This window comes from Hetaerina americana, unplaced genomic scaffold (assembly GCF_022747635.1).
Source record: "Hetaerina americana unplaced genomic scaffold, ioHetAmer1.1.p SCAF_3, whole genome shotgun sequence".
Classification (NCBI taxonomy): Eukaryota; Metazoa; Arthropoda; class Insecta; order Odonata; family Calopterygidae; genus Hetaerina; species Hetaerina americana.
The window spans coordinates 96565073-96709251 of NW_027286874.1; positions in this window are offsets into that span (position 1 = coordinate 96565073).

Sequence of the window (144179 nt, forward strand, 5' to 3'; positions counted from 1 at the left end):
CCCAAGGAACTCGGAGAGGGGGATCGAGAGTCATATTCTCATCCATCATAGGTCAACGGAGGAGGGCAAGTCGAGAGATATAGAAGAGGGTGTAAAAAGGGGGTTTGGCAATGGGGTGGGAGGGATGGAAAGAGGGCGGAGAGGAGGAGGCTGACGAAGGGGGTGGGTCGAAGTAGGGTTTTTGGGGAAACCCTCACGTGACCTCGCGTCTTTTACACCCTATTCCGCCCCCCCCCCCTAAGCCCCTCGGGTCTCCGCCACTCACTCCCCCTCCCCCGTCTTCCACCCGACATCTCCCCACCCCCTCTCCCCCAAACCGGAGGCAGATGCTGCTCCGGAGCGCCCTGGGGTGCCCCCTGCTCCCGGAATCTTCCCCTCCCACTTCCCGAGACCTCCTCACTCAGCACCTCCCCCCCCTTCGCCGAAAAAACAAACTCACACAAATAGTCTCCGTTTTCTCGAGACTCAATTCCAAAACGGTAGTTTTGTTTTCCGTCCCCATTATAACGCGTGCTGGAAGTCTCAGTCATACGGTGTCCTTCCCTCCTCCCATATTATAAATTTTTGGGAGATCCTCTTCCACCCTCCGCACGCTGCTTCCCTGTTTCTCTGTATCTTTTTCTCTCGTTCCCCAACCGGAATCTTGGCAAACTTCTGGCGCCCATAAGCTCCCTTTTCACGCTTCAAGCAAAAATAATTTTTCTGGAATTTACTGTTTCACTTCATGGTGATGGCTCATGTTTTATGGCAAACATAATGAAGTATGGTATTTTAAGGGCTATGAATAAGTGCTTTGTGCTTGTGTCTGTGTGGAACTGCTTCTTTGATCACAGATTGCCTAGCGAATGTTTCAATTGGAAACATTAGCTTCTTTCACTCCTCCTAGTCAAACATCCCATAAAAATGTCACCTCTCATTGATCTCCTTTTTATATTCAGTAGAGAAAATAATGAGAGCTTTTTTAAGATGACTCTAATGATGAAGAAAACTAAAAAACGAAATATCTGGTCGAAATATTAATCAAATAATAAAGTTTCGTTGATAATTAAATCATTATAATTTAATGGATACTTGTTCTACAAAGGCTATTCTTCTGAAGAAAGAAATATTACATGTTCCTTTCATAATTATCACTGAGCAATTGTTACATTGCTTCATTTTTACAAATATACTGAGTTTCATTGAAAAATTCACTTTTAAAAATACATCGTCGTGTAACGTCATACGATCGTTGACATTACATAAATGGACGTAGGCATGTTATAATTCTGCTATTACCTAATGACACATCATTGATGAGTTCGCTGGGAATGATTTCTGTTTTTATCACCTTAGGTCTCAAGATTAGAGACATCAAAATCAATTGGAGATTTTTCGGCAAAATAGCATTAGATTAATGTCTATATGGTGGGGTATTTTCTTGGCCCTTACGCCTTTAAGTGATCTTTTTGGACACTGCAGTTAATCTGTATTTATTAGGCAGTTTTATGTGCTGTTGGATTTGAAAGCGAGATGAAATATGAGGCATCATTATGGAAGAGTCTTTAAGTATAGGTTTACTCATGCCCGCAAGGATTCCATGAGTGTTTTTAGGCCCTCCGCCGTCCTTCTAGTGATTAATCGATAATTAATTGACCGCACAATCTTATTGATACCTTGCTATTTTTTCATCATTATGTTATGCTTTTTAACTCTATGTTCTTTTATCGCTTTAGGCTTTAATATATTGCTTTGGCTGCAATATTAACAACACTGAGTTCTATACCGACCCACAAAAATGCGGGTTATCAATGTACTTTTTAAAATAAATATTCTACTTTCGAGTGAGTAACATACGAGCAGTACCATATTTTGTAGAGTTTTTTCCTTTTTTTTATATTAATATTCCAACTTCTGTACTTTAATACTTTTATTTAAGCAAAATGGAGGTAAATGTTTTGATACAATAGGCAAAGGAAGACAATTTTGTGGCTTTAGATCAGACTTTAATGAAAATATCTTCCGAAATAGTAAAATTCTTATTCGTATTTATGTTTTTAAAGCACAAAAAAATAGCCACACTATTATTTCACTTGAAATACATAATGCCGATTCCTCACCGAAGCCAAAGTTTCAGAAAAGAGACCGCTGAATCTTGGCATATATATGCCACGATAATTGATAACATAGAGTGCTAAAACATATTACCTACGCTAAATCACTTGGCATAGATCCTAAAGATGTATACTTGTAAGCAGCTACCCTTAAAACCTAATATTTTAAATATAATGCATATGTGTATATTTATTGTATATGTGTGTATATAAAGTTACATATATTTATATATTTACAAATATTACATATAAACATATTCACACACCATATATATATATACATTTTTATATATATACATATATATACATAATTATATATATATATATACACATACATATATATACGAGGGTCATCCGGAAAGTAGTACCCGTTCGTGCCGCATGAAGTGCTGACGACGCGAGTAGCCGCTGGACGAGGTCAGATAGCTTCAGTGGCTTGTCTGCCTTCTCTGAGCCAAGTTGCGTGACGCTAGCATTGCCTGTGTTGTTTCTGTGATTGTTTACAATGTTTAAAAAAATTGAGAACGCCGCCAGTTGTGAAGTGAGGGCAGTGATTAAATTCCTCAATGCAAGAAACGTTCGCCCATGTGATATTCATCGCCAATTAAAGGAGGTGTATGGAGACAATGTAATGGACGAGTCGTCTGTTCGGCGGTGGTGTCGCAACTTCAACATGGGGAGGGGGAACACACACGACGATGAGCGTTCGGGGAGACCGTCTGTCATAACAGACCAACTGGTGAGCTCAGTTGACGAATTCGTGAGGAACGATCGGCGCGTCACAATTGATGACATCTGTGAGCATTTTCCCAATGTTTCTCGAACAATTGTTCATGAAATTGTTAAACACCATCTGCATTATGCAAAAATTTGTGCAAGATGGGTCCCTCGCGTATCTCAATGAGCTGGCGGCGAAGGACTATGCAGCAGGAATACAGAAACTTGTCACACGTTATGACAAATGCCTTAATTTGCTTGGAGATTATGTTGAGAAGTAGTTTAAAGTATCCTCTTTCAAATAAAATTTTTTATGTTTGTTAATATTTACTTTTGTGTCTATATTTCACGTACGGGTACTACTTTCAGGATGACCCTCGTATGTATATATATATATATATACACACATATATACATATATACATATATATATATAAATATAATGTATAACACTTAGCACCAGTGGACACAGAAACACACAAAAAAGAGACTCACTATTTTTCGAATTTTCGGTGGTCGTGACCACCTTTATCAAGGAAGAGAGGGACAGTACTCATCTGTCCCTCTCTTCCTTGGACCCTCTGCTCAGCAGTCCAACGCTCTACCCCCTGGACTATCACGACCCACATATATATATATATATATATATATATATATATATATATATATATATATATATATATATATGATTTCGTCGAAGTAACATGGAAGTGTTGAATAACAAACTTGGACAGCAACAAGCAATATAAGAACTCATAAAATGATCAATCACTCGTTATTTTTTATTTAATCGACGGAATTCAGCTCCGTCTTCATCGGAAGAAATAGAAGTACTGAAGTAATCATTACTTCTACTTCTTCCGATGAAGACGGAGCTGAATATAATCGAAATGATCAAGAAATAACGTGTGAGTGATCTTTTTGTGTCCTTATATAGTTTGTTGCCGTCCAAGTTATATATATATATATATATATATATATATATATATATATATATATATATATATATATATATATATATATATGATAAATTGAATTGGTATGTATTCGTCATTATGCCTACGACATTGTTTCGTAACTAATTTATAAATTCTTTAGCCAGCGAACTTTTTCGGAATGGTCATGCATAAATTCCTGCTGAATTCTTTAATTTGACTTTATTCGTGCTGCTATTGTAATGTTTTATAAACAGGGAAGGTGATCTTATTTAGGCGCTTGTTCACAATTCCCCCCCTCACTGCTCGCCCATCTGCTCCCAGACCTCCCGCCAAGCACTTTCAGCCCGCTGTGTCGGCCTACGTTACCACTTGGGAGCGGTATAGAGGGAGAGAGGGAAGTGGGAGAAGGGATTAGGGCAAAGGGGTCATTTGGCGGTTCCTTTCCTCGCTTCACTCGTCCTGTTACGTGTAAAACCATTCCACCTGCTTCTATTCTACGTTTATGGAACAGCACCCCAAAATTCAGCAACTCTTCAATGAACGGTAAAATGGTTTAAATCGTAACATTTTTACATTATTTCAAGAAGTTTAGCAAAGTGTAATAAAATAAATCTTCACTCAGAATTTTATTTTTGCTTCTAATCTACGTCCATGGATTACCTTACAAGCTGCAGCATGCTCGTAGGGCGGAGGATGCCAGGGCACCAGCCATACAACTACAAATATTAGGTCATGCATGTATTTCATTAAATATTGGGTCATATTGGAGCACTAAGTCTGCATGAGGCGTTATTCTTCCTCAAAGTACGGAACCTACTAACATTGAATTTCTTGTTATTGACTTTGAAATTTTTTTGAATGGAGATCCCTCATCATGCTTCCTTCTAACCCAAATATTTATCCATTCTTGAGTATGTGTGTGTGTATATATATATATATATATATACTATATACATATGTATGCATATATATATGTATTCTATATATACTATAAATAGAATAAATATTATTATTTGAATTTAATATAAATACATGGAAGAAAACTAAATATCGGAACTTGAACTATCGATAACCGTGAAAGTCTGATGCCGGTAAAAAGTTATCTTTTGTATGTTTAGAAGGCTCGCCAAAACTATTCTAATTCAAGATTTTACCAAGCAATCAGTCTGTCTATAACACTTAAGTTCAACGACGACAATATTCTTCGTTTCAAAATAATTATTCTGTTAAGATGATAGGTATATTTTCTGCGTTATAGTATGCTGTGTCGTTATGGCTAATTATTTGCTTTTTATTATCGATCCGTCAAAGCTACAGAAAGTCATTGACAATATACTTACGTCATACTTACGACCTCCGTCATCCTTTGTCACTCCCATGCACTGAAATTTTTGACCTGAGCTTAAAAAATTGGCATTCATCAGCCATCGGATTCCCACGCTTTCTCTCAATGGGTGACATCCCCTCCAACCCTCGACTACATGTTCTCCTCCTATCACCTCCTGACCCTCTCCCAACCCACAAAAGACTTCCCGTTCTCTCCTTTCACATCCAAATTCCCACTTCTTCTCTTTCCCGATGGCTTCGAGGCAATTTTTACTAACCTCTTCATCAACGTCTAAACTTGCAAATCGCTCCACGCTTCAGTTCCTTCCATTTTTTCCCTCATTCCCGTTGACCTTTTTTTTCGCAAATACGTATATATTTTCCCCTGGCATCAAGATCGGCGGCAATAAGGAGACGTGCGGAAGGGAGGCAGAATAATGAGAGAAGTTATGTTTAATTCTCCACACAAGGCGGTCTGGATCGATTTCTGGGAAATAAGAAAATGTTTTAGGCAGCAATGAGTGCGACGAAATTCACGACGGTTTTTCTTACACCCAATCCTTTTTCTTCTAGATTTACTTGGTCATTTTGTTCCGCTTGACAGACTTTTGTATCACAAATTGAAGGGTTTTTAAATGACCTTCCATTATGTCCTATGAATTTCCGATGCCGGGGTAAAAACTTTATATTCCATCAATAAACCGCAGCGTGTTGCTCCTCAGCCAAAGTTTCTCCATGAAATATCAATAGGGGCGGGGCTACGTGAGGGTAAGGGATTGGAAAGAGGAATGAGTTGGATTAGGGATGGGAAAAACTTGAAATCATTTCCTGAAGGTACAAGAAAAAAATGAAAAGTTAATAATTCTTAAACACAGGGGTCACTAAGCGACTACTGTGCGCGGTGTTAATACGAACGGTAGGAAGACTTTTTCTTCACTCATCCGGTTGGTCAAAAGAGTTGGATATGCTGTTCCAAGAATACGGCAATTGAGGCAGAGAGGGGGGATTTTGCATGGGCCGTTGACTGTACCGGGCCAGGAAAGGAAGAGGATATGGGGGGGGGTTCGGGAGGGTCTAGTGAGACATACATGGATGCCGAGGAAATATAACGATGCCTGGAAGGGAAAAGGGAGGCGGCTGGGGGTGCGATATCAAAGGAGAAAAGGCGTGGACAAGGTGGAAGACTGAGATGGGGGAGGATGGATGAGGGGAATAGAAATTTGGGATGGCACACTGGTGGACTTGAGCCCTGGTAAGGGTTGTCGGGATAATTCAAGCCGCAAATTCTTGGAATCCACTCTGAAACTCTGCTCCCCGCTTTCCTACTACATGTTCCCTCCTTGTCCATCCTGGATAAAAGTACATTTATTCGAATCCCATGTTACCGCTTCTACCATCTCCGTACGTGCATATGAATATATCCGTATACGTGGGTTGAGCATTGCGCATATGCTAATGCGTTCCTCATTTTCTGCATGAGGTACTTATTACGCCGTTGATGTTGGCTATCAAACGTCACCCTCACCATGATAAAAGGAGTGTAGGGTGAAAAATAACCCTAAGGGTGGGATGAGATGTCAATAAATTCGATGCGAGTTACTGTAAGATGTTGAGATAATAGTAGGATGGCATAAAAGTGCTTGAGGTCAATAGCGGAATAAAAACTTAAGGGTGTTTGTAACGGCTGGCTTTTAAAAGAAGATTCACAACCTGTGAAATTAATATTCGGCTTGGGGGAAATATAGATAAATTTAAATTTAGATAAGTATTACATTTCCTCTCCCCACAAGACTTGAAGCCGTCAGTCGCGTTTTACGAGTATTTAATTCCTTCGTGTTGTTTTTCAGGCATTAACGTTTATAATTGGTCAATAATGGAAAGCGGTTTGCTTTATGTGGGAGACTGTTGAGGCCATATTACGTTTCAGGAGTTATTTCTAATGTGCTCCTTGTAATGACGTTAATGTGCTTGGTTATAATGAGTTATAATTTTAAATTAAGTGTCGTATGTCATGTACATAAATTATATAACATATATATCTCAATATCTGTTGTAGTGGGGACAACCAGATTTCAGTGAACACATTAAGAAAAAAGTCTGGAGCATGGTCTTTTATTCCTATCGAAAAAAATCCCTCCAATGCCGATAATAAATCGTCATTGTCCTTGGTTATCATTTCAATATTAATTATAATCCTGGAAATTATTAATTGAATAAAATTATGTGGCGTTAAGCGAAACTAATGCTTTTCTATCCATCATTGTCAGTAATTAAGTCTTAAGTAAGTTGCTGGCAAGTGGTTATGTTTATGCTAAACTGCATGCCAATGCATCATCTTCACTTTTATTTATACCAATAAAAGCGTTTATTTCTTAAAAATACCATTTATTGGCAAACCAAGTAATTAACAAGATTGGAATTTTATCCAGAATTTAATGCGAAATATGTGATATGAGGAGGTAAACGATATCTGTCGCAAAAGGAGGAAATTTGTGGGAATTAAGTTATGAAAAGAAATAGAATCGATTACTTTAGTGGTGCATCTATATGTTGAAATGTGGTATAATTTACTGAATGGTCAACATATGTTTTGGGGAATATTATGGCTGAATTTTATAAAATCCATCACACACAGAATGCTAATCTCTAATATCAGAATTCTATGAAATTTTATCCTCAGTAGCTGTCTGCCGCTAATAACGACAATAGAGAATAACAGAAAGACACAAAAGCAAATTATTATAAAAAATAGGGTTAATATGAATAATATATTTTTAAAATCTTAATGCTTCAATTTTATCGGATTCATGATGATCCTAAATGGCTTAATTGACTGTATTGTTCGGACGCTGAATAAGGGGAATCCATTGTTTAACTGGGGGAATCCATCCCTAATACATTCAAATAGCATAACAACACTCATGGGTTTTCACAAGCGAGGTGGATTTATATAATGGCAACTTACGTACCATTTTTGCCAATAATATAAACGGGATATTAGTCGCATTGTGGTCTGGAAAGTATTCTATAGGATATGCTTTAGGGAGCGACTCAGGTTTATTTATTTAATGAGTCTAACTTTTTAATTACCGATCAGATGTTAGATTGAGGGGAAATTTTTCAGCATTTTTTTGCTCAGCAATTTTTGCTCAAATGAAAAATTTTAACTCTCCTGAGTAAGTACGTCATTTTTATTTTCTGACACGTACACGTGAGCGTATTTTTCGGCTATGACTTAAAAAATTGGATTCTTTTGAATTGATCTTAAAAACATCATTGTCCGACTATTGTGAATTACTACTGTTAACTCTGCTGTAATTAGTTGAAATAATTGTCTAATGGGGAGAATGGTAACTTACTGAATAGGAGACAACTACTGACCAGGTCTTAGTTTACAAATATTGAGCTTAGACACTCACAGTGTCACCCAAGCTTTGTGGTTTTTGGATCGAGACTTTCAATTGGATTGGAATAATTTAAATTTATTAATTAATATTCTGAATGCAGAGTATCTAAACATATTCAGAATGCATTCGACAAATATTGCGACTATTTTAGTGATTATTAACAGTTCAATATGCTGGAAATACGAGTATATCACAGCAGAGCCAATTTTAACAAAGTTTGGCAGCTTGCCAGTCTGTTTATTGGTGTGAATTTTGTTAGTCAATTTTGTGATAAATATCAATTTAATGAATATTGGAAGTTTTTCTTTTTTCTTCACTTTACGATATTTAATATGGCTTGTATATTGCTGTTTTAGCATATTTTGCTGTCTGCGTGGAAGATTTATAGTTACTAATGATATTGAATGTATTGTGAAAGAAAACTAGAACAAAGTGAAATTTCGTGATAAATGAAATACTAATTTCAATAATAACTTTTTGAGACTCCACTAGTAGTTGGTGTTTATGCCCTTTATCACTCATCGCACTTTAAAATGCACTCACTTATTATTAGCCTTCAACTATGGAAAGTACAATTTTACTCAAAGTGAGTCGTGTTTCATTTTCCGATGCGGTCGAGACGTGAGGTCATAATTGCTATACTCTATTAGAGAGGATCCAAGAGCTCTAATTCATCAGATGATTAATTTAATTGGTGTGCAAATAACATGCAAATGTATTCAAAACTTGGCCTTGAATTTCCTTAAGTATAGGACGTATCTTATGATTAAAGATCAGAAGTTATCCTCCAGATTTATTAATCACAAGGGCAGAAAATATCTCAATTTATTTGCTATTATGTCATTACGGACTGCTATTACCCTGATAGATAGGAATTAAAGGTTTCTCGAACATAAGAGCTGCATGCGGCTATTCCTGAGGATTCACGCTAAGAAAGCACATCTTTAATTGCACTCGTACGTCAGGTAGCTTAATTGTTCCCCTGCACACTCTTTCATTAGTCTAGATGATACACATACGCGCCCCTTTTAGGTAAATGATAATGACTAGTTCTCATCATGTAGCTACCCGTTTCTCGAATATCCGTGCGAACTCAGCTTTCTGATCAAAAGCCATACCTATAATCAGTAGATGTCCGTGAGGAAAGCAGGCGTAACATCTTAGCCAATTACATAAACGGGTAATTAGTCTTATTGTAATCGGGAGAGTATTCTTCAGGTATGTTCTGGATTGTAACCCACGCATATTTACCTAAGTGCAGTCATACCTAACCGAATGCCATGGACCTTGGGAATGCGTGAATAAATAAAAATAATAAAATGCTATACTGTGCAATTTACATAATCGTTTGGTGTTTGACGCATTGACACGAATAATGTATGTATGTATAATTTTTGACACTCAACAGTCTCACCTCTCAAAGGCTGAGAATTAATTTCGCAATTGAGTTTGCAATCAGGTTTCTTTTCTGTAAATTTTCAAAAGAACTGCATATAGACGGTGTGCTTACCTAAGGAAAATCAAGGGAATAAATGATAGAAAAATGGTATAAAACTAAAAAGAAAAAGTTAAAATGAGTATAATAATTGCTATGATGTTCTTCTGGATAGGATAGATGACGTGGCTCTTTTACAATCCACTTAAACCAAAATGGTGCTTTTATAGCGTATACGAATCTAGTTTGGTGCTACGAGGGAAGCACTTCCCACTAATCAACTGCCTAAAACTCTACCCTTCCTAAGGTAGACCTTTCTCTGACCGCAATGCCGTACATGAATACAGCTGTCTTCCGCCTCCCCCAGCATCTAAAACTTCCCCCTCTTTGATTATATTAATTGGAATCTTTAATTTAGAATCAAAGGAATTATCTAAAAAATACCCCAGTTGAAGATTTTGATTCTATAGCCGATGATAAAACGTATCTTCAGCGATAGATTGTCACAGATTTAAGTTTGTGAGCATATGGGTTCGGTTGCTGGAACATTTTTAAGATATGAGGGACTAAGATTTCCTTAAAGGCTTTTTTGGAGCAAAAAAATTAGGGAGACTAAAGAGAAAACGGAATATTTATAGAAGGGAAAAGGTCAGGAAGATATGAAATTTAACTTATGGGGATAACACTGCGTGTTGACCTTGGTTAAGGTGAGCCAACGTCCTCTACTTTTAATCATTGGGCACGGATTCATTTCCTGCTGCGTTTTGATTCACTTAGCGTTAGGGTACTTAGGATTATTTTATTTTATTCCTTATTTACATATTCACTATAAATGCCAAGTTGATTATGCTTATTTTAATAGTTTGTATATTATCAATATCAAATGAAAAGCATAATACAATAACTTGATTAGGAAGTACTAGAAAAGGAGAAGTTGTTTTACTATAGTTTTAGCCGGCCTATAGATATAGTATGGGCTACTCCAAATATATTTTCATGTGCTGCGCTCTCCTATCCTGTCAATATAATGAAAAAATATCTCCATTACGTTTTACCTACGAGATTCTGAGAGATTTTTCATAAAAATAATTTCAATAAAAGTTTTGCTAGACCAGTGGAACATAGACGAAGTAAGCATGCTGTATAGCACGGTTTCCGTTCTTGGACTCTTGTCAAGACTTTTAATATTTGATAAGGGACAAATATGATTGAACATAGGGTAACTCTGCGCATACTGTGAAATTAAATTTTATGGTACATACCGGATATGCTCAACTGATCACTCTTTAATGTATGATTGCTCGAGTGAGTAATAAAACACGAAATCTTCCGACGATAAAGTTTCCATCCGGCACCTGGGGCACATTTACGTTTTTTATGCCACGGACAGGGCCTATATTTTTATGATGCGAGGTTCTTTGAACATGAAATCTTCTCCATATTTTGTTTAACAAGTGTGTGGCAGCTCCAAGTTAAATTTTCTCTTCCCATATTATTTTATGACTCAATGGCCAGAAATATGCCTTCGTTTCCAAATTTAAATGTTTTATTATTGCTAGTTCCGATGTATTATATCATATTTAATATGATGCAAATCAAATTAAAGCTATGGTAAGTCAAAAAAATATTTCATATGCTGAAAATAATTAGCGAAAACCTACTAGTGTGGAGTGTGATTCTTGGCATTGTGAAACAGTTCTACCACATCACACCAGCTGGAGTAATGTACATTTAAAAACTTATTAGAAGACTTTAATTTCTTTGAGTTAATTTTATTGGAATTATAAGTGGAAATCCACCATAATAATCTTTTTATAGTTTCCTAGATTTAGGTTGGTATAGATATTTTAGGATGAAATCACAAGTTAGATGAAGTTTTTTTCCATTTACAGCTGCTCTGCGAGGGTTTAACTACGAGGTCGAGTTAGTTGCTTCAGACAGACACCTGAGAACAAATATATAAGTATATCATTACTTAACGGTTTTGTAAAACTTTTAGATAGGAGCTACCACTCTATTTGTTCAAAGCTGATACTTTAAATGCTACAAATAATGGATATTTGTGTGAGGATAGAACGATATTTTACTAAGTTGAAAACTCATATAGCTTAGTAGCAGAGGGAAATTAAATGTACGCGTGAAATACAGAAAATGAGCCTTCAAATCTTTCAACTTCAACCAGATTTCCGTCCACATTTATTTATAACGAAGTCTACAATCTTTACGATAGTATTTTGTCCACTAGCCTGCATGCTATACGTTTTTTATTAAATGATACCACGCATTGCTGTATCAAATAACAAAATTTTAATGTATATAATTGAATCATCAAAACTATCGTCATATCAGGCCCAAAAATATATCGTCAGGCGCTATACTTATATTGCTTCAAACTTAGCTAAAAGATACGATCTATTTTTTTTAATGCTGAGGTGACACTCTCCTAGAATTTGTGCATATTTATAGGTAGTGAGTCAAATACATTTTTATTAAACTTAATTTTTGCACCCCTGTGTCTAAAATGCAGGAATTTCACAGTGCACAAGCCATTTGCCTTGACCAGGATTCGAACCCTGAACTCTCCATTTCTGTTGGCAAGATGTCAATTTACATAAAGAGACTGAAGCCTAAGTGATCAAGGCACCAGACCGGACATAAAGCTATTTCGGTTTGAATTTCGGTCTAGATTAACAATTATTACACTTCAACATTCCTGCATTTCGGTGGACAATCGCGGACGACTCCATAAATAAGACTTTTTCAGCTCTTTGAAATTATCCACTTGTCGTTTTAAATCATTTAAATGACCTTGAGTGGCAAAGTTTACCATGTGCATTCAACACAAGAATATATGAAGTATTTAGTTATACACAATATGTTGAGTAGCAATAAATATAAATGTATTCCTTATGCCAGGATAGCACTTTGAATGATTCTTATCCATCCAAGGAGCGCATGAAACTTAAATTTTACTAGTAATTCAAGATAAAAAAAATTGTTTTGCTTGTTGTGTGCTGCAGAAAATCTAAATGAGATAAGACAAGATTCCTCTGGACTAATACTGATTTTTATGACACTGAAATTAGTCTTATGAAATTAGAACGACTACTGCTCCGAAAACTATATGATATTAATATGAAGTGAACGACCCGTTGTTGAAGTGAAAAGTAAATAACTACACATCATGGTGCAGATTCATTAATGCGTCTCAAAATACTATCTTTCCGTTCAACCTTGGCAATTTTCCGATGCAAACGTGAAGAAATAACGAAATGCAAGATTCACGTATCCCAGATAAGTGCACGACCCCCTTACGTAAGTGCGGCAATGACATATCTCGGTACTTCTCGGTAAAGCGGAAACGGAAAATGGATATCTGATCTGGTAATAGTCCAATGATGCATACGGTCTCCACATTAGCACTCCTTCTCACGCTATGCCCTCAACAATGCAATGAGGATTATATATGACTTAAACACTAGTTTTTCTTAACTCACGGCGAAGGATGGCGACGCAATAGAAAACTTTTTTAACTCAGTCCCTCCGTGGACATAAAGGCAGGTTTCAAGGATTCTCCCACTCCGCGACCATTTCTTTCTCTCCTCCTACAGTATCACCCCCTCCTCCCCCCCGCCAACTCCCCACACGGTCCCCACACCCGTCCCCTCTCCGTCTTCTCCCTCCATCCAGGCTCACCTCTCTTTTCTGCCCTCACTCAAATTCGTCTCTGTCGGATGTCCCTATCTCTCTAAGCCCCCTCTCCCCTTCCCCCAACACACCCCTCAACCTCTCCCTTTCTCTTCTCCCTCGTCCCGGTGCTCATACGCAGGGGCCCTCCGAGCATTTTTTCTCCTCACTGTCCCTCTATTTCCCTCTCTCCATCCCTTCTCCTCGTTGCTATCTCTTCATTCCGTTCACCCTATCCCAAAACCGCCTCCCTCTCCACTTCTCCCCCCACACACGAACCCTCCAACCCCGTCCCACCTTCCCGACCACCCTCTCGCCCGCCTTCCACTCTCTCTCTCTCTTCCCCTCCTCCGCCCCTGGGATTCCCTTCAGCTGCCACGTACCAAGCAGTGACGAGACCAAAAATACTCCATCTTCCTCTCTCTCCCACCCTCTCCGCCTTCCACCGAGCCGCCCGGCGAGCCACCCCTTCCGACCGGAGCCCTAGAGCAACCTATGAAATTGTTTGGCGATGTGATGCGAGAGAAAATAAATGAGACGCGGGCACACACGAGTCCACGGGGAGGAAGACGTGGAGTTTGAGAAGAGGGAGAGAGGGGGGGGAGATGGGTGTTTGTTGCGTGGTGTGTGGTGGGTCCTGCATGAGGGGGAGGAGAGAATGGGAGGTCCGCGCGTAAGGGGAATCACGGAGCTTTTCGCATACTTAGAATCCTCCGCGTGCGTCGTGGGAGATTGAGAGTGGTGTTAATTGTTTGAGGAGAAGTGGGAGGGCGGTCCAGGAGTGGAGTTGGAAGGGTTGAGGGTCCGTCAGTGCGGAGAGGGGACCTACTCTCTCTCTCTCTCCTACTCGGGGATTTACTGCGGAATTATGTATCGTACCCGCGCAATCGCTCAACGTGCGCCTGCGGAGGGAGGGTGAAAGGCCCTGCCGAAACTATTTTGGACGAGTTATGACGAGCTTAAATCCTTGTCTCGCGCCGACCTCTTGCCGCACTCAGGAGGGCTTGGACATTTTTGCGCCTTGTTTTGGAAGTCGTCGGGTTTGTCCCGCATGAAAACTTTCAAAAGGTGGAGAAAAATCGCTGATATTTCAATATTATTTCGTCGCAATGGTCAGCGGTTGCGCATCCTAAGAATTTTACATTGTACCAAGAGATTCTCCTTTTAATCCGGATGACAGAGAAATAATAATTTGTATCGTTTTTACGGAGTCGTTCTTCCCGGCATATTAAATTACTTGAGGCTGACACAGTGTAGTTTTCCCTGAACGAAGTACTTTCAGTTTCAGTTAGAATAAGTGTACTTTTGCCTTGCTTTATTCAATAATAGTGATCATTCCTGTAATCATTCATTAAATAATGGCGGGGTAATTCACTGATTTAGGATTAATATTCTAATCAAAAATGAACGATATGAGTTGCGTTTTTATATTAGACTTGAATTGATAGCAAACACACAAATTAATTGATGGCAGTAATTTATTTTCCGATTAAATATTCCTTCTTATTTTTCTTTATGATGGCCACATGTGAGGCCAGGTGATGTGACCAGGTGAGGTGAGGTGATAGAAACTGGTGTTGCTTGAAAATATGTTTTTAATTTAATTATTTAGTTCACATTTTCCAAAGAAAAACATCGTTAAATAAAAATCAATTTTTCCTGTTGACCTGCGTTTCACACAGAGCACTTTGCGTAAATATTAGTGTGAATATTTTAATGAAGAGCACCATGGACGTCCTAATTTTACATATTCAATGTGAATGAAGCAGCTAGTTACCATAACATCAAAATAGTACGCAGGTATATGTAAATGTTTGAACACTCCATTAGTGAGAAAATATTTCCCATAAAATTTCAACTGAGTTATCATCCACCTACATTTTCTATTGTGTATTTCGAATGTTCTGAGTTAAAAAATTATTTAGCTCTGACAGAAATTGCCCATGAATTGTTCATATTAAAGAAACATATATATATATATATATATATATATATATATATATATATATATATTTATTTATGTAACAAAGTTTGAGTTTCTAGTGACATATCAGTTGATCCTTAGATTTTAGCGCAAGGATGAGGTTTTTTCAAACATGGGCTCATTTAGAAGAATAGAGCATACATTTCAAATGTTATAGAGTGGTTATGTTTCGAAAAATGAATAATTACCTTTGGACATTATCATTCTCACGATTTTGTTCACATATGGTCCGCATGGAATCCCATCCAAGAAAGCATGCGAACATTATGGGGACGTCGACTCATTAGGTAACTTTTCCTCTCCAACTCTTTCCCGTCGCCCTCACCCTCCGAACTCATGCCAACATGCATACCAAAACCATCTTACTCCTCGCGAGGCGACAACCCTCCTCTCTCCTCCCCACCACCCCGACAAGAGTGCAAGCCCCACCCCCAACCCACTAACTTCACTCGGAGCTACCCCCGTCCTCCTTCCGCTATCCCCCCCGGCGCTCCGAAGCCACGACTCGGGAAGACTGTGACAAATGGCGCCGGGTGTCGAAGATTGACCCGAGATGGCTCCGGTGACCCCAGCAGAAGGGGTCACGCGATGGGAGGTGACGTGGCGACGGGGACAGCCCACTGCCGCCCCTCATACCCGTCCCACCCCTCGTCCCCTCTGCCAACCCCTCCTCCACACCCTCCTCCCCCCAGCACGCACCACCCGCTCCGTGGTGTTGTCCCTCACGAGCGATGCAGCAGTGCACACCCCAAGACGGTGCGTCCCTGCCGCTGTGTCCTCGGCTCCTTCCCCGCCTCCTCACCCGCACCGCACACGCTCTCTGCGATTCATCTCGATTGCGACCGGATGGACTCGTAACCTCAGGCGATCCGCGCGGCCCCGCGACGAAACGGCGGACGTAAAGTTGATGAGCACACGCTTTGAAGATTTTGATTTTTTTCCTCGTGATTGTGAAAATAAAGAGCAAATATGAAAGGATGGGAGGAAATGTCTTCTGACTACGTCAACCAAGGAGGAATGGGTTCTGTGAGAAGTTTTCATGATTCATCATGAGTAATGACGGATGAAGCCGCTTTTCCAAGTATTTCCCCGGACGGAATAATAGCTTTTGCAAAAATGACTTTCTCAACAGATTCCAGGACTGAAAACAATGCGACGTCTGCATTATTTTCAACTTGATTTGCAGAAGCCTCACCTTGTCCTTGTCTCTCTGCATCAAATTTAAGTATCATTTGAAGGTATAGTTTGATGCCTTAATGACTTTTACGAAAACTGAAAGCTTGTTTGCAGTTTTCGCACATGCATACATTCCTAATATTGCCCAAGTAGTACAAATTATTAATGAACGTACTAATTAGGCATGAGTGAGGAGGTCTGCATGTGAGAACAATGCCTACTGTTTCGGGAAATCAAGTATTAGAGAAATTTACCAATTATGCGAATTGACATTCTTCACTATCTTCCATCCACATTTGTGAATTTATATTTGCTATATTTCATAGCTGACGTTTGAACTCAATAATTTCGGCCTATTAAAGCCATTATTAATTTTATACCATCTATTGCAATGCAAAACTTTCAAATAAACTTTTCATTTGAATGTTTTCTACTTCTTATAAAATTGTGAGAATATAATAAAATATTTATTAAAATATGAAAGGAACCAATTCATAATAATTTCACTTTTTCAAAGTAATTTGTGCCATCACAAAAGAGTTCCAATGAAATAACATCCGTGAATGAAAAAATGTTTTAGAGTAATTTTGTTAAGTTGGCAAAATACTTCATATTTAGAATAAGAAATGAAAATGTGTGTATCCGCTTATTTGAGGTGAAGTAGATAAAGCTATCTACAAATACATGCAGTAAACACATTTCGTTACGAAACAAATGAATTAGATACCATGAAACTTATGTTCGCGCAGAAACCAAAGGTTATTAACACTGCCTCCTCAGCACCGTTCAAATGGCCGTCGTATTTTTCATCCCAGAGAATTCAAGCTTTGAATTTTTTTCAGAGGAAAACAAATCACCTGTCCCTCCGAAAACATTCCGGGTTAATAAAACTTTCAGTGTACTCCCTCTCTCTCTCTTTCCCTTATTCCCTTTTCTCTTTGAGTACTATTTTGATTAAATAATGAATTAGCCGCTCCGTAAAAAAAGGAAAGAGTTTGGCATGAAAAAAAACTAAACACAACTCACGAATATATTTCCAACATGGAATATGGCGTGGGTGTACGCTTGGAATGATAAATGAGGCCAACATGAGCGGAAGGCCGCTTCCTCTTAATGCGTACGCACCTACACGTACCTATGCCCTCTCATTCGTGCACCCATTTATTTGGGCGATTTAATCCGTCCGCAATCACTGCGTAAATACTTAAGCGAAGAAATCAATTGAAAATATGTTGATTCACATTAATTCAAATTAGCATAACCACCTACAATCAACTTTCTATAATGAATCCCAATGCTTATAATTCAGCCATGTTAGAATTAAAAAAAAATTATTCAAGATGATAACCATGAATTAAAGCAGAAACATTTGATTTTTTTATGAAATACTTTGATTAACTGAGGAATTTCCCAACCCAAAAACTGCTATGCCTTATCAGCTTGAAGTAAGACGTATAAAGAAAGAAAGATATTAATAATATTTTTGTCAAGTACTTGTACAAAAAGTATGACTTAATGAAGACAAAAGTTCGTTTCTACCTTTTCATGTTGATATAGTCACTATTTACTCCACTGATACTACGTTTTGTTACAAAAATATATACCTCATGTATTTATTAATCGTTTACATTATTTATTTTGTGGATTATTAGGCCATTGCAGACTTCCATTGCTACTAACTTCATGCTAATTTGATTTCACCTCATACCTCTCTTCTTCCACATCCACCCATATTTGATCTTCACCATTCTACTCTACTATTTTTATCTCGATGTTTACTGTTTACTCTATTAAGATCTTTAAAAGTTCATTCTCTTGGTCTTATAATGTGCAAAATCCATTTAATTCCACTTATGAATTCCGAATTATTGTTTAGAGTTCGAAAGCGATTTTTCTTCGCCTGAATGAACCATTTGGATGCATAAACCAGACCCCGAGATTCACCAAGAAGGTTTGTGATACTATGTTAGGTCATTATGTTCTAATAATCAGCTGATGTTATTTCCGGGTTTGTTATAGGAAGCACTCACAAAAAGAAGAATCAGACAACATAAGCGTTTTGACTAAAATGTTTTGTCATGAATGCATTATTCAGATTTTACTTTTTATTATTACCAACTTAAAATTGTCATGAAAAAAGTGGATAAGATAAGATCGCACATAGAACTCATTTGAACCTCTTTTGATGGAAGTAATTGATGCCAATACATCCCGTTATTATTCTTTGACAAAGCAGTGTGGAGTTTTAACAGATCTCGAAGCCTCGGAAATACTCTCTTACTCATGGTATTTCACTGCAGTCTTTATTCGGTTTGCTTCCTTCTTTAATAGAGACGTTCATTCAACTTACAAAAAATAGTATTACTTAACTGTTTACCATAACACCTTTGAACAACTTCTTTAAGCTTAATGAGTAATATCTCAATGGTTTCCACATAATTTCTAAGTACTTTTAGTATGACTTCGGCGAATTGTCATGCCTTAATAATTCAATGTCATCCCTTCTACTAGCATAAATAAACATTATTATTCTACTGAAAAACCTTAGTCCAAAGAGTAGATATGTATAAATCTATGTGCAGTGAAACTACCAAACGTTTAATATATGTACTTTAAGATATATAGAATTCACTCGGTGAAAAATAAAAATAAATCTCAAATTGTTCACCTAATACTTATTAGTTGTAACTGTGGAACAGTAACGGTGGGAGGTGAAGGACAGTTACTTCGTATAACTACAACCGCGGGCCGAGTATGGCACGTGGTTTACTCCCCCTTTACCGTCCATTCCCCTCCCTCCCCCGCCCCTCGTTGTCCGTCATATCTCCCTCCCTCCCATGTCCCCAGCCCAGCTTCCCACCCCCCGCCTCTCCTTCTTTGGCCCTCCTCCTCCCAACGTGACGGCAGGAGATTGATGCGGGGGCGGGGCCCGATGGGTAGGGATTTCGGGACTCGCCATCCCGAGGCAGGGAGCTGTTAATGAGGATTTGATTGCGCAAAGGCGAAGGGCTTTCCTGGTCACTCGGGACGCCGTGTGCCAAAAACTGTGGGTGGTTGCTCTCTTTCTCTCTCTCTCGCTCTATGTCTCCCCGACTGCCTTTTTATGTGTAAAAACTCGGGTTTCTTCCTTCCGAGTGTTAGGGGGTTAGTATTAGGCGGGTGTCGGCTGGCGTTTTAGGACTACGGATTCCGGATGAGGGAGATGGGGTGAGACCGGAGTTAAGAGAGGGAGAGAAGGCGAGAGAGGTGGGCATATTCGATGTGAGGTATACTTTTCGCCGTCATCCACTAATTACGGCAATGCCGATTATTTTAAAAGCATTAGAGAACGATTTATCATGTTGAAGATGACATGAGGTAGTTTGCTTCTAAGAGTAAAACCTGCTTTCCATGTTATCGAGAGAAGGCATCAAAGCGAGGCTTTCTCGGAGCAGTTGGTGTAAAAGCAAAATGGGAACTTTATTACTTGTACTGAGAGTAACAAAATTTTCTTAATTGAAAATTTGAAAGTGCACGAAAGCTTTATTGTGCTAACTGAGCAATGACTTTCCCTTTGGTACAGCGGCCGAAGGATAATGACAACTATTTCTTACCTTTGATTCGATAAATAATCTTTAATTTTACTTGAATAGAATGGGTTTCGTTCAGCAAACTTTAATGGACTGGTTTAAAATTGGAATTTTACTTGGTATTTCCCATATTTTTATTTTTGAATGAGATATCAAACTAAATGACTTTTTATCTGTGGCAGTTACAGATTGGATCTGTCAAAAAAGGCGTTTCTCCATCTTGTTTTCTTGTACATAATGTTGGAATACTCTTTAGCACGTTTGGCCTCAAGCCATGGTCGAGATATTAATTTGTGTGCTTTAAATATGTAACTTTAAAATGCAAATTTTAATTCTATCAATTTATTTCACCATGATTAATGAAATATTACGCGAAACTTTGTTGAGGACAATAAAAACTCAAGAAAAGTTAATTATCATGTATACATTTCAGCGTGCTCGTTATGATACGGTAACTAAAATATATGTTATAATAAACATTTACTGCAAAATGTGAAAGCTATAACTACGTTAGTTAATAGTGATCAGGAGATTTTATTCCAATCCAGCGTAAAATATATTATCATTCAGTGTTAGTTTATCTAAAACATTTTAAGTAAATACACATTAAATTCATTCCGCGTGGGATTCTACCCAATTTGAAATCCTCTTGGCATAATTTGTATATTATTTATTTATTAAATATTACATTTCCTTAATTGTTCCTAGAGAAGTAGTGCACTTAATTTTAGATATTACTTTACCTATATACGTGTATCTTGGGAATTTTTAAAATTTTTAAGTTCACGTTGCAAACCTTAAAGGTAGGAATCTTTTGGTAGGAAGTAGATCCATAGTAAAGAGCAATGGTAAAGACTTTCATGACTCACTAGTTTAATTTAAAACCTCATCGAAAATAGTTTTTGTTATACTGAACATTGTTTTAAATCAGAGTACATGTATCTTATAATTTCACGAGGGAATTATATGTAGATTTGTGAAACGTCTTGAGTTTTATACAAGGGAGGCCTTAGATATCGGTTGCCGCCCTGACTTCTACGAGTTCGTTCGAGTGGGAACGAAGGCAGCTGCCTCTTTGCCTCCATTTTCTCCACTTTTTTCTCGTCTTTTATTTTTTCCGGTTCGCATGGATGTCCTCGATCGGGATTGGCTCCCCCACATTGTGGTTTCCAGACGACGCTCTGGTGTACCGCAGGACTCGATCGTCCGAGGCCTTCCGGTTTTAAGGGAGTCATGCGATTCTGCAATTTGCGGTTGAGCATTGCTTCCGACCGGCACCGCGCGTTGCCTGCGCGCGCAGCTGTTCCCATTGGGTCCGCTTCAATTCCGCCGTTCCTTTATCCAGCCGCCTATTTAGCTCACAAGCCGCAAACGCCCCTCTCCCCCATTTGGCCCCCTGGCCATCTCCCCGCCCTCCTCCCACCCCCTCTCCACTTTGAGCTCCAGTTCTCATTTATTTTTTTTCTACTGAAGTCGCAGTGGGAATCGCGGTCTTCCCACAGCGCGAAACACGCCTTTGCATTGAATTCCACCGTCGAGGGTTGGCGAAAAGGCTAGCTTGGTTCTCTGCAGTTCCGCGTTTCAGATTTGAGGCCGCAATGTTCTAAGAATATCTTGTAGGGTCGACAATAATTGCCCTTTTGGGAGCGTGTTGCCTCTGGAATCGGAATGCAATTCAAATTGCCACGGCTTTCGAGGCGGCCCTGTTCGCATGACGTTTTTATGTTCCGAAAATCCTTTTAACAACTGTACTTCCTTTTATATTGTGTATCCCTACGTACAACTTAATGTAAAACTGATAATGGCAGTAGTTAGAAACGATGGAATAACTAATTCTTGCTGCATTGAATTTCGATGTGATTACATTTGTATAGTTTTAGTTTATAGCTTTAGGTTCCGCAAAACCTATGATTGTTTTACTATCTAACTTGAGTACATTATTCTGGATACAGAATAACATCAGTGCTACAAGAGGGATATGACTATTTTGTCTTTGAGTGACCCAGGAACACTTTATCATTCTAGATAATGCTGATAATATTACTTACCTACTTTATATTTACTGCTTTTAATTTAGTTAATCATACACAATTATTCCACCATACATATTCAAATATTTCTTATTCAAATAAAAAAAGTTGGACTGCCAGTTACAATGCACCAATTTCAGAGTGTAAGAAACATTCGTCTTGACACGGACCCGTATCAAGACGAATGGTTTTTACACTCTGAAATTGTTGCATTGTAATGCATATTAGCGGATGTCTCCGTCAAAAGTTACTGCTGTGGAATCTCCCGCAGCTTCTTGGAATTTGCCTTTAGAGTTCAATGCAATATTGTGTCAAAAAAGAGATTACTTTGTATAAGATATCGAAATTACAACGGATCGTGATTCATTTACTTGATTAGAAGTATGAAGTAATGATTTTAAGATTAGTCTATGAAAATTAATTTCTCTCCGCGGGGCACCCTTTTCCTGAAGTAAATTCGATTGACTGGAAACTCCATTAAAATTATTCGCCGTAAAATACTGAGTATGATAATCTGAGAAAACATTAGTGTCATTTTCCGTCTTCCAATAGAAGGAGCGACGAAAATCTGGGGTATTTTTGAAACGATGAAAAAATACCACACTATGGTATTATGCCACACTATATACACACTTGGTGCATTTTTACATCGTTTTAAAGGTAAAAATAGGAAAAAAATTGTCACAATATTTAGGCATTTAACATGGTTAATTCATAGGCGGCAGCGGAACCGAGCGGCAATATTATCGACGGCCTCAATAGATAGCAAAATTGGAAAATTTAACATCAGTAAAAACCTCAAGTTCCAAGGACCGCAGATGCAAAAATCGTCTCCAGAAGGCTGAACAAGTCACATCCATTTATAGCGTCGTTTCCTAATATTCCTATAAATGATCACATACACTCATCTATGCAAAGCAGAGGTATTTGATTGCAAGCTCATTGCTGTGCTGCTTTCCCTTCTTCGCATGCTAATGACAACGTGGATCAATCACGCGAGCGAAAGAAAGAGAGACGTCGAGAAAGAAAGGGAGTGAGAGAGGGAGGGGGGTAGCAGAGGAAGAGAAAAAAAAGACACGAAGAGAATGGCCGGTCACTCGAAGTGAGTGCGTCCTCGCCCAGGGGGAGTGGGGGTCGGGCGGGAGTTTCCTACGCCCCGCTCCATTCAATCTCGCCTTTATTCGCCTCGGAGAGTGGAACCCAAGACGCGGGAGAGGGCGAGCGACGCGGCGTGGGCGAGCACGATTTTTGTCGTGCTCCATTCATTTCTCGAGAGAGAGAGGAGGTTTGCTGCAGCCCCGTGCGTGGGATGCACACAGGTAACCCCCCGCTCTCTATCTCCTTCGCACGGCCCCTCGCGATGCGTGCGCCCCCCCCCCTCCCCTCACCTTACCGTCCCCCTTACCCAGCCACTCCACGCGTCCGCCCGCGAGAGGGCCCCGCTTGCGTAGGTGCCAACAAAGGGCAGTCCTTCGACGCGGGTGGCAAGTGCCTGTGCCCCGCGCGGGGAGGGGCCCTCGACCCACCTGAGGAACGCGGACCGCCGCTGAGGCGTGGGCGATCGTCCACGCCCAGCGTATGAACACGTCTCTTTTGTGAATGAAATCGGAGACAGTGTTGACTTTTAAAACGAGCTGGGGTGCAGTTGTTAGTGTCCCCTCCCCCATCTCGCTCCGTCTTCCCGTGGACGCCGCGGAGAATCGAGTTTCCTGCTTGTGATTTTTTCACCTTTTACTCTCCTCGCCGGACTCATTCTCGTGGCTCATGGCGTATCCGAAGTAAATGCGGAGCCACCCACGGCCATGTGCACTCACGTGAGCCAATGAGAAAAATCTGCAAAATTCATGTTGCGCCACCAATGTGAGGTTTTATTTGCACGTATTCGACTGCTAGCCACTTCATGTGAGCTAAGGTTTCCACTCAGGAAACATCTCAGTATTGTAATCATTTACTCATTAGCACTCGACTAAATTAGTCTAACAGGAGTTTTACTGGTAAATTATCAGCGGAGAAGGCGTTAATAGTTGTTTCAGTAATGCAAGGTTGACTGGAGATTGCATTGGAATTTTCAGGAAACATGCTTTATTACTCCAGTGACAACAGTAAAATTATTTATTCAAATCAATCCATATAATTTTCATATCATTGGACAGTGACAATATGATATGCAACAATATTATTATTGTTGCGTAAGATATAATGCATCAAAAATACTAGCATAATCAATGCTCCATGGTGTAATTATTAATAATGATAGATAATCTTTGCCCGGAGTCGGATATCTGTCTTAATAAATAAATTATGGTAGAATATTTTATGTGATTTATACACCAGTTAGTTAAACAATTTTTCAACTTCAGGTAATTTTTATGCCATTAATACTACTCACGAATATAATTTGGTTCAGTTAAATTTCCTTGCATCTTTATAGTACGTCAGAACCCGGCGTTGAACAAATAAATCTAAATATATAAGGCTCCCGTTGGCTGACACAGGTATTATTTAACATTGGCCTGTGAAACTACTATCTTCCATCCATCTTCTCCGTTGAGTGAAAGAAATGTGTATCTATTTTTTCTTAAAATATAGCCTATTACACATTATTTGGAGATAAAGTATGTTATACTCCAGTTATTTTTGAAGAAATGTCTTTATATGTGATTAAAATTGAAGAAACTAAAAATGTATCCATATGAGAAAAAGTAATCAAATTTATTGTATACTTTATCGTTTTTGTGGAAATATTTTTCAAAACGAAAAAGCGTTTTCCGTCTTCGTCCGGTTCCTTTTGAAAAATAAAAATGTTCTAATTTGATCACCACAAAGTATATTTGATTTTCCTCTAGCCTGCCTATATCGTATGTTCTTACACAACACCAGTTCTTCCGATTCATTTCCGAGCAAACTGAAAGTTCATCATTATTAAATAGAACAAGACATTATTAAATTTACAAAAATTTTAAAGTCCTACCATATTGGTGCAAATTTTGATTTTCTATTGCTTCATTTGTATTACTTTGGTAGTCCTCCGTTTTAAAGAAGGTTTTTTAACAGAGGGTACACTCCTACACTCTTAGCTTCGCCCAACAGGATAAAACCTGCCCCCCCCCCCCCCATACTACAATAAACTGCTCTTCAACTCCGCAAATATTCTACCTCCCTTCATTCCACACGAAGTCCCTATCCATTTCCTACACCCACCTTGCTTGCCTAACATTCTCCCCTCTATTCGCATTCAGCATTCCATCGCCATTCTAAGTACTCTACAATCAACATTTCTGCCTCTTTGGACACTCTCCCCTCCAAATCAAAGTTTTATCGGTTCTTTTCTCAACCTTCTTCCTTAACATCCCTACCATCAATTCACTTTTTTTGATAGCATCTTTGACTAACGTAATTCTTCTACGAATATCATACTTAAACTGTTCCACTTGCTCTACTTCTTCCCTCCTAATTTATCGATTAACTTAGCCTCCCCCTTTATCGAATCCTCATAACCATTGGAACTCTTTCATGATGTGTAGGAAAGAAAACTCTGGTGTTTGCTTAAAAACTAGGTATACCCATGCTATTATTTTATAGTGCTCTTAAAAGTTAGTGTAATGCCTATGCTGATTGTCTAAACATAAATTGTTCATCTAAAAACTAAAATGATTTTATGAATTTCTCATTGGCTTATTTTCCTATCTCCACTACCTTTGAACGTTCTTGTAGGATATCATCACCTTCAGTAACTTAAACACTTTAATTTATCTTCGAAGTTTCTTGGATCAAGATGATTACAGTAGCAAGAACATAAAGAGAGTTGCTCTAGGCAAGGATGCCTTCACAAGAAGGAGAAAATTGATGGCTGGGGCGTTAAGTAGGGAAAGACGGAGGCAGCAGTGTCTGTAAGAGAAAGGAACGTATGAGTATAATCAGGGTGTATTTGTTTGCCTCGTAGATTTCAAGGAGGCATCTGATAGAGTAATTTGGGTAGAATTAATGAATGTATCACAGAAAATCAGAGAAGATTGAGAGCATAGGCGAATTATCCGTAACCTGCGCTTGGGTCCAACTACTCAAGTGCGAGTGGCAGATGGAGAATTTAGATACGCAGTGCTAGGAAGGTGAGTAAGACAGATATCCATTTTCACCCGTGATTTTCAACTTAGAAGCAAAACAAATGTTGATAAATTCCATCAATTCCTCCCATGCCATTTTTACTATGCATACGGATCCCTTTCTTACTCAAAGTTGAATTTCATCTATATATTCACACATTATTATTTGATTTTTTACTCCCTTGATACCCTTTGTATCTCTAAATCAATTATATCCAATGCTAGCCCCATGAACGTCGTATTCTGTTGCCATGAATTGAGTAGTTTCAGGCGTCATGTGGTGAAATTCGAACATAATAAAGAAAATATAGTAACAATTTTGCACTAGATAAATGTAAAATCACGACCCGTTTTCGATGTATTAACTCATATTCACCTAAAGATGATGCAATACATCGAAAACGGGCCGTACTTTTAAACTAATATAGTGGAAAAGTTTTGCTATCTTTTCTTTATTCTGTTTCCATGCCTGAACTTGCTGGCCTTTACCTGGATCTTTACCATATACACCCTCTATGTTTTATATCGAAATCTCTCGAATCCTGGATCATATAATAAATAATAAATTCTTGCAGTGTTTGATAGTGTGCACGTATTTTCTCTTTGACCTTGCTGCTAGAATTTTCTGCACAGCAAATCTTTTTCACCTTGGATTTCTTAACTCTATATCCTGGAAATGCATCCTCCACTACGCTTCTTTCGTCCTACTTGTTTACCACCTCAATTAATTATTTATTTATGTTTTACAACACATAAACACTTTAAAATTCAAACCAAGAAACATTATTATGAGACACATTTCTTTGTTAACATCCTTGTAGAAAGGGTCAATCTAGGGTCAATAAAGGGTCAAGCTTCAGACAAAGAACACCAAAACTAAAATTGTTTAAGGTAAATATCCATTAATTAATCCGATAATTACCTTAATTTTACTTTCAGTCTTTATTTGTGGTGTTGAAAATTACCGAGATAACATTACCATAATTTAACCTTACATATCAATGATATATATTACTGGACTATTGAGTTGGTACCAATATGCATAGTATCTAGTTTTACCTCTTAGAAATTAGCCCACAATAGCTAAATATACACATTGTGGGTTTTTCTATGTCTTTGATAAAAGTTAAGGTAGTTTTCCAAAAAATACTAGTTTGTAAATCCTTAAAAATCCGCATTGACTACGCCCTCGGCATATGAAGTTGTCCTCACCCATATTCAGGAATAAGAGGGTTGTGTCTATGAAGTAATTTAGTCATGAGATTAAACACCATTAAAAAATTCCTCACAATGGAGATGTACATCGGTTTTAAAATCCACAGTTTTAAAGGCTACAAAATGCGTGAAACATTATGATACTTACTAAAGTGTAGTTCAATGTGATTCTTTCAACGTTAATCCATAACTAACTTCCAATACTTAACGGTGTTGTGTGTTTATACAAATATATTTTTTCATTTATTATTTTTATCACCAAGCCTTTTCCGATTTTATTTTTTCAATTACGGCTAATGGCGTTTCATTCACCCTTAAGATCCTTTTTCTCAGCGCGCTTGGTGAACAAAGACTTCCTTAATGTCTTTCTAATTGAAGCGTTTTCGTTAATGCCCTGGCAGTCTGAAAGAAACTCTTTCATAAAAAACAAATTCAGAAAGCTTGCATTTGCAAAGCGTCATTAAAATTGAGGTTAAAGTTTTCCAAGTTAGTCATGAGCAAAATAATGGAAGACAAAAATATTATTCACGTATGCACACTTTCACGGTTCTTCTAAGACCTAAAAACTACTTTTGCAGCAAATATAATCATAATATTAATGCTGAAAATTGCCTACAAAAATTGGTCACATGAAATGATCTAAGTACTAAACTTTATGAGTTTATTATAATACCGCAATTTTAGGCAACTTACAAGATAGGACTTTTATAGAGAGATTGTTTCCACATTCAACGGAATAATTTAGTATTTGAAAAAAAAAACACGGAAGAAAATGAGAATATTTTTTTTAGTTCACTCATCATAAAAAAACGGGAAAACAAAATAATTACTATCATTAGGATCTTAAAATTCGTCCCGTGGAAGCAAATATTAGATACATCGTTTCCTAAATCACCTAAGAATTGATTAAGTATTAATGAGCTTCAGAAATTGTGCGCAAACTTCATTTTTAATCTGGTAGTACATCAAAGGTAATTAAAAGAATGAGTTGCTCTCATTGATTTGACTGGTACTTCCCTTGTCGTTCTTTCAATGCACAATCTCCTCCTGCTTGGAATGCTCCGAGTCCATCAGCGACCGAAATATAGTTTGTCAATGATTCGTGTGCCTCTCATCCCTTATCGGCAGCGTCATGCATTTCTCATTTCGTTCGAACAATTATCGGGTGACATGTTTTTATGTCAGCCGCAAGGCAACGCCCTCTCAGGTGGAGATAAGAGTCGCGTGACTATTACTATTCGACAAGGCTCATCAATTATGCTGCCGAATCAGGCTGCCTCATCATGATACGAATATAAAATAAAAATTTTATTTGCACATACAGAATTAAAATTCTTCGATTTGTATTTATATGAGGCAATAAATTTTCACATTAATTTGAAGGCTTCTCACGGCATGGATGGATTTACTAACAATTTTTATTCATTGCCAACTGATGAATACCTTGGACCTTGGATAATCGGTCTCATAATGAAAAATCACATTAGACCTAAAAAATAATGCGCAAGCAGGCATAAAATCATTACTAGAGCAGTTATCTAAGTATGTACTTGTCATGGAATATTAATATTTAGCAATACATATCCAATCTTAGTTCCTAAGTGATATAGAATTATAGAAATGTTATAGCATTTAGAAATATAGAAATGTTATAGAATTCCTTATTTTAAAATGAAAAATATTTTTACTGGCTTTACTACTGAACTGACGTAAATAGATGTTCATTCTTGTAAATTAGCATTTTATAGATATTTTGAAGATTATAATTGGGGACATTTTGAATGATTCCGTTTGATTTCTACAAATAATTAAAATTTATCATGATTGTTACAAAAAAAGTTCAATTAGTTTTATGGGGGTATGCTATTTATTTGTAGACTGGAGTCAAGCCAACTTCATCAATATGAAAACTGAATAAATCTATACACGGTATTCAAATCGAAGGTTGGTTTGAAAATAAGGATTCGTTGATGTTAGGATATGAATTAGTTAAGTGTAACATGCATAAGAAGCATCGTGAAGTATTGGCGCCAAGGACACACACAAAACGTGATAATCAAGTTTTAGCTCTCACCGTTCCCGTCAACGTTTACTTTCATTAACTGAGTGGGTAGTTTTAAACATGTTTGAAGACACTCTGATTTTATTCATCCACTGAATTTGTTATCTCACCAATAAACTACCGAATGGCTTGACGTCATTCAATTTCAGTTTTGTTAATTCACTATTATTTGGTTCCATTTTAGAAACCCAATAAAATTATATAGTTTGCCTTAATATATTTCCATTGATTCTTCGACTGATATTTCAATTTTACCAATCTCTTTTAAATAGCCTAATTATAATGTACCAATGGTCGCATTACATTTTAAATGTGCGTCTTGTATTTTACAAATAGCAGCGGATAAATTGGATTGAAACTAATATTGTAAGAATGATTGAGGCTCTTTGCCACCTGGACTATTTCACTGAGAACGTGTTTCAAAGAACAAAAATATCCGACTCTTTTACTATGTTGTTAAGTGTGGCAAGTATAATCAATCTCAGGTTACGCAAAATAGAGAATACGTGACACTCCATCAGCCTATTCTTTTCTGTTCTTCAGAAATGTTACCCTGAGATATTTAGTACCAATTGTTTATTATTATCTTTATTTCAATTTCGTTAAAATTGAGCAAATGGCCCGGTGACAATGGTCCAGTGATGCACCCGTATCCTAAGTTTTTTCTTTTACGTACCTGATTAAAAGGGGCGCAATTGTCTAGAGGGCAGAGCACTTGGCCACTACGGAGGGCACGAGTTTGATTCTGGTTTACGCCTTTGGTTAATTTCAGCATCAACCAGACCGTTATATTGTTTGGATTCCAGATCTTCCTGAGAGGCCACTGGCGGTGAAGGGAAAGGAGCGAAACGTAACATCCTTATGTGTGAAATTCACACGTCGTAGGACTTAGCATTAAATGAGGTCTACCTTCACCAACCACCTCATTCACACTAACCTCTGGGTTAATAGTAATGCGAGTGTGATAAAACACTAATAAGCAAATATGACGAAAAAGACAAGATGAAGGAGGCAATGATCTAGTAGTATGTGCTGACTAAAATATTTACCGTTGTTCGATTCCTTAATCCTTAAACTTTCATAGTTGCCTTCCATTTTGCCGTATACAATAGAATTTACATATACCCTTTTGAATTTCCCTCCTCGTGAATTTTTGCCGTAATAAAGTCATTGGATGAATCCCTAACGCTGATTACTTTGTAAACTGATGCATATTAACCGGTATAGTATGGAAAGAAAGTAAAACCCAAAGCCGTACACTTAAGTTTGCTTGGGTTTTACTTTCTTTCCATGCACTCGGCCGTAGTACGTTCTTTATCTATTTACCGGTATAGTATGTTTGAACTTTTTATCCTAAAAGCAGTGTTGTTCCCTCCTCTACGATCTACAGTTTGAAAAGAACTTGGTTGTTGCATTTAATTTTTCTTTCTTATTTCTCAGTACAATTTCGGTTCTCATTTTATTTTATCTTTGTAATCTATTTTGGAATTAGTGCCTTCGAAATTGCACGTTCGAATGGCGAAAATGCAAAAGAGATATATTAACTCCGATAAACTTGCCTGGTGAGAATTCTACCACAGCAAATTTCCCAAGTGCGAACGCAAGTTAATTATACGGAGACCTGAGTAGAGAGGAATAATTTTAAACAGCGCCAAAACATCACATTTCCTTACGGTTTATACAAAGTGTTCGAAGGCCGGCGAGAATAGTAAAAGCCTATAATCGGAATCCACGTCAGATATGAAATTGCGCTTTTGTTATACATCGTGACATTGCGCACTTAAAACTACATCGTAATTTCCTGCAAAAGGTATTTCATGTATTTTAATTTTATGGCAACAAATCAATGATCAAACTTTCTAAATGATTTTAATAATGAATAAAGCGGAATACACATATGATTTGTTGTTTATTCTTATTGGAGGCAACAAACATTAAGTTAAAGGTTTTGGTTAATTCAAAGAATAAATTCATATAAAACTGCCCAAGCATCTCAAAAACGCCTGTCATTTGTAGACAGTACTGAAAGATACCTATGCACACATTGCACAACTTCCTTGACCCCGAATCTCCGAACCAATATTTCATGCCCTGTTCTTATTTAAGTTTTCAATAATTTTTTCAAATTTATAGTTAAATCAAAAATCAAAGGAGTTTTTTTTATGCCGAGCCTATGAAATATGTCCACAGTGCCGTTTCTTGATATCAGTTCCGGGGCACTGGAGTATATGATCAATTATACATTCTAAAATCCACAATAGCACCTTTTGCATATAAATTACGATTTTATGGATTCTTAATACTATTTTATTCAAATATTCATAATTAATTATGAATTTTCATTTAAGCTTTTTGATAATATTTTTTTTTAACTGCGTTATATTAAGCTCGGAAGATCATGAGGAGGAATATTTCACCCTCACTTTTCCAGGATTATGATACATGTGGAAGATATTGAGTTTATTCGGTAAAGAATACCTCATTTAGTGACCAAAATCAACTAAAATTTCTCCGATCCTTATTAAAATATTTTATTTAACTTAAATCTCAGATATATTAAGGAAAATGTTAGCACAAACTGAAACTACATTCGGTCGAGTTAAACAAAAATTAAACTTATATCTGATCATTGGAGGAAAACTTGCTAACATAAGGACAGCTACTATAGTATCTAAGCAAAATATAATTAAAAAACGCAATATTTAATAATTTTATATAATTTAGATGGAGATGAAACACATTTAATGGAAACATCAGTCACTCTCACTGAATGTAGAGTTGTAACTTGCCCATTTATAAATTTCTTTTCTAAATCATGAAAACCAAGCTTCAAGTATTTAAAAAAATACGGATACATTGATGCACTGGAAAATTGTGACTAATATTAGATTTTTTAACTATGTAAACATGAATCAGGGACTTTGAATTTTAAAAGCTAAATTAAACGCTTCATTAGCCAGTTGTTACAACCTTTTCTGATCTCTGTAATTGGGAAACGTTTGTGAATCCTTTACGCAGAGTTTAACATCTATAATCTTAACTCATGTATCCTTTCTCCAACATTATCTCATGCATATGCTACCAACACAAACTTCACCTCCTGGATCATCAGAACTCCAAAAAAAATTATCTTATATTCTTCCTGCTCACCGTTCAATATGAAAGTACCATTCATAATCTTTAGAAATCCAAAGAATGACAAGGGTACCCGATATTTTATTAAATCCAGCTGCCAAAGCTGCCACGCTTCGGCCATCAATCACGCGGACAGATCCCAGCGCACACGGGATCCGCTAGAGGGGGAGGGTCCCCCCGAAGAACTTAAGTCCGACGCTATTCCGTTCGCGATCGCTTCTCTTTACCGCGTTCGTCTGAAATGTCACCGGCGCGTGAAACGGGAATAAGGAGACCCGGAATGCGGCAGATGAGATCCAGAGGGAGAGGAGAGGGACGCATGCTAAAGACGAGAGAGAGAGAGAGAAGGAGGGAGAGGGAGTTACGGAGGGAGCGAGGGGGTGAAGGGCAGACGAGTGAGACGTGTTTTGGACAGAGAGGTGGTTGACGGAGCCGGTGGGGAGGCGCGGCAGGTAAGAGTAGGTGACGCTCCGAGGATGTTGTGGAGGAGGGGAGACGGAGGTAAAGGTAAGGTTGACCCTTTGGGATCTTTGGGGAGGAGGGAGAACGAGGGAATGGAAACGGAGGTTTGGCGCGGACGGTGACGAGGGGTCGGCGGGAGGGTGGGGAGAGGTTGCGGAGGCTCTCCGAGAGAGAGGAAATGAACGGAGGTAGGCAGAGGTCCGGACGTTTGACTGATTGGTGCTCTGGGTGCATGTTCTGTTCCCCTCCACCGAGTCTCCATTGTGGATGTCTGCGTGCGTGTCCTGGTGCGTCCGTCTGCATCGGAACGCCCGTGCGTGAGTGTGTGGGAACACTCTCCGCCGCAAGCAAACTCTCCAACCCACCACCTTTTGGAAGGAGGCGTAGCTAAAGGAGTTTGAGAGAGAGGGGCAAGGAGGAAGGCGACGGAAAGAAGGGGTGTGCGAAGATGTTTGGGGTGCTGGGTGGTGGGAGGAGAGTGTTGGTCGCCAAGGAGCCCCGTCGAGGATATGGAATAGAGGGAAGGGAGCCTCCTCCCACTGTGGGTGAAGATGGCTTGTTGGGGGGAGGGAGAGGGGTCGAGATAGTGAGAGGAGGGAATCCCTGGGAGAGGGTGGAAGCGGCAGCAGCGGGAGAGAGAGAGATAGGTGGAAAAGAAGCCCGCCTGACGAACGAACAAAGACATCAAAATGATGGATTCCCTTCATCTGAGTCCACGACGGGATCCAGTAATATTTCACGGAGAGGTTGGGAGTGATGGGTGAGAGGGAACGAGAGAGGTGATTGTGGCGCGTTGGTGCGTTGGGCGGTGCGGGTGGGTTGTGTTTGTGGGGGCGAGGTGGGAGGAAGGTGGTGGCTGGGGAAAGGAGGGTGGTGTTTGTGGGCTAGGGTGTGTCCCTGTGTGCATGGGTGTCTGCGCCCGTAGGCACTGGCAGTGTTCCTCCTTTGATTTGACCCCCACCTCATTTTCCCTCCCTCATTTTTGTTTGGTGCGGTGGGGACCCATTCTTCTCTCCACCTTTAACGAAGATTAGGACGAAGTATGAACCGGGGACGGATGGCACAAAAAATAATATGTGCAAGATTTTTTTCTCTTGAAATGGAAAAAGGGTATCGTGCAGGTATTCTTTTTGTCGAACCATTGGACATTTTAGGAGTTGGGCATTGTCTGGGGGGTCGTGTGTACATATGACCTGTCTCTATATTATGTGTGATGGCATTCTGAGGGAAAATGCGATTTTCCCTGACGCGCTCCTTACGGCTGTTTGTTTTGCATTGAGATTAATGAGCGGGCATATTTTACCGTAAAAATTCCGATATGAAATATACTGACTGTTCTCGAATTTAAAATGGAAATGAGGAAACCTGAGATATTATCTGTCAAATAAATATAGGAAAGATAAATTTTCGAGGTGAAAGTGTGCGGTGTTTAGAGCATTACTCATGAATCCCCATGTGCAAGTTTTACAAAAATATAGCCATGATTCATTGTAGTAATTATGGTGGTAAAATATCATCTCTTACTTGGATAGTTATTTTTATTTTCAAAATTTATAACACATTGCGTATTAAGTTTGCATACACTACGCTCTTTTGGTTTGGATTGTTGTGCTGGAAAACACAATGCTAATATTGATTTATGATGCATTTATTTTTCGTGATTTTTTTAAATGATGTCTTTCGACAAAGGCTAACTTAACGCGAAATGATTAGTTAATCGTAAACACGTCTTCGGTAAATAATAATGCATTCATCGATGGCAAACGTTGGATTACCTTGAGTATTTTTATCTTACATGTAGATCCTAAATTAAAAAAATATATCTCTCAATAGAAAAAACTAATACCTATATGCTTTTTGGACTTTAATATTTCCTTATTTTACAGTATATTAATATTTTGGCAAGGCTGGAGGACGTTTCATTCGTCGTTGGGGCGATTTTTACTGCTATTAATGGAAAACCCTGCACAAACTGCGTCCATTCAACTTGTTTAGTTTCAGATGTTTCTGTCATTGTTGAATTCTACAGATCAGCAGTTAAAAGTATTTTTGATAGCACAATTAATATTATGTTTTGATGAATCGAATATTTGTTTACCACTGATCTGGTTTTAATGTCGTTAGGCATATGATCAACAATAACTTAATCACTTTATTTTTCTACGGAGTTCTATGGAAACAATATTAGATTAATCAAATGTAAGTGACATGTAAGACTGTTTCATCCAGCTATTCCGAGAGAACAGTCTAATGTGTCACTTCCCTTACATCATAATGGAATTTCACAAAGTATTTGCCTCTACTATACCTCACTCAGAGTTAGATGACATTTTTTAGAACATTTTAGAAATTATTTGTCACCTAATTAAAGTTTAATGCTTGATTCTTGCAATGCCTTGCCTTTAGTTCATATCATAGCTCTTGCCTCAAGGAAATATGTGGTTGGTTAAATATTAAAAATATAATAAAGCCTTATATTTCAAAGAGTATATTTTAATCGTAAATATTCCATTATATCATAAAAAGAGGTATTTTAGTATAAGGAATCGTAAGGATGGCTTAAGCCCATTGGTTAATTGTGGATTTACTTAAGTGAATATGATTACTTACTGCACTCATACAGACACTCAAACCTCTGGTAAATTATAAAAGAATATTTAAATGCTGCAATAAAATATTTTATTCCTATGGATTTTATCATTGAAGATAATCTTTGAAACTGTGCAAATTTCACTTGGCATCATTTACAACGATGAACTACATTACTTATTAGCACGAAGAAATGCTTGATTAGCATATTTCCAAAACGGTCGACGGGCGTACAGTTATTATAGCTCCGGAGAATCGTATTATGAAGATGTGCCCAATTACATTCTCACCTGCTCTAGTCATTTTGTCTAACACACTCTGCCTTCGACGCTTGAATCCCTCCGCCGCCATTTCCCGTCGTTCCCTCCTTCGCTGCCCCCCCATCCATCGCGTTCCCGCCTCCTTCTTGCAGGTGTCACTTTTCTGGGAGTCCAATCAGGAGACATCAGCATTAATCAACCTGTCCCTCGGCGACGACAAATGAAGCGTTCTTACCGTCTTGCATCAATCCCCTCTCCTTTCTTGCCCCTCCCCGTACGCACAAGACGGGGCCACGTCCTGCCCTAACTCGTGCACCAACCAGCCTTTCATTCCGCAATCAGTCTCTCGCCGAACCATTTGCTCCCTCTCCGATGTTTTCCGGGCCAACTTGGAAAACCTTCCTCTCCCCCAACGACCAGCCCTGCCAGGAACACAGCCGCGGCATTAGATCAAGAGGTACTTCTGCTTTCTCAATCGGCGTAATGAGGTGATAAGATGGCTATACTAAGCTCAGCAACTTAAGTTAATCACTTAAACGAGGATGGTGCATGATATTTTTTAAATTAACAAGAAGTCTACGAAAATATCTTAGCCAGTATTTCGGAGGACCTCATCATCAAAATTAATTTCGTTTTCTTCTTCTTGAACAATCTGAAGAGACGAAAATGGATTTTTGAAACGTTGTGGAAGTAAAGCACTAACAACGTAGCACTAAAACAGGTTATACCACGGTCTGTGAGTGACCTTTCTACACATATGCGTAGCACTTATGTGCGACCGTTTGCTATCTGGTAACAGTCGCGTATTTGGTACGAAATAAAAATCAATAGATGCGTCGGTATCATTATATTTTTGAGAAATCTTACAAACAAGAAAAGTAAGAGAATAAAATTACAAAGATCTCATTTCAATATTATTTTCAGTCACCTGCATACCCATGAAAAATAAAATTAAAAATACTTGAAAATTAAAATTTCATGCATAACAATAAACTATTTAGCATATTTTTGTAACATCTCATTCAATGGTACCGGAAAATTATTTCTTGCGAAATATAGAAAATGGCTACAAACAACTTTACAAATCTTTCATTTCTTCGCATTTTTCAGAATACCACCCAAGAAACCATGAAACGAAATTTATTGGGTAGGGCTTCTATAGACTTCAAATTATAGTACTAAAGTGAAGACGAAATTAATCATGTCGAAATTATTCTCTCTTAAGAAGAGAAAACGTCCCCTTTGAAACGTGTTATGATGAGATTTTAGTACAAATGAGACACATTCTCAAGAGCATTGTATTATGAGTTTTGGACTTTGATCTTATAGCAGAGTACATATAGGTGTTCATATTGTTTTGAAACATAATGTGTTTAAATTTTTTAATGTTAGAGGAGATAAATTTGTCATTTGTTTTAATAATACATATCATGTAATTTGTCAGTATTCTAAACTACGTAGGTAAGGGATTGTTTCGCCAGAACTATTAATAATGGTTTATTTGACTCATTATTATTTGTTCAGTCAATGCTGGAGCCTTCGAAAGACCTTCTCGACTACAATCCCTGACCTTAAAACCGACCCTTGACTCTTCTTTTCCCTCACGTTCCTCAGTCCGTCCTCCTTATGGCGGCAATTCCATCCTCTTGTCAAGGAGGCTCACGCAAGGCGGGGAGAAAGAGGAAACAAGCCAGCGAGGAAGTCTCGGTTTCAGGGAGCGGGGACGAGTGCGTGGGGGAGCGGGCGAGCGAGCGGTGGGCTTGGCGAGTGAGGGCCATCCCCAGCCCCGCCAAGAGGGAAAGAGACAATCATTTCCTCCTCCTCCGACTGGGTGTCTTCGCCCACCCGCGCCCTCCGCCTCATCATCCTGCCTCCCCGACTTCGGTGCCCTCGAGAAATAGCACCTCGGTCCCACTTCTCTCCCGGTTGTTCCCACGCGGGAGGGGAGCAGCAGTCGGCAATCCCGCGCCTTTCTCGCAGGGGAGGAAACGGGGCGGGTGATTGGGAGGACAATTCGAGACACTTCCGAGTCGGGGAATGGGGTAGAGAAAATGAGTATCACCCCCGAACTCTCCTCTTCCGCCCCGCGCAGGTGCACTCCCAACCTCCCTAATATCCCTCCCTCCATTCCTCAGCACGAGGCGCACCTCTAGCCATCCCCCTCCAACCGAGAGAGCCGGCGGAGGAGCACACGCGGGTGACTTAATGCCTCCTCCTTCCGCTCGGCCCGTTCCTCTTCCTCCAGCACCGACACTCCTCTCCCCCCGCCCTCGTCCCACACTCCATTCTACTCTTTTTGAGGTGGCAAGCCTCTCCGCACGGCGGCGGCGCGAGGGAGGCTCGCCGGGCTGGAGGGTGGTCTCCCGGCGTCTCCCCTCCCTAATGATGATTGTCTCCGTCACGTAAACTGAATTGACTTCTCTTTCTCTCCTCCTCTCCGAGGGAAGTGCTTCTTCTGCCCCACAACCCGCGGGGGGTCCGGGAGTACCCACAGTCGGAGGTGGGGTTTTACTGGGAGGCTACTCCGAGAGGGAGAGGAAGGGGTGAAGGATGGAGCGGGAGGTGATCAAACCGACAGCAAAACACCCGTTTCCACGCGGGAATAAATTTCAAGGAAAACGCAATTGATTGATAATCTCGGGTACCTCCCCACTCTCCCCTCCCTTCCCTTCTCCCTTTTCTTCCACCTCTCTCCTCCCACCCATATCGCCTCGATCCCTCCTCGGGGAAACAACGGCCCCTTGATGGAGATATGAGCAGATTGATGGCACTCCTCTCGAGCCCGGCATCAAAGAAGAGGTTTTGTTTCTCCTCAGTCGTCGAAACTCATCTCACGATACTCCTTAAAGATAATGAGTTTCCATGTCAATAGGACAAAGACATCGAAAGAGTTTGTTTGCATGGCGGGAGGTTATTATAAGGGTCCAGCTCGAGCCGTAGCCTGATTTTTGGCATGAAAGAACCTTTGTTAGGCTTTGAAGCATTTTGCCGGGACGTTAAAGACTTAATTCACATCGCCCGTCATTCATTTCCTACATTTTCGCGTGAACACATTTTCTTTGATATGATAAGTTGTGAGAGAGATTTTATCTTTCAATTCGTTATTCAGACACTATTTAAATCTAATTGTAATTTAGTTTACGGATTTTGTCTCGTTACATTGATAACACCCATGCATACCCTTTGGCATAGCTTACGCTTTTGCCATTGCTAAGTAAATATGCACTCATTAGTGCGAATAAAATAGGTAAATACTATGTTATTCATAACGAGTATTATACATCTGCTTCTAATGAAAGAAATATTTTTAAGCTAAATATACACCTAAGGTAATTCCAACTTACTAACACATTCATTACTGTTAATCACACATAAAATATTTTGATGAGATTTAAGCATTGAGTTTTGTTAAACTATTTATCATAAAACTGCGCTTTTAATACGACAACCTGAACAAATAGAGTAATTACCATGGAATTCACATGAGAATTTTTGGAATGACTTCACAATGACGTAAGTTTTTGTGGGTATACTCCTCTCTCGGCAGATTTTAGTGATCTCTACGCTCGGCAGTATTAAATATTATCGAAAAAATCACTTTTAGTGTATTACATTCAGGATCACACGGAGGAAATATTCAGAATTTCCTCTTTCGGATGAGATCGTGTAACTGTCTCAAAAAAATTATGAAATGTATTGGTTATGAACGCCTAGAAACCGGATTACTCACGTGGTAGCCGTAAAATAGCCTAGAATGACGTTTTACACCTCAAGCTCAATAGACACTGAAATATTGGTTGATGATGGTCCGTCGCAAACCACTATGACCTGAAGGCCCGAAGTACAGGCCAATACTGTATATGCATGAATATTTTTTACAACCCGTAACTTTGCGATAGAAAGTATTTAAAAGGCTAACTATTTTCAGTAATTCCAAGTTTCATCCGCACCGCTATTTCTCTGTTTAATATGATTTATTCTGGCCTAAATCCGGCTGAAATATTTAAGGTGAAAATGTTTACAGTTAAAATAAGCGATAGATATTTAGGTGTGATAAGGTAAGATCGTTACATAATAACATAAACAGAGAAAACACTACTAATTTTCCACTAGAAAAACAGGTGGAAAATTCCAAGTTTTGTTCTCTGTTTCTGTTATTATAATGAGAAAAAATAAACAGTTGATAAATTTATGATACACATTTATCAGAATGTTTCCTAATAAAAATTGAAAAATGCCATAGAATAACTGAGAATAAGGTTTAATATGGCATTTGTACTTTGCTTAACTGTATTTTTTCATAAACCACTGCACCACAATTAGTTTAATCGCATACTAATAAGTTATTTTTCGATAGATTTAAGAGATAAACGTACCAAACAAAAGTAAAATGGGGAAACACTTTTAATTATTTGATGAAATTGGTAGTACGAGTTTAACTGACCCCCTTTCTTTTTTTTTGGTGAGTTATTACTACTGAAACTAGGTTAATCGACAACTTGAGGAAGAGAGGATTTTGCGCTGTGGCTTGTACTTTTTTCATTAGATATATGCTTTCGTGCACAAGATAAAATCTCTGAAAATTTAAGAATTTGGTCCTAAGATGAACTCTTTTAGAAATTATTTATGTATATATATATATACACGAGGGTCATCCGGAAAGTAGTACCCGTTCGTGCCGCATGAAGTGCTGACGACGCGAGTAGCCGCTGGACGAGGTCAGATAGCTTCAGTGGCTTGTCTGCCTTCTCTGAGCCAAGTTGCGTGACGCTAGCATTGCCTGTGTTGTTTCTGTGATTGTTTACAATGTTTAAAAAAATTGAGAACGCCGCCAGTTGTGAAGTGAGGGCAGTGATTAAATTCCTCAATGCAAGAAACGTTCGCCCATGTGATATTCATCGCCAATTAAAGGAGGTGTATGGAGACAATGTAATGGACGAGTCGTCTGTTCGGCGGTGGTGTCGCAACTTCAACATGGGGAGGGGGAACACACACGACGATGAGCGTTCGGAGAGACCGTCTGTCATTACAGACCAACTGGTGAGCTCAGTTGACGAATTCGTGAGGAACGATCGGCGCGTCACAATTGATGACATCTGTGAGCATTTTCCCAATGTTTCTCGAACAATTGTTCATGAAATTGTTAAACACCATCTGCATTATGCAAAAATTTGTGCAAGATGGGTCCCTCGCGTATCTCAATGAGCTGGCGGCGAAGGACTATGCAGCAGGAATACAGAAACTTGTCACACGTTATGACAAATGCCTTAATTTGCTTGGAGATTATGTTGAGAAGTAGTTTAAAGTATCCTCTTTCAAATAAAATTTTTTATGTTTGTTAATATTTACTTTTGTGTCTTTATTTCACGAACGGGTACTACTTTCCGGATGACCCTCGTATATATTTAGCCAGATTTTGATCAATAGATACAATATTAATGAAATTAAAAATCAATATTAGATGTCATAAAATTAGGGTCAGCACTTTTCTTACGGCGTCTTTTAACTTACAGGTTCGTCCGGAAAATAAGTGTACTGACTCCTGGGCTGGGCGCGCCGCTCCAGGCGCGCCCAGCACCGCTCTGACGGGCTGCGATTGGAGGGGGGTATGTTGGCAAGCGACGCTGAAAAAGGCAGTCGGCTGTGAGCTGTGGTGTAGTGAGGAGCTCTGCTAACGCGAACCTCCACGCTCGACCCACGTCACGGAACGCGATGCCGAAGTTTTTGGAGCAGCGTTATTCCATCAAATTTGCGGTAAAGCTTTGGAAATCGTCTACCGAAACTGTCGTTATGATTAACCAGGCTTACGGGGAGTCAGCCATGTCCAGAAACATGATCTTTCGGTGGCACAAGATGTTCGTGGAGGGCAGAGAAGAGGTCGACGACGAGTCTTCGAGAGGTTCCCGATGATGCCTTCGCGGGAGCGTTCCAGGAATGGGAACGCCGCTGGAACAAGTGTATCGATTCACAAGGGTCCTATTTGAGGAATATTAGCTTAAGATATGTAAAAGTGTAATTAATTTTTTTTCCAGAGCTCAGTACACTTATTTTCCGGACGAAGCCTGTATATGTTCTTGCCCACTCCTGTCCACTTATTTTCTGCTCACAATTTAGAATATAACGTGAAAAGTAAATTTTGCATGCAAAGAAGAGTATCAAACAATTTCAAAACTGCTTCTACGAATATTTTAGCTGATAAAATTGCTAAATTTTCGTAACGAGCCAATTGTAGGTTTAAATAAATTAAAACATCACACATATCGTGTACCTTACTCCTTAATCATGCTTAACGAGCTCATTATTCTTACACATTAATTTATAAATTACATATTCAACCAAATAATGAAAGCATTTTGATAGCTTAGTTTCATTAAAATAAAAATATAATAATTTTTTATGCATTCACATAGAAGCAAATATTTTGGTACCACCTACCTCGTGTCATACTACTAAAATATATAATTTTGACGATAATATGCAACAAAAATATCTCAAAATTATTTAATACCCGCGTAAAAATTTATTTGAAACATATAACTTTTGAGGCAGTTGTTTTATCCACTAAGACTTCAGATGTTAGGATGAATCTGAAAAAATTTAAGAGATAAGAGATTATAGTATGATAAGAGAGAGGCAAATGAAAAATCTCTTTCATAAGAGATTTCTCATTTGTCTTAAATTTTTAGAAACACATAAGCTTCATGTTAAAATATTGTTAGAAAATCAACATTATTTTATAAATGAGGATTAGGAGTATTTTTGATAGTGCTTCAAATGATCACTATGAGTAATGATTGTCAAAGTATCGTGCTTGGGCGTCGACAGTCGGTGCATTGTTAGCAAGTCAATGGATCGTTCACACTGCTGAATAAATAGAGGAAAAAACGAGGAACTCAATGCTTTTTGCCCTTTAATGAATTTGGGATATATATTAAATAAATGCAATGTTAAGTAGAAAACTTTACTGTTAGCTTGCTTCTTTTCAATGTAAAAGGAACTGTTTGTGTAAAACCCAAACATACCATTTCCTTGGGATGCTATTCATTTTTTAAAAACGCAAAGAAGCAAAAATATATGAGTTAAATGCTTTACTGGAAAAATTAATTGGAATGAAAGAGCCTAAGCAGTTAAATTTAATTGACAACAATTATTTATTAACCTATGTCTATTTATGTATAAAATCGTCGTCATTTCTTTTAAAATCCTTAGCGTAAGTGCTAAAATACTTGTTAGAATAGGTTTCTTATAAAATTCCGACCTATTGGATTGATGAATTTGTCAAAGAAAGACAAAAGAACGTAACATATTTCATTCAATCGTAATAACGTTGAAAATGTCTGCAAAGAAATACAAATGTGTCGAAGAGGGTATCTTTCATTTGCCTTTGAGCATATTAACTACCCGCTGACGTCACGAAAGCAGATACCCGAATTGTGCGAGGCTTGCCGGAAGAGTAAAATTGAATTCTTAACGAACCGATTTCTGCTGCGTTATAAACACTGTTTAAAATTTTTGAAGTTGAAATAATGAAATACAATAATGATTGAAAATATTGCGTAGCTGTTCAGATTCAGTGATGAAAATTGAAACAATTATAATTAATCTTCACCGTGTGGAATTTAGGTTATTACTCCTAGGGAAAAGAAAGTAAAGGAAGATCCCAAGATTAGCTATGCAAAACTATACCTTATATGAAATATTTCCATCAATTGTTACTTTTTAGCTAAGAAAAGGGCAGATGAAATAAATTTCCAAAAGTTACATGTTCAATGACATGTATTGAAACTTAATATTTACAAACTGTACTGCTTTGACTAAATAAAAACAAGCTTATCTCCTACACTTATTCATTTCTCATTTTGAATTCGGTGTAAACACGGTTTGTTGTTTATTATTTTCAATGTAAGGAAAATTTCCCATTTTGCAATAAAAATTTATCTTTTACAGAAAGCCATATTGTTTTACAAATATCATGAGAGCTTATGACGTTGGTGAGGACAATTAAACTAACTTGCTTTGATTAAGAGGTTCTATTATAGATATAGTATGAGTGCACACTTTTTCAGTATAATCAGAATCGAGTTTAAGAAGTCATATTTTTTCGGAATTGAAAGACAGCGAACTTCCCTCTTTCCTATAATATTTGACCTCATCACCAGATGTTCAACCTTAAGGTTTTAAATGATGCCACGAGAACATGCATGAGTAAGTAACAATTAATATTGAGAAATTATGATAATGCGATAATGCGGAAAAATTGGGTAATGTCTCGCGAGCGAAGTGCGCATTATAATAAACGATATGAATTTACATAGCACTGAAAATTTAAAAATTGAGTTAAAATTTCCAGCCAAAGGTAACTTAACTACTTTATTTGCGTAGGAAAAATTCTTGGTTGTCTCATGGAAGAGTTCGGCTTTATGCATAGGTAAATGATAACAATGGAATGAGAACCTAGAGGCTCAGGCCCGTTACAAGGATCGCCCATCTGAGGTTGCATTCTCACTCTTTTGCCGTGATTACGCCTACTGACTACTTTGTACCGAAAGTGGAAAAAAGCTCCCTTCGCTTTCCAAGACTTTCTTTGTTTGAGCTGCCAAAACGAAGGGAGCTCTGCGCCGACCTTTGTTACCATTGTTTTCCTCAGGTAGACTCCCTCGAAAAAGAGAGCCTTACGATTCTCGTACAGAAATCCTTCCTTCGTTCTCACATGTGGCATAGTAGAGGCTCACTTCTTAAGAACGACTCTCGGTACGGGTGTCAAGACTAATTACCCAAGACACCGTATTACCCAAATGGAGGAGGTATACTGAATAGTTTAAAGTTTTGTACCCATGACTCGTTCAGAGAACGGTGGAAAAATAATAATTAGGAGTAAAATACTTACAAGTATATGTTAGAACAATTAGTAGTAGTTTTTAAGACGCTAATACCCTACCACAGAAAGCGTACTACGTATTGGTCATGTTGATTTGTTTATCTGTCACAAAGATATCAGTCACGGATTAAAACACTAAAGAATTAATAATTATTTCCTTCATCCATACTCTTTATTGCAGTGACTGGCGAAGTAATGTGTGAGTAAATAAATCTGAAGGTCCTGTTTTACCTGGATTTTTATTTTTCCTGGTGCGATTACGAAAAAATAATGCAAATTATTTGTTCATTTATTAAGCATTGGATCAAATTATTCTTTACTTGAGCAAATATGAATAATATCTACGTAAATATTAGGTGTATTCCAAATATCGTTTGTATCACAAAATAATATCAGGATGAAGAAAAGGTTTTACTGCTTTAATTTGAGTATAATCTAGTGTTTGGTGTCTTTGCCAATGAAAGTAGATTGTGCACCCACTGTTTTAGAATAAACACGCGGTTTATCATGGAATTTAGGTTTTAAAGAATGAAAAAGAAAATGAATCTCATCTGCTATTATGGATGATGATTGGTGTGATAGGAAAGCTTATCGTTCGAATTATATTATACCACATTGCAATTCAACACACATCACAAAAGTGATCAAAACAGAAATTTTAATGGATAAATAACGGCTGTACCTAGAGCTAAACTCCAGAGTATATGAAATGTATATATTCAGAATAGAACCAGGTGCCTGCTCAGTACTAAAGATATTTTTCTATAGCTCTGGTATACATGAAATAACATTACATGGTTTTAGCTTGGTGGATTATAGTTTGGTGTAAGCTCACAGGTATTAACCAATTACGGAATGGTAAGTAGTTATCATTTGGTGTTAATTAGACCGAGATAATTACAAGAAAATAGTCTTTATAACACATCATTTTTTTTCTTTTTTAGCAAAAAATTGAGATTAAACTATCTTCACTCTGTGGTGAAGTCTTACGGCTGGTAAAAATTTTTTTCAGTTTCTAAGTGAAAAGTAAGCCTCGAAGTCTCAGTTTACATATGAGCAAACACCGAAAAGTCATTAATGGTGGGTTTTGAACGCTATTAAACGGAAGATAGATATTATATTTAGCCATGGAAGATTTTAATAATCATTCAACTTGTCATAAATGGTCCAAATTGTCGCCTAAATTCCTTAACATTCTTATTTTAGCATGAACAAATGAATAATACAGTATAGGTGAGGGTAGCAGAGGAATAATCTAGCTGGGTAGTGATTGGGATATGAATGAAACAGCTTGCCCGTTACCGGTGATAATTTTCGCCATGCATGTTTAGTAAATGGTTAAAGTTATATGCGGGAGGCCTATGAAATCGGTTTACGAAACCATTTAGAGCTTGTAAATGATCAAGCAGTAGTAAGCAGAGACAGTAGTAGAGAGTTAGAGATTACAGTTATTTTGAGTGCTTAACAGGAAAAATGTGAGAGATATATCATGCGAGATTTGGATTAACCACGTTAAAACAAAAGCAATGATATTCTCAAGACGTAGGAAAGGGAAGCTAAGCATGGAAGTAGAAGGAAGTAAAATAAAATATTGGATAAGTTGGCTGATATTTTAGACATAATAAGAATAATAATGTTTTTGTGTTGATAAAAGATACATTTGAAAAGGAGAAGGGATTTGACAGCAAATACATTGAGCAAAGATGTTAATAGAAGATTAATGAAGACTTAAGATAGGGTAAAGTGCCTTATTGATGTGAGACTTGATCTTTGAGTCAGGATGATGACTGTAAGTTAGAGGCTTTGAGATGGGGGTGTGGCAGAGAATGGAGGAAAAAAATGTAGGAAAGAGCGGCAAACAAACATTGTTTATCTTTCTCTCTAACTAGACAGGTTTTTAAATAGACGGCGAGTAGAGTAACTCAATAAGTATATTTTAAAAAATACGGAGAAAATAAATTTAGCAAACTTTAAAAAGTAATGGGTTTTTTAAGGCATTGATAGAAAGAATCATATCTCGATAATCGCGGAAAAGGAAAGACTAGGTGTTCTAGTCAGTATGAATGCAAGCATAAATTATGAATTAATAAAGAAAGAATTAATGCAGTGTAATAAAAGAGAAAATAGGTACAAGACATAGAAGTAAATTGTTTGGTATTGTCAAAATGTTTCTACATAATGGTGGTATACTTGTGTGAAAAGTATTCAAATGGTTGAATCACTTTGACAGTCTAAGTCATAATTATTATGTGTATAACTAATTTAGAGAATATATATTACCCAGCAAATTTCAAGAGTTGAAAATAGGAGATTAGGAGACAGAGAACACTTCGAATTGTTATAGTTTTCCAACAGGAATGAAATCTGTTACTTTATGAAAATGATTTTTATTCATGCAGCCGCCATGCATTTAGGAGAGAATATTACAGGCTTGACGCATTCATTTCTGTTTCCTCCGCTATCATTAATGAATATTATCTATACTGGCAATACCTTGACGCAGTGAGACTTACTGCAGTTTCCAGATGAACCCATGCAATACAGAACAATGTGATGCAGTTTTTAAGCAATAAGTGTTTATGAATTCATATAACTAATTTCCGATTTGAAAAGATATTTTATGAAATACACAATGGATGTTTGAAATAAAATGTTGGTTTATGGATAAATGTAGTGGATTTACTTTATTATTCACAAAAATTATTGTTGCAAAATAAATTTAACTTGGGTCTAAATTTTACCTGAGATACTGTAAATACAGACCACATTATGAAATATCCATATTACTTTTCTGTTTCTGGGCAATTTTGTGGGAATGGAACTCTAAATCATATTATTTCCAGAAGATTGCATTCTTAGATTTTCAAATGAAATTATTAAGGAATAAGAAAGACTTTTTCCAAGAGCTGTATTTATTTTCTAACGATATTTTCTTTTGGGTGAGCTCTTTGCCACAGAGACAAATATTGCCACAGTATTTCACTGGCATATTTTCTATGAATAGAGAAAAAGTAGCTATATTATTTTGATGATTAACTCAAAGTTAAGCGCTAAATAGATAAAAAATATTAGTATTCTGGAAATTTACAATTACTTATATTTTCGCCAATCCGCAACTATATGATATTCTACTTATTGTGTTTTGCTATTCGAACTTGGGCCAAGCAAAGAAACATTTTAAGTTTTTCGACGAAGGTTGTCATATGTACTCTTCCACGGCACAGTTTATTTTTCAGTGAATTAGCATGAGTTATGTCCCGTTCTCCTTTCATGTTCATGTACTTGACGAATTTCTGGCCCGTAACCTGTTCCGTAATTCTCATCCCTCTCCCTATTCCGTCATCCTCATTCCGAACATGTCCAGCTGATTTTTATATTACATCAGTGACAAAATCATAAACTCATAAAAAATGAACAGTTTATTTCTTTATGCATCTGTCTTAATTTGATAGAATTGTATTTATTCCGTTCATTTATTTAGTAATTATATTGTAAAACTATCGTAGACAGTGGTTATTTATGAGATATGCCACTTGCCAGAATACTGACAATGATTAGGGTAATCAACAGCTGGAGATAATGTATCTAATGTTTTTAATAGTGGATATACATTCTCTTGAACGAATTTCCGCTTATCTCCATATTAGCGTTTCATTGTTAAATCTAAAACATAATATAATGCATTCTACTACTCTCTTTATCCAATGTGAAAAAGGATGAACTATCATGTGTTTGCATTTTTGCATTTTAGACATGAAAATACAGGAATAAGAAATGGAGGAATGATTTAAAAAAACATTGATTTTCGTAAATATAAGATTTTAGATATTAATAGGATTTCAGGAAGATTGACATATACCATTTAAGAAATAGAACACTAAATTTTAAAGTGCAAATATTATTATTATATCGAAATGTAACTGCCGAAGGTCCATTATGTAAATTCTTCATGCAATGAAATATATTTTTGGACAAAATGATTTGAATTTAGATATTTAAAAAAAATCCCAGATGTGAGCAAAAATAATCATTAATAATGTATCCTAAATAATAGATTTATCACGGCATATATCACTGTAAAGTTATATTCATTAACTTTACCGTTTAATATTTCACGTCAATACCTTGCATATACAATGAAAATACCACTGAAGCATTAGGATATTTACTGATATTTGGTATTCTTGTAACTTACACCTGGATAATATTTTGTACTCCAGTATTTTTTATCATCCTTGATTTTGGCAATGCTAAACAGTAAAGCAATATCAGCTCTTTTCCAAGAAGTTAGTCCACCATTTCTTAGCATAAAATAACTCAACTAAAATTGAAAAACATAAAATATTTTATTGATTTGATCTTGGCTCATCCAAAAATAAAGGTTTTGGCAGGCAACTTAGTACTTCAGTTTAATAATTAACAGCTGTTATCCCCAAATAAACGAAGAGAACATTTTTAATCCGATTTTAGATTTTGCTGGCTGCTGTAGTTGGATCTTGAATTCAAGCATATATATATTTGATTCTGTGCCATGGTCATTATTTCTAGCTAAGTAGACAGAGTTCAAGAATAAGTGAAATGCATTTTTTGAAACTGTATCTTCCCGTTTAATCAATAAGTTAGAAATGAGGATAGAGAATCTAAATGAAGTTTCTGTTGTAAGAAAAATTGGAATCTCTGTAATATGTTATTTCACATTAAAGGTTATAAAAGGTTCAATGGGAGTGATTTAAGTCCATTGGAATTTTTAGGATATCTAGTTAATTATATTATCTTTTTCTTCAAGTTTAAAAAAATCCCATTAGTCTTAAAACTAAAATAAATATTTCGTATTTTTGATTTCTTATTATATTTATCGGATTAATTTTATAATTTTGAATTTTAAATATAATTACATTTAAATTCATTCCGTAAATACCATTGGAAACGAATGTGCTAAAAAATAAATTTCCTCCTATTCAAGCAATATGAATTTTAACCTCATTTAATTGGAATTTTCAAATATTTTTGTCGCCAAATAAATGAAAATTTGTTGCGGTCCTTCCATTGTGTTCATATCGTTTTGCGTTTAGGTCGTAAAGCTGGCTAAATATTTCCGAATATTGTGTTGCTAATTATCACACGGAAGAGATTTTAAGCAAAATAATTCATGGCAAAACGTATGAAATGAGGATCTGGCTGAAATGAGGATGAAAACTAGATTTTACCTCCAGGAATTTCCCAGCTCAACATCATTGTTTCGTCGTCTATTGATTCTCTATATTTCCAAGGGAATTGGCGCTAGTGCCACCTCTCGGCTCTCGTCCGCACTACATACGTCCGTCTTCCCTCCTCGATCATCAGTCACCTTGACGTCCCGTGGCGTAGTCCCCGCCCACTTCCCAAGCCCATCCTCCTCCCGCTCGGCTAGCGGCAGAGGGAAAGGAGAGAGGAAGACATTCCCTGCGCAAGAACGAACGCTCCCATGGTTATTCGCCCAAGGTATTTGCAGGATTGCCTCACGTACCTTTTTCACCAACCAAGCGCGTATTTTTCTCCTTATCCATTTCTGTGTGATTCCAAGCCTCCATCAAGAATGAATTAAGACAGGTTTCGTATGAGAGTACTTCCTCGAGAGCCAAACCAAGAAACACGATTCAGAGGGCAAAAGTCTAGGCGTGGAAAATGCTTGAAAATTCTGTAGATCACATATGTTTGTTCCCAAATATTCCGAAATTGCAATCTGATTAGGAGAGTGAAATTCCAGCCACGATAATACCGGAACAGGTTATATTTGTGAGGGTCCAGTAATCTCAGGGGTCCAGGATTCCAACCAAACTCATAAGATTCAAGTGAAGCTTGATTTTTTCATCTTTGTGATTGTATCCCGTGTATTTAGGATAATAAAAGAGTATTGTATGCGACAGGCGAAAAGCACTTTCGACTGACCTTACTGAATGAGGTTTTTTTGATCCCTTAAGGAATGCCTTTGTTTGAAAATTCGCCACTTGAACTGATGAATGTTTAACCAAATCTACAGGAATAACTCTATTCGTAAGAAATACATGCCCGTACTTTTAAGGAAATAAGCAGACTCTTCTGAGGGAGATTCAGCAATAACTTAGCATTCATGTAGGCTGAAGGGAAACAGTTCAGAAAAACGACGAAAAATCATCTACCAAATACCTTTCTAAACAAACGTTTTTCGTAAAATGTGTATTTTTGAAAAAAAATAAGGTGGAACGTTCGTGACTCCTTAGAGTCATCTTAGTGTCAATTTTGGAAAATGATTTGAGTTTGGGGTTATTGCCCCTTTGGAGGGGGTCAAAAAATGGAAAATTCCTTGCAGCAAAATTTTTTTACTGATTGAAAAACACTTTTACAAAGGATTGAAACTGATTGAAAAACACTTTTTTTACCTGATGATGACGCTGAGCGTCGAAACCTAGGTCGTGAATTAATATTTTATGTGGAAAAACCAAGTGTTTCTTCTGCAACACTTTTACAAATTTAATCAAGCCTATTTAAAACACCTTTGTCTTATACTTTTTGCCATTTGAGCAAATTTCTCAATTTCCATATCCCTATGAAACCCCAGAACATTGACCATTGCGGTTATATTTAACTTTCATTGATTTGAATTTCTTCTAAGCATATCTTTCTGTTTTAAATGACAATATTAAATGTTTTATAGTTCTCAAATATAATTAAGAAGTAGCAATCGATCATGTTTTTTCACGTCAATATTTCATTTCAGTTATTTCAGTAAAAGGAGAGAAAGAATGTCTAGGTTATGTTTTGTTTAATTGTGATCGAATGTTAGTGAAAAACGGCACACAATATTTTCCACGGCACGTTTAATTCAGTGGTACACCAAGCAATAAATGTTAACCAATGTGCAAGTTTAAAATTGCAGTGAATCCTTGATAAGGATCTTGAATCACTAATACTCGTGAGCATAAAATTAAAATATAAAATAAAAAAAATAATTAATTTATTGGGAGAATACATATAATTTCTTGTTTAATCGATTAAGTAATCTATTAATTATTTAACATGAAAATAATGACTATACACTACTAGGAATATTTAATTAAGAAAGATTTTTCCAGATGTAAAGAGAAATTTAACACTCCTTAATTTTTCAAGAAACTATGATTTCAAAAACTTAAACCAACCTAACTTTAAGAATTTAATATTTTTATGCTTTAGTATTTGAATAACTCAATCACAGAAATGCCTTTTATTGACATCGGCTTGATTGAATGTATTTGTGATACCTAGCACTACTGAAGAATTAATGGAATTTAACGCTTGAAATATATAAGATATTTCATGGATACATATATATTATTATAGTTGGACACTTGGCTATTTAATTCAATTATAGACCATTAGGACTAGTTTTATGTGGAAATATCGCAATTATATATGTCAAGGATCATTATTCTAGCTATTGTTTTAACCAAATTAATATCATGCTTCGTATTATTGGATGAAAAGCAAATTAGAATGAATCGGATGTTTTGTCAACTGTTACTGGCAAAAATGAGAAAAAAATGGGTAAATATGGATTGAAAATATTTCAAAACATTGCAAAAACATTTTGAATGGTGATAATTAGATATAGTTTTCTGTTTGTTCAATTTTATTTCCACATAAATGTGACCTATTCATAGGTCAAAATAAATATTACTTGCTCTATATTTTAAATAGTCTATAAACACAAAAATAATACTTCTTGCTCCATTTTACTACTTTAATATAAATAAACTCAGGTAAATGTTTTATTGTCTAAAATTCAAGTGATGATGTCGCATAATTAAACTAAAAAACTGATAAATTGTTTTTGCATTAAATGATTTTCCAGAAGAAGATGGGCTCCTTATTCCTTTGATGGTTACTAAAGTCATGGTATGTCTAGATTGCATTGTGACAAAACATTTTCCCTAGATATAACAAAAATGAATGCATTTGTTCATTTTACGACACATTAAAATAAGTTTTAACATCCTGTAGAAGCCAAAGTTTGTATTTAATGTACATCAGGTATGAATTTATAAATTCAAGTATCCCTTCATATAATACTCCCTTCGGCTCCGCACACCTTCCTCCCACCCAACCAACCCCTTTACTCCTTGCTCATGTTCTCTTCAAAATGGATGGAATATTCTTCCACGGAGGGGTCTGAGGTTACTAGCTTCATGTAACTCTGTAGATGATCGGGAAACGATTTTAGGTGTTTTAGTAGATACGAGTCTCTTTGAACACACACACCTCCTCCCCGAAAAACCCCTTCACTGTTATCTGCCCAAACGAGACCTCAAAAGAAACCTGAAAAGAAACTATCCTCCCTAATCCGAGTGCATGAATTTCCCATGTCATACACCATTGAAAAATGGGAGGTCTCATATACTAAACAAATTATTTTTTATACTGTGGCATAGTGAGAATTAATACTTCGGATGGATAAAAATATAAAAGGTCTGGAAAATATAATTTTCTCAAAATAAGTTCCATCATTGTTTAAATATATTCATTATAATATAAAAAATTGTTCCTTAAGTTTTACAAAAATTGGTTCTATGCACTATATTTCGTCCTTCTTGGTTGAAACAGTCACCGAGGTGTATCGATAATCTATTATAGGCGTAACTACAACCATATTTTTTGATAGAAAAACCTTAAATGTATAAGCCCACGGTTTTGAAAATGATATTGTTGGAAAAAAATATTGGCTGTTAATAAAACCTTATTTTTATCAATGTGCTCACCAGGCGTAGCTTTACAAAATAACCTATTTACTTACGCATAAATGCCATTTAGAAATCCAAATTTTAAGTTCTTTCGAGTTAAAGAATGAACCTTTAAATTCCAATGAGCATGTAATTCGTGGAAGTTAAACTTATTCTTAGTGCAAGCGTTTAACGTATGGGCGTTTAGCATTTTTGAAGACGGTAGTTTGTCCTGGCTACCGTTTTGAGAAACATATACTCGGCTTCTTCGTAGGTAGCCAACTAGAAACATTTTAGAGCGAAATATAATGCATGCAGTCTAAAAAGGAATCCTGAAAAATAATATATTTTTCACTTTAGTGTGTAAATCTTACGAGGGCTTACCGCCAGGACATTCCGCTTTCTTCCACCATGCTAATCGTTCAAGGGAAATCGGAATTCATTTTAAAAAGACCACGTAAACATAAACTTTGTCCTTCCTCTTCGCCATTTTTCGGAGTTCGCATTAGGAACGCGTTCAATCCACGCACACATAAACAGACCAACACACCCACACACATGCACGCAAGGAGGAAACCGGGAATTTGAGGATATATCACCCCGAAGCAAGCGAGATTTATCTGAGGCGCCTCCCACCCTTTCATTTTCTCACAGCCTCCCCCCATTCAACATCCTCCGCTCCCACCTCCAACCCACCGCCCCCCATTCCGCCATCACTCGCAATCTACCCCCTTTTCACCCCTCCCCCTGTGCCGCTTAGGAAACCCCCCAACTCCTCCAAACCTCCACAATCATCCCCCTCTCGGCCTCCGTTTTATTTCATTTTTTTCGTCTTCCAGTCACCCCCCCCCCCAACACCCACGGCCCGCCCCGAAACTCCCTCTCTCTCGTTCACCCAAACTCATTTCTCTCCATCGCCCGGCGTCTCATCCTCCCCGTCTCGCCCCCCCCCCGCGCCTTCTCCCCCTCCCCCCCGCACCTCCTCCACGAAAAACCCCCTTCACTGTCACCCTCGGCCGAGAGTGGAAAAAAGTGGGCAACTTCCATTTCTGAAAAGTATTTCTCTCCTCTTCTCCCTCCTCCCACCTCATCCTATGCTCCCCTTTCCTCCTCGTCCCCCCTGGACCGTCATATCCCCATCCAACTCCCGATCTCATCTCTCCCGACCATGGAACCCCATCCTCCCTGCCTCGTTGGGGCGAGAGGAACGAAAGGGGATGGTGAAGGAGTTTTGGGTGCGGAGGGTTTTGGGTGGGGGTGATGGGGGCCTGAGGACTCGCTCCCCTTCGCGGGCACGGGGGTGCAGCGGGAGGTGGGGAGGAACAGGGCGGACGCGTAAAGATGACGACGGAGTGGAGAGGGAGGAGTGCGCATAGGTTTTTCGTCGCCGAAGTAGGAAGGACCGGAAGGGAAGGATGGTTGAGGATGGGAAACCGTGCTTCGGAAGTGGTGCAGGGAGAAGAGGTAGGGGACGCCGTCGCCGATATGCTCTCGGTCCGACGAGGAGGCGAACCCGACCTCACCCCCAGCCCTCCTCTCTTTCTCGCCTCCACCCCCTCCCTCCTCCTAAACTCATCCACCCTCTCTCTCTCCGGACGCGGTCCCTCCATCTTGCACTTGAGTGATGGACAGGGCATCCTCTGCACTTACGACTCCACTTTGTCCACCGGAGTCGCCGTGTCGACGTGCCAGAAACCCTTACGAGGGTGAGGATGGTCCAGGAATACTGCGGGGCAGTGCGGGGGCGTAAGTGCATGGACAGATTAGGCGGAGAAGAACGCGTGCTGATGGAAAGGGTTTTTTGGAAGATTCGTAAGATATTTCCTGAGGTATCCCACGGACGTGAGAGTAAAAACCAAATGAAATTCAACAAGAGAATTATTGAATGGAGATGTGGAACGTACGAGTTTACTTGTTCATCTTTAACAAATGGACTATAAAAAAGAGATACAAAATTAAAGATTTAATTGGGAACAAACGCATGGACATGAATAGAGAAGAATCAGATAGAGGTACATAGGATTGACGTGAGAAATTCCTTGCATGAACTGAACCGAATTTGAAATCAATGAATACCAATTCTTCTCATACAACACCTCTCTGACATATATTTATATGGGTAGTACGTATTTTAAATCAGAAAGGTCTTAAAAATCCAAAACGATTGGCTCTGGACAATAATCATAATGCTTCGTAACTCTGTCCGATTAAATTGTCATTTATAAAGCTTAAATCATTGATTTATTTATTCAGCCTTAGTTCGAAAACAGCACTTTTTCGCCTTTTCACTTTTTGGCCAAAAAAAGCCCTAGGTGGAGAAAAACCCACCCAGGCGGGAATCGAACCCGCGACCCTTGGGTTGGCAGACAATGACGGTAATCCGCCGCCACCGGGGCCGGAATTTGAATCGAAATACATTCTTAAGAGAACAAAATGCAATGGAGCATAATTTTCCGGAGTAATTTCTGAACTAAATTGTAGTCTCAGACTCGCATTCGTGGACGTAAAGTTGAAGGGGTCTGGAAGGACTTTGCTGTGATCTTGTATTTTGCCATAAAATATTTTGAAATTAGATTTATTCTCGTGCCGTAATGGAACAGCTTCAAGAAAAAATGCCAGTAATGACACAATTATATGCATACGAGCAGGAATCTACGTAAAAAGTATGCAATCAGGAAGAAAGAAAAGACTTGGATAAATAAATGTGATACACACGCGAAGGGTAAGGTTTAATAATTTTGGTCACGTAGAAAATTGGCGATATTACCATTATTCCTCACTCTTATATCGTTGGCGCCAGTGCGGGCATGCTCAAATTATATTCTAGGAAAGCATTAGAGAAAATTTCTTGAAAATTTCCGAGAAAAATGGTTTTTGTGTACTTCATGATCTATTAAATCTTTTCATTCAATGGTTTGCTACTTTGTTTTATTACATTCATTTTTTATTTCCGTGAATACAATTCCCTGGATTTTATTTTTTGGCATACACTATTAAGAAACAATTAAAACGTTTCTGACGAAATTTTGCTTCTGTGCCAATTATTTCTACCTACTAAATGGAATATTATTTGGGCTAATTATTATCTATTATAATTATATAAATTCTCTTGTTTTTGAAGATAAGTCAGATGGCTAGTTTCAGACGCCCTCCTAGGGGTAAGCGTAGTTTATTAATGAAAATTCAAGTTATTATTATAACCCAAACACTTATGAGTGAACTGAAATTTAAATAAAAAATAGATTGATTATTGCAAATTTACAAATTTCTGCTTAAACAGATCTTTTTAAGTGTCAAAATGATGTTTTTCTTCTATTTTCACACTTTTTTTGCGTTTTCATTTCAATGAATAGAGTACTTTCAAAATTTAATTAATGGAATGAAATATGCTCAAGTAGTATTGATTGTTGAGTATATATTAGAATAAATAGGTTAATGAACTAAACTAGAGATTTTAGGAAATAATTGTAAAAATTCTATCAAAGGATAGAATAGAAGGAACAAACTAATATTTCGTGGTACTCACGACCTTTTTCTCAAATCTCTTGGTATGTTGTGTTACATCGCTTTAACGTTATCTTACCTTAATGTTTTATCTAAAGTTATCCAAAAAAATGCTCGCTTAACACTGAATAATATATCGGCCTATTTAAAGAGTAAATTCGTGTATGTTTTTATACTAATATATATTTTTAACAATTTTAAATAACACTGCAATTGTTTCTGATACATTACGTCTTCGTAATCCATATAGCAATTTAAAGCAATTGATAAGGTTAAATACTCAATTCACTAAAACTATAAACTCAAAACTTCAACATAAATAACTAAAGTGGTAAATTTTCCAAGTGGTAATGAATCCTAGGAGTAGTACCTTCTCTACTCTTCTATGAATTACGCATTCCTTTAAATGCACGGCAGTATTTGTTTAAAGCTATAGGGCTCAGCTATAGGAGCAAGTAATAGTGGTGAAGTTCGTCAATTAAAATCCTTTTGTCTAATACAAAGAAAAAAAGGGTAAACGAGACTTGGAAAATGCTGGAAGTGTGATTGATGGTGGGTGGAATATTGATTAGGCTATATAAGTACTTTTGAATAATAGAGGTTTAGTTATTCATTCCGATTGAAGAAATTATTGAACTAATTACAGAATGTATGCATATGGTCATTATAGTATGAATATATACATATATATATATATATATATATATATATATATATATATATATATATATATATTACTAAAGAGAAAATTATGTGATTTCAAAGTATAGGAAGGCTCAGTTTAGCATTGAACTAAGTACACATAAATTTGAATTGCTTGGAAAATTCGTATTGCTTGTAAGAACATAGGTGTAGTAGCAAAATATCAGTCAATTAAGGATACTATGGAAATAAGCATGCATTTTAATTGAGAGTTGATGAGATATTTTCATGGAAAATAATTGACTAAAAGATTTCTAAAGACATCTGGAGATAAGGTATGCATGGCTTGGAATCTATTCGTAGAGGTGAGAATTTTAGCGTATTTCGGAGGATCATCAAATGACTGGTTACGTATACTTGATTTTCAATTTTTTTGAAGCGTTATGTTGGTACTTATGTTTCTCAGATTTCCCGAAAAGTTCGGCCATTTTGAATGCTCAGTGGATTGTTGACAGCTGTTTCGCTTCAACGTGTTCTGGCTTGTCTTCGATTTTTGCCTGTTCCAAAAATGGATCAAAGAATCTGTATCAAATTTTGTGTAAAAAACGAAATTAAGTGCGCGAACACACTCCAAATGTTGACTGTGGCATATGGAGAAGCTACCTTGGACCAAATAAACGTTTGTCGATGGTATAAAATGTTCTTAAAGGGTCGAGAAGATGTGAACGACGAAGAGCGTGGAGGACGCCCGAGCACGTCAACAATAGACGAAAACATTGATGAAGTGAAGAGAAAAGTATTAACCAATCGTCACGTCGCCGTTAGAGAAGCTGCTGAGGACCTAAACATATCAATTGGCTCGTGCTATACAATTTTTACTAATGATTTGGGTCCGACACGGGTCGCCGCGAAATTCGTGCCAAAATTGCTCAATTTCGACCAAAAATAGCAACGCATTAACATTGCTAATGAGGTGCTGGATTCCATCCGCGACGACCCAAATTTCCTCCAGAGGGTCATAACTGGTGACTTATCATAGGCTCATGGTTATGACGTGGAAACTAAAGCACAATCATTCCAATGGAAGCTGCAGTACGAGCCAAGACCGAAAAGAGCGCACCAAGTTCGGTCGAATGTGAAAGTGTTGCTTTCAGTTTTCTTCCATTGCAGGGGCGTGGTGAATCATGAGTTCTTGCCACAGGGTAGAACGATAAATAAGGAATATTACCTGCAAGTTTTGCGCAATTTGCGTGAAGCAATCCGCCACAAATGCCCGAGTTTGTGGAAGAACGAAAATTGGCTTTTGCACCATGACAACGCCCCTGCTCACACATCGTTAATTGTGCGAGAATTTTTGGCCAAAAACAACACACTAATTATGACCGAATGATCTTCGTCATACTTTAAATTAGCTATTTAATTTTTTTTGATCTGGTAGATTTATGATTCCTGATTTGGTACACGATATTTTATATTCGTATAATTTGATATAAAGGGTGAGATTAATTTATCGAGCCAAGATTGATGGTTGGCTCAAACATATATTTGGTATTTCTTCTCTAACCTTAAAATAAATTTAAGGAAACAAGTAACAACGCGTATATTGCAGAAAGTATTTCATTTTTCTTCTAGGCCTCTTTTTCTAACCCGCTCATATTCAGAAACTGCAAAGGCTATTTTAATGTTTGGGTTATAAATCCTTGATACCTGATGAATACTGATATGAATTATTCTCTAGGTCAGGTTATCCAGTCACAACATAACATCCAAACTAATATATTCTTATTTCTCATGAAATTTCAACAACTTTTCCTTGAATAATAATTTAAAATTTCGTAAACTTCAATCTTCTTTGAGATGGCCACTAATTCACCAAAAACTTACCGCTCTTGTGTTTCGTCTTTTCATGAGCTAGACAAGATTCTGATGACCGACTTCAGTCACTTATATTCATATCTTCATTTATATATCCTTTCTCTTTATTATTAACCTCATATTTATTTTCCATCAATGTTTTTGCTATATGGTAACGCCCCAATTACGCATGCCTAATTAGCCTAGTATTCATACCCGTCCCCGTGAGTCTCTTAATGTCCAATATTCCTCCATATACCAAATTTATTCTTCGCTCTTCATCAAAACCTTGAAAGACTTTGTAATAAGTTACTCAGTCAATCCATTTTATTATATTAATCGTTATCATAGCTCTACATTTCTATCTTTTTTACTCGTAATCTCGTTGTTCGTGATATTATTTAGTTTTCCTAACAGTTGGGCAGCCTATTTCTCGCTTAGGTTTACCTAAATTGTAGAGAAAAATGGGGAAGGGAGAAGTGTCAGGGATAAAGTATCGGTGCGGAGAAGTAAGTAGAGAGAGGGAAAGAAGCGAGCTGCTTGAGGATGGAGACGGAAGGGGTTCAACAAACGAGATTGGAAAACAGGAGGGACGGGAACGAAGAGAGGGTCCTCTGGGTGCAGGAGTGGCACGGAGTTTTTCTTTCGGTGGCTGGGAATGCAGGAGCGGCAGAAAGGGTAGTCCTCCTCCCTAAGATTGGAAATGGATATCCCGTGGAACGAGGATTCGATCCAATCGGAGCCAAGCACCTTGGGTGAGGAAACAAGGCAAATTTACGGTGCGTCTTAACGGTTTGAGCGGTGAAAGAGGGAAATCACGAGTCTGCTCCTTTAATAATGCCCACTTCATCCGAGAGTGCGATCTGCGTATGATTAGGTAATGGCTTAGGAGGGATTATGTCGTCGGGTAAGCGATTGCTGGAGGTCATGAGATAAGGGTGGTTTATTGATGCAGTGGCGTGGCTCATATGGTCGCTTGACTGATTGAAGCATGAGCGGAGTTTGTTTTAAACGAATGCTTTAGAAGTACGGAGGGAGATGAGTGAAGGGATGAGTCAAAGACGAATGGTTGTGAATCAAGAGGTAATGAAGACAGTTGGAGAAAACAGAGGGGTAAGACTTTTCCTATTATGCCGACACGATTCTCTCCCAATCTACTGAAAAAATGAACATCCCAAAGCATCAAATATCTCACCAAATAGGCAGTTGAAGTGAACCTGTCTGGCAAACGATGGGGTAATAAAAACAATACGTACATATATACGAGTATATTGTACATTACAATCAGGAAACTATGGGCTTTAATGATCGGTTTTTTATCACCTAAAGTATCAATCTGCGGATTTTTTAATCGGGCATTTACGGCGGAATTTTCTTAAAAGATACTCTTGTACAAATATCAAAGGAACTCCATACTATCTTGATCAAAAATTTCCCGGAATTTATTCAGAAAATTAAAAATACAAGTTTATTCATCTAAATCTATATTGTCCCCTTCAAAGTAATCCCCATCGACTGCAACACACTTATGCCAGCGCTTGATCCAATCCTCGAAACATTTTTTATATTCGGTTTTCGGTATGTCCATCAGTGCTTCCTGCGATTTTTCCATTACTTCCTCTCGGCTGCTAAAACGCGTTCCCCGTAATGGTTTTTTAACTCGATTGAACAGAGAGAAGTCACAGGGAGCCAAATCAGGTGAATTCGGTGGCTGTTGGATGGTATTTGTTGCATTTTTCGTCAAAAAATTACGAATAATGATAGCACTGTGCGACGGTGCGTTATCATGGTGCAAAATCCACGAGTTTTCTGCCCACATTTCTGGTCTCTTTCGGCGAATTGCTTCACGCAAACGTCTCATAACGCCCAAATAATACTCTTTGCTTACAGTCTGGCCTTTGGCAAAAATTCATGATGCACTACACCGTTGTAATCCATGAAAACCGTCAGCATTGCCTTCTTTTTTGACTGAAAACGACGTGGTTTTTTTGGTCTCGGCTCATTTGGTGAACGCCATTCACTTGCCTGATGTCTGGATTGCGTGTCGTAATCATAAACCCACGTCTCGTCTCCAGTAATGATCCTTTTGATGAATGTGGGATCGGATTCAGCCTCGCAAATCATGTCTTTTGCGACGTCAACACGGTCTCTTTTTTGCATGAAATTGAGGTCTTTTGGCACCAACTTTGCTGCTACACGACGGAAACCCAAATCATTAACCACAATGTCTTGGGCGGATCCATAGGCAATGTTCAAGTCCTCCGCTATTTCTCTGATGGTTAATTTGCGGTTATTGACCAACATTTCTTTTACTTTATCAATTTTTTCACCGACTTTCGATGTCGATGGTCTGCCACTGCGTTCATCATCTTCGATTGACTCACGACCACTTCTGAACCGCTCGTGCCACTGGTAAACGACCGTTTTTTTTAGAGAATCGTTGCCGAAACACTTTTCCAACATTTCCAACGTCCGTGCGCCACTAAATCCGTTTTTTACGCAAAATTTAATACAAGTTCGTTGTTGCAAATTTAAATCCATTTCTGAAATTGTAAAAATCGCCAACACACACAGAGATAGATGTACTCTTGGCTACGTAACTTTTGCAAATGTCAAGTTATGACACTAAGATTTAAAGGGAATATCAACAACAGATGTACCAATTTAACAAAAAAAACAGAACTCAAATCGGAACGATGGGAGCGCCACACGGTGGTTATTCCGGGAACTTTTTGATCAAGGTAGTATATCTCAGCAAAAATATTATTACTATTGTAGACAACCGTTAGGATAATTTAATATGTTCAAACATCGTGTTTATATTTTAGGTATTGCTTACTTATATTCTCTCCAAAATTAAGAGTATTGGACAAAATGAAAAATCTTCAGTATTCTTCATGAAAAAAGGATTAAAAATAAGTTTGCTTTTGATATTCGATTCAAAAGAATGAAAAGTCATTAGCATTGAAAATTAAAATGGGAAAACTGAAAATACTTTTCAAAGAAAAAAATGAAATTCTTTTTGAGAACGCAGATTGAAACAAATTCAATTCAGACCAGTAATAATTAGACGGCGGTGACACTATATTTTTTACATTACGTGATATGATATATATATTATTTTAATGTACTTTATAACTTGGTACTTGCTTCTGGGAAAACCAAGAACCTTAACGAATAACTTAAGGGTTTATGTATTTACATCTCTTCCCCAAGGTAAATTTTGGATAATCGCAACGGTAAACAGGAAATAACTCGAAAGAAAAAGTGTTCGCAAGTGCCAGACCGTGAAGTGCCTGGGAAAGAGCGAAGTCGTCATAGATAAATAGGGGGAAGAGAGTGGGTGGGTTCGAATAGGGAGCGGTGGGGTGCAGGAGTGGAGAAGAGGAGTAAATTGAGGGGGCTTGAAGAAGCGGTCGTTGAAGGGGAGAAGGAGCGTTGGGGAGGAGGTGAGGGGACGGGGCATAAGAGCGAGCGAGGCAAGATTGATTGCAATGTTTACTCTTGCTACCGGGAAGAAACTAGAAGTCTCCCCACCCACGCCAGTTGAGCCCCTTTTCTCATCTTTCCCTCTACTCTCTTTCCCTCGATCTTCTACCCAGAGTTCTTGCCGGAAACACCTCTCCTACTATGTTGCCATCTACTTCGTTTCTCAAAGTGAAGTGAGACATGAGCCGGAATGAAGTCGACTTGCTTTGGATGAATAGAACGGTACTCTGAGAAAAGCAAAGATATAAGTAATGCCAATTATGAAAGGTTATTACAAGTTCTATCCTGAACATCTAGAAATTAAATTTTGATCGCACATCCTACATCATGGTCTTCACGGTACAGTTAGTTTTGACTGAAGATTCATAAATAAGTTAGAATGTAGGCATAAACATTGCGGCATTCTTAGAAACCATTATATATTCTGTTTTGCAATCGATGAGTTATAAGTGGTATGACCAAAAAAAAAACACTATATAAATTGAATAACGCGGAAATATTGTCATATGATGCTGGTTAAACGTAGTCTAATCTACAATATAATTCTTAACTATTCCATTATAACTTCATGTGTATTGCATGCTATTAAAGAATGTGCAGTGAAGCCCTCTCATTCTAATGGGAACATAAATATAAAGAGATACCCAGAAATTTTCTATCTGTACATTGCATTTTTTAGAGACAAGTGACCCCTCTTATTCTTTTATATATTCTATGCTAAGTTAACAAGCGAATAAAAGATGAAATACATGAGTAATTGTTGCCCGCTGTTTTCCTTCCAAACCTCTAAACTACAATGGAGATTTTGTGGATTTTCTACGATCAATAGCAGATAAAAATATCGTTATCCATCTAGAAACGATTACAGCGTACACATTCCGAGAGGCCGATAAATTATTATGATGAAATAATGGGTAAAAATATTGATAACATTATAAAAATATCGACATATCTCCTATAATAATGGCATTTATCTGAAATAAATGATAACTTTAACGCAATGATCTTTGTTGCTGATAAATTTGGATAGGCAACAATTTCTCAATCGTGACACAACCGATCTAATTAATGATTAAGCTTTGCGGAAAGCCTTGAGTATAACTAAATAATATCACTTCCACTTTCTTCTCCTAAAAGTATGTTCCTAGGTAATACATTTTATTATTGATAAACTATGGAATATGAGGCCAGTTTGAGGTGAAGTAGTTTTGTGTACAATTTTACTGATACGTTCTGCGCTATTATTTCATAAATAATTGTGAGATTTTGCAAATACATATCTATTCTTTTATTCTTAAGATTTTCTATGATATTGCCGGTTATGGATCCTTATGTAGCCGTGAACGCATAAGTGTATCCATTAATATCTTAGTCACGTCAAAAATTAGCATTTAGAATTATTTCTAAATAATAAATAGTTAAAAGAATCATTTCTCATAAATTAATTTCAGTCTCGTTTAAACCATACGTTTGAGATATATTTTCTATAGCATAATTTACATTTTTAGAGGTTTTATGAAGTTTTTTCAAGTTTATCTTAAATTACAATCGTAGGATAAGTCCAGTTCATTCTTAAGCGTTACACTTGAGTCCGCATGACCCTGAGATATGGTATTAAAGGCATTTATTCGCCTAAAGAAGATTTCGTCTGATTTTAATTTCCCAATTTTTGATAGAGGATATATAAATTCCAGTATGTACTTAAAATATTGTCGACCAACTACAAATTTAGACTGTTCATGGCCTTCATAGAAAATGGATTGTAATAAATCGGTGAAAAGGCTGTTTTGGTCATTCAGTGGCTAAAATTCATCTAACATCTAGTATCAGTCCGTGTGGCCACCCCATGGCAACCTTTTTATTTTACATCTAATCAATGCAAATTATCATCAGTAATCAATTATTAACCAAGCCCATATACGAGTAACTTATTAATTCGACATAAATGGTAAAATTGGAGAAATCTGATAATACATATCCAATAGTAAAGTATATTTATTATTAATAAACATTGTTTTAGGTGTAAATACAAGGCAGTAACAGAAAATTAACGGGATTGGTCTTTGAAACTCGTCTAAGCAGTCCTGCCTTCGTTTATGTGTTTTTAAATTTTCTCTTTCTCATGTCATTGAAATGAAATCATGTATCAACAAAAATAAGCATGAGTCATTTGCGGATGTTAGGGATGTAAATGCATTATTTTTTCAAATGGCATTGCCTGATTCGTAATACAAAGTCATCTTGTTTCCCCCTTACGATTCTTTACATGACAACATAATATTTTCCCCTGGATATGCGTGGGCAGAATGCACCCTACGAGAGTACGAAGGGGGCGTGCGAAGAACGGACAGGCGTGGAGGCCTTAGACCAATGCAAATAAAAAGAAAACGTCCCGTCTCCCACCCTTTACACCTCACCCACCACCCTATCCTCCACCCACCGCTATCTTCACCCCTTCAACCCCTCGCCTTCTGCTCCCAGCTGCCCGCCCCCGCCCACCCTCGGGGCCCTCCACACTCGATCCCACCCGCCCTCCCGGGCTGAGGCGGACAATGCACGGGGCAAACGCGCATCACATATTCATAGAGCACGGAAGGGGGCCTCGTAATGTGCGTGCGTGAGCGTGTATCGTGATGAACTTCCAACCCCCTTCAGCGCCGCGCATGTGGAGTAGTAAAGCCTTTCCTGCCGACCGCCCGTCCCACTTTACCCCCTCACGCCCACTCGGCCGCCGGGGGTATCTTCCGCCCATCCCCTCCCAGTTGCTCTCACGCGCCTAAGAACCCGAAGAGGCTCCACCGTGATCCTTTCCCCTTTCATGCTCTTTTGTGCCCATAGCATCACATTCCAAAAATGGCCCAACCAGATTTTTCCTCACTCGATACAGAAAAATTTATATTTTCTTTGTGAAAAGTGATCCCTCCCCATGAAACGTTTCAGTGAAACCATTTTTAATTTTTTTAAGGATGAACATAAAGTAAGCGTTGGAATGAAGTCAACTACAGAGAATTTTTCGGAAATATCATTTCGTGAGATGGCCGTTGGATGATTCAATGTGAAGAAGCTTTTAGGCTTAAAGTGACATGATATATCGTTACTGATAGAATAATGATTGGATGAGTACCAATCTCTACCTAATTTTCGTGAATGATCCTCAGGGTATACTAAATTTGCTTATTAAAATATACGTTTCCTTGAGAGGCAATAGGATCTGCTTATTTATACGTCTAATGGGATCATTACAGTTTCCGAAAAATAAAATCGGAGTTTTGGAACGAATTAGGCAAAGAGTTAAAGAGACTACGGAATCGAGGAGTCGGTTGCTCTATTGATTTAACGCCGGTTTTCAAAGGCCCTCGCCCAACTCGATCGCAAAGGAAGGGAACAATTTTCCCGGTTGGTCTCTTTCATAGAAACGACTTTTTTGAAGAAATAAAAATAAAGCGTAATGATTCATGCAAACATATATGAATTGGTTATCAGAATAACTTATTAATTTTGACATTATCAATTTTGCTTCAAATTTTCAATATAACTTCTTTATGAAAGTCACCTCCTGGTGTCTTTGATTTTGATACCAAATTGTTTTCTTCCTGTGCTACGCGTGAACATTTTTTTATTAAACCCATTCCAAACTTTTGATTGTTGGACAAGTCTTAGAAATTGAAGACATTTTGGAGGTAAATAATGTTTAATAAGTATTTTTCCTCTAAAATTTTACAAACATTACAAATGAAACCAAGAATCCAATACTTAGTCGCCGGTATTTTTTATAGTTTAGATTATTTGCGCTTTTAAATTAACTTGAAGCATACATACCAAAAAATGATATGAAGAATTAAAACCCATGAATTTAAGAAAAAGTTTTCATCTTTTACCGTGAAAAGAATGAAAAATTAATGACACGTCGGCATAAGATTTCATAAAATTATTTTTATCTTTAAATAAGTTTTGAATTAATTAACGATAAACTCTCTTCAATTATTTCTTTCAAGAAATGGAAAAAAGTTAAATTGAACTTGAGTAGGAGTGTTTCCCTTTCATTTTCCTTTATTGAAATATTGACATCTAATTTATGTATAATTATTTATGCATGAAGTTTGCTTATCTGTATCATTTTGTGGGTCACATGGTTTTCAGAAAATGGTGACGTCGAAGACGACCATCGGATTCACCACAGCGGAATGACTTTCTTGATAAATTAATAGCGTACAAGCTAGCCCTAATAGGTACGAAGTGATAAACGGTGGGCTCTCAGATTTGTTGGCCACATTTTAGTAATGGCTCTTGACTCCTAACATTTAACTGATCTTCGTACCTTCGTTTGAGTGTGAACTTTGCCTGGTAAGGAGTGCACGGCTTAGGGAACCCATCAGGGCTCATGTGTGGTGTAATTTACATTCTAGAAACATAAATAAGTATTTATAGGCATTTTATCGGTAAGTTTTATATTCCTTCAGTCACACTATCCCAGTTTTAGGATCAAGTAATGATTGCAGCACCGCTCACAAATGAACTACGTACTATTTTGGCCACAAATATTATTCTCGGATATAAAACGCTAAGTATTTGTAGACATTTTACTTTTTTTGGTCATATAATGATAGAGGAAGCTAGTTTTAGATATAATTTCAGATTCTTTTCGCATATACGCACGTACACGAGTAAGACTAAATTAGCAGCTTCTATGTATTGTTTTCATGGTATTATTATTGTATATTAGTCTTCTCAAAATGTGATGTCATTAAATACTACTTTGAAAAAATAATTTTATGTTATTATTCAAGTTAATTTTTTGTGTAAGTCATGGGATTTCGTTCAAATTTTATATGTAACTTTCATGTTATGACGCAAAAGATAAGACGAATCGCCTTATTATTTGGGGAGGTTATTTGTTAATTACGTATGTTGACTTGATTATCAACGACATTGTAAAACCCCTTCTCAGTTTTTATTCAGCGTCATATTAATGCCATATTTAGCACATGCATGTGATTCATCAGACTGGCCAGTTGCCTTGAACATACGGCCACCCTATCAAAGCTTGTTCACCTGTCATTTCCTCCTTATTTTCCATCAATCCTAATTTTTGTGATAGTTTAATTTCCCCGTCTTAATTTTGATCTCATCACTTGTAACACTTTTCTAAGTACATGGCCTCTCCTCATTTTGGGGTTTTGGTGAGAAAACTCCTTTTTCGTACTTTCTAAGTATATTAATCGCTATTTAATGTATAAAAATTGAGTTAACCTAGTGCAGTAAGGAAAACTCACTATTCTCCTTGGAAACATAGAGCATCGTTTACATCATTGGTATATGTATCTTATATCCAAAAGGGCATTCATTTTTCGTAAGGTGGGAAAAGTGACACCAACTCAGAGTCTAGATACTATCGGTCACCGATTAATAATTGATTTTTTTTTACTGCTTATATTGATATCTGTGAAATTACGTCATTAACGTTTTCTAAAATAGTTTTTCGGCCCTTCAGAATGAGATAAATATAAAATGCAAACCTGGGATCCAGCATAGAAATAAGGATTCTCCTAAGATGTGATGTAGTTTATCTCGGACCTTTCCAGGCATCATTTATAAAGATTCACTCAGGTTCCAAACTGATTGCACCACCAAATTTGTGTGCATCCAAAAAATATTTTATATGAACTCTCATCTCATAAATTAAATCGTCATATGTGTACAGTTTAATCTACGTATATGCGTATACCTGATATAATTTTAACCTTGTTTTTATTCTTGAACCTTTATCATAAACCCCAAATTAATAATTATGACGAATATGGTGGGAAACCGATTGACTTGAGCAAATCTATGAATTATTCCAGAGTTAATGAAGTATTTTAAATTAAGGCGTTGAAAGAAAAGGCCAACCTACGTTGGAATAAATAAAACTAAGGGAATAAATATTTAAAAGCTTATTTTTTATTCCTATCTTCGCATATATATCATTGAATATCATCATTTAAGAGTTCAAAAAAATATTAGACAAAAATATTTTTATGCAGTCCTCATTAGGGATCTTGATCAACCTTCGCAATATTTGTTGTTGGCATCTAATTAAATGAAATTGGGGACGAAACATGAAATCGAAATATTATTAATTCAATTCTGGAATATTTTCGGTGGTTCAGGATTTTTTATCTGAGAAAAATCTTTTGAAAAATAAATAATAATTTGAAGTTTTTAATAGCTTCTAGTTTAGAACTCATCCCCTTAAAAAGACGTTTTCATTTTTATTTTACATTAATAATACCAACTCGTCCCAATGCAAATTGGGTGTATAATAATGGGAGTGACGTTGTTATTTAATCATTTATTCTACATTGTATTTTCCCGTCCGATGTATGCGTGGAAATTATATGAAAAAGGATAGTTGAAATAAAATGATAAATCAGAGTCAATTTACTCTCAATTTTAGAATAAGGCTAATAGCTGCCATCATCAAACAAAATCTAGTTCTCCAAAGAGGGCGACTATTGTAATGGGTATGCGATTAAGAACTAAAGAAACAAGTAAATAAAAGACTATTCATAGAGGAAGGCTGACGAGGAACCATCTCTCTGTGTAGAAATTATGAAGACAAGTTCACAAAGATAATTTTGTTATTGCGTCCGTCTTTTTCAATGGAAACACGCTTTATCCTTTTCCTTATTGGTTAAACGCGACTCAATGGTCATAAGTAATGGTTAATACATGGCGAGTGTTAATTTTAAAACATTATGAACCGGTTTCCACTTTTTGTTGCACAAACGGTTATATTCTCATTTCTTATTAAAATACCTCAAATTTTCATTGAAAAATATAGGAATATACAATTTCTAACTCTTCAAATTATATGAAAATATCATAAAATAATAATAAAAAAGGTAATTAAGGAAAGAAAGTGGAAAAAGATAATTAGTGTGGCAAAAGAATTATTTAGGTTGATTTAAAAAAGAGTGCATATTTTCAAAATTATTTAATTTTTAAAGGAAGGAGGAGATAAAATAATAAAGGAAATAAATAACTGTGGTGATGGTCTATATTTAGGATGAATACTAAATTTTGGAGTCAATGTTTAAGAATTGATACGGACAAGGGGGCTAAAGTGAGTATTATATACCAAAAATAAAGAAAGAATATGATCTAAGCGAATAAAGGTTTTTTAAAACAGTGAGAAATTAAAAAAAACGAAATGCGATTAAAACTCCAAATTTGCAGGAGGCCTTGAGAGAATACGAACTGAGTGAACAGTTAATGTATTACATAACTGAATTATGAACTAGGTAGGAGATTCATAGGATTAAATGGAACCAACACTAACTGGTTTGATAGCAGGCCTTTTAGGAAACGGTTTTATGGAAGAGAGGCTATGCACAGCAAAAATAAATTTAATTATATTTAATTAGATAAATCAAAAAATGGTGACTTCGTGAGGGTATAAGGTGAGTTACTTGAATATATTTATCCATTTTTATATCTTCTCAGGATGTTTGTAAAAGGCAATAGAATACATGTACGAATTAAAATATATATGCATATCGGAAGACGGGCAGTAATGTGGGTGAAGGAATAGAAACGCTAGTTCAAGTAAGTCATAGGAAATAGTGGTTGAAGAGATTCTCAAGACTAAGGATAGATATGTTCCATCTCAAAGTAAGAGTTTGAAGAATTTGACTTAGACAGAAAGTTGGTAGCTATGTTAAATGGAGAATTACTCAGTAGCATAAAATTCAGGCTTTGTTCAAATGTGCTACCCCCGAGAATGAAAAGTATGCAAGGTGGCCATTGTAGGATTTCATTCCCTCAAGAGGAAACATTTTATCTTAATTGGAGTCACTAATATGCAAATACACCATGTATTTTAAAATTGCATAATTCATCAAAATTGAGCGTTCGTAAATCTAGCAAATTAATAACAGAGCCACAGCTTGTGGAGCAAAATATTTCAATCGATGAATAAACCATTGTTTGTTTTTTGATATTTTAAATTTAGATTTTATGTATTTAATGCGGAGGTGTAAAAATATTTTGAGAAATTATAATTTTGTTTGATAGAAATCTCACAGGATATTTTAACCTTCTGCATATATGTTCCAGAAAAGAAGTATTACTAAACACTGCGATTTGTTGTTGAATTTCAGTCTCAGTAAAAACCTCATGAACAACTTATAATTAATCACTTCATATTTGCATGCAAATATTCAGCCTATGTTCAACTGTGATACGCCCAGCGAATAAATCAAGATCAAAGACCTATACATTCCATGCATAGCAAACGTCAGCAAACGTGGCTCGAGAAGACTGACGCAATATATTTCTCAGGTCCGCTTGTCGAGAACATTACCACTTACTCTTATGTACCTATATTCAGACATGGTACATTAATTTCAAAATAAAGTTAAGGTAGACTCGTTAGAATATTCTGTTAGCGAGTTATCTCATCTTCAAGGACGGTCGCATAGTGGGAAACTGTATGGCGTACCAGCGCATGATAAATAGGAAGAGACCCCAAGCACTGTTTCCTTACTTGCACTAGGCACTTCCTTTGAGGTATCTGAAAAGTTTTTACACCATTCACTATTTCCGGAATGTTTCGTACGCACAGCTGTACGGGGAGGAATTTTATTACTGTCGAAGTGTCGCGAATTCAGAGTTTTGTAAATTCATATAACGAGTTGCTATTCAACCAAATCTAGAAAATATTTTTCCGTGGAAGCTATTCCCACCCACCATTCGTGAGTGGTAAGTCTCGGGCTCGTGAAACTCGAGTAGCCTTCAAGAAAATTACATGAATGTATCAGATTTCTTTCCATAATTAATCCGACCTCCTCATATAGAAATTGAATAACCTTTTAACCAAGCTTCTCGTTCATTGCGTACAAATCATATATATTGCCCTCTAATGAAGCACTCACACAGACCTGATATATAATTTTGCGATACTAATGAATTGAAAAACCAGAATAAATTCATTTGAAATATTTCTCAAACAAGTAGAAATTGAAAATATGCCGGCATTTCTTAATTGTGTCATCAAGGGTAATTATGGACCCCATAGTGACAATTATGGGTATCATAAAGGCTCGTTTATTGCTCGAGAGCAGCAGTCTGGCCACCAGTTTCACTGTCTGTTTATCGTCTGTAATTATCCACTGTTCGCTGGCGTTAAAGGGTCCTCCTCTACGTGCGTCCCGACTACGCCTCCCAGCATAGTAGCGAATGAAGCCTACGAACGATAATACTTGGCGCCGAGCTTCCGACTGGACAGGCCCTCCCATTTTGGTTGGAGAGTGCCATTTCATTATTTTTGACGGAGCGTCCGCATGCATCGGCGTGCTCTCGGCGTTCGCCGGCCCACCTCTCACGTCCGCCCCAGGGTGGAGCGCGTGCCGGGCATACGTGCGCCTCGGGAGCCGCCACGAACCACTCTGACTCACCTCCAAGATTAACATCTCATCGTGTCCGTCGTGCACCGGCCGAAGCAGTCGAACCGCGCCTCTCCGGGCGAGCGGACTTCTCTTGAGCGCCTGCCACACCCACTCGGCTCCCTCCCTCGCTCACGCTGCCCTTCCCACACCCCCTCCCTTGCTGTTATCCATCCCCCACCCAGGGTGACTTCATTTCTCCCACATGCCGCCATGACTTGATGACTGATGCCCTAGGGACGCACGACCCCACCCGGGACCGGCTTCTTGAAGTAAATGTTCTAATGTTATAAATCCTAAAAAACAGTGTTAATTATATTATTCTATAGAATCCAATTAATGTGAAAATAAGGTTTCACGGGAGACGGAGGTGGTTAATTTTCGTTCGAAGTTTGAAAGAGGAGACTCGGAAAGGTGTCTACCAGTCTCCCTGACTTGAGCCTTTTAAATGGTAAGTTTTATTAATTGCCTACGATACTTTTTAAATATTTCGTTGTATTTCCAGCGGTGGATGACTTAAGCGATTTTTCCACCATTAAATCTCCTTTCAGTTTTAATTCCGTTAAAATAGGAATTTAGTGAGCAAGTCTTAAACGGGATCTTATCAGACTAACACATCATATAAGAGATAGGGAAATTAAAATAATGAAATACGTGTATGAAAAGGGTAGAAGGGAAATTCCTTTGACATTGCCATTAGGTTTGACCTTGCTTTGAATCCCTATTTAAGAATCAATGATTTTGTTTTCAATTAAAACGTTTTATGCAATTATATTACAATATTTGCAATAACGGAAATTTTTCTCATTTACCGCGGGGGTGTAGAAATTGGTAGGAAAAAGTTTATTTTTAGGCACTGATAAAATTATAATCTTTGATAAGATTATAGTATTCTTTCAATTGAAATTTACGCATCTAAATGATGGAAATACATATTTATATGAGCTCATCAATCTATCTATTTTTACGTACATTTTATACGAAAATCGAATAGACATTAGAATAAAGTTCATTCGTAGGGTTTTGTATCGCCATTATATATCGCCAAACAAATGCAAATAAAAACACTGATTTAAACTAACACTTAAACTTACTTCAGCCACACAAATAAGCTGAGAAATTTTTTAAGCTAAAATAATAGGGGTAATAATCCAACAATCGTATTTAGCTAATTTCAAGTAATATGATTTTTTAAAGAGATATATGTATCATCAGATTGTTGGCCAATATTCATTCATTGCTCAGTTTCTAACCTTAAGTATAGTATCGATTTGAGGGATAAGCCCATTCTTTTAATATAATATTTGACATTGCTTTCATCTGTCAGTTGAGCTAAAAAACTTCACCAACAAAGAATCCTATTCTTTGTTTTATTCTTGGCAAACAATAGGTTTTAAACTTGGCAATAAGATAATTGAGACATTCCAGTTCGTCTGCTGTTGGGTTCTTCTCAATTACCATTTTCAGACCTCTTTTTTTTAACGTTTCCGGATTTCCTGAATGAAATTTTTACCGCATATTAACGCATGTGTTTAACATTAACCGTATGTTCTGACGCAATGTGTTCCCCGCCTTACTTCCAATATTAGGCACTTAACTGCTCAATAAAGAGTGTTCATATAACTTATGTTTCTATAGTTATTTACGTTAATTTTTATAAGGTCATGGTATTTTGTTCACTGAATGTGTGATGGGTATGGTATGAGCTTAATTGATTTCACATGTAACGCGTCAAAGGCAGCCGTCACATTTTGAAATGAAATCTGAATATTTTCCGTTCACCTATGAAAACAATGGATGAAAAACGCTGAAAAAAGTGAATATGCTGAATTAAAATTTTACTTTCACTGAACAAATATTTTTAGTCAAATAAAATTTAACTTTAAAATTGTGTAATGACGAATTTTTGGAAAACAAGCAATTCCCTCCAAATTCCTGCGGCATCAGGTACACTGAAATGGAAACTATTTCCGTGCTTCCCTTACTAACGACCTCTCCTTGGCAAAACATACACAAGAAATATGTGGAAAACTGACAAAAATTAGAATTTAATAGAAGAATATTTGGGAAAGGAGATGAAAAATTTATTGTACAATGGTATTTTTCCCTATTTAGGCCTCATTTAAAGTATGCTGCGCATACATGCTTGTATACCTGTGCATACACACACATCTTGTTCCTCGATTCCTGCAATAGACCAGGTATTAATATTAGACATTAATTACCCCCCCTTCAGTTCATTTCGTTCCCCCTCCTCTCTCACTACCTTCCTTGTCAATCGCATACTTCCAAACTTTTCCTTCCCAACTCTTCTCTCCTAAGCGTTTCCCCGACATCCACTTCCATCCAGCGTCCTCGTCCCCCTATCCTCTCCGTTGGAAACCTTCTCAGTTTCTTCTTTCGGCAGAGGAAGGTGGTCTTGCCACCGAAATTAACGAAAACAAAATATGTGGGTGTCCTATTTATGCATTTTTCTATATTTTTGTTGGCTAACGTCATCTCACTTCTGCCTTTGAAAATTGCCAACACTTATTCATTCACATTGAAATAGATATAAGGAAAATACATATGAACACATAAAAAAGACGAAAACAGGAATGGTAGGACTGGAAGATCAAATGCGTAAAATAATTTATTAAACCGGGAGTTGAACCGCGGATTTGTCACTTATGGCCTGGCTAACGCTGTTAATCGCTTTAGTCATCAAGGTAAAGTAAATTACACTGAAATCTCCAGTGCTCGTCTTTTCTTTGAGTTTCTATCTCTTTCCCTGAAAACAGTTTCCATGTGATTGCAATTATATACGAGTATATATATATATACATATATATATACTATATATATATATATATATGTATATATATATATATATATATATATATATATATATATATATATATATATATATATATATATATATATATATTTAGCTGTGATCAATTCGCACAGGTTCCCGGGAGCGGATGCGCACTGTGGATGACCACAATTTAGTTGTTGTGAAGTGTAGAGTCCGTTTCAAAAAGATGAGGCAGGGGCGGTGGTTTGGAAAATGGAATGTAGAAGCATTAAATGGATTGACGAGGAAGGAGTATCCCGTGATCACTGAAGAAGAATCTTAGAAGTAGATTCGAGGCTTTTGAAATGTGGGTGTAGTGAAGGATGGAGAAGGTAATATGAGCCGAAGGTAAAACAAATGAGGAAGTACTAGATATGGTGGGCGAGGAGAGGGGTTTGTTGGGAGAAGTCCTAAAAATGCAGAAAAAATTAATGAAGTGCATATTGGTCGGCAGTGGGATGTTAAAGGCTGTCATAGAGGGGAGAAGGTTAGGCTAACGAGGAAAGGGCAGGAACAGGAATGGGATGTTGGACGGGATGAAGGGAGGAAGGCCGTACTCAGAAATGAAGAGGGACTTGAAATAGAGTAGGTTGCTGGATTGTGCTTTGTTGGGAGTCAAATAATATTTATTTGGTAGTTATGTCCACCCAAAACCAACCTTAACCGGTAGATTACTTAAAACAATATGCCTAAATTGCCTTATTTCTATTTCCATGTAAATGAATTTATGTTCGCCAATTGGCGGGTTTTCATGTTGAAATGTTAATACCAAACAGATTCTTATTGCTTAAATAGGACTAGTCTATTTATAGCATTGTTTTGTGTTCTTTGTAATTCCTTCTAGCATCACTAAAGTATATACTTACCTGGCGAATGATCATGACAGATTATGCCATTATCCACAATGGTCATCAATCCTGAAATACGTTTGACGTGTCAGAACACACGTTTCCTATTCGTACTACCTTGAGTGGTATTCTTTGCATTTAATCATAGGATCAAGCAGGGGCCATAAAATATTACAAAATTTAAGTGCAATTTTGGAAAATCAGGAATATGAAAAATCATTTCTAAAAATTTCGCATAAAATATGCAAACGTATATAATTTATTTATTTGATTTGAGGATATTTCGGGAACATTTTTATGCCTTCTTTAACACTAACTATCCTTTACCTTAAAAACTTTAACTTTAAACTATCCTTTCTTCCTCCAGGGTATGCAGCTCATCAACCCTCCTTGGAAGAATTTTTACTATGTTTCTTAGTCCAAAATTCCGCCTTCAAATATCCTTAAATTGCTCCTGTTATCTCATAGCAATAGCATATCATATAGCAATCTCTATCCTGATGTTTAACTTGGGCTGGGTAATAGTTTGGAGATTGGGAGTAACCTCTTTCTTATCAGTGTTGCTTACATTTCTTTTTGTCCAATATCAATGAGTAGAATGAATGAGTAGAGCAAAGAATTTTTCAGCGGCAGAATTGATTAAAACGTAATCCTATAACGTCATGGTGGAAGGACTTGTGAGCTCTGATAACCTCTAGAGCTGTGCTGGGGTAGCAATATTTGAAGCTCCTGGTGGGGTCACCCATGCCAGATAAGTCGATGGTTAGAAGCCAGACGGAAGGTAGTCAGCCATACAAATTTGGAAATGAGTCCTGGAAATGACGGAACCCGTGGGGACAATTAGACGGGTGCTGTGTCATGTGGCGGGAGAATCAAGGCTCCCACGATGGTCGTCACACGAAATCCTTGCATTATCAGAGAAAAATACCAAGAATAGGTCCCGAAAATTATAAATAGGGACTCGGATGCTAGAATAATGTTTAGAATAAGGATATCATGGTTTATAAATTGGGAAATAGAGAAAACAGGTATTTTAGGGCTCTACAAGGTGATATGAAGCAAGGATTGGTGTGATAATTATTGTGTAATGTACAATTTGTTTTTCCTCTAAAAAATACAAAGATCTTTGGGAGATAGCGATAAAAGTTAATTCAACAAAGACATTTGCCCATAAACTTCATTGTAAAATCACTTAGAACTCCTTCCTTTGATAACTCTAGAAATTCATACTGTCAGAAGGGAGTGAAAGCACTGTCTCGTAAATCAAGGGAAATCTTCTGTCTAGACGACTGATTTTTACTTTGTGAAATTTCTGTATTTCTACACTCATCAGCGGATGACTCTGTAGAAGTAATTTTCAATGAGTTGCATCATTTATCAATAGATAACTGCGTGTGATAACGTTAAGCGTAACGTTATCATACGCAGTTATCTATTGATATGATATGAATGAAATGTAATATGCACACATCCTTGCTAACGGGAAAATATAATCCTGATTATTGCACTGCAATCATCAGCATTTGTTGAAAACAATTGGGATAATTGGGGCACGCACCTACACTTTCTTCCCTGTAAGGGAACATTTGGTTCTAATTTTATCGAAAATGCCCCAAAACAAAAGTGAAACGGCCACCGGAGTGCTTTTACGTGAAACATGATGTATTCAAATTACTTAAAATTGCTAAAATATCATTTTTCTGCACATATTTTAGTGAAAATTATTTCCAAATTGCTAACCTCCTGAGTATATCTCCAAAAAATGTAGACAGTTCTATTTTGAAACGTAATTTGACGATGAATTTTAAGATTCAACGTTAATGTTAATGTAATATTAATGTCATTACTGTCAAGAAATTCCGCGGGAATTAATAAAAAATGAAATATTTTTGGCACTAATATAATAATAGAGGTTGAATATTTGGGTTGTATGATTATATACTTTTTCCCTTGTAAATATTCATTTTAACTTTTAATTTATGACCTGAAATATGTGAAGAGTTTTTGGCTGTTTCAGGAACATTTTAGGTCGTTTATGCAACTGATGTTAAACCTCAAATGAAATATTTTAGTCGTTTATATTTACATCTATGCATTTAATACGCGTACTTTAAAATATACTTAAATAAGGCATAATAAAATAACGCAAATCTTTGTCGAAGACAGTAAAATCTGCTTAATTACTTTAAACTATTAGAATGACCTCACATTTAACAAAATAGTCGGATATTTTGGCGTGGAAAAGCCTGAAAAATAAGTCTGGGACTGACATAATGCAAATACCCTTCTTGGAGCGCATTCATAAGTGAAAAGTTAGCAACCGCAGCGGGGGCGCGACTCAAGCAGCCCTTCCTTTACACTTATCTCCTCTTCGGGTCGATTATTTTCGGACGCTCTTGAGGAAAAAGCTCACCACCCTCCTTCATCCTTTTCCTCTCTTTCCTCCGCGACAAATGTGTTGTAACATACCTCGTCTAAGAGAAAAGAGATAGGTGGGCAGGCAACCTCTTTTCCACCTCCATCCATCCCTTCTTCTCTCTCCTTCCGACTCGACCTCTCTCCCTCTCTCTTCATCCGTTCCTTCCAAGGGAGGGAGCGTAGCCTGAGATATTAATAAAGTGAGGAAGAAGCGCCGGGTGTCGGCGGATGCAGGAGACGGCAAGGTGAGGCGCGAGGGGAGTAGGGCTCCGAGGGAAGGGGTTGAGAGAGGATTAAATGGAAGGGGTCGGGAGAGTGGGCGGGTGGTTTGGGGTTCCGGCGTTGTTGAGCGGCGGACTGGAAGGGACGAGGTGTGCTGGAAGGTAAGGAGATTGGGGGGTTTTCTAATGGAGGGGGAGGGGTGGAATCAGGGGTTCGAGGAGATGGGAGGCAGTGCCGGAAAAAGCAAAAGGGAATATAACTAAGAGGACGAAAGAGAGGAGGAGAGTAGAAGAGGAGGAGAAGGAGAATGGATTGATGGCCCTGAGGCAGGTAGTTGGCAAGGGAGCAAAGAGGAGGAAATAACGAGCGGAAATAAATCCACCCGTGACCCACTGCAAAACTAATGCTTTCGGGTGATGGTGCTTTTCGGAGCGGGAGAGAGTCTTGTGGGGGGAATAGGGGGGGGGAGCACACGCAGTCCAAGTGGAGGATTGGTGTGTGAAGGAGGGAAGGGGGGTGGATTTGAGTTTCCGTGGGGGCGCGCCGGGAGAAGAGATCGGGGAGTTGGGATGAGCTGCTTCGCCGTCCCGCCTCTTCCCCCATCTCAATCCCGTACCCACCCTCCTCCCCGCCATCGCCCCTATCGCGCCCTCCCACAGGCCTCCGCGCGCTGCACGCTGCTTGCCACTGAATTCCCCGTCGTGTCCAAAGTGGAAGAGGAGCTGTAAACATCTCGCCCAAAAAGTGGAATAAAGAAGGACGTCGTGGCAGAAGACGGAGAGCGCGCATTTTTGATAGCGCCGGAGGAGAGACGGAGGAGGGGGTGTAGACGGGAGTGGGAGAGGTTAAAAAAAATAAGGACGAAATACGACTAATAGGAGAAAATATCCGTGGAAATGAATATCCTTGGGATTAGGTGGTGCCTTGATGAATCGTCGGGTCGTATTAACTGTTGAATATGCTTTCATTAATATTCTCGCTTTGCTTGAAAGTGAAATTGGAGGATTAGGGATTGTTTTTGTTCATAATTCTCAAAATTCATTACGTGTTGTTCTCAAGTTGAGAAAAGAGGGGAGGTTTTCGTCATAAAATATTTTCAGAGTATATCCTGAGATTCAATTTGCTTTAGACCCACCGGTTGGAACAGTAAGGGAACAAAGTGCATATATTTACGAAAGGAGAGCATTAGAAACTATTGTCATCCTATAATCGCTTCTGGGAACAGATCTTGAGATATTTTAAATTGTATGAATAAAATAAAAAGAAAAGGTCATATGCCTTCATAGGTGAAATAAAACGTTCTACATGTAGATCAATTATATTTTGACGCATACTAATGACATTAAAATTGGTATATAATTTATTATGACAGGTTGAAATCAATCATAGGCAGTATTATTCTAATATAATATTATATCCTCTAGTAATGCAAATGACGCGTTACTCAAAGATTCTAGGTCAAGAGCAGGAGAATAGCAGAATGGCGTAGCGTTAGAAAAAATAAAATATAATATGTTGAAACTAACTACTATGTTTTAAATAAGACAATTTTTAGTTACAAGGTTTGGCATCGATATTGCCCAAAATTACCATTGATATTTTTTATCATATTGCTTACTTTCAAAGGTGATCCGATATGGTTACCTGCGTATCATACTGTTCCCTCCATCGGATTGGCTAAGGTCTCTCACGAAGTAGGCTAGTAAAAATCTGTGTTGCAAGCACGGTTTTCACATCCTCTACATTGTTTACCACCTTTACTTCCATCTGAGAAGAAGAATCCTGCCACTCCATTTTCCTACCTGGGTGTCCTTGAGCGTGCAGCACTCACCTTTGCGGAGCGTGAAAATTTCCTTTTAACCCTTTACGCAGGCTTTACAATTCTTTCGCACCTTACTCTCACTTTTACCCCCTTGCTTTGAATACCATGCACACTTTTGTTTACCCTTTTCTTGCTTTGATATCCACTCTTCAAACTTTACCTTCGCTCCAACAAACAAACTTCAAGGTCTCTCACCTTTGTAAGCAACTGAAAGATCTGGTGTGGCCGCAATGATTTGTACCACCTGTTTCACTTTCCGGCCCTACCTTGGGAGGGAAATATAACACCCCTTCAGACAGTTCGATCGCCCCTTTTAAAACGTCCGCGGAAGAGAGTGAAAAGGTGTTTCTCCACTGAACCTTTCGGACGCTTAGGAGGAATTTCAATGGCTCTCTACCTTAAGAACTTTGACATATATTAGCAGTGCTAAACGCATCCATCTTCAAACTGCGATAGGGACAGCCAAATTTATAATGTCTCTCTTTTGAAAATCTTTAGAGATGATTGAAATAATTATTATTTGGATCAATTAACGCGAGTTATACAAGTCGAGTCACTAGGCAAGCGGACATTTTTCAGAACCCAGGTGGTAAATCGTAAGAATATGGATTAGCGATATACAAATAGAATGCGTCATCTTTTTGTGGAGAGTCACATGCTATTCCTTTCCCCTTTGAAAACTCGCCTTCACTTCCCGTTTCGAGAGCGGCATTCCTTTCTGGTCAGATAGCATGAATTACGAACGTGATTTACGACGCAAGGCTCTCCGGTCTGGCCGAGTCCGGGGGTCGAGTGGTGAAGGGAACGGATTCTGCAGCGATGCGTTGCCCTCCCAGCCACCACCCACAGGGACCCCCACACACACTCCCTTCTCCCGCTTTCCACTTTAGGACCCATTCCCCCTCTCCGTCGACACATGGGAGCGTGGGTGGAGGAGCAGAAACAAGAGGAGGGCAACCCAGTTCCTCAAAACACCCCTGCATCGTGGATAAGAGCGCATGCAATTCCGGCTCGACGGAGTCGACGTCCCCGAGTCTTTTGTGCAAACAAGGACTTGAGGCGTCGAAAGGGACGAGGCGGCTGGGTGGGGTTGATGCGAGGGATGGGGAGAGAGGGAGGGGGGTGAGAGAGGGTGCGTGCAGGCATGGGATGGTTCGGGCGGGTCAGTTTTATGATCGCGCGTAAGAATGGGGTCAGTTTATGGTGGGCTGGGGTGCATCACCCTGGGAGGAGGGTTTGGCCTTTCCGTCCTCGCTCCCTGGCAGAGTTTCAATAGCATGCGAAACTGTGCGTCCGTTGGCATGCATACGCAAGGCGGGGACGACGACGTGGGTGCTTACGCGCAATTTCTCTCCTGAATGCACGCGGCGGTTTACCAGCAGAGGCATTTGAGTTCCCAGGCCTTGCAACCGCGCGAAAGGTCGTTCGCTGTCCGCGGTCAAGTTCAACTTTCAAGTTCTTCTTCCTTATTTTTCTGTCGAATCGTGCAGACAGTTTAAACAGGGCATTTTAGTCCACCATAAGAGAAATATGGAGGAAACGGCCATGCGTACATTCTCTGTAGAGAGCGAAATCATAACAGAAAGTGCACATGAAGTATTTTAACTAGTATTTTTAAAGCCTCTACATGAGCAACACTACTGAAACTTTATCAAGTTTTGTAGCTCTTTTAGAGCTAGATAATAATTTCAAAGAAAGACACAGCGAAACATATTCAAAACTTAAACACAAAAATTAAAAAACACAATAAAATCAATATATTCTCCACCATACCCCTGTCTGGAAAGAATACTCATACTTGCTATAATCCCAAAAGAACTAGCAGAGGAAGTGGAATCTTGCCTACACAATACATATATTCTCTAAGACCTTAATCGAAGGATTAATAATTGAAGACTGGGAGATGGCTCTAAGCACCCCAACCTCGGATGGTGGTCAGCTCAAGAATAGGGGCAATTAAAGGACAATATCTATAATGCCTCTATGCTGCAAAACCTCAGAGCATTTATTAGCGGTTTTTGTGGCGACGTTGACGTGACGACCTTCCTTGACATTGGGGACATACTTAATGAAACCCGCCAACGCGGATTAAAAAAGATTAGATCATGCGGAAAAAAGTTGGGCAAATGTTTTTACGATATTCTAAACCTTAGGGGGAAGACATTCACAAGGGGATGTGATATACTATATATAGACTTTGAAAAATCCTTCCACAACTAAACTTGGAGCACGACTCACCCATCGGTAAAATAATAAAATACGTTACAAATAAGAAGGTAAATAACCGGAATAAAAATGCGTATCGCATTGAATACGAAAGGTTGCAACGATAGTGCGAGTTTGGGAGAGATAATTTTAACATGCCGCTGGGCAGTGTTATAGGCCTCCCAATGCTTCCTAATATATGTCTGCAATACAATTTTCCGGGTAAATACATATTTAAATTATGATTTCTGCGAATAGCGTCGAACCCTATACAGAGACAAATTCATCAATCAATCACTGACCCTTCTCCCGCGAATCAGACAATATTTTAGATTCGTGCAAGGAATGGGGCTTTTAATTAAATGTACAAATATCACATTTTGATAAAAATGGGACTTTCTTTAGTAATCAAAATGGAAATCGAAATTTAATATTCGGAGTAAGTAAAGTACTTTACGTTTACCTCATGAAAATCTTATCATGCATGTGAGAAATATTCCTGAAGTCGTCTTAAAGAAACTTGAATAACTTGACAGAGTTGTAGAGAACTATGATGAGGATTAAGGGAGAGGTTTTACTTTGCACTGGTAATGCTGCATTTGGAAGACGTGGAAACTATTAGGAACCAATCTGAGAAGAAACTGTTTAAGGAGATATAAAAAGGTATAATAATGGGCCGCCAGGTTTGTGAGAAAATATTAAGATAAGAAAGCGGCAGAAATACTATTAACGGGAGGATTAGGATGGGAGTCAGTTCAAGGACAAAAGGAGAAGGGAGACCTTAATAGAAAGGTACACAACACTCGATTAAACTCACGGCACGAAAGTAATTATTAATGCCTCCCATTATATCAGCAAATTAGACCATTTGATCAATAAGATATAAACTATGTCACCATTAGATACAGGGAATCTTTTTTTTCGAACGATTCGTGATGACAGTAAAAATAATGTTAAGCAACAAAAATTTACGACCGAGTGACCTAACTGTGAACCAGTAGCCTCAAAAACTTATCCATTTACTTTCTGAAGACTACTAACCTAACACACCCTATCATACGTCTCCTAGGCCATTTGCAGGGCATGGTGTAGATGTGCAATACGCAAGTAGCTACCGAAAAGCACAGCATAAAAAAGAGAGGTTTTAGAAAATAGCTTTTGGAGAAAATATGGAATTGACTGTCAATGTGGCCAATTAGGGATCGAGAACAGCCAACGTTGAAAACAATCTAAGCCGTTTCTTTCAAAGCACAAAATTGGAAGAATAGGTATGGGGTCAATGAGACCGCCTGAATTCCGTAATATTGGGCTCTGGGGCTTTTAAATGTAGCATTAGAATAACACATATTTTTTTTAAAACTCAGGACCAGTTGTAATGGAACACATTATATACTGACTTAAATGCAGTGGCTAATCACAAATCTTTAAGACATCAATAAATATTTTAGCCGTATATTCTCCACCATACTGGGAACTCTATTTAATTTCGGAGGGAATTCACACTCAATGAGAGTTAAATAGCACTACTAGATGCCACTTAATTTGCTTGAGCCGCAATTTTTCCATAGGGAAAGCTTTAGGAGAGGTGTTGGAAGATACTTGTTTAAATAAGGGTACGAGAAGCTTTCTTAAACATTTGATAGGGAAGAATATCAAAGTTGCCTCGAAAGAAAACATCTCAAAGATTATCCCTGAAGTTTGTTTATTGCTTTCCACCACCACCCCAGCATTATATATCGTAAGTACTCAAAAAGCATGCCAAAAATTGGGAAAGATCTTTTCATAGTGAAATAAAAATGGATGAATGTAATATGATTCAGCCGGTGCAATACCCTGAAAGTAGAAGGTAAATGTTGGAGTTACGATTGTAATTAAATGTTTTAGCTACAAATGTTCAATTATATGTTATGAAAATAATGTATTCACATTATTTATAACTGTGTATTCCATGATCCAAGTTCCCATTGGGTAGTAGTAGTAGTATTTAGGGGAGGCGAACGACAGCTGAGGTCATTTGCGCCATAGGGGATGGATAGGAAAGGATGAAGGGTGGAGAGAAATCCGGCGTCGGCATTAGCCTACTCTTTACGAAAGGCGCCAAGGGGTCCGCTGCGTAACGTCCCATCCGACGGACGGTGTACTCACCCAAAGTGCCCTCCACAAAGTACCTCAAATAGGGATCGAGATACCTCTGAAAAATATTCAACACCACCAGGATTTGAAAACGGGCCCTCTGGCTGGGAAGCCAGTACGATATCCACCGCAAAATCTAGATCCCCCTCCCATTGGGCAAATGTATTTAACCCCATGGAAGCTTCATTCAATCATGTTAACTTGTACGTCAAAAATGATAAAATACTTTAAATGGAAGATAATTTTAAGACTGACTTAGGGCAATAAATATTGATGGCATCATTTAATACTAATAAGCTTATTTAACCGTTTGCTTAACCTCTACTTTTCATGAAAACGAGCATTTAGACGTTTCAATTTATCAAATTAATACTTAATTCTCAACAGAATACACATCGCGAAGAAAACTAAAATTTTATTCTCATATCTAAGGGTGATACTGATTTCAAAACACCATGCTGCTTTTATCACAAATGGAAATGTATTTCCCAAAACACACCTTCAAAGACTCATCAGAAGGTCTCACGGTGTTATAAAATCACACCTTATGCTTCTCTCTTTGAGTTAGGGCGGGGAAATGAACTCGAGCTGGTGAATGGCGTTTTCAGAGCAGTGTACAGTAACTATGTGTATGTCTAACTAACATTTAATGTATGGTACGAGATGTGTTCAAAAGTAACGGGAATTTTGTAATTTCGCAAAGTGCGCGATATCGTTCAAAGTCAATTCTTCCCATTAGGTCAACCGGTTAATAAAGGTACTACTTACAAATTCAGCGCCGTTTGAGTGATGCCATATAATAAAACGCACGTATTTATGGCAAAACAATTCATGGTTTTCGTACCACCATGATAATGCACCTGCTCACACCGTCCACTGCTTTTTGTGAGTTATTGGCCAAAAAGAGAACTGTAATGACGTCCCGATATCCATATTGGCCAAACATGATCCCGTGTGACTTTTTCCTGTTCCCAAAAATGAAGAGAACCTTAAGGAACCGCATAAACAAGATTGCAAATATAAATGATATTAAAAACGTCTCGCTGAGAGAGCTATCAGCCATACCAAAAATCGATTACCGAGTTCCAGAAGTGTTCCGAGGATCGGAAAAAGCGCTGGCATAAGTGAATAAAATCTAATGGAGACTACTTCGAAGGGGATGACATTGATTTGACGAATAAATAAAATTCTTTCCAAATAATCCAAATTTACATTATTTATTGAACGCAACTCCCATGCGTGATTATGCTCCTGAAATATATACAGCAAAGTCAAAGAGCAAAAGCAGCATTTGTAATTTGTTGCTTCGGACATTTGTCATATGATAAGATCTTTCATTTCCACTTCTTTTTATACTACTTGCTGAAAAATCTCGTATAAATTCAATGCCTCTAATACATTCCTTTCAATGCCTTTAGATGTGATGTCGTTGAAGGTATATTATTATGCAATATTAATAACTAATTTAACGCAGATTAATAGTCTTCAATTTTATACACACGCACAGAGGGAAAGAAACTGCCTCCCCCTGATGCGTGAATATCACAAACGATTTGACCTAGTATTGAGTGACCTTTGCCATTATCTATGAAATCGATCTTCCAATTGACCACTGTTTTTGGCTTTCATAAATATACTTGCGTGCCGTGAGAATGTGCGTGAAATCGTTTCGATACCAAACGAATTTAAATATCGCGGCTTGGCATTGTTGAAAGGGTTTTGCATAGACCTGACCCTGGATCAGAACCTAAGACTAAGGTCAAGCAGCCGATCGCTCTAACCTCTGAGATACCACGCCCATTGAAAAATGAATAAGGTGAGTAGTTCTTAGTATAGATAATGCTGATCGGTGTTGTAATTTAAAAATATTTTAAATGGTATACACTTTCCATTTTTTTTTTAATTTTCCAAATATTTATATCTCCACTGCATTGTGCCACGTATGTATTCAAGTTAAAATAAAATTGAACATTCTCTATTTAGGGCACACAAAACTTACGTGGTCGTATTTAGGCATGAATTAAATTAATTTCCGACGACCGCACGATGCGCGGAACGCCATACCTCCTTCGTCTTACTCATTGACGCGGAAGAAAACGCACAGAGCCTCACATCGACGTTGACTAAACGATTCGATTGCAAGTTGAGCGCTTACCAAACGATTCAACGCGTGACCTTTCGCCGCTCTGGTGGTAAAATGTTGGGGGCAGCAGAAGGATCCAGAGGGGGCTCGGGATCCGGATCTCGCCCAAGAATCTTAAACTCACACACACATACACGTTCATGTGTACGTACGTGCGAATTGAACCGAGGGCCAGGCGGGACTCGATGGAATGGCACGCCGCGGAGACCTTCGCCGTGCGATCGATGTTTTATTATCAGTTCAGCCTCGCACCAACCCTCACTTGTCCGACGTAACCCAGATTCCGTGCGTGCTTTGAGTGGGAATCGCAGAGAGGGTGAGGAGGGAATTCACACTCCCCCCCCTTCGCTTCCCTTGGCCGTCACCCGCAAGGTACCTCCATCCCGAAGCCCATCCAACTCTTCTGGAGGTGGCGCCCCCTTCTCCTTTTGCCCAATTCACATCCCCTCATGCTCGCCTCCTGTGTCGCGCGCTCGTGACGCAAGCGGGAATTGGCAACGGTCAACTTCCCTCAAATGGTGGCACGCAAGCACACAAACAAGCCCAAACGCCCGCCTCCCCCTCCTTCTCGCCTTAAGGGTTGACAAGAAAGGAGTGACCAGCCACCAGAATGACCTCACAACACCTTCCGACTTGCACTCGCAAAGCCAGCACACCCCACCCACACACGGACCCCCTTCCACGCCGTCCTCAGGTCATTCTCATAAATGCCCTCCTGCCTCGCCCCCGTCCCTCATAACCCCCTTTGGCCGTTCCGGTGACCCTCTTATTCTTTAGCTCTGGATTACCTCTTCTCCCTTCAACAATTCTCAACAACCGCCCCTTATCCTACTCCTCCACTCACAGGCTGACCGACTTCGTTGTTCCTCTCACGCCATTTTACGGGAATGTGTTTTGACTCCGGAAAGTGCGCCTTTTCCGACCGTATCCCAACCCGCGCTCCGCGACAACAAACCTTCCAGGCCCCATCCACGAAGAGCAATGGATTTTCTGCCAACCTGTTCCCTTTGTTTTCCATTAGACTCTTCTCGCCTTCGGGGAATGAACCGCAGGGCGCTGTTGCATTTTTGCCTATTAGAGGAGCGGCGGGAGTTGGGCAGATGGGCCTTCCTGTTTTAGGGGCCTAGGGACCGAGCGTTCTTCTGGATGGCAGTCATGTGCTGGATAGTGCTCGGGTGAGGAGTAGTGTTTTTTCATTGCAGCGGAATCTGGCTTGCCGTGTACCTGATGGAGGAGTTTCTCCACTCTACCCTACGCTTGGCTTACGCAGCGCATACTTGGTCGCGGAGTTGGCGCAAGAAATAGGCAAAGGAAAGACCTTGAAGCAATGGAACCTTCTTCCCTCGGACGAACTACGTCATTACCATAGGTAAGAGATCTTTCACCGTTATTTTCGTCCCTCCATTCTTGAATCTTAAATTCGTGGATCCTGGGCACAATAACCACGATGAAGCAGCAGGTGCAAGGTGCATTATTTCAACTCAAAAAGCAGAGTGTATATGTTTATACTCACTTTTCATTCTCTTTGCATTGTCAGGAGACTCTTAATAAATATGAATTGTCCCAGTAGATAATAATTAAATATGGACCTTTCAATTGTGGTCATGTTGCTTATTTCAGGGAGCTTAATTTCTGAGATTTCAGTCTTCTTGCTTACCTCTTGTTAGGAGGACACTGATATCCATTTTTTAGGGAACGGAATTTCATTAGGATTTTACCATTTTGTTATGATATTCGTCTCCTAATGTCCGGTAAAAGCGTATAATTATTGTTACATTTTTACAAATGAGTATATACATTTGTTTCCATAAAATATTTAAAGGTGTGCGGTTGATATCTTCAAAATCTACATAGGAATAACTCGCCAATCTTCTAAGTTTCACAGCGAGCAGCTATAACTATTTTATGATATTTTAAGATTTAACTCTAGAATTATTAAAACATTGTTTGAAAATAGTGGTATGGCTTCTTCTTTTTGACTTTCAGTTGCATTTGAACTTGAAGGTTGGAATACCCACAGAGCAATCATACTATTTTCAGTTTTGTGGGAAAATGAAGCCATTCATCCCCTCCTCTTTTGGGGAACAAAATATTTTCCTTGATAAATGACTCGCAATGCGTCTAGATTCATTTCAATTCCGAATTACGAGAGCTTCACGCTAGAATGAGTTCAAAAGTGATTTGTGGCGAGTTTAGAAGTGATATTGTGTAAGATATTAGCACAATGATTCAGACTTCAGGGTTTTGCTTTGGAGCGTATATTAGGTATGGCGTGTAAAAAAGATATTTTTTTCCACCGGGGAGGACAGGGTGTGTTCTGTAATGCGGGGGAGTAGTGCAGGATGGAGGGAGGGTAGGCGATGGGAGGGGATGGTTTGGTTGGGAAAAGGCGAGAGAAAATGGGGATGGAGGAATGAGGTGGATAGGGAGAGGGGGTCTGACGCGGAGGAGGAAGGGGGAAATATTCGTGAAAATGGCGCCGTGCGTATCTGTCTTGCTGCCGCTGACAGATCGTCATTTGTCTTCTCGTCTCATCAATAACGGCTGTCACTGTATTATACGAAATGCGGAGGAGGGTGGTGGCGTGTTTTGGGGAAAGGACTGGGTGGGAATCAGGGAGGGAGCGGGTGGGGAGGGGGCAGGTCTGGGAAGGAGGAGGAAGGGAGGACCGTTTGTGCTTGGAGAGTGCCGGCGGGTGCGGCCTCTCTCGCTCTGCGCGACCTCCAGGACCGCATCCTCAAATATTCCTCTAGCATCCCGTCCACCATCTCCACCTCCTCCCGCCACAGCCTCGCGGGCCTCCTACTCATCCCTCCCCCATCAACCTCCGAATGCCCTCTCTCTCCTCTCCATTCCCGCATCGTGGACCAAAATGTCATTAAGATTCTGTCAAGTCAACATGACATGGAGAGAGAGAGAGAGAGAGAGAGGGAGAGGAGGAGAGATTGAGAGAGGGAGAGGGACTGGTGGGAAATTTCGGGTGGGTGGGCGGTTGGGTTTGGAAGGGGTCGGGGATTCGAGTACACACATGGCGAGGAGGGAGGGGACAGTAAGATGCCGTAGGTATTCGCGTGAGGAGTCTTGATGGGCTCAATGAGGGAAGGGCTCCCTACTCCACACGACGATGATGGGTGAGGGCCCGCGGTCGAAGTGGGCGTGGGACGGCGGTATACGGGTTTGCACACCCACCGGCTTAAGAAAAGACGACGTCTAGCTCTCACCAGAAGAGAGGAAGTCGGCGAATGTTATAGGCTCCTATGCAGAACCGAATGCGATAGCACGGCTCGGTCGGGCACCCAAGTGCGGCCTCACGACTGGCACATATTTTTTTTGCTCTCCGAGTAGTCGCATTCGGATTCGACATGTCGTGATCCCGTCGGAGGGGATTTCTTAAGATGCCCATCAAGCGTGTACGTAGTTCGGCTTCGTTGCTTGACCCTCCTACAGCTTCACCTCCCCCCCCCCCACGGGGTCCCGCCTCTCCGAAGTCGACACCACTCTCGAACCTCGTCCCCCGGGAGCAGCAGGAGTGCGGCACTCTTCGACCGGGATGGAACGAGATGCTATTACAAAATGGCCTCGTCTTTGGTAGTCAACTCCCCTATGAATCTCTCCCTCACGAACACTATTTCCACTGTCCCGGGGATCGGTTGCCATTTGTCGTGTGAGAATACTGTGGTCCAAGGGGGGTTGGGAGAGGAGGGATACTCTCAGCTTGAGGTGGAAAGGGATAGCACCGTGTGATGTGTCGTGGGGATTAAATTGCAAAAGTGGCGATGCTGAGCGGGTAGGTGGTCAAATGGGGTTAGCGAGGGTCGCGCGTGAGCACCCCGGGACGAGTTGATGGGTGTGGGGAACAGGAACACGCACACCGTACGAGCTCCATCTACGTATATAATCACGATCCGAGGCGATTGAATCTCTAACAGCTGTAATTGTTCTTTGGAAGAAATCGGCGTAAAAATTTCATTTTATGCATTTTACGTTTGGTCGTTGATAGTTAAACGCCTTTGTTGAATATTTCTTGCTACCAAATGACCGCATGCCAACTAAATTAATTTAAATGTTTAAGTTTAGTTTATAAGGAAATTTATCGTGTTTAATTGTTCATTCAGGAGTCCCTTTCGGATAAACAATGCCCGTGCGGTTCTTTAAGGAGCCACCATTTTCAAGAAAACGCGGCCGTGCCTCCTAATTTGTTCTAATCATTTTAATATGCAGTTTTTAAATAAAATATATACTTAAATACTCTGATATAAAACAGAATTTTGATGTACCTGCCCTTCAGGTGGTCTTACCACAAATGAAAATGATTTCACAAATATAGAAACTATGAGAAACATCATCTCTAACTATTGAATTGGTACTAATATATGAATCCTCCAACGCGCTGGCACACCATTTTATTCAAGTATAGCGCTTTTCTTCAATTTATTCTTTGAGGCACTAACTTTAAAGGGAACGAATTGCACCATAAGGTAAATTATGAAAGGTTTGCACACTTACCGTCCCAAGAAAAGACGTCTGGCTCTCACTAAAGAGAATACGTCAGTGAATGTAATAGGCTCCCGTGCTCCATCGATTGCACGGCCTGGTCTGGTACCCAAGTGCGCCCTCACGATTGGGTTTACTCTATCCTCGATTGTCAGCACCAGGCATTTACACCGTTTCGTATATGAAATCACCTTTCCAACCTAAAAAGCTAACTTTCCATCAAGCGAGTCACTAGGGAAGCAAATGCATGTTAATAATACGATAATGAAAGATTCTGCTGCTTAATCTGTGCACTAAAATTTTCTGCAAAAACGATAAATATGAAATTTTAATAATATAGGTAGGCTGCAAAATTAACGCGTGCTGACTACAAAAATTGTATAGGATATATTGAATGTTATCAATAGAAGACAACTTTAAAGACAGCTTTAAAAAAGTCTAAATATGAACACTGTCAGCGTATTAGCTCGAATATAAAAGCCATGATGTTATATAAGTCTGTTCACATAGTCTTGCAGGGCGCATACAAAGTGTTGAAACACCTGGTTGAGAGCTCGGCACAAGCCATTAGCCTGGAAATAAAATACCCTTGAAATGAAACCCAAATTATGGTAGTGAAAACCATAGGCCAACAACTAGAGAATAATAGAGAAACATTCGTCTCATTCAAGTATACAGTAGCAAATGAACAAAATAAGGATAAGAATCTTGCAAGAGGAAAGTTGTGGAAGCAGTTCTACACATGTATAGGTATTCATGTATATTCAATACATTTTATATTAATTCATTAAATTTGCAGGTCGCATAATTAGATAAGATAACCACTCGCAAAATTTAGATTTAGAAACATTGATATCCTAGCTGTATCTTGCCACACGTTTGTAAATACTTGACTCTTCAAATAAATTCCAATACTACTGAGAAAATATTAGCATGCAAGTAGTGCAGAAGATGAAATATATAGGCTCCAATAAATGGCTTTCTGAATGATAATTTTTCCTTCCTTTGACTAAAAAATACATGCACATGCTTGCAGGGAAAATTTGAGTGCACAGTTGTTCTGGCACTACTTAAGTCATTTTAATGCATTGTATGCAAGAATATTTAATTAATCCGATCTTTTACATTATTATGTAATGTAAACAATACTATCGTATGGTACGATTAATCACAAACTAACTTATTTTAAGAAATATATACCTGATATATTAACGAAACCCTCTAATTATGATAATTTTTATTGGATATGATAGGCTGTTAAACTTAAGAATAAAATATTTGCAAATTAATATGAAGTCTAATTGTAAAATTAATTGATTTCCTTTCACGAGCGGATGAGTAAAACTCGCTCTGTATGTTTAACGAAACACATTTTTCTCGCTGAAAATGATATAATTTACCTCCACATTTAATTTATGACATGGATTTGTACTATGGATTACTTTACGATAAAGATGCATTTTTTCTGCCTTTACGCGCCCTGACACGGCTATGTTGGTTTCCGTCCATGAATTTGTTTCGAATTAAATGCTTTTAGGTTGCACTTGTCTTCGACTCCTAATGTCTACTTTGAAATTGTTTTCAATCCTGTGTGTTCCCATGGAGAAAGTCCTGGCATTCCTGTTTGACCACATCCCACCACGCAATCTGACTCAGAACACCAGAAGTGATAGGAATAAAAAGGACTGAGCAGAAGAAATTATCGAAATATTATTCATGCCGTGTTCTTGCGTCGGTCGGCCTTGAAATGTCCATCCATCGAACCCACAGCGGGCAGTCCTCCCATCGCTGCCACCTTCGACTACCCGTCTCTAACGTCAGGCCTGCTGCAACGCTCATCTCCATGCCACCCCCCCCCATACCCTCTCAATTCGTTTCTATGATGGACCCGAATGCCTCAAACCCATTCCCCATAAGCCACCAATCCCCTCCCCCGATCGCATCCTGTGTAGGTATATGCCTCGATCCCTCAACATATCTGTTGGATCCGCCACTCTCCCGTCCGTACCGCAACCCGTCCTCCGACCCACACGCGTCCCTCCCCTTCGCCCCGTTAGTGATGTGGCGTCCGTCCCACCACCCGCCTCCCAGGGCTCGGAGACCCCTCGCGACCCCACCAGATTCGAGCACGCAAACCACCTCCCCCCTCCACCCACCCCCCTTGGCCCCGCGATCCCACGCGCCAGCCCTCCACCCCCGGATGCCAGCACAAAAATCCTTCCCACCCCACGCCCGAGCTCCGCAACGGAAATGTCAACGCCACGCTCGCTCTCGTGGCGAGGACACCGCAGTTCTGTCAAAATGCATTCCGAGGGAAGGAGGAGAGGGAGTGGGGTAGGAAGGAAATGGAAGGGGGAGGTGGGAGGGGGTACGCGGAGTGAAGGGAGGGGCCACCCGCCCAGGCGTTGGTGGTGGTGTGTGTTCCGGGGTGCAAGTTTTGTGTATGGAGGGTGGTGGGGAGGGGCGGGATTCCTCTCTGCGTTATGTGTCGTTGCGGCGGAAGGGGCGGAGGAGAGAAGGGGCGGGGGATCGGCCGCTGAATGGGAGTGTGGGAGTTTGGTGGGAATCCATCATATTGCGCACGAGGTAGTCCAAAAACGCGTGCGGTTATGAATTGCAAGTCCCGGCTAATTCCAATACGCGCTTTGCATGCGGAGCTGTCCCATTTTGTCCTCGCTCCCTTTCTTCCATTCCCCCTCCCTTTGACACCCAGCCGTCTCTCTCCACCCCACTCCTCGCGCTGTACACACACCCGTTCCGTCCAACCCCCTTCCCATCCCTTTCCGCAAATTCTCGTCCCCCCATTCTTTCCCGGGCGCCCCCGTTTATCATCCACAACAATGGACGAGCCCCTCTCCCCCACCCGTTCGCCCGTCTTTTCTTCCCTTCCTCCCTTTTATTCTCTTTCCCTACGTGTTAAGTGACAGTCTCACACGTTTGCCTCCCACACCACCGTCATCAACCACCGTTTCTCTCCCACCATTCCCTGATGCTTTGCCCAGCTCCACCTTTGGTTATTAATTCTCTTTTTCCATTAGTCAGTTCTAATTCCATATATTTCTTCAAAATCATTCAACAGTTTCTACCATTACTATTGCTTTCAGATATTTGTAATGGCAGACACCGGACTTAATGAAATCGGGATAGTTAAGGTGATAACCAATTATGTGTTTCCTAAATATTTTTACACCCACACCGCGAAATTGAATTCTGTCTGGGATATGGAAGTCGTGTTTCCCCAGGTTTAGGGAATAGGATTTTGGGTTCAAAAAAACCTTAGGCACTAGCGAGGGCTGAAACCGAATTTAATTCATGCATGTTATCTCCGTTTATTCCTGGTATATTTTTTAATTGAAAAATAAAAACAAATTTTGGGAGCTAAGGAACATATTAGAACTAGTCACTGATGAAAAGTGATTGAAAAATATAACTTTTCTGGAATTGAAGGTCACCCATTTGATGGAAAACGATAACCACTGTGTTAATTTCTTTGTATTATAGACTGTGGTCAAATTTGATTTTTTGAGTAAATTTTTATGGCATAATCTGGGGTAATCCTTTTTTACTAGAAAAATATAGAAGTTCTCTGTTTGAAATTTTCGTCATTATGGGAATATGGAAGGAAGTATAGGAAGACTATCCTGTCTGAGCACCGCACTAAATGGCGGTTTAAAGTAATCCTTCATTATATCACTATAATCCCTATTATTGGAGACAAATAATACCCACTACATGCTCTATTCCAGAAAAGGATGAGTATCTGACATTTTAGTTAAAATACTTTCAATGTTAAGTGTTCTTAAGTATCAAGGAAATATTTGTTATCATTATTTCCTTTCTTCTGGTTTCACATAATCCTCTCTCCTTTTGACTTAATAGATTACTCCATTTTTTTAATTTGTGGTACCTTCAGTCTACTGCATCTTTTCCTCTCAGTTGTCTCAACATTTATCTTTATTTCTGATGCGTCAAACCTGTCTCTTCGTCACCTTCAACCCACGTCCTCACACCGTCAACCTCTCCAGCCCCGCACTCCGCCGGGCAATGGGCAAACCCGTCTCGCATACAAGGGACGTATGGCCATGAAACCATTTCTCTGTTCTCTCCTAATGGCTGAGGCGTACAGGACGATTATCAAAAAGCGCGACATGGCCCCATCTTTTGCACTTAGTTTCATTTTTCTCGGTGCGATACGGGAGCCTCCAACCAGTTTTGACCACTATTGTTTTTTTTCCTTTACCTCATCCTTCGTCTTTTTCCCAATTCACCTCTTTCTTCACGGGCGAACGTTGAAATGCGGCGCACATCTTTCTTTCTCTCTCGTTCGCCTTCCAGTTTTTTGAAACCTGCTCTAGGATTTGGATGGGTAATCAAGGATTTTGCGTCAGACCCTCCCCCGCAAGACCATGAAAAATGAAATGTTTTGCGGGTTCTCGAAGAAGATTGAACTAGGTGGCGGGGACGGAGGTTAGAAGCCGCAAGGAGGCATGTCGCGTCCGGATTTGCTTCACGCTCTGTTACGTACTGCGGCTTCGTCTTCTTCCGTCGTCTCATTGACCGGATTGGGAGTACAGGCGATGCCACCTCTATGATCGCGATCGGTTTATAGAACACCCGCTGGAGATGGGAGTGGAGAGGGCGAGTGGGGAGGGTAACCACCCGAATGGGGTGAAGATTCGGTGGAGGGGACAAATATATATGTGTGTATATATGTGTGTGTACATATATGTGCGCGTATGTATATGTATAGGCTTCTTCCTACGCGACGTGTCCGGTTATGACCCGAAACGGAGCGTTTTTTTTTAGAGTCATAAAGGCCACGGCTTTCGGAGCTGCCGTCGCTCCTCCGTCGTCTCACTCTTTTCCCTTCCCCCTCCCGTCAGGATGTGGTTGGTTGGTAAGAAGACGGCGGCGTCATAGTGTCCACAACCTTTCGAAAGAGGTCGATTCCCTCGTCCTATCGCCCCCTTCCCTCCCCCTCTCTCTCTTTGACTCCGTCCACTCCACGCCTCGCCTACTTCCATCCCTCCCTCCCTCCCCAACCATTTTTCTCCTTTTTTTCTGCTCATCCCTTATCCCTATTTGTCTTCTTCATCCCACATGACGTAGTAAAAGGGCCTCCTCTTGAACTTTCTCCTCCTCTTTCATCTGAGATGTTCTTTTAAGGAATGCTCTTGACACTCGTGTGGTCTCATCTGACTAATGCCACCTGAATAAACAGCTGGTTCAGGGAAAATAAAAAAAATTGAATGGTTAGAGAATAGATCAGCTTGACGGTGATTAGAAAAGTTGACACTCCGATAAACACACGCAGTGTTACTTCCAGTCGAGATTGTCCCATTGCATGTGAAAATGAGTTGTAATGCTCTGTGCTTTGTTTGACAATGTTGTCAGGGAATTCGAAATCACGAGAAGGAATATTTTTGCAGTTTTCCCGTGAGGTGCTTATTTAGTTTGGCTGAAAATCTATGAGAATGCTCTAAAGCCATATAGAAATAAGTAATCCCCCCCATTCGTTCTGTGCGTATTCGTAGAAGTTGTAAAAGTATTCACATCTACCAGGCTAATGTAGCAGTATTTCCTATTGATCATTGGTCATATTGAACGACGCGAATATATCATATTTTGGCATCAGAGAAATAGAACAGGTGCATTTTTTTAACGTGAAAGGTCTACCGCAACTAAAATAGCTTATATTTTACTTTATTAATAACAACTGCTTTAAACCATGGATCCCCGCTTCTTCATCTTGTGGCTTAGACCCGAACACGGATGCAGGAAATACCAAACATTCCGGAAGCCTGAGCCGTAGGAGGAAACACGCCAGGAACAAGGGGGAGGCATTGTTACTGCTTGTTAGCCATAAAACTATTTTGGCTAAAAGACAAAAATTAGGCCCTAAAATTGCCCCACCCTCTTTTTAAATACATTTTTATGGTCATATTTTCGAGTAAATTTTACCTTCATACCATGAATACAGCTTTACATTCAATAGTATTTTGTATTAAAAAGTAATTACCTTGAGTCAAATAGAACACAATTAACCATTTAAAGAACACCGTTTCTATAAAATGCATTTAGTTAACTTAAAAAATTAAGGGTAATGAGAACCATTCTCTATGGTTGTGACATAGGAAGAACCATACGCGAATGAACTGGAATTAAATAAGTATTCAGATGGAATTTTTACATTAAAGTCTGTATGCCGCTGTCAATGACAAGAATAATTTCATTAATCGTATTAGTAAGATGAAAACTCTGGTTTTATTTGATTTCATTGTGTGTGTGTGTCACGCAATGATTTCCAAACTGATCGCATTTCTTATTGAAAATGTAAGAGAACCTTCATAGACCATTTCAATGTGTAACGGGTACTAAAGCTAAAGATGATTTTTTAAAAATATGTAATTCTTTAACTATTGTTAGTTCTATTAAACATATGTATTATTTGGAGTAAAACATAGGGAAATATACGTTTTGAAACTTGAATATCCTAAAAGTTTAGTCACAAGCCCTTGAGATTTGCATATTTTCCTTGTGCGCTACTTTCACTTCCCCGAAAATTGAATCTCTTCCCGCATTGCATTACAATGACGTCGTTACATGAATCTGTTCCGATCTCCTTGAGCATGAAGGACGGAATGGTCGTGGGTCTTTTATCCATCCTCTAATGTTCTTCCTTTTTGCATTCGTGAGCGCGACATCGGTACACCTTTTTCCATCCTATCCGCCACTCACGCTTCCTTAAATTCCTAATGTATACTTCCACGGAGGCGGAAGCATCCATTTAGTTCCTCTGCCTAGGCTTGGTTCCCCGATGGCCGCAATGCCAAACGGAGGGAAGGTTTGGTGGGGGCGGATGGTCGAGGGGCGGGTGGGAGGCTTACCAGCGCGAACGTCGAGGTTGTGGGGAGGGAGGATGAAAGAGGAGGGAGCGTCGGAGGACGGACGGGTGGATGAGTCGGCAGGAATGGCGGGGGCGGGATTTTCATTCGTGTGATTGACGTGAGGGAGGGGGGAGGAGGGACTCCGGGGAGAATGCGCGTGGAGGGAGGGGGTGGAGAGGGAGTGGCGTTGGAGGAAGGTTCAAAGTTTTACGCTGCGCAATGCGTGGGAGGGAAGGGGATTGGAAGGAGAAGGATTGAGGGAAGGATAAGGAAACTTAACTGAGAGTGTAAGAGGAAGAGTGGAATTCCAGAGGCTGGAGTGGAAGGAGGGGAGTGAGAGGCGTGATGAAGGAATGCTGCAAGGGTTAAGTAAATGCAAGTTGAAGAGAATTTTAATTATATAGTTTCGAAAAGGATGTGGGAAAATATTGATATTCGTAGAAGAATAAATACTTATTACGTATTTGGATGAAAGAATATTTGATTAAGTTATAATCGTATTAATATAGATATTTTTTGTCGGATAAATACCTGTAGAGGGCTTGTACTTCTTTTAATGTACTGATGATCTTTACAGATACAAAGCGCCGTGTATTTTTTTTAATTACACTCAATATGCGAGAATATTTTTGTCAGGGGATGTGATGCAGTTGAATTTCCTAAGAAATATTACTTCCGTGTAATACTGTCAAATTAATAAAAATGCTACTGGAAGGTCTATTTTATAAGTACACATTTAAATTTTAAAGTCATTAATGCGAACTTTAGAGTGTATGATACTCATGGTCTTCCTCGCGGGATCTTTTCTTCAATTTTTCCTTCTCTTTTGTTTCTAGCCAGCCCATTGTACCCCAAGGTGTGTCCAATACATTTAGTTTTTCTTTGCCCTAGAGTTCTCTCTTGGGCGTTCCCTCTACAACTTGTCCATGCACATCCTTGGTTCTCATTTCGTCTGTCCATTCCTCCAAGGCCGTGTTTCAAAGGTCTGAATTTCTTTCCTGCTCCATTTTCCAATATTTCATGTATCTAATCCATAGTGTGCAATGCTCAACGTTATCGTTTTGATGAACTGCTTTTTCGTCTCCATCCTCAAGTTTTTAGTAGTAAACTAGTAGTCTCCCCTTCTTCATGAACGCCTTCCTAACTTGATATATTCTTTACTTAATGCGGGTTGAATTTCTTCCCACGTAGTTTATGCTGGTTCCAAGGTACATGAAGGAACCTTGCTCTAATTTTATCTCTCCAATATAAGACTGGGTAAATTCTAGATACTTTCCTAAATAAAAAGCTAATTACCTACCAATATGATGAAAAGTCTTCAATTTTGTTTATAATGAACTTTGGAGGTATCAGTTATGAACAAATAAAGAGAGAAATCATTTTTTAACGACAAGGATATTTCTGAAATATATTTACCTCATTTATTTGGAATAGTGTAAATATATAATATTCTGTTCGAAAATGTAAGGTTTTGTTTCTTGTTTCGAGCTGCTAAAAACTTTGTTTCATAGTTTTAGATAAAGCCGTTCATCATGTGCTTACTCTGTAACCTTAGATAAGATTGAATTTTCAATCTTTTGCAAGAATCTCAGTCATCTAAAGGATTGGAGTCCATTTGTGCGCAATACTTTTCATATGCGAACGGAAAATGATGGTTATCTGGTGAAGAACCTAGGATAAGACACGAAAATAAGAATGACTAGACGTCTCGAGGGGCACGATGACGATTGGCTGGAGGGAATGCGAGTAGGAATGGACATGGAAACGGAGGAGTTTGATGTGTGTCTGGTGCTGCTGCCATGTTTCTCAACTCTCGAGTGGACGCGGGCACTGTTTCCGGAGAGTGTGGTCTCTCCAGGGATGCTGCAGGGGGGAGAGGTGGGAGGAGGGTGGTGTTCGCGTTTGCCGAGGGCGGAGGTTAAGGTCCGGTGTGAGATAATATTGTGGCGAAGGATGCGGCGGAGTGGAATAGAAGTGTGGGGGAGGGAGGGCGGGAGGCGAATGGAGAATTGAGCCCCCCCCTCGGAAGGGCTCTGGGGAGGATTGTGGAGAATCTTGAGAAATGTGTGCAAGGGAGAGGGAGGGTGTGTGTGTTTGCGTTTGTGTGAGATCTCGCGCGCTTTCGTATGATGGGTCGAGAATGGAGATGGGTCTTCGGGAAGGCGGGGGCGAGGGTGTGCGGCGGGAGATGGAGGCGCAAAGGCTGAACGATGTGTGAGGAATCTGAGTGAAGGTATACTATAAAGGGCGGCGGGCGGTTACGAGGAATCTAATGGAGGATTTAGATGGATAAAACTTCGCAAATCAAAATTCCTCGAACTCAGACAAATTTTCGACCCAGTGTCATTGGTTGAATACAACATACCTACCTATACGTCGAGGTGGAGCGAAGACTATCGTATTTTAATCAAATGGATTTTTGGAACCCAAGGAATGTTGTTTCTTCTTCGTTTGTCGGTTTTTGGCACACACGGCGGGTTACACGTTAACTTACATCTGGCTCCATCTCAACCAAGTATTTTAATGGCATCCCCACTGTTAACTTGTAAGGCTAAGTACTAAAGGTTCGCGGGTTTGAATTTGAACATGTAATTACTTGAAAACATGCCACTTTTCTAACATTTATCATGTCCAGTTAATTGAATTTGAGCTCTGCACAATTTTTGAGCAATATTTTTGTTCACTCATGTGTCGACGGGCCACGTATCCCTCAATTTATAATAAAAAAAGGCTGAGTAGAGATTCTTGTTGGCATCCTATGCTTCCTATGTTGCAATTTGGACCAAACGAAAACCGATACCAGACAAGATAAAATCCACAAACCATAGTTTACAAACTTCTGCTCGAATTTGCCTAGGAGTTTTTCCAATTTGCCAGATTGGGAAAGTTGAAACGATTGAAGAATACAGTCATCAAAACCAAGGACCTCAAGAGAGAACTTAATTTGGTTAGTGTAACTCCTTCGGTGTACAGTGAGGGCAAAGCTCGAACATCTATCTAGTTATGATGCCATTAAGTTAAGACGATATTTCATGTTTATAGCATTTTGATAATTCATTTGAATATTTTTACAGTTTGAAGTTTAATTTTGGTGTAGAATGGCTACTTTATTTTATGACTTCCAGTGATTACTTATTTCTGCCAATTATTGGATTATTACCTTCATTATAGTTTAATCTCGGCAATAGAAACATCTTTTGTTGAATATTCATTCAAGTACACATCAGACCCTACAACCTTAATCTGAATTTTGTTCTATCCATACAATTTGGACCTAAATATTTTTCAGCGCCAGCACCTTCATAATTTATAAAAATATGTTATCCAATTTTCTTAGAGCATTATTTTTGATAGTATCTTTTATTTTCCCATTTCCACTCTTCTTGCTTTATTTACTCTCCTTATATGCTTCACCAAGATTTCAGCCGTTTATATCCTCTCCAATATCTTCCTCCTCTGAACGAAGAATTTCAGATGGGCTCCCAAATCCCTCGGCTCCATTCCACTCGGCTCCGGCTTTTCTTCCTCGCCGACTCTTTCCCATCTTCTTCGGTACTCGGACCCCTTCTCCACTTCACACTCGCACAATTCTCCCGTTATCTCATCCTTCTCTTCCTTTGATCCTACTCATCTCGTTTCATACTTCTCACCTCTCAATTATACCCCTCTTAGCTCTACTTTCTCGTTCATGCTTAAACTGCATCATCTATAAAGTCCATCTGGTACTGCACCACTCCTGCATTCTTTTTTATCACTTTTACTCATTATTTTTACCTCCAGTACTGATTTTATTACGGTTGGTATACTTACCTCAGCTCTAAGTGTAAAACTAATAATATAATAAAACCATAGTTGTTTCATAGATAATGAATTCAGGCGCGCACTTAGGGCAAATTATTCTCAATCCAATGAATGAATGAAAATTAGATGGATAGATTGAACTCGCTGATTGAGTGCAGAAGGCAGTGACCATAGTAATATTTTTTTGTAGCCAAATGAGGTCGTCTTTGAGAATAGCACCTGCAGTATGATTATGATACCAAAAGTACATATTAATTGTTTAAAAAACGTTTACGGTCAACGTCACTCTTCTTCCACTCATCCTATGTCTCACCACCTTCCCATCACTTCCTACGCTACTTAGCTCATTTTTTTTCGGCCTTCTTATTCTCTCCTCGTCATATCTCCTCCTCTCACTCGCGCATGAAAGAACACTTTCGGCTAGATCCGAACCCATTCCCTTAAATTTTCATCTCCCTTGCCTCCCCGGGAGCTATTTTGCTCTCCACCTCCCTCCTGCCCATTCCCACACCCTGACGGTTTCTCGTAACCCCTTCGGATCTTCACGTCCGATAGGGCTTTGGATAAAAAAAGCACGAAGACGAGGCCGAGCGTCTAGAGTACTCGGGCATACTCGTTCTCCCATTCCAATGCGCCGAGCACCAAGGTCCTCTTATGCCCTCGCCCCTTCCATCTTTACCTCCGTTCTTAAGAGCGAAAATTTTCTTTTGAAATGATCGCATGCCCTAATACTAACCTCTACCAAAGTCAAGCATTTATATTCTTGAACCTGGTACTATTTTTTTATTAGACCCGCGTAAATCAAATTTGTTTAAAAAAAATAGGATTAAGGTTAAGTTTTCAGGTTTGTCTGACATGGGCCTTACAGCTAGACTTGTTCAAGAAATACATCAGGCATTCATATTTATGTTTCTAATGCGAACCAATTCGAGATTTACCGTATAACTATAGTAATATTAACATTTATTTCAATAGGTAACGTATTCTAGGAACTTATTTTACGTCTCATTATTAGTCATGACTATCAAATCAAATGCGAGTGGCTTTTTAATATAGCTAAGCATATATTCGGTTTTTACGAATTTCGGATTTACAAATTGTGTATACCTCGCAAAAGCTGTATCTACACTATTTTAAAAGGTCATATGAACTCATGCCGCATATACTAGGAATATATTGTTAAAAATGCTGATATATTCAGTTAACGAATCTGAAAATAAATATTAGTTTAGATGTGTCATATCGAGAATGAAGGAGTAAAACATGATGCATTACTTTTCAACATGCATATGGCAATAATAACCGAACGGCTCATGCTGAGTACTTGTTGTAGTATTGATTATTAGGGTGGCGACCGACTGCAGTGTTTCTTGGCCCCAAAAAATAGGTGGGTATTTCCGTAGAGGTAGGATATTTTAGGGCATGGAGGAAGTTCAGAGAAACCTTGTGTCGGTATAAGCCCACTCTTGACGACAGGTGCCAAGGGGTTCACAATTAAACATCCCATCCGATGGACGGCGTGCTCTCCCTAAAGCACCTCAAATAGGGATCGGGATACCACTGAAAAATCCTGGCTCCACCGTGAATCTAGCCAGGACTCTCGGTGTGCGAGCCCTATAAGGAATCATACGTTATTAACAATAGTTTAAGTTTGTCGCTGACTTTTGTATTGCCGCAATCAAATTACTAACTAGGAACCTTGATTACTTCTGCACTCAAAAAGCATTGAATTAGTTATACTTCTTTCTAAAATATTTTAATTTTGGATTAATTACTGCCTTCAGAAAAATACTTTTTCATTTTAAACTTTCATCCCGTTTTTCTGCTGGATATTTTACACATTCCATACAGACAGATAACTCTTAATCATTTGTATATATACAGTAAAATAGAGGGATCGAGATGGTGCGGGGGCTAACGTATTGGCTTCCCACCCTGAGGGCGCGGGTTCAAATCCCGGCGGTGTTCGATATTTTTCAGAGGTATCTCGATCCCTACTTGAGGTGCTCTGTGGAGGGCACTTTGAGTGAGTACGCCGTCCGTCGGATGGGACGTTAAGCTGCGGACCCCTTGGCGACTTTCGTAAAGAGTAGGCTAATGCCGACGCCGGGTTTCTCTCCACCCTTCATCCTTTCCTGTCCATCCCCTATGGCGCAAATGACTTAAGCTGTCGGTCGCCTCCCCTAAAAACTAATACTACTACCAGTTAAATAGAAAAAACATCACATGTCCCGGTCTTTGTAGAGAAATGTTATTTTATTAATTGAAAAATTCAACGGAGTCATTCGGAACAAAAATGAACTTTGAATGCTTTTTGAAAGAAGTTCTTTAGAATATTATCTTTAACAGCGAAATATTTCGCCATTTTTTTCCTTTAAAGATTGTAAAGTTGGCCGTAATACGATAGAATAGAATTACTCATATCAAATCCAAGGGAAGGTATTACCTTACTATGTGATAGGGATTCAAGAGGCGATTGATACATCCCTAAAACAAGGCAAATTCGCTGTCATTGTCAAATTTTGTCAATTAAATAACTTTAGATATGTTTTCGTATGTTTTAACGATCTTATTTACATACCTTACATTTAAAATACTATAGAAAATTTCCATACACAACTTCACAAACTACTCTTAAAGATTTGTGTTGAAATGCCCAATTAATAAAAAGTATTTCAAATAAAGATTAACTATCAAGAAAAGGTTATTATAGTAACATGTATTTTTTAAATAATTTTAATATATCTGACTTTGGTCGATAAAATTTAAAATTTGACGGCATTTCAACAAATTAGGTAATTAAAACAATTTTTAATAGTGGTTACCAAAGCATTATCATTAATATTATTATTTGTAAAGTATAGTTACATCGCGATTTTTTACTACTCATCGTTACCGTCAATAATTATTCAATATATATTAATTTATTATGGAATATTTATTTATGAAACCTTCCCAATATTTTAAATGCCATTAATTATTGAAAACCAGCATAGTATTAGAGACAAGGGGCGGATGAATAAATTCATGAATTGCCTCTATATACTTATAGTTACGTATTATTTTTCAAAATTGTGATAAATATATTAGCCGAATGAGGCCTCTGACCTCGCCATGAAGGCAAATCAGTCCAGGAATGGAGCTCCAGCAGTGGAAGCTGAAATTCTCATTAAGCATGATGAAATTTATCTCAGGCATATTTTTAACCTAAGGTATCAAACAAAGAGATTCCCGTTGCCAACTCATCAAAAATTTATCGGTGTACATAATGGCGTCCACATTGCTAGTCATGTTATCACCACAACCAAATATAATCTTCGGCACGATGTTGTATGTATCCCGCAATACAAATCGAAGGAAAGCGGCGATGGAAGTGAATAAAGGATCATTTCATCCGGTGGTGGCGGACAGTTTGTTTTTATTGCTCCGTTCGATAATCGCCCCTCAACCAGATCCTCACCGGGCGAGTGAACGACCGCTCGTCCGAGGGAGGGGCCGCTCCCCCTGCGGAAATTCCTCCGATTGCTCCGAAGAAGAGGACCCAGCGTAAGAGCGCCCCGGCAGTCATTAGGATGGGGGGCGATGAGGAGGATGGGAGCGTGCGGGGGTGACTGGGATTTATCCCTTCCAGCCCTCCCTCCTTCCCCTCCCAACCCCAGGCTCCCTCGATTCTGCCCCCCTCCGCATCCCAGCCATCACCCAAATGGAGCCAGGGGCCCGCAGAGGAGGAGGAGGAGTAGACGAAGGGAAGTGAAGGGAGGGGGTGCCTGAGTCCGGGTTACTAATGGGGGAGAGGGAATCTCCGCTCGGAGGTAAGAGAGCGGGGGGTAAGGAGAACTGTCGAGGGGGTGAGAGTTAAGAGCTTGAGGGGAAAGGGGGGGAAGAGAGACGGTGGTAATCTTTCTTTTCTCTCGTCTCCACCCCGCCCACTTTTTTATTTCCGTTTCTTTGGAGGTTTCTGCTGGATTATCGTTTTTTCCCACCACTCCCCGCGTCTCCCCGCCCCCTTTCCAGAGTCCTGGGCTCGCTCCCTTCCTCAACCTGGTCCTCCCTCCGCACCCACCCGTTCGAGGATTTGGAATGTGCACGCGAGAGTGTGCGGGTGGGGGGGGAGGCTGCGGAAGAGTGGCGGGTAATGGGGAACGAATGCGGGGTGCGAGCTCAGAGTCGGTTGGGGGGAGGGGGGCGGAAGGGTGGCCGTAAGATTGGAAAAGTGGGAGGGGAAAAAAGATATCGGCGGGGTGTTCGGATTTTGTTTTCATCCCCCGACCCGCACCAACCCCTCGTTTCCCTCCTATTTCCCTCCATCAATTCCCTTTGTTCCCCGCTGCTGCTGCCACCATTCCGTGGGAAAGGTTGGGGGTGTGGGGTGAGGGCGAATCTAGATCACTAGGCGTATCAATCATTTATTCGGTTCAATCAAGTTTTGTATAATTACGAGTTGATCTGGATATATTCCGGTGGCATTTTTCTTTTTCGATTACTCTCCATTAGGGAGAAAAATTCGACTGTCATTTCAGTCGTTGGCGAGCGGCGCAGTCACAAAGGGAGGAGGGAATATATAATTCTGCGCTTCGGGGAAATAATAAAAAAAGAGTTGGAATCGGTAATCAATTAATGCCACGCTCCATTCCAAAAAAAACTCACTCTCTCGAAGGTCTGATGATTAAAATATCATGTTCCCCGTAATTTGTCCAGCTGGATGATTAAAAACTTTTTGGGTTTTGTGTTTTTGTTTCCAAATGAGGCGTACAGTGGCATTTGGTGTAATAGATGAGCAAACACCCAAAATGTTCGCATGAAATTGCATTTTCTCCTTTATTCGTTAAAGGCGTGTTCTGACATGGACTCGATACGGATTTGAGCGCTGGACATTGGCGGAGAATTAAAAGTGCAGTAATATGTTTCAAAGGCAAGGCTTTTACTCAAGCAATTGTTTCGAGTATAATTAGATTAATGTTATATATATATATATATATATATATATAAATTGGTATACATTTTAGTTAATTAACTGCAAACATTTTGTTATTTAATTGATATTCTGGTACTAAATTCTATATTGAATTAGGCACGTTAAGGGAAACAGTTTAATAGAGTGCATTTCATTTTCCTAAAATTTTGAGAATATTAAGAGAGGATTATTTTAATAATTTTATGTTTTAGAAAGTTTAAATCTAATAATATATATTGATTTGAGTGAAAAGGCTAAGTCAAACGCTTTATTCACTTGAGGAATAATTAGCCATATTTAGAGTTCAATTCAATTATATTATCATGGAAATATCCATGTGTGTGGTAGGGAGACAGATAATTCAACACGAGAAGTAAAACTTCAGTAAATGGAATCGTTCACCTACCTAGGGAACAGCATAACTTCCGATGGATGAGGTATGACTTACATCAGGCGAGGTGCAGCTCAAGCTAAGAAGGTGTTCATTAAAAGAGGCAACTTCTAAGTTGGATGTACCTGTGGTTGCAATTAAGCTAGCAGTCGGTCAAAACGTCCATAACGAGCATTGCAAATAAGAAATCAGAGGAATGGAGCGTTTGAAAAGTTTCAAGGAAAAGGATGGATGCCTTTGAATCATGATGCTAGAGGAAAATGGTGAAGGGTAAATAAACGGACAAAATGAGGAAGGAGGAAGTACATTGAAGAGCATTAGACGGAAATATAATGTGGATAACTCTTCCAGAAACGAAAAACTAGATGGATTGGACTCACCTTGAGACATAATGTATTCGTTTTAAACTAAAAAACGTAAATTAAAAGGAGAATACCGCGAGCAAGACCAAGAGACAAATACATACGGCAAATTAAGGAAGAGGTAAAACAAAAGAGCTATCAGAGAGTGTGGGCACACTGAATATAGAAGAATGGAAGGATACAGTAGATTTGAAATTAAGAGAATGTTGGAGAAAAGCAATATCAAAGTATGGTTTTTAGTTACAAAATACGCAGCATTATTTGCTTTAATTTCTTGTCCAAATCGTAAATTTAGTTCTAATCGTGGAAACTATCACAGTTTTGGTGCTTAATTTACTATCGTTCATTGGCTATCCAGTTATCTCGAACGACAAGTTTAACCCTTTTAAATTAATATAACCTTATCCAAACCGACCTTCGGGTTGATTACTGTGTTTATGGTTTTTTATAACCTTATCCAATGTAACATATTTTGGTTAAATTTACTTTGATAGAATTCAATAGATTCTGGTATTGAAACAGTTTGACTATTTAATTTATCTCCCGTCATCCTTATAGTTTTTCATTGATTTATTCGAGTTATTTTTCGGATAATCTTGCACTATCTTTTCATTATTTTACTTAGTTATAATTCTGTTTTCCCAGATCATTGCCATCATTACTCTGTAACAACGTATTACATTAGATACGATTATATTATTGAAAGTAATATTGCCCCCATCACTTCATTTCTTATTTAATAGATGGAATCCTTAATGAAGCAATAAATATGGTGTTGTTTGAATCAATTTGCACTTTAAAATTAGACGTATTTGGTTTTATTTAATATCTCCCATTCAATATTCCATTTACCTTAAGCGTTTGTATTTCCGTTTGCATGAAATGTTGATTGTTAAATGTCTGCGTGTATTTGAAGTGAAAAAATACCTCAAATTGTTCATGTAACTCTTCATTGTTTGTTAAAAACTATCGGAATTTCCAATGGATAGCATTGAGCTGAAATTTTACTGATTAAAGTCCTATATTTCATTCATGATACCACAAAAGAATCGATGCTTCCATTTTTTTTGGCAATTTCAAAGCCTTTTATAGGTTTGTTCGTTAGAAAATGCATTTATTGATTCGTAAAAATCCAAAAATAAATATATTATTCATGTCAGTTTTCTTGGAAGAACGAGCAATTTATAAAATCAGTGCATCTTCAGAAAATTACATGCGTCCTGCTCGGGAAGTTGCCTGTGCCCTACTAGGAGAAGTTTCCAAACAGCCATGTCTCCCGTCCATCCGCGGCCTCTTCTTAAAAGGCAACACAATGAAGGCATAAATAAATCAAAATTGAAATAAAAAAGACGTGGAATACGAAGTATTTCTTGCTCTCTGAAAACCTGCGCATTATATCACCGAGGCACGTTCCACTCCTCGGGTCGAAGCGTTTTCAAATGGGAAAAATCTTTCGAGGGCACCTCTCTCCGAGGGTATGGGATGAAGGGAACTATGGGCAAGAGGAGGGAAGGGGTTAGGGGCGGGAATCAAAGGGAGAGTCTCGAACACCCTCTGAGACCAACGTGCCGCGTCCTCCCTGTCCGGACAACACGACGACCAAAGGCGAACGGAACGTCCAACAACGATGCTGGAATTCGAATAATTCCGCGCGTAATTTATGACTGCTAGTCGGATGGCGAGGAGGTAGGCTTGAAAGGAGGGTTAAGTGAGGGTGGGGAGCGTGGAGCCAAAAGGAGGGACGTCTCCTCGGGAGGGACGTGGAGGGTTGGATTGTTGGCGGAGCAATAGGTGTAGGTAAGCAGGCTTGGAAGTCGAATTTTCCCCTCTCTCTCATCTCTCGATCATGTCTGCACAGGTATTTGTATCTTCAAATCAGATAAGAGGGAAATAAGTTGCTTTATATACTCCTTCTCGCTAAAAACTGTGGATTAGTTTCTTAAATAAGGATTTCATAAATATGTTTATGTTTAGCATAGTAAATATAATTAGAGCTATAATGTAGGGTTTTGTTTAAAATTTGTAGGAATTAAAGAGGTGCATGCGTTAGTTGTGGGTAGTTTTATGTTCCAACAAATTCATACTGGCCAATGCAAAAATATCATAGCATATAAGGCTGTTATATACATATGAATTTTTGACTAAGTATTTGGCTAAGGTTTCATCCGCATACTCTTCATACTGTCACAGATATATTTTTATTTCATCTCATAACTTAATTTATTTATTTCAGCTAATTAACTACCAGCCCCTCCTTTAAGTGTCAATTTAGAAAAAAAGAGCAGAAATGTATAACTAATTATGGCTATATAAAATCCCTACGATCCCATAGAATTGTGCACAGTGTCAAGGGTTAACTCTTTTATATCTTGTCTGTTCATTTCATTTAATATTGAATACCCAGAAGATTAAATATTCAAGGAAGCATACCTTTACCTTTCGGTGAAGCGATTTGTTGGGACAAGAGTACTTTGTTAGTATATATTCTGCTTGGTAATAAAACGTTCTTTTGTTGAAAATCGTGCAGAATAAACAAAAATGTAAAACATGATAATGATGTACGTCCAGTAAAAACTATATAATGTGTCATTAAATTTATGATATGACTGAAGAACTTTATAATTCATTATGCAAATAGTAGGCACTAGATTAGAGTTGTTCAAAATTATTCCCACGTCATGTAATAAAGAAAGATGGACGCTAATATTTTATTCTAATTAATCGGATTTTCTTCTTCTTATAAATAGATTATTATTGATTGTTTGAGATTAACTATCTCTTTTAATTGTGATAAAATATCGGTGCACTTCTCCGTTTTCCTTGCTCAGCTTTTCTTCACTTTCCTCTTTACACGTCCTTCTGTTCAGTCCTCCCATCGCACCCGCTCCCAGCGATAACTCGACAACCCTTCACCCCGGCCTCCTTCCCTCGCCCTCCTCTCAACCTCCTGCCGCCGCCTCCTCCCCCCCTCCGATCCTCCCATTCCATATCGCCGAGATCCGCTGCTGGACGGGCATGCAGCCGGATTGTTTGGGCCCCGAACGGCGAACGCCGGTCGTTTGTCAATCAATCATCCGAGAAGGAATCTGCGATGCGGTCTGCCCTCCACACCCGCCACCCCCCTAAACCCCCCTCCCATGCGATCGCATACGCGCGGGCCCAGACAATTCCATTCCGCAGGCCCATTCCCCTGCCCCCCCCCCCAACCTTCTCTCCTCACCGCAAGCCCCCGTCCGCCCGGCCCGAACAAACTCCCGTGCCTCCCTGCCCTCCCGCCCCACCCCCGAAATCTCCCAAAAGAGAAGAATCCCCGACGGTCTTTATTCCCGGCCATATCCCTGACCCTTTCGTCTCGCAGCACCGGATTCCATCTTCCACGAACCCCAGCTCTTTTTCCCGTACTCTCCATCCCACCCCTCCATTTTTACCCTCTGCTCACGCCCACCTTGAAAACATACAAATGTGACGCTTGTGACAGAGGGGTGGATTCCGCTATGTTTGTGGCAAAGGGATGACCAGGATGCCGCCCGGCCCACGGCTGGTGGCTGGAGGATCCCTTTTTGTTCTATTTTATTTTAATTTTTTCCCCTCTTTCTCCTGCCGGCGAAAATCTGGGATTCCTCGGGGAGGCGTACGTGCGTGACCATGTTTTGTCGGAGGAAGAGGAGGATGGGTTGTAAAAAAAATATACATCCGATAAAAACAATTTTGAATTCATGTATTCGGGCTCTTTAAGCTGTCATTCTCCCGGGGCAGCTTCACTTTTCCCCTCTCCCAGAATTGTATGCTTTATGTCCTTATTCTACTTCTCACTCCCGAACCGATGTTTTTTTTCCTCTCCTGTGTTTGCTTGCGGGGGATTTTGGACGTAACCATCCGGAGATGCTTAGAGTGGTTGCCCCTCGCTTATTCTGGCCCCAGTCCTACTCTCCCACTCTCCCTATCCCGCCTCCCCGATCCGCCCCCTCCACCTCAAATCATAAATCTACTCTCCGCCTCCTCTTTCTGATTCCACAGTTTCACTCACCGTCTCATCTCCCTTATCGTCTCAATCGAACTGTCCCGGGACCCATTCCTCAGCCAGCCTTCATACCCATCCCTTCCATCTCCTCTTCTTTTTGCGTCTTTCTGCCCTCACTCTCATTCCCCAGGCGTTCTTCCCACTTCCCTCTTTCCACTCCATTCGTCTTCCTTTCCACTACCGTCCCACACGCTCCCCCGTCGAATAAGACCTTGTGCTCCTCTGTCATATCTAACACTGCCCCACGGATTTACGATTTACCTTTCTTTTTTTAAGTTACCTGGCTGCCTTTCATACCACTCATGCTCATCTAGCTCATAGAGTCCCAATCCACTTTCTTGATTTGAGGCTCGAGCAAAATCTATGGATTTTGGAACTCAATGGTATTGACAGGTATAGAGGCCTGTAGAAGAGCTGATAACTGTATGTTGAACAATATATTTCACAAAATGTATGTAATAATGGTTGGATGGTTATTTTATGCAAGACTCGGAGAAAAACAGGCATGGTCAAGCTTATGAACAAACCTGGAGACCAATTGGCTGTTTGGCTGATTCTAATTAAATTCTGTGAAGATGATTAATCTATTTTTATCAGCGTTGGTTTTTTTCCTCATTAAGAACGAAAAATCCAAATACCCCGAATCTTCCCCTATTAATATTGCTTTAAAAATTTCTTGACAGTTTTTGCCATTGTTTATAAATTTCACGTTAATTAATATAATGTTTAGTGAAAATGTACCATGCAGTTACCTCATATAATTTTGTGTATATCCATTGGAAATGTTTGTTAATTCACCCTTTGTGGAAAAGAAATTCATCGCGTCGGTGTAAAAGTATTTCCAATTATGATAGCAAATCTTTCGACTCTGGCCATTTGGCCCTTCAACTTAAGCATTTGTATTTGAAACTTCTTCCTACCCTTTACATACATCATTGCGCAGAGGCAATGACTTAATTACATCTTTATAATTTTAAAGTCTATTTGCTTGAATTGCATTTTATGTTTGGAAAAATTTATACTATTTACGGTAGTTTTGACTCAATTTAATTTTGTAACACTGCTTCAAAGTCGGATGAGATTAGCAAAGATATTGCTTCACTTTAGATGAAAGACGCTGTTAATATCTAGAACTGATCCCTTCCTTGAATCATGAATTTAAAGTAATTCTGGGTATTAAATAGATAATATTATTTCTCGTATAAAATTAATGGAAATGACACTCAAACAAGTGTTCATATTGGTTTATTGAATGTTGGAAATGACGATAGCAGATTTGGTTATTCTTTTTTCAAATAAGTTTGCTTTTCTAATGTAAAAATGCAGATTTTTCGAAGTACAGATATATGTGAGATGTATTCAGTTCATGCCATTAAATATATTAATCACTTAAGTTTTAATTATCATGCACTTCGCTGTTTCCATTCTTAAAATTATATACGCTATACACAAAATTACCGAAAAATATTTTCAGTTGGAAAAATGGCTTCAAGCGAAATGCATTCTATTACTCTCTTATATGATGAGCATACAAATGAAAACCGGACACCCGCTACAACAACCAGTCCACGCACCAACAAGGACATTACCCAACATAAGTATGCGTGCTCCTGTGAGTTGACACTGTGAAGTTCTCCTAACAGAGCGATGGCAGTATCGATTCGTAAAGAGCTGGCTACTATCTTTTAGCGGAGTGTGTGTGTGTTATTGTAGGTTTGCGGTTTTCATTTGACTGCCCCTAGGAAGTCACCCAGTCAATCTCATTAAATTGTTTAGTTGGTTTTCGAAGGGAATTACTTATTTCTAACTCATAGGCGTTCACTTTATGTGCGTTATACAATGGGGAATTCCGAAGTTGAGTGGCGTTAGTCTACTTCCAGTCCCCTCTTCAAAGGGAAATAAATACCACAATTGCGATATTGCACTCAAATTATACCAAACTGCATTGAGGTCGGTCAGCTTTTTCCCTGCCCCGTCACTCGCCAACCCGCGTCGTGGCATCACACCTTCCCCGCCCTCTTCCCCTATCCGTCGGAATTTCTAATACCTCTTCTCATCTCGCGCTCCATCCGCGTTTACCACATCCTGCTCCCGTCCTCTCTTCTGGTATCTCACTTAGCGTTGCGCATAGTTTTATGCCGACCTCCCCTCGTTCGCCCTCGTCGTTTCCTCCCCCGCAGCCGCAAAAACCAGCGTGGAATAAGAATCTCTGCCGTCGCCGGTGCGCGCTCGCCTCCCTTTAAGCCGCCTTGATGTCCGCTCCGCTCCCACGCATCACAATGGTGGCCGGCCGTGCGCATTTTGACGTCTTCATTGTGGCGCGTCGGCAGCGGCGACCTTGTTGGATTTCACCCATCCCCCTTCCTGCACCATCCTCCCCCTCTGTCTCCACCGGCTCCTCCCGCTCCCTGCAATCCAGGGCCGCCGCTGCGGGTTCCCTCCTTCGAATCCTAACTTGTCCATATTCGGCGAGCGTTATTCTCTCTCTCACTTTTCACCGAACCTTCCTTATCTGTCCACAACGTCTGCCTCCCATACCTAGCCACCCCGCCCCACTGCTCCCGAGCGGACTTGGGGGAGATTTGGTTTCGCGCGGGTGGGAATGAGCCCGACTGAGGGGATGGGTAAGTGGGGCGACTAGTTCTCTACTCGGCCGTGTCGGAAGGAAATTTCGCTCCAGGGACCGCGAGGGACCACGTGAACACCCTCGATCTAAGTAGCCGCTCCTGAGACATTCTATGCCACCAAGCACACACCCGCCTTACCGCAGCACCAACATACCGCTGCGGGTTCCGCTCTCATCAATGCCTCGAGTATTCACAAATGGAGATTAAAATTTATTCCACCCTTGTGTCCAAGCTTCATCCCCTCGGTGATTGCCGAGTATTGCTACCAATAATTTGGTCGAGAGAGAGAGCGGGAATCAACACGCTAGCATATTTTTCAGTCTCCATGGGTGCGTATTACACTTTATTATACACTTTTTGAAAGAGAGTGTATTTCGGTGAATTGTAGCTAAATGAAATATTTACCAAAGCTCTTCTCACCTCTAAATTTGTCATGTATGACACCTCGTAATTCAACTGCATGCAAGCGTAATTCACATGTGAAAAATTCAAATGTACTAAAATAGGGAAGATTGTTACTGCCTCGATTCTCTGTGAAAATGTTAAGCAGCCATAAATGAGTATTTTAAGTATATTCTACAATGGTGAACGACCATCTCGGTAAGGTACTGGCGAAAAAGAAAACAAGTCCTCTCCTAACGAAATTCTAGTCTTTACACAATTCTCAACATGCAATAGTAAAACACTTTAAAGTTTAATTAGCAAACATAATCAATTTAATCCGGCAGAACTACTCGTAGAAACACTTAAGTGTACATCACGTAGATCAAGAGCCTATTACGTAGCTCAAAAAGTTAGGTGACAATTGTCTATCAATGCTTTTCGACTTTTCGTCCCAGAGTATAAACTAGAGCTGAGATTTTCTGAGCGAAAAAATGAGTGCATGCTTCTCGCATAAAATAAAAATTTGTCAGGAATTAATTACATGCTCAATTGTCCACCCATTGCAATGAACCGAGAAGTAAAATATATAAATGAATTGCTGTCCAGAAAATGTTTCCTGGGTCGCGCGGAATACTGGTGATGATGCGTGAATATTGTATAAAATAATAGAAATTAAAAGCTACTTTCACTTACCGTAGTTATATAAAAATGACTGAAAGGAAACTCAATGCGTGGCCGACTCAAGATGCTGGGAGATTAGTCTTAGATTTACATCTGAGCATGAGTCAAAGCTGTCAAGTACTTTAATATCTGGAGTAACCGCTAACTGAAATTTGTTCATAATAATAATGGCAAAAAAAGAAGTTCTTACTATGAAGAATTTTTGGCAGAATAAAGTACTTCAAATAAAATTAATATTTCACCATGCATGGTATAGTTAGTGTGGGCCGCGGTAGTCCAGGGGTAGAACGTTGGTCTAATGCCCCGAGGGCCCGAGTTCGATTCCCGGACGAGCCTTGCTGGGCACCTGCAGCTCCACCCAAGCTATGTGATTCTTCTTGGGAAACTATAATCGGCACAGGGAACGGAACTGGGTCCCCCTACTCTATTTTGTGTAAATTTCACACGCCGTCGGGCTTAATTCGGGTGAACTCTACGATCACCTACCAAACCGACCTTTGGGTTGATTACTGTGTTTATGGTTTTTTTAAGGTATAGTAAGTATGCTTTACAAAATCCTTGATTGGAATATCCCCCTCAAAGGAATACCTTTGCTCCTTAACCTAAATTCCACATTGATGTAGCGTGATGTGCTGTGAGAGACTCCTGAGATGCAATATCCGAGAAACAGATTTTGAATTTAATCCATGGTATTTTTCCGTTCAGAATTGGTAACTGATACCTGCTCTATCTCGGCTTTTTCTTACGAAAAAATCTACATTTGCTATTTCGTCACGATGCACAAGAGAAAAATTTCTTCCGATGAGACGTAGGTATAGGAATTCAAGTGTTCATTATGACCTCTGCCACAGCTTTTCCATTCTTCCAGTTTGTACGTGACTTTTCACCACCACGCCCGATAATTCCTCTTGTCAAGATTTTTATCCACCGGTGGTTTAAATAATTTGATCAAATCAATCTAACTAACCTTAGATATTTAGTTCAATTTTGTATTGCATTTGAAAAATAAGAAATTGAAATTATTAAAGAAATATGGTTAATCTACGTCATTTTTAATGTCTTTTGGCGTTATTAACAAGTCAAATCATTACATGAGTAATTTCAAAAAATTTTAACGACTCTACTTTCTATAATTGGAGTACCTTTAAAATCCATTACTTAGGTGAGTAAACCATTCATTTGATGAAATAAATTGTTCCCAGTGCTCAAGTTGGAGGAATGGCGTGACGCCAAAATGAGAAACTGTGTAGACCGCGGTATACATTATTTTGCTTGAGAAATATTAATTTTTTGTAAAGGTAGCACTTAGAATACTATAAGTTGCACCGGGCTAGTAATCAATTAAATATATCTGCGATAAACTATGGCTCTATTAGGTTGCCATTTAGATTTTTTAATAATAAGAATGGCTAAGAAAGTAGGAGCATAAAAAGATTAGTATCAAGATACTAACTTGCATTCCCCTAAAATCCCACATGCGCAGTAAATTATTAAGATGTTTTTACTTTCCATAATTTTTAAAGTATGGCTATTATGGTTTAATGTTTACGGAACCCCTCCATGCGATCACTGAAATTGTTGGTTTGAGCATATTTGAATAACAAGGTAAAAGTACTATCATCATTTTATCATCAATTATTTATTTTTATATAACATTTAGAGATATATTCTTAAACTATATATTTAGTATGCCCTCCATTTTTTCTTGCCGTCTGTCCCCCCTTGAAGGAAAGGGTCATGCATTCAATTGAAACCTATGATTGCTGGACTTTAGTTTCGAAGTATTTTAAGTATGCATATGTATTGTACCATTTGGAGACTGTCTCATGGTGAATGACTATTTTAAGAAACACTGAATGATTCTTTTTATTCTCTAAGAGGGTTTTCGCATAGATGAAGGAACCCATAATGTTCTTCGTGTGTGCCGTTTGTGTTTTTAAAGAAAGTTTTGGTATTCTTTTGCAACGGACACCTTTGTTTTTTATTTAGCTTTTTCTTTAAATTCCTTCTGAACTGTCAAATTTACGATTATCAGTTCATTACAAGTTAATTTATTACATGATTTGAACGCAGTCATTTCCTTGCTTTATTAATGTTTCTTTAAACTACTATATATCATTCACTTCAGTTTTGGATGAGGCCTTTGTGAATAATTAATTACAACCTGTGTCAAAACTCACGAGAAAAAAAGTGATTAAGTACGATTAAATTGTTCTACGTGGAATACGGTTGATAAATATGAATTATTTTAAGACACCAGTAAGTCGATAGTACGTTTTAATTTTGAAAATGGTCATCAAATAATTTTTCATCAACTTAAATAATTCATGAAAGTGGCGTGCAAATGGATAGTTCTAATTTAGTCACTTATGTGAGTTAAAAGCTGACTTGTTGACATACGTATGTTTCCCTGGTCATTTGTTAATACTTTTCTGAGTTTTGAGAAGTACACTTGGTCAAGGAGAGTTTTGTTCCTACTAACGTGATGAAGAAAGCAAAAATGTCTTGCTTAATAGACGTAAAATGCTAACGGCTATTAGACATTGACTTCTGAAATGAAAAAAATCATTAGCGAGATTAATTAAAAATGTTCACTCCTTGTGATGGGAGGGGAAAGTTAGGATTGTGTGTTTCAGGGGGTATTTGTATAAATCTATTTGCAATTACCTTCTGGCAGATGAATTAAGACCACATCCCTCCCTCCCCTTCCCCACTATGCATTATTATTAATGACAGAATAGTCAATTTTGAATAAATCAAACCAAAATGTTTGGAAGGGAAGACTGAGAAATGAAGCATGTTACATCATGCTTCATGAGTGGTGGACGAATCAATCAGTATCAACGTGTGCGAGATCTGGAAGCGTGCCAGGTGTCTTCGATTTGCTTGACGAATGCTCTTCATCTGTGCGCCGAGGGATACGTATGGTGCGCGGTCAGGGCGTTCGTGGGAATCAAGGATGCGAGGGTTCGGGACGCGTTGTGCGTGTGGTCCCCTCACCCCCATCTCCATCCCCCCCCCCCGTATAAGGGCATTGGCCACCAATCAATCCCCGGCGGGCCACGGCGTCTTCCCCAGCGAATGTGTTCCCGTGACGATTTTTAACCTCTCCCTTATTTGCCCTCGATATATTTTCTTCTTTTGGAGACAGCAATTTGAAACATATCCGTTTAAGGGAAGTCAAAACAATCGAGTCGTGGGTCTATTCAATTTGTACTTGTTATTTTACGACGAGTGATTTACAAGTGGAAAATACGTAAAGAATTAGTTACGAGCTTGAATTATGAGGATAAATAGATCCGTCAATCCACATGCAAGAAAGGACGCTTGGGATAATTATGGCGGTGGATGTTCAATATTATTTATTATCCGCAAAGTTATTATCTCAATAGCCATGAATAATTAAGCTTTCATTTGCACAAACGTTAAATATTCAACCCAAATGCCTGATATAATTTCACCATTAGCCACATTCAATGGCATGGACAAATAAATGTGATTTGAGTTTTTACTTATATTATTTTTACAGAAGAAATTGCTGCGGTAATTAAGTCAATCAAGTTAATTATCGAATTTATTATTCGAAATAAAGAAATTTCGAAGCAAGCACATTTATTTTTGACCTGAAGTTCGAATTATTAATCAATTGAAAGAATACATATTTATTGTGAATTTTTAAGTTTGACTTGGTGTCCTTATTTTCTCTGATTTTGAAACTCAGTTAATTAATTCTAGGCTCTACGTAAACGTCACTATCTTCATTTAGAATCCAATTATGTGGATACCCAGGAAATATTTTGCAGGAAATTTTTTCTCCTTCTAATATTAGCAGGCACTTTTATTGATTTATTAACGACTAAGAATTTTTAGTAATATGTATTATAATTAGGTTCACCCGTTTGATTGACCTTTTTTTCTACCCTCACGTACATTGATTAACATCGCACAACAATGAGAACAACTTTCTAACGAATTTGTCTTTGTACCTAATTCTACTTGCCGGCTCTATTCCTATTGTGTAGCTTTATCAAGTGCTATTCGAACACTCAAGTATTGTTTGAAACTTATTTAATAAATTCAAGCTGCATATTCATGGGAGTAATAAGAAATTTCAGTGCTTTAATGTAACTCGTAAAACCACAGGATTTTAAATTTTAAACTAATCTGATATATATTTATTTAATTTTGTCTGAAACGAAATCATTCAAGGAAACCCGGAAAGCGTTGAACATGCTTGCAAAATCTAAGAACAAATTCATTTATGCAATATTATTTAAAACATTTTAAATCTATCCATCTTGTTCACGTTTTATTAGATTTTTCACGGTGCTATATTTGGACATAGGTTGTTTTCCTCTGCATAGTAAACTGTGCGCGCAATCTAACCTAATCTAACGGTGGATCCGAATCCAATCAGATCGCACACTCGAGTCCGCGCGTCAGGAAGCCAACATTTCGACCTATACACACTCCTAATCCCTCTTTGCATCGGATGCCAGCCGCTTTGCCTCACAGTATAGCATTCCTCTGGGCACTCCGGCCCCACACAACACTACCCGTGGCATCCCCACCACCCCAGTGAACCCCGGCCCCACGTCTGTCTTCATGCTACGCTCCCTCCGTCCGCCAAGCCCCATCCCCAAGTCCCTCTTCGCCCGTCATTTTTCCCATCCATTTTTCAAACTGGAAATACACATACAAGCGCACACGAAATTCCCTCACTACCGTACTATACCTCGACTCCCTTCCTGCCCTTCGTAAGCCCTCCATCTCGTACGGAGGACCACATACCATTGCCTCATCTTCTCCTTCAAACTCTCGTGTGTCCCGGAGATTGGAACCGTGACAGGGAAATTCTCTTCCATACACCCATCTCCCAACATCTAAACCCTACCCTCCACTCCCTTACCTCCTCCTGTCACACGAACTCATTCTTGTTTTATTTTTATCCCCCTTGCCGTATCAATTCTTGCCATCGCTCTCCTCTTAAATTCCTGCCACCCCACGGTGAAGATGCGCCACGAAAAATCGTAGGGATTCTAAGATCAAAACAACATAACAAAGTTATCCAAACGGAATGAAGAAACTTTTTTATGACCTCTCATATTTTCAGTATCAATCATTTTGCTGATAACATGGAGTGACGTAATGACTTCACTGTGCCTCGGATTAGCCAGTTTTTAAGGAATTAAAACGGCATTCTGAAAACTTACTGTTTTATCATTCGTTTTAAGAGAAAATTGTTGGATGTCATTGGCTATGGATTTTATGTAAGGGATGGAAATTTATTGAAAATACTTTTTAACTTAATCTATAAAAACTATGATATAAGACATTTTCGTACACAAGTCAAATGCTTTTTCGGGAATAACTGATAAGAATTTGTGCCAGCATGTCTGACGAATCAGTTCGCAAGAACTGAACACTTTGGTCACTTGAAATGTCAATCATTTATTTGGCCTACCAATTTTTTCGATTGATCAATGCCTCTTTTGCACCACAATCCACCTAATAAGAAACCAACGTTTATCTATTCCGTCATTTTACTTTCAAAGTAAGGTTAACAGTTTCAGGCTTAACTTTGTGGAATTCTTTCATGGTGAGGGTGAAAGAAAGAGAAAAAAAACAACTTTGCACTTCCACGAACTTGTTTCTAGCCTTCATTGCGTTGCTGGCGCACTTGATAAAGCTAACAGTTTCAGGCTTAACTTAGTGGAATCCTTTCATGGCGAGGGCGAAAGAAAGAGAAAAAAAGTGTTTGGAAGTGCAAAGTTGTTTTTTTCTCTTTCTTTCACCCTCACAATTTCAAAGTAAGGTTTCGAATTTAAAGTTAGGGTTTATATTTTTAAAGCCTCGGATACTATAAATAAAAATATTTTATTAATTTAAATTGAATGACTGTGAGCAGTTTCACATGATGCTATGGCTTTTCCACAGATTTCGACAAAATATTTTTAGGAGTCAGAGTGGGAGTTTTTTAGGAAAGAGATTTTCGAATGAGCAAATTCTTGATTATATTCTACAGAGTCACCGCACTTTTTCACAAGACTCGACGAATTCATTAAACAGCTCACGACTGGGGATAAAGGTATTTTTGTGTAAATATTGATGAATTGATTTTGTTTTTTTCTAGCTAGAATAGATTTAAAGTTAAACTCTATTTCATTTCCAAATGTCTTATTTTAGCACGTTTTTAAAAATCTTAATTGATTCATATGTATGAGAATCTGGATTGATACACATACTATATAAAACTAACAAATAATGGTATTAAGATTAATATTTTTATTTTAATCAGAAATTATGAATATTATTTAAATCATTTTTAATATCTCCAAATTCAAGGAATTTGTGGACGACATCCATCAAATAATTCAAGGAATAATAAGGTTTAATAAAAAATTTGCAAATATCAATTACAATTCTTACGTAGGTTAACACATGTTCCCATTCCAGCCGAGGATATATGGACAAAAATTTACCATTTCGGGGAATGAAGTGTCTATTGTTTAACTGAAAATTATTATATTAATATTTTCCATGTATTTACATGAAGATCAACTAGTTTGCCAAACCCGTAGAATTCTATTACTGTGATGAATCTTTTAATATAATTAGGATTGCCCACAATAGTATATTTAGTGCAAGTTTTATGCTTTAGAATTGGAAAACGTTACCTTCGAGTGATTAAATGAAACAAAAGTTGTCCCGTTTTGATAATATTTTACGAACGGTATCTTGGGTGAATATACAATTGGCCTGCCACCATCCGGGCCTATAAAGTCATTTTTTGGCACCAAATTCGTGATGATAATATAAAGGCGAAAATATTGTTTTTCTCCATTTTGAATTCTAAATCCTAAACCAAAACCAGCTTATCTGCAGTTATTGTGGTTTGAAAATGATAGTTCTGAAAAAAGGACGTTTAACATCCACTTTTGGCACCCCCACCCACAACCACACGGTGAGCCAATAAAGACGTCGAAAGACGATGGACAAGAGTTTGCCTGTTGAAGGAATCGTAGGACTGCGTCCTCGTAAGGCATATATCGGGAAGGGAGAGGAGGAAAGGGGCGGTGGAGGCAATGGGGGTCGCCGCACATAAAAAAAACCCTCGTTCCCCGGTAAGGCACTCGAATCACGTCCTAAACGCGATGACCGCGGTGTCCGCGCAGCGAATATGTGAGAAGGGGAGTCTAGAAGTGGAGTGGGTGGGGAGAGGATGACTGTTGAGTGGGGAGGGAGGAGGGGCCAGGGTGCGGGTGGGGAGAGTGGGCGATGCGGGCGGTCCCGTGCGATCTGCCTTTGGATCGCTTTGGCATCGGGAGGCGGCGTGAGTTATTGCGGCCAATGGCGGAACTATCTCCTACGGCCGATCTGCGTGATGATGTGTGTATTACGGCTGAGTTATTGCCTTCCTTGAGGTCCCGTCCTTCGCCAGTCACGTCCAATCGTGTGTGTTTCTTCCCATTTCTCTCTCCGCCGCGTGGAATTCTCCCGTGATTATTAAGATAGTTTCATAAGATTACTTCTCCTCTCTTTTTTTTGTAAAATATTTTACTTTCCTTTACTAGAGGTTGACCTTCGAAAAAAGGGGGATTTAAATGCGTAACCAAAGCAAAACATTGAATATTGTATTGTGTGTGCAAGTACATGATACATTTCCTTACCTCTCATAGCAAAACGTAACCTAACATCCGACACTACAATAAACCCGTATTCAATTTCACATACTTCCTTCCTCGCGCTTAATATGCCCATTCTTTGCTTACCCCTTCTTCCCTTGCCTAATTTTCTCCCCTACATCATGTTCTTCAACATACCATCGCCAATAGAAGCACACTCCATTCATCTTTCATTTCTTCTATTGTGTTACTCCCAACAATGCCCTCTCCTCTCCTAGTTCTTTATTCAACGACCATGTTTCCACGCTCCACATTAGCCTTTCATTGAGGCTCTTCTTAATATCCTTAACAAAATTCCCTACCATCAATTTATCCTCCCTGTTAAGCTTCTTTATCTTATGCAATTCTTCTTACATGTATATTCCTGGTACTTCGGCCATTTTGCCGCGATAAACTTCCAATGTAGGAAAAAATGTGCCACCTGATCTAGTATATGAAGTCTCATTTTGAAATTTAACTTTGCTTTCCTATTCCTCTACAACAGCAATACCTTTTCCTTATTTACATTTTGTTTTATTCCACACTTATCACAGTGACTTTTCAATGACAGCAATCGACAGTGCTTTCAATCCTTTGCCTAACTGGTAAAATAATATTTATCAACCGGAAACCTAATATTTTTATATTTCGCACCGATATTCATCTCTATCTATAGTCCTTTGCTTGCCTCTCTAATATATTTTCCCACATAAGCACGGAATCCTCACAAATAGACAGCACGGGTGATAATGGACAACCATGTCTCACCCTTCATCCTAACACTGCCTATTTTTACTCTCCGTCTGACACTCGCACCTAAACAATGTGAGACTTCTAGAGGTAGCTAGTGAGTCGCCTATCCATTCTTTTTACTCCTATTTTCTCCAATTCATTCTTTAATATAACGCAATTCACTCTGTCGAATGCCTTATCGAAATCTACGAGGCAAACATCATTCTGATGGTATTCTATGCTATTTAATAATGACCTCTTTACCGGAATGGCGTCACTGATGCATCTCCCATTTCAGAACACTGATCATGTCCGAAGTAATCATTTGCCCTCCTCAATTTTCGTATTGATGATTTTGAGCACCACATTAGGTGCGTACGATATAAACCTCAATGTTGTTAGTCCTCGTATACATCTATGGCGGGCTTTATTTTCCTTTATTAAGGGATTAACATTGATCCGACGCGATTCTCCGGCAAAGTTCCTTCCTCATATATAAATTTTTTCAACTGTTGTTTCTTTTTCTGCCCAATAAGTGTAAAATCTACCATGTCATTCTCTTGCGTATCTGTCTAATTAACTCGCCCGTAATCCATGGATGTGATCTATTTATATGTACATATAGATATATACATATATCTATGTATACACCTTGTACATATATATATATATATATATATATATATATATATATATATATATATATATATATATATATATATATACACAGGGTGAGTCAGAATGGTCTCCCTAGTTTTAAAAAATTACTGACTTTGTCGAAGAAACGTTCTTTAAGAACAATAGTAGAGTAATGGCGATGCAGAGGGTTCTGAGGTCTAGCGATGAAGCAAATTTTCACCTCTCTGGCTCAGTAAATAAGCAAAATTTTCGTTACTGGGCAGCTGACAACCCTCGTGAACTTCACCCAAGACCTCTTCATAGCGTTTCGAGGGTCATAGTACTTCATAGCATAGAATCTCGAGGAAAAACTGCTACTGTGAACTCTGTGCGCAATTTTGAGATGCTGGAGAACTTTTTACTGCTGCCCGATAAGGTATGGTGAAGAATATGACACAGAACCCTTTTTGTTTCAAAAGGATGGTGCCACGGCTCATACCGCCCGACGTTCACACCAAATCCTGCAACAACAATTTCCTGGCCGCCTGATCTCCTTACAAGGGGATGTTCCATGGCCTCTTCGCTCCCCGGATTTGAGCCCATGTGATTTTTTTCTTTGGGGATATCTCAAAGCTGAGGTTTACAAAGTTCGACCAAGGACCTTGGAAACTCTTAAGGAGGCAATAAAAGATGTCATCGCTGGAATAACGCAAGATATGCTGAGATGAGTTTATGAAAAATATTTTAAACGACTTAATATGTGCATCACTCACCAAGGTCCTCACTTGGATGAAATAACTTTTATAACCTGATGAAAATAAAATGGCTTTGGATTTCGTTTTCAGATATATTTTTTTAATTATCCAGGTTGAGTTTTTAAAATTTCCCCGTCAAATCAGGGAGTCCATTCTGACTCACCATGTACAAGTATATATAGTACATGTATACATCCAAGCATACAAGCCCACGCACAAGCATCACCATTCTATAAGTATGTAGTCTGTCATTTTATATCTTCATTAATTAGCTGTTCCTACGAGGAGTTGTTACACACTCATGTTAATTTAAAAAGAAAAATTAATTTTAATGACAACTTAATTAAGGAATTTTAGATTTTGAGAGTGTAAATAATGAAAAAAATATGCAAAATGTTGACAGACAACAGTTCACCGTTTAAAACTTTGTTTTCACTTGCAGTGGTAAATAGACACTCTAAACTACCTCCAAAGAAAGAGACTTGTTTAAATAAACATAGCTGATAATGATAGCAATATCCCAAATAAAATTAGCGTTTCAGCATTAAGATAATAACAGAGTAATTCAATGCATATTTAGGTGTAATGCAGTGGGGTCATTCTATAATACTAAAAAAAACTACCTACAGATTTACTCTTGTGAATCAAATATCAACCATAAAACTTATTGAACTATCCAAAACCTTTTTGCTTTTTTTCTCTATTCCCCTCCATATTCTCCCTCATAAAAAAGATTTCACTCCTTACACGGTGTTTTTCCGATCCGGCGATCCATGGATCATTCACACAACCTTACCAGAACCGGATGGATTAACCCCTTTCTGCCCCAAAAATTTTCTTTTATATTTTTATTAATTATTATTAAAAATTTATGCTTGGATTTATGTGGTGACACCTTCACTTAAAAATTAATCAGCATGTTAGAACCTGTTGTAATAATATTTGTACCAGTGAAAACCTGTTTGTATTTTTGATCATGTTATCAAAGGTTTTTTTCTATAGATACAGCAATGAAATAATGAAAGCATACTTATGAAAATTAATGAAATGAAGGAATAATTATGCAATGTTTAGATGAGGTATATTGGTACATAGCTTTAGTTTGAAGAATATAGAAGAGTTGTAGTGGTACATAGCAACATGTTTGAAGAATATAGAACGTTCATGTTACCTGCTCTTGAAATCTTCTGGTGAAATCGGAAGGAAAATACTATGCATGTATCATATAAAAATCGATAGATTCTGATAATCAGCTAAAGTTAAACGCCCACACGTGTACTGGAAGTTTAAATTCATAAATAATTCGGAGAGAATCCAAAAACTAATGCAGTGGATTGCTTTTATTCAAAATAGATTGCGTGCATTTGGTATGTTCTCACTGAGTAGGTATTACAAAAAAGGTTGCCATGAATTGTTAATTTTTTACTCCTCGCTTAATCGAAGAAAAACTATGTTACCTTTATATTGAAATAATATTGGATAAATAGGAAACTTTCGACTTTGAAAATAATAGCGACTGAGGATGTTTGGTTTGGAAACCCTTAGTTCCTTGAGCAGAGGATTATATGTGAATATTTTCTTTAATAATGCTTTTGGAATATGTTTTTAAAACTTTAATGGCTTTTATATTTGGTCTGGCAGCAGGCGAACAGAAAAAAATGATGATTGCAAAAGTGGAACAACACTCATTTCAAGTAATGAGAACCAAGATCACCAGAAATTGAAAGAAAATGCCATACATCGCAGTGAAAGAACTAGCATTCGGATTTTTTTCATAGGCGGCAGCAGCATACAAGCATATATATTAGAGATAATGCATCGGTAACTAGATGAAGGGTGTCAGGGGTAAGTAATATTATCGTAAGAAATATCAAACCTCTGTGCTTTGTCATAAGGTAATTTATTAAGAATTGGACCATGAATGAATATTCGAAGTATTTTAGGGTTGGGCGATGATGACCTTTTCGAGTAATTATTTTCAATGAACATTTTATTCATTTACACCACTTTTAGTGCTATAATTTATCAGTTGGGCATAGTTTGAATTGAGACTCAGCAAAACTTGCCGATTAGATAATTCCCTACATATCTCTCTTAATTACCCTCTCACAACTACCGGAAATCAACGTTGTTTTTCTGCCTAAAAAAGTGGTCATCGGTAATAATGGGCGCTAGAAATTTGTGGTTAACTAGATTGTTTCAAAGTAATTTAGAAATGAACGCTCATCAGTGATGTTTTACCCAAAGAGGTATATTTTTTCGTTTATATTCATTCAAGGAACTTAAATATGCATATATGACTTTGTTCTTGTTATAAATTAAAGAGACTATTTGTCAAATATTTCACTTTTTTCATAATTGGGATTATATTAAAGTAAATATTTCAAGTCTTTCATTACTGGGATAAACTATGCAGATACAAAGTTTCATTTATTATTTTAAAGGTTTGAACCGATTTATCAGAAAACATTTTTACAAAATTGTGCCATCCGTTTATACTGCCAATATTAGGTCAAGAACAAGAGCTGTTTTGGTGTTTGAGGAGCGGAAATATGCCTATCTACTGCATCTAAACGATGCTGTATAATATGATTAACCTTTCTTCTTCAACTTAACGCTTTGAACTATTTAAAAATGGATAAATGAAAGCTCTTTAGCGATTAACAGTTGGATTCAAAGAGCATTATATATTACATAGTAAGCAAGCAAAATTGCCTCCATCATTTGATTGCCATGACGCACGACGTGTATCAATAAGTTTGGCTCCTGGCAGAAAAATGGCACACATTCCGATTAAACTACTTCGTAGCGGTGTACGCTGGTTGGGACAAGCATTTTAACCTGCGAAAAGAGACATGAACGCTCAGAGCCCATCTTTGTTATCCCAGTTTCCTTTCACGCCGTGGGTGGGTTTCATGACGGAGTGGAGGTTTTGACTGGCGGGCAAGGAGAGCGTCTGGCCTCGTTGTGAGACTCTCGAGGAGCGACCGCACCGAGAGAGTCGGAGGGAAGAAAGCCGTTGAGGATGGTGTGACGGACGGGGGAAGGGGGACGAAGAGGAGGGAAGGAGGGAGGGATTGGACGAGAAGGGACTCAGTGGGTGGGATCCGGCAAACAGCTGAGCGGGACGAACAATGGCGTCGGCATCTGAGACTGGACGGTCTTTGCCCAGCCTCCCTCTCTCTCCTCTCTCTCTCTCTTCCCACCTTCTTTCTTGTGCTACCTTCATCCTTCCTCTTCACGGTCTCTCTCTCGTTCCTCTTCGCCCATCGCTCACCGTTCGGTTCGCCTTGTTTTTTTTGTATCCGGCACGGGTGGCGTGGGGCGCTGTTCGCCCTTCTTCTGTTTTTTGCACTCATCCTTGATCGCTGGGTACCCTCGGGAGCTGCGCGCTCGATTCCTGGGCGCGAACTCTTCGTCGCCTCGGGATGTTGAAGGCAGGACAGGTTAGATGCAAACTCTCCTCCGGAATTCACGAAACGTACAATTTACTGAAGGCACACGGCTACAATCATCGTTCTTCCTCCTGTCAGAGGAATTAGAAATCGCTTACACGGCTGGAAACATTTAACGCCTTCCCATTGGGTGTGATACTATTGTTGCCACGTGAAAAATGCGTTCTCTCACTCGGTTCCTCTATTTTTCTGTTTCCAATGGACTTCATTAGTCGAGGAATATCTCCGCCTATGGTGGTTTGGTGTAAGCATATTTCATAGTCTCCGTGAAATGTCATGAAAACACTAGTTCAATCAATTACAATTACAGAACGCCTCGAATAGTTAAGTAATCTCATTTGTTAATTTTTATAATATACGCTCAAGGGAAACATAGCCGTCGCTAAAATTTTAATCCTCTAAAATTAATGATCGCTTTACATTACAAAGAATTTGTGTGATCAATGCGCACAAAACGTATATTTCAATCACATACCACGCGACGGCGCTACATTCAAGGCAATGTTTAAGCTTCCAAATGTGTGGGTAGTTACGGGGGTCAAGTTAACGGGTAAACATTATTCTTACATGGAAGCAGTCATTAATTCATTCCGGCATCTCTGAAATCATTTAAGTCGTTGCTACTGATCTGCTGAGGGCATTTAATCACCGCAATGCTCACCGTAATTCCGTGGTGGATTACATTGGGGCTGAGAGAGCTCTTCCGAAGATTAACTCCTGAATCCATGTGCAGTCACATTATTTACGCGAAATTTATTCACTCTTTGATTGTTTTCAACGGGAAAGGGGTGACGGCTTTTGGATGAGGGGGGTCATTAAAAAAAAAGAGGCAACCTGCGCGTCAGCAGGAGCAAGGGCGTTTCATAGATTACGCGCCGGTAAAGAGAGAGAGAGAGAGAGAGAGAGAGAGAGAGAGAGAGAGAGAGAGAGAGAGAGAGAGAAGGTATGAAAAGACAAAGGTATTAGTTTTGTGAGTGGCTATCCCATCCAGGGAGGTGAATTATGCAAGCAGCGCGGTTACGAGGTCGCAGAGGATGGGAATGAGAAATGGGTTGGAGAGATAAAAGGAAGGAAAGTGGGGTGGGGTGGAGGCGTTTTCGGGGAAGAGTAGGGAAGGGGGCGAGAGGGGGTTGGCTTCGGGTAGAAATTCTTGATCCGGTTGAGGCAAAAGGGGGATGAAGAGGAGAGAATGGCGTTCAAGCGGGTGCGGGAGGAGGGAGGGAAAGTTCGCTTCGCTTTCATTCGGCGCGAGACTAATCAAACAGCGGGGACCGGGCCGGCAGCATTGTCGCACCGCTCCGCGTTCTACTCTTCGTGCGGTAACGAAAGAGGGCGGCGGCCCCTCAGGTTTACCCCCCTCCCCGTCCTCGGTGTTCCCCTCCCCACTCCCATTCTGGTTCATCGAACGCCCCCCACTACCCCCCCACATACCCCGACGCCCTTTAAGCTTCCTTCCTCTTCCTCCCCTTTCCCTTCCCTCACCCCGCTACAACCCGAACCGAAAAAACCTCCAGACCTTCCCACCGCGTTCACTCGTCCAAACCCCGCAAGTCTCCGCTTCATTCGCCCCAGAAAAGCTTTTAAAGCCCTCCCCGGATCTCATCACCCGAGACAACCCGTCGCGTTGTATAATATGACGCTCGCACCCACTGTCATGCCACCCCAACGCCCCCCGCCCTGCTTCATGCTCCCCGATTGCCCCTCCTCCTTCTCTCCTTACTCCCTTCCCTCTTTACCCGCTACGAAAGGGCATTCTTCCTAGCTCTCTCCCTCCCTCGCTCTCCAAAATCTTCTCTGTTCGAACGCTCCTTTTGTAATCCCTCCCGTTTTCCTGCTCCCTTATCCTTCCGTGACCTCCTCCGCTTTCTCCCCCTACCTTCCGCTATCCCTCCCTCCTCTCCTCTCTCGCTTTCCTTCTGCCATGGCACTCCGCATCCTACGAAATCTTCCTTCGTCTCCGCCGGTAATCCAAGGCACGCCTCAACCGGCGGAATAAGCGAGGAAGACGGAATCCTCCGTTGAGTGAAGGCTGGAATGGATATGGTAGAGTGAGGCGAGGGAATGAGGGGTATTAGCGGGAGGTTAGGGGGTTGGGAGACGTGAGATTTCGGGAGGAGAAGGGAACGGGGGAGAAGATGCGTAAGACGGAGGATGGAGTTATGAAAATTATGAAGGGAAATGAAAGCTTTTGGAGGAGAAAGGGAGAGGGAGGAAGTGGGGGAGGAGTAGGGTAGGAAGACGACGGTAGGGGGTTGGGGGAGGTTGGGGAGGAAGAAAGGAGGAGGACGGGGAGAATTTTTAGGGATGGTGGGGATGCTGTGGCGTTGAATGAAGGGAAGGGTGATGTGCAGAATGCGGACGAGTAGGTGGGAGGGGGGGAAGGGTGTGTGAAGGGGGAAGTAGTGGGGTCAGGGAAGAAACAACGAGGGGTTAGAAGGGAAAGAGGTGAGGAGACAAGGAGTGAGGGGGAGGAAGGGGCGTGGGGAGGTTGGTTTCTAAGAGGCTATGGAATGGGTTTGGAGAGAGAATTTGGATGAGGCGTTCCAAAAACTTATTACACGTGATGAATACAAAATGATATATCGCCGGTCGCCTCCACGGGGGTGAAGGGAAAGGTGTTTCCCAGGCAGGGGTTGCCTCAAAAGATCGGGAAACTGTATTATCTTTCAGAAGAATGCTGGCGAAATATTCCACCAGGAAAAATTTTCTTTTCATTTTCAAAATTGAAACTTAAAGGGAGGGAGGAAATGACAAGTTTTTTATGGAAACAATTTTAAGGCAATTAAGATTGATTTTTTACTAAATTAAGCAAGTTTCTTGGATCGAAAATGGGAAAAATAGCATGGGGAATGTAAAATTAATTTTTCCAAATTGTGTCCTGTAAAATATAGGTAGATAATGTTTTTCCAAAAATTGTTTCAACTTTTGTAAGATTTTTTAAAACATTTGGCAGTTTAAAACAACATATTTATTATAATAGTGCTAATAACGTCACACAAGTCATGCAATTGAAACATTAAAATGTGATGTTTCATGGATCTTATAATGTTATGGTCTTTTCCAAAGCCGGGCGGGAAAACGAATGCCATCGATTCCCAATTATTACCATATATGTAATAACAGTACTATCTGACTGTTAGTGGCAATTATTGGGAACGCTATTTTTCATTGATATTTTACAAAATGAATTTACGGTCCATTTTGAATATTCTTCTTTCCACATAACCTCGTCCTCTTAATTACAATTCGTTGTTTCACTATATTTACACCTATTATTTTAAACAGATTGAAAATGAGTTATATGATGAGATAAATATGATTAAATAAACCATCTTATCTCTTTGTAAGTCTTCCTTTTTACACATATGACCACCATTTCCCATGGCCATCATTGTCGATTTTGAACCAAAAAAGCTTAATTTTTTTCCATTGAAAACTCCGGAGGAAACAAGACATTTAACTTGTATTTGTAATTTTTTTGTTTTAGAAGACCTTAGTTTTAATCGCTGAATATAGTATGCCCCATAAAAACGGTGTCTATGTAAATGATTCCTGCCATGTTCATTCGTATTTTCTGGCACTTCAGATATGGCACGTTATATCGTTTCAGAGTCCGAAAATTACTCAGGAACTCGCCCCCACGGTCCTCGGAGATTATATATAGTATTTCCTCGGCGGATAGAAGAATGACTACTTATCAATCCATTTTCAGCATTTGAGTAACGACAATAATATTGTAATTTTCAAAGCGTTAAACTTTCGCCTTCGAGCGCATCAATTATATTCAATCAGCCTAAAAAAGCATACGCAGATACATTATTTATTCTCTCCATTTTTACCAAATGATCGTGAATCCTTAGTTATAGGGCGTGGGCCCTTTTGTCCTATTACTGGAATTGCGGTTTGAATAAACGCGTTCTCACACTTTGCTGTTCTCCCTCCAGGTAGGCTAATTATTCCGGCGGCCTAAGCGATGACCGACGCTTTGAGAAAAGTGTTCAAGAGTGAAGGAAGCATGCCCCGAGCTAACGTTTGGTGGTGGCAAAGGGAAAGAATAAACGGAGGTGTTACAGGAGTGGAAAAGAGAGGAGACCGGAAAGAAAAATGAAATTCAAGATGGGGAAACATGGAAAATGAATAAGAGCAGTAGGAATGCGAGACTTTAATTATGGGAAATAGTTGGCTAAGTACTGAATGGTAGGAAGTGAAAAAATGGTTTACTTGTAGAAACTATAAAAAACCATAACTTGTCAAGTTGAAGATAAATATGAAAATGTAACCTTAATTTAAAAGGATTGGACTTGGGAACTGATCAAACTCAATGCTTGCACAAGACCAAATGGGTTTTGCTTGAGAACTGAATATGCGCGGAGCATATTAATGTTACTCCTCGAGAAGCTAGGTTTTTCTACAAGTAATTAATGCTCACTCCTAAATGGCCATGTAATGTTTATTGTTTATGAGATCTGATACAAATTGTAATTTAGAAATGCGAATAAGGCCAAATCGAACCACTAAATGTGTTCTGATGGAATGTATATTTGAGAATTCCAGGAAAAACCATCAGACAATTCTAAGATATGTTGGTAAAAGGCGTTTAAAACCCTAATTTCTTTTATAGGCAAAATTTATCATGGAATAGGATCAGGCTCATTTGCATCATGATTGTTTGCAACTCATCACTATGAAGTGTGGTAGAGGGGATTCTCCTTTCAGAATGAACCATAATGTCGTATTAATATTGATAAGCTTATAAACACTGACCAATAACTGGTAAAGTTAAAACGATGAATACAAGTATAATTGAAAAAAATAAATCAAAAATGCAAAATCTCACTACTATTCTGAATATACAAGACGACCTGAAATGTAATGATTATGATAGTGACGCAATAGCGTTATGACTACATTCTGTGCTACCTGTAAATATCTAAAAACATTTTTCAAGAAGAGCAATTGTTACTCTTTTTTGCCTTAATGAGAACAATGAAATCCTTAACCTGTACGTTCTCCATGCTGATATACGAGGGTCATCCGGAAAGTAGTACCCGTTCGTGCCGCATGAAGTGCTGACGACGCGAGTAGCCGCTGGACGAGGTCAGATAGCTTCAGTGGCTTGTCTGCCTTCTCTGAGCCAAGTTGCGTGACGCTAGCATTGCCTGTGTTGTTTCTGTGATTGTTTACAATGTTTAAAAAAATTTAGAACGCCGCCAGTTGTGAAGTGAGGGCAGTGATTAAATTCCTCAATGCAAGAAACGTTCGCCCATGTGATATTCATCGCCAATTAAAGGAGGTGTATGGAGACAATGTAATGGACGAGTCGTCTGTTCGGCGGTGGTGTCGCAACTTCAACATGGGGAGGGGGAACACACACGACGATGAGCGTTCGGAGAGACCGTCTGTCATTACAGACCAACTGGTGAGCTCAGTTGACGAATTCGTGAGGAACGATCGGCGCGTCACAATTGATGACATCTGTGAGCATTTTCCCAATGTTTCTCGAACAATTGTTCATGAAATTGTTAAACACCATCTGCATTATGCAAAAATTTGTGCAAGATGGGTCCCTCGCGTATCTCAATGAGCTGGCGGCGAAGGACTATGCAGCAGGAATACAGAAACTTGTCACACGTTATGACAAATGCCTTAATTTGCTTGGAGATTATGTTGAGAAGTAGTTTAAAGTATCCTCTTTCAAATAAAATTTTTTATGTTTGTTAATATTTACTTTTGTGTCTTTATTTCACGAACGGGTACTACTTTCCGGATGACCCTCGTATTAAAGAAGCCATAGAACTTATTTTTAGTCAGAATATGTTTGGAGAAGTAATAATTTTCTCTTGAATAAGGTGAAGATAAAAAAAAACTAGAGTTAATATTCGGCGATATTAATAATAGGCGATGTATCATAGTATTTTGGTGGCTTGAGGTGTAGATTAGATGGGCAGCAGTGCTTAATTCATTAGCCTATGGAAACCTACTTTAATTTGTAGGCTAATCTAAAACAATGAAACGTAGCTCCATATGTTAAATGTGATTGCAACGTATAAAAATACATATATTTACTCTAGAGTAGGAATCTTCGTTTAAAAATTAAAATTTTATTTTCAAAATACTTTTTATTTTAATTAGAATTCTACATTCATATCATGTTTAATATAAACCTACTAATTGTCCCCAGCACTGTGCTAGCGTTTGCAGCGTCTCGCAGGGGGGTCAAAGAGTAGGTGAAATAAAGCAGCTGAAAATAAGGTAGGAGTGATGAGAAGAAGAATGGAAAGGGCAATGAGTGGTGCATCTGGGATAGGGCAGGGGAATTAAAGAGGGCATCCTCGTGAATGGCGGGCCCGGAGGCCGGGGCGAGAACGCGGAGATGGCGAGCAATCTCTCCCCAGCATGTACTCGAACACCTTTTTCCACAATCCTCTCCCCCTCGGCTGCCCGATTGTTCTTTAACAATGAAAGTAATTACAATGGAAGAGAGGAGGGGGTCGGTGGAAGATAGACATACCTTTTCACGCGGCCTCCTATCCTTTCCAATCTTCACCCACCTTCCCCCCCCCCGTTCTATATCTGAAACTCTTCTGCCTCTAAACCTCTTTCCCTTCTCTCTCACCTCTACATTGTCTGGTTCCTCTCGATGCCTTCACTCCCCTCGTCGTCACCCACCCTGTCATTTTAATGCCTAAATTCCATCCCGAAATATGTCAGCTATCTTAGCTAGTGGTCTCATTGAACATTCTTGTCCCATCGAACATTCTCGTTTCATTTCTATCTCCTCGTCTGCCTCGGACAACGTCGTCCCCTCCTTCCCCGCCACCCGCCGCGGTGGATCCCTCACCCCCGGCCCTCTCCGCCCTTCGGAAGGCATCACGCTTTCCATCCGACCGCACCGTATACTTAAGACACTTACGATACTCCCTCCCCCCGAGCGTAACCCCCTCCCTCCTTCGGGAACGCAAATTACGCCTCCGCGCCGCGATGAGGTTCTTTCTTTCACGAGGGCGGGCTCGGGAAGGCCCGCTGGTCCGTGGCTGTCGGTTGGTTTGGTCGAACCAAATTAGAGAGTGCGACCGCGCACCGAGGTTTTTTAATGAAAAAGGCGTTTCATCTGCGCGGGGAGTTTTTAATATGCTTCCAGGAGATGACTTAATCTTGAGACTGTATCTAATGGGGAAAATTGTACGTTGAAAAAAAAGAGGTCGAAAAAGCGGGAGGGAGCCGGGGGGGGGGGGTTTTGGTGGTTCGTAAAGAGTTAAAAACTGTTCTCAGTGGAGAATTCCGGTCTCTTTTTCCGAGGCTGTTCAACCAACTGAAAGAATTATTGAGTGTAAATGGCCTATGGGGCAGATACGACCGCTTTCGATGAAAACCATAAACCAGAGCAGGTAACGTGGTGCAAGAGGGGTACTCGACAGGCCGCACTACCCTTGTCCTGCGGTGATGTTGTGCCCAAAACACCTCATGTCCTTTCCATGAAGTCAATGAATTTGGCACTCGAATCAAATTACTGCTAGAGAGAAACTAGATGAGTTGCGGTAATTGAACAATAAATCCTGAATGAGTTGCTATAAATTGATTATTTTTGCTAGACAGAATTAATTCTTGCATTTTATAATTGAATAAATTTGAATCCAGGGGATTCGACAAGTAAATAATTATGTGCGATGTGGCGGGAAGCTTCCATTAAGAGATCAACGTGGGGATAAGTTTTGGCCCGCTTTAATTTAGAAGTTTTTGTCGTCGTTTTTAAGGACGTTATTGATGCCCGCATCTTATTCAGTGTCCGCGTATTTGCCTCGAACGTACGGATTACCGGGTTTTTTCCCTCATCTTCAACCCCTCCCTCACTCACTTAAGGTTTATGAGTAATAGCAAAGGTTGAGGGGAAGGAGAATGCAAGGGGGGGATGACAAGGGGAGTGTTGCGGAGGAAAATTAAGCAGTTTTTAATAAGGGAGGGAGCGCGGAAAGGGGAAGGATGCTTCGAATAGAGAGGTTGAGGTGTCGCTTGTGAAGTTTGGACCGTGAAAAATCGTGTCCCTCAAAATCCCTTGTTTACCGTCCTAAATCTCTATACGGGGACCTCCATCATTTTCCATCCCGGATCCCTATTAATTCTCTATCTATTAATTCGTCGTCCATTTCTCAAAAGGATCCCAGCTCGGCGCGAGGACCTTCTCACTATCATGGCCATGGATAATGGTGGACGACCATTGAGGGGGGTAGGGTTGAACAAAAATAACCATTAAGTTCGCCGTCTAACCGCAACTACTTACCACGCCATCGATCAGTCATTGAGGACCTCTAGGTCACCCCTTGAAATCCTCGCGGAGGGCACGCCCACATAAGGGCCGCGCCCCGCGTTCAGACAACGCACAGGCGACGCTTTCAGTCTTACTCTGGCCTGCATCCCATTTGCCACGCTGTCTCGCTATAATTTCTCTCGGAGCAGGGACAACATATTGCAATATCATCCATGTTCAAACATCGCTAACACGCATTCCGCATGCCAAATTTTTATTCCTCAATAATATACTTGTCCTTTAGATTTATGATCGAAACTTTTTCACGAGGGATATCTACGCAGGTTTGCTTGATTTTGGTTTTCATGTCCATTTCCTATCATGTATATTTTTCATATCTTCGTTAACTTCAATGATTAAATTCATATCAATTACTTATTGAAATTTTCCTGAACATTATAGCTATTTCATCGTAGTATTATCCATCTGTTCTTCCGTCGGACCATTTCCATCAGGAAAGATTTTTTCTCATGTTATGACCAATGAGAGACTCTTATCTACTAGATTTGCAATGAAATTTCTTTTTTGAAATCATATTTTCTTTATTTAACATTTTTCAGCCTATTGTAATATTGCTGAAAGTATTATTCTACACTGATTTCAATTGCATATTTTCTCTGTAATGTTATGCTGAGTATCTTTATGTAGCTCAAAAAAGTATTTCATTACTTAATAAATGAATGTTTAAAAGTCGCTCCTAAAATTCACTGTTTTATTCAGATATATGGGTACTTCCATTTGGTTTTTAGATAAATGAGAGTCAATTTATATTCGTTAACTATCAATTAGACCAATGAAAGATAGGTAAGTACTGTGTATGTAACCCATGCTGTATGTATGCTACGTTTTATGTAGCCCATATAAAACTAAATAGGCAGAGTATGTCTACGGCTTTGAGAGTTTCGACATCGACCATGGCAGGGGTGTACGGGACATCGGGGGCGGGAAAGTGAGGGACGTCGTCGTGGACGACCGAACGAGGGAAGGGGGTGCAGGGGTGGCTCGTGGCGTGGAGGAGGCGCGGGTGAGAAAGTGGGTGTGTCGTCCAGGTAGCGGCGAAAGTTGAACTTCCGGATGTGCCACACCTACTCTCGAAGATCACGCTCTTTCCCTTCCCCTGCGCGTCCACCGACTACATGCACCCCGTCTACACCCTCCCCCCAAGCCCCTCCAATCGTCCTTTGGGATCGCACGTTAAAACCATATGGACATTCGTGGGTCAGCCGAAGATCGCAGGAAACCACCCGGGAATAAAATCCAAGTGCCGCGCCATGGCGAACGGGAAACTCACCGGAAGAAAATCTTTCAAATACGATGATAGAGAGATAATGGCAGAAAAATAGCGGCAATTGGAATGTGTCCAATTCTTTACGGAAATTGATACGGTTTACCCTGCAGTCAATACCCTAATCGCATAGGCCCAGGTTCCGGATCAGATAAATAGCATTCCTCAGCATTCGTTTTTAAATTTTCTTTGATAATTAAAGCCTTTTGCAGGATTTAAGCCTTTTTGATCTGCTCAATGGATAACGACGACTCCTAATTGATAAGCGAATACGAAAAAGTAAACATTTCGCGCGTTGTGATTTCCGTTTATTTGCCAGTATGCTCGACATCGAAAGAGTTGCTAGATTCTTATTTTTTAGGAATTTCTTAATTGTACGTGCTTTCAAAGTTCCCGTTTCCAAAACTTTGGAGCTGCAATGACTTTTGCCTAAGCATTAATTATGATTCATCATGAAAAGACAAGGCAAAACGTAAATGAATAGCATTTTTCAAGGCGAGCTGCAATTTCCGCCTAACTTCATCAAAATATGTACTTCATAAAGTGACATTAGTTTGCCTTTGACTATCAAATGTCTAACGTTAAATAAACATTAATCAAATATTGCATAAAGTCGGTACATGATTTTCATAATATACGTCAGTGTAATAAATTAAAACTTTCTGATTTTACAATAGAGGATATAGAATTGAGAATCGAAATGCAGTTTATATATCTGATCCAACAAATACCTGTATTATCAGCGCTGAAGTTTCACGAAAAATCATTCCTAATTTTAAAAAGGTAAAATGAACTGATGAGATTGATTCCAGCGTTTTAAACCAATTAACTTACATTTTCTCTCAAATTTTTCTGCATAAACCTTAAAGGTGGTCAATTGTAATGATTAGTATCTCACACCATCCAATTTAGAAAGTAAATAGTGCTCACACGAATGTAAAAGCACCACCCGACCTTACAAAGAGTAATAAAAATAAACATTCGTGTTCGGAAACAATACCTAAAATTGCGTCCGCATTCTTCCCCGATAATCCGTGACATTCTCGCCGTGAAATTTAACACAAATCACGTCCCTCTTCCTTCAGCCTGCCCAGCCGATGCCCCGCCCCCCATCGGAAATCTCCCCCTCATCGCTTATGCATTTTTTCCCTCCATCTCCCCTTTTATCTTTCCCATCTTCTATGAGTCCTCCTCCTCCTCCTATCATCCCGAGCCTCCCAAAATTTCCTCGCGAAAAAGACCGAAGAAAGTAAGATGGCCGGGGAGCCAGTCGGGAGGGTCGAGGATTGGGGTGGGCTTAAGTGGAGGGGGCTGAGGATGGGTTCGCCTCGGGGCGGGGATGAAGTGGGGGAGGGAGGTTTTTGAGAGGTTTTCCTTTGGGGTTGGGAGGGGGCCGGTGGGGAGCGAGTGGTTGTGAGGAGATTGGGTGTGAGGGACGGATGACGGGGTGGATGTGGGCAGTGGGGGAGGAGGGAAGGCGAGAAGGGAGGGAGGTTTGGTGTGGGGTCGGTCGGTGGAGTCAGGGTGGAAAAGAAGAAGAAAAAAACGAGGCGAAGCTTCGGTGGGATAGGGAGGAAGTGGGTGGGCGGGCGGGGAGCAAGAGGCTTTTCCTGGAGGGCTATGAGTTGGGTGGGTTGGGAAGGGGAGAAGGGCGCGGGGTTAGGAAAAACCCCGACGCGAAGGGCAGGGACGTGACGGATGAAAAACGTTCCTTATTTCGAAGTTTCGGTGTGAGACGGGTGCGTCTTCGGTTTAGGCGGGAGGGAGCGGAAGGGAAGGGGGGTGGTTCCAGGGGGGCGGAGGGTGGTTTTGGGGGGGTGGGAGGGAGGCTGTGCGTGGAGGAAGGAGATGAAGGAGAGGGCGACGAAAGAGCGAGGGATTCATGGAAGTGTTGGAGCGGACGGGGAATAAGGGGACAGGAGGGAAAAATGCCATGAGGAGAGCAAGAAGGACGTTTGTACGTCCGTAGGCAAACAGAAATGTGTAGAGAGAGTTTAAAAGGCAGAAATGATGAGAGAAGTAGCATTGAGGAAAGAATATTTTTTTCAAAGAATATAAGATAACCAGAGCAACCGTTTTACCTACTATATCCACTTCATGATTTTTATGTATGGACTTTTTTTTAAAATTCAGCTTTTCGTATATTTAATAACTTAAGTTTCAAACCACTGGAATTGGTCACAAAATGTCGGTATCGCTCTGAAGCAAGAGTTGGGAGTAATTTTAGAATTAATAAAATTGGGGTGATTGCGCTACATTGAAAGTGTAGAATAATAACTTTAACTTTACATTAAAAGAATGAATCAATATAAACTTTTTATAGCTGATAATAGCGCTGGAATTCAGACAATTTTTCAAAAACCGTATGCGACGATTATGTCGCACCATTTTACTAACCTAACTGCTGTCGGTAATTATTTCAGAGCAAATGTTTAAGTATACATACATAATAACATATAAAGCATTGTAGCTGGTATGACATATTGCTTCGATTTGTATTATATCATTAACGAATTAAGTTCACGTTTTGGAATACAGAAATACAAATATAAAATATTCAAGTCCATTGAAAACTAACATCACTTGCAGTACTTCAGGTAAGGTATTTAAATTTGAGGTGTCTTTGGTTACCATAACAAATGACTGAATACTTAACTATAAGGTGTATCATTCATTATAACAATTGTTACCATGTAATTCCGTATCTGGTCGTTAAATTTTCTATTTATATGACATTACATGTTCACAGCAGCTGTGGAGTCGTCTAAAAGGTTTTTCTTTGCTTTGATGGTGAGGTAAAAAATATAAACTTTCATTTTGTTTATGTTAACCCTGAAAAAATTCAAATTAGAGGAAAAAGACATAAGTTTTTTGAGGCTATAATTTCAATATCAAGTAACTTAGAAGCCTGCTTTTAAGAAGACCAAAACAGATTAAGGAGGGATATCAGAAAACAAAAATCAAGCGCCCTTATAGCTAAGCAAATTGGAGAATAAAATGGCCCTAGAATGATCATATGATTGATCTTAAATGAAGTGTAAACTTTTCATTAGGTTCACTCGGGCACTAGGACAGACTACTCTCCAGAAAGGAAAGATATGAAGATAAATACCATCTAACATACTTTATCTTGATCATGTATGATTTCCTAAGATAGTTGGGAATAAATGAAAATAAATAAATAAATGGGAAATAAATGAAAAGGAACGCAAAAGATCTGGGGAATATCTGACCAAATTCAATCGTTCTCCAACAGGGTAAATATTAGGCTTCTTCTCCAAGTGAGAAAAAAAGGACAATTCGGTAGTTGAGATGATACATATTCAGCAATGTTTTGATAGAAGGTCACGTAAATAAAGCATAAAATATTACTCAAGAGCACATTATCTGTCGCATAACGGAGCAAGAAAGGAAAACAGTTGCAAGAAGATGCGAGGAAAGAAAAAAATGCGGGAGGAGAAGAGAGAATAAAGAAGTCGTTGGACGTAAGATGGGCGATTGGTGAGGCAGGAAGTAAAGCGAGGGTGAGGGAAAACGAGGAGGGTAAAGGGCGAGGAGGGTTGGGAGTTGGGGAGGTGGAAATGGAGGAGGAGGTAGCAGGGACTTTTGCGGGAAGGGCGGGGGAGACTAAAAGTTTGAGATCTAAAGAAAGGCTGCGTTCACGGGATTCTTCGATTTTTTTTCTCACCTCTCTCACTCCAGTTCCGTCTTCTTTTTCTCTCGCCTAGGGGAGCGCCGCTTGGCAACTGCAGCTGAGCCTTGCCGCCCATGAATGAATTTCCGTGCACACACACACAGCGAAAAGGTCTACATTTCTATTTTTTTACACTGACCAGCCAAAGCGCCAGGTTTTGGATGGGAAACAAATTTTCCCTTATACCGGATTTGCATTTTATCTTACGGTCGCCATTCCGTTCCGCCTTGTTCTTTGGTCCCCTCAGAAACTCTCCCCTTCTTCCACGTTGCCATTCCAGCAAAAGATTCCCCCTTTTTTTCCTGCATATTTGACAATTGAAAGGTCCCAACTTTGAGAACAATGAAGTTGTCCCCTCTTGTATTTTCTCGTTCTGAATGTTTTTTATCTACATCTCTGACTTCCAAACAATGCATTTTAATGACCTTATAAATACGGAAATCGACTTTTAAAGTAGCATAAAGAGGTGTTTTGGCCGTGTTCAACAAGTTAATTTTTATGGAGGTATTATTTTTTATGACATTGAATGGAAGACAGTGACATTAAAAAATATTAAACCAGCCACTTGTGTCTACGGTCACCATATGAAAGCATATAAAAATCCATCTCCTCAGAGCGGTAGTTGGACTTTTAAATAATTTGAATAATTTTTGCCAAAAACATTTGTTATTAGGTTATTTGAATTGATTAAAGTTTATACTATTACTGCTAAATCAAATTCTGCCGTTGTAATTGTTAAATTAGACGGCATAGATTTATTTTGGGTGAGCAAGATCATGGGCACATTACTTTAGATAAAGGTTGCTCAATATTATCATTGCTGTTATTCAGGTAGTGGATTGCGAACAGGTGTACCATCAATTAATTTAAATTTTGCCTTTTTAGACCTAAACGAAAGTAACAGATGACAGAAAAAAGTAGCTGGATTTATCAATCTAGATCCATGTTGGCAAATAGCGCCTGAGACTAAGGCTTGGTAATAGATGTCGATAACACGTAGGATAAGCCATAATCGCGCAACAGTAGTACATTTCAATTCATGAATGTTTGTTAATAAATTGTTGTGAGAAATAGTGAGACATAAATTAAATGCCTATAACCGATGAAGATGGAACAAGTGTATTCAAAACATACATAACACTTAATTTCAATGTTGCTTACCTAATATTTACATTACTTAATTATTGACCCAGTACCTTTATTAGTTTATAATCGTCAAAAGTACTGAATTTTGCTATAATTGAAAAATTAATAAAGTATAGACATAGTGCTTGTTGAAGCAACCGTTAAATTTAGTGAAGGGAATTTCAATTGTAAAAATGCGTTTAATGTAATGACATTGTAATGTAATGTTAATGTAATGCTTTCTGTAACATTCTTTCCTTGCCCCTGGGATGACTTCTCATGGCATCAAAATGAATTGTGTAATTGAAATATAACTACGTGCGTTATGAAACTCACACAAATTCCTTTAGTTGGGTTAGCTCTTTGTAACAATACTTTATTAATCCGTTCAACAGTCTTTAATACTTCACATACATTCTTGGAGGATGGAGGAATTCCTATCTTAGTTTTTCTAATACGAAATGTTGCTCAGTTTCATATCATAAACATTGTTTGGCAAAACATGTGGTTCTTTGGGATGCATATAATTTGTTTATTACTTATTTCTCCGCCAATTAGCAAAATTGTTATTTTTAAATAATCAGACAGCAAATGCTTGGCAACTCTTAACCAAACTTAATCGA